This window comes from Phascolarctos cinereus, unplaced genomic scaffold (genome assembly GCF_003287225.1).
Source record: "Phascolarctos cinereus isolate Bilbo 61053 unplaced genomic scaffold, phaCin_HiC Scaffold_3;HRSCAF=262, whole genome shotgun sequence".
Lineage (NCBI taxonomy): Eukaryota > Metazoa > Chordata > Mammalia > Diprotodontia > Phascolarctidae > Phascolarctos > Phascolarctos cinereus.
The window spans coordinates 109,786,742-109,930,920 of record NW_027555736.1 but is presented as its reverse complement, the minus strand read 5'-3'; the positions used below and the strand labels follow the sequence as shown (position 1 = coordinate 109,930,920).

The 144,179-nt window shown below is 46.1% G+C and overlaps 1 protein-coding gene across 1 annotated transcript; it reads left to right on the top strand.

Annotated features, from left to right (window-relative positions):
- The first annotated feature begins 23,792 nt into the window (after nt 1-23,792).
- PAX2 (paired box 2) lies at nt 23,793-126,681 on the top strand. Its single transcript, XM_078151618.1, has 12 exons — nt 23,793-23,822; nt 24,429-24,668; nt 24,741-24,831; nt 26,980-27,148; nt 28,100-28,297; nt 64,994-65,079; nt 66,047-66,166; nt 101,002-101,177; nt 103,198-103,324; nt 121,776-121,877; nt 124,464-124,550; nt 125,037-126,681. The coding sequence occupies exons 1-12, from the start codon at nt 23,793-23,795 to the stop codon at nt 125,156-125,158; spliced, it is 1,548 nt and encodes a 515-aa protein (XP_078007744.1). The 3' UTR covers nt 125,159-126,681.
- The last annotated feature ends 17,498 nt before the right edge of the window (nt 126,682-144,179 follow it).

Sequence of the window (144,179 nt, the reverse complement as noted above, 5' to 3'; positions counted from 1 at the left end):
TGATACACAAGGGAATGAATGGCTATAAAGTGGTAAAACTTTTTTTTTTAAAGACTAGGACTTGCTATCCCTTTCAAAGGCATGCCCTTCTAGGAAGCTGCTCACAAATCCCAACAAGACTTCGTTTTCTCCAAGCACTTCCTGGAACTAACTCCTGTCTTGGAACTGCAGTGGGACACAGGAGAGAAACGCTGTTTGTTCCGTCCCTTTGCAGTGTCTTCTCTCTCTCTCTCTCTCTCTCTCTCTCTCTCTCTCTCTCTCTCTCTCTCTCTCACCAAATCAGGATGCCCAAACCCATCTCCCTATTCACACCTCTCACTTGTCTCTGAAGCCCTTTGGACAATTTTTGAAAATAAAATATATCTTTCAAAGGACAAAGATATATATATATATATATATATATATATATATATATATATATATATATATATATATATATAATCACAGAGGATATTCAGAAGTATGTACAGTGGTTTCCAAAGGCAATTCATAAACAGGAGTGAATTCCTAGAACATTCCCTGCAATAGAAGCCTTGTTGGAATAAGTGATTACCCTCCCAAGGCAACCAGTTTAATGGGGTGCTATGTTCATATGGGTGCAAAAGTTCAGGTCAGATGGTTAAACTGCCATCTTATTACTTTATAGTCACACTTCGTACGCACATACATATATAAAGCCATAGTCATACCCAGACATAGGAGAATATATACAGATACAGATATACACACCCCCAGAGAGATAAACACAAATACACAATATATACACATGCACAAATGCATACATGTAGAATATAGACTGACAGATATATGTGTACAGATGCAGACAAACATACAGAATTTTTTTGAGACTCAATTTCCTCCTTTGTTAAAAGGGGAGAGGGTCACCTAGTTTGATGAGCTCTAAACGGGTATCCAGTTCTTACATTGTACAATTCATTGATTCTATGCAGACACGCAGACATATGTGTGTGTGTGTGTGTGTGTGTGTGTGTATGTGTGTGTGTATAGACCAGGAGAACATTCCCCCCCCCCCCATAATCAGCTAAGGAACAGTGACCTGGAGATTTTTCTTTTCCTTTTTAAAATCTCTGTCACCTTATAAAGGGCCATTTCTCCTTTAGGCTGGAATTTGGATGGAGTGTAGCATCTGGCTCCTGCCAGCTCAGGGAAGCCTGCAGCAGAATCAGGTTCGCTTATAAGTAGGGTTAGTGAAGAGGAGCCATCAGTTGTTTGGTCAGTTCTGAAAGCTAGTTCCTACTCTGAGGATGGCCCATAGCTGTTAGACTAGGGGCAGGACTCCTGAACAGCCCAACAAAGGCCAGTCCCACCAGAGAACAGGTAATGGCCTGGAGTCGAAAGAGTCAAGGAGTCAGTTATGGCTCACCAGAATAAGGTGCAAAAGGGGGGAAAATTTAGGGTTCTCCATGGACTTTGGATGAAATCTATTATTTGCTTAAAGAAGCAATTAAATGGACCCAAGAATGCTCTATTCTTCAAGCGTGTGTATAAACACACACACACAGATGTACATAAGTACTGGAGCTCCTAGATGGGTAAGCAGGCAGGAGTAGAGAGTAGCCCTCTCATTGGTTCCAGCAGAGATCAGACCATTGTCCCTATCCAAGCTGGCTCTGGCTTCCTCTCCTCAGAGAGACAGGAGGAAACTCAAGATGGTGAAAGCAGAAAGCAGAGGAAACTGGAGCACAGTGAGGATTGAAGTTAGGTCTGGAAAAGAAAAGCATTAACAAATTTCTAGAACTCAAACAGTCTGGAGGACTTCTTGATTCCACAGAATTAGATCAAAATGTACTGTGGGCCTCCTAAAGTGAGAAAGCCCCTGTGTACTGGCTGATTCCAGTTTCTTTTCTTTAATCCACAAACATCTGAGAAGCCAGCTCAGGATGCCAAATTCTCCAATTCCCAGGATTTGAGGGTCATCTACATGTAGGGACCATGAAAGCCTGATCAAAATAGGTGAAGGACTATCCCAAGGGTGCCTCCTTCTCTTCTCCAAATTCTACCTGCTTTTGAAAGTCAAACCAAAGATCTCTTTTCCCCAAAGCCTTCCCTGACCACTATGGCCTACTCTGATCTCTCTCCCCTTAGGAATCCTCCATTACCATCTGATAACTGCTTTGATACTTACTACCAATTGCCTGCTTTTGTCAGCTTTTTGAGTGGGTGTCTAGCCTTGCACATACTTGGTGTTTAATAAATGTTTGCTGAATTGAAATGAACTGTTGAGCTCCCTGAGGGCAGGGATGTGATAGCCTCTCTATCAGCCCAAACCTGGAAGGAGGTTTTATACTTTCAGGCTCTCACAATAACTAATGAATGATTGATTTAAGGTTAAGCATCAAGAGGCTCAGTGTTCTGAAGAGCTCTGACCCGCAAGCAGAGGACCTGTGTGACCTTGGGTAAGTCATTTAAACTCTGAGCCTCAGTTTACTAATTTGTAGAAAGAGGGAGCTACACTATACAATCTTTAAAATCCCTTAAGTTATAAAGTCTATGACCATAAGAAGTGTTCTGCCGAGGTGTTACACACCCATGGCTAACAGAAAAGCACAGCCCCAAGGACAGGCTAGCTTGTTTGCCCTTCAAACAAAGTCTGGTTGGGATGGGTCCGGGTGGAGGGAAGTGAGAGCAGAAGGTGGTATGGAGTTTTTTTAAAGCCCTTATCTTTTCCTTTCTCCAAGTGGATACAATGCAGTTCAGGATATCAAATCTTCTTTGCCATGCCCTACAGTTCCTTTGCTCCCTGCTTGGGCAGACTGCTAGATGTCTCCTATGGACCAACTTTGGTCTGTCCCATAGAACAAGGTTGTTCAGTTTGATTACTGGAAAAGTTGGGTGCAAACAGGATGAGCCCTCAAATCTAGCCATTCATTTCCCAGATGTGAACCCCTAAGCACAAATAGTCAAATATCACAGAGAATTTTTAAGAAAGTTCAGTAGGCTCAGTTCAAAGCAAGTCTGCCCCCTCCCCTTCACACATTACACACACACACACACACACACACACACACACACACACACACACTTCTGCATAGTGGGGTTTTTTTGTTTGTTTTTGGTATGTAATATAAGAGGCCCAAGCTTCCTGGCCTGAAGTTCCTGGAAGGGACAGAGTGTAGGGCCAGTCTAGAGATGAAGATAAGTGTGGGAGAAGGGGCAGAGCATGGGGATAAGCTCAGGGTGATCTAGATGAGGCAATCCTGATGGTCACAAGAAAACTTGTTAGATCAGAAAGAAGATAGAATGGTTTAACAGGCACTGGCTCTGGGATCAGGAAAGAAGGTTCTAGCCCCACCTCCTACACTTATTAGCTCTTTGGCTTGAGCAAGTCACACCTCTAGCCTCACTTTCCTTTTCTATTAAAGTTTGTCCTCTCAAACTCTAAATTTTGAGGTGGCTTGAGAAAGTGTCCAGGGAAAGTTCCACCAAAGAATCTCCTCTCTCTCTCTCTCTCTCTCTCTCTCTCTCTCTCTCCTCTCTCTCTCTCTCTCTCTCTCTCTCTCTGTCTCTGTGTGTGTGTGTGTGTGTGTGTGTGTGGACCTTTCCTTCTCTCCCTAGCCCCAAAGAATCAGGAAGATTCTGCGGATTCCACGATCTAGAAACCTCTTTCTGCCCTTTAGGAAAGAGGCTGCTTGGGAAATGCGCCCTCCGCTGGCCAATGGATATATGTTCTTCCCGACTGCTTCCCTGAAACCAACATTCTGAACCTCCGCGTGTGTGACGGAGGAGTGGGAACCAGCCCAGAGAACAACTGTACGGACTAGGTGGGAGTCAGAGCTTCAGAGCAGCTCTGATTTAATCCTCCCCAAATTGGGTAAGCAGCTTCTGCCCTGTTCTGTCCCCGAACTCCCCAGTTTCCGTCTGATATTGCAAAAAGCACCTGGCTTATACTGAGCACTCAGGAAAAAGTAATTGCTGAGGAATTAGGACTCGTCCTCTGCGTCAAGTTCTCAAGTCTCAGTCAAGTTGACCGCTGCAGGTCCCCTTCCTTCAACCTCAAGTGGACAGTGCAGGGACTTATCTCAACACACACACCCAAGTCCCACCCCACTCCCGCAAGTGCGGCACTTTCACTCAGGCCAATTCCTAACCCGAAATACCCATTTCAAACACCTGGTCCGCACCTGTAGTTGAGATCTGCAGCAGCCAGGGCCGCAGTAACCCCAGCTTTCACTATGGTGCGTCCCTGAGGCCCAGCCACTGCGGGGCGCGCTTTCGCTCCTTGCCAAAGCTCCCTTGGGGCGCTAATACTTAAAAACAAAAGCCATTTCTGGTTTATTCCTTCTCTTCTTTTCCCTCTTTATTTCTCTTTTCTTTCTCCTTCCTTTCCCCTCACTATCTCCTCTCCTTCTTCTTCTCTCCGTCTTTTCCTTTCCTTTATCTTTTACTGCTCATTTATCCTCTCCCTGCCTTCTCCTGCTACTTTTGCTAGGGTTCCTTCGCTGTTATATCTATCTCCACTAAGACTGTCTGTCTATACATGCGTTTCTTTGTACTGGTCTCCCAGCTCTTGTCAGACTTTTTCATCCCTCCTGCGGTCTGTCTCCTTCAAAAGCTTCCTCTGGGATAATTTTCTTCCCCAATAGAAGTCGGGTGCTGAACTGAGCCCCAAAACAAGGAGACAGATTTCCAAAAGAAAGGGTCTGTTGAACTAAATTACCCTAATGACGGGTCTCGGGCGCGGGGTCCGCAGCCAGAGGCCCGGGAGCTGGGAAGAAAATAGAACCGAGCTGAGTGCCAGGAAGAGGAGAGATCTGAGGCAGCCGTCCCCGGGTCGCAGTGCCCGCCGGTCCCCGAGCTTCGCCCTTCGCTCGGGTTCTTTCTTTCTTTCTTTCTTTCTTTCTTTCTTTCTTTCTTTCTTTCTTTCTTTCTTTCTTTCTTTCTTTCTTTCTTTCTTCTTTCTTCTCTTCTTCTTTCTTCTTCCTTCCTTCCTTCCTTCCTTCCTTCCTTTCTTTCTTTCTTTCTTTCTCTCTCTTTCTTTCTCTCTCTCTCTCTCTCTTTCTCTCTCTCTTTCTCCTTTCTCTCTTTCTCCTTTCTTTCTCTTTCTTTCTCTTTCTCTCTTTCTTCCTTTCCTTTCCTTTCCTTTCCTTTCCTTTCCTTTCCTTTCCTTTCCTTCCTCCTTCCTTTCCTTTCCTTTCCTTTCCTTTCCTTTCCTTTCCTTTCCTTTCCTTTCCTTTCCTTTCCTTTCCTTTCCTTTCCTTTCCCTGGGAACTTTTCCGTACGAGTTAACTATTAACCGTCGGCAAGAGGCAATTTTCTTAGGAATTTAAACGATTTCCTTTGCGCGGCGGAGGCAGATTAACATGCAAATAATGAGATTCTCTGGATCTGTCCCCAAATCGCCAAGGATCCCCCTGCATCAACAAACCGGCCCTTCGCGTAGGAAAACTACAGGCCCCCTACCCCTCCTCCTTCCCTCTCCCGCTCTCTCCCTCCCGCCCCCGCGCCCAGCTCAGAAAACCGTGACGAAACCAGGTCGTCTTACAATTGTGTGTGGAAAAAGCCGACTGCACGTGCTTGTGTGTGCTGAACCCATGAGTGCACGAGTGTGCACGCATCTACTCACACCTAGAGATGTGCACACAAATACAGTCACCCATTTTCAGAGATAGCATTTTCCTTGAGCAGGCACGCTCCAAACTTTCTCAAACTAAAGCTATTTACTGTTTTTTACCAAACTTTAGCCTTGGCCATAATTAGTCCAGCCTATCCCCGAGAATCTCTGCTGCTTTCTCCACCCGACCCAAAGTTCTCTGCCCTCCCTAGACCCCAGAAGAGGCATTGACTTTCTCCGCAGAGTCGGTTTTCAGCCGCTCCATGTTTATTCCCTACCCTGTCCCAGCCCATCCCCATTCATTACAGAGGACACTTTCTCAGGAGCACAGAGGAATATGCGCTCCCTTTCCCCACAAGCAATCCCAGGCAGCCTGTTCTCGCTATTATCGGCCTGGGGAAGCTCCGTCCGACCTCGGCGCTCCGCAGCAGGGCTTCCCAGTCCGTCACTGCCCGGCTGTGCCTGGGCGGTGACCAGGTGGGGAGTTCTCTGGCAAAGCTCGGGGTCACTGTCCAGTGGCGTTTCTACCTTCACCCCGCCAGCCTATCTCGGATTGTCTACTTCTTTTGTTTTATCCTCTGGGGTGGGCCTGGGGAGGTGCTTTAAATTCCTGGCCCGTTCCCTTCTGCTCTTGGTGTCTGTTCCCATTTCTTAAAAAGCCACATCCACAGCAGAAAACAGCAACCCACTCTTCTACCTTTGGGTCGCTTGCTCCGTTCCTGCTTGACTGCCTCTTTGTCCCTGTCTCTCTGTCTCTAGCTGTGTCTCTCTGTCTCTGTCTCTCTCGTTTGTTCCAAAGCCCGGACACTGATTGCGCCTTATGAAGTTCTAACTGGTTTTCTGTCAGGAAGATCTTTCTCGCTGCTCCCCAGCCTGGCGTGACGGATTAAACATCAACTAGTTAAATAAAAATTAATATCAACTGCCTCCTAACTTCTAATGTCATGTTGTTTATAACTAATGAACTGATTAGGGGATAAACACATCAGGGAGACACATTCCGCTGCCCCTGCCTTTCTTCTCATCTGCCCATTGCCACCTTCTTGCACCAGCCACTCCTCCAGGAACCCGCAAGCCCAGGGGCTGTCACAATTGAGGTCAGAGGCTTTCTGAAATAGACGCTGTCTTTCACTCTCAATCTGCCTTTTCCTCTTTCTTTCTCTTTCTTTCCGTTTCTCTCTGCCTCTCCCTCTTTCCCTCTTTTTCTTTCTTTATGTCTGTCTCTCTCTGACTTTTTTCTTTCTCTTCCTCATTCTTTTTTCTTCCCTCTCTGTCTTTCTCTTTCTGTCTCTCTGCTTCTGTCTCTGTCCCTCTCCCTATCTCTCTTTCCCTTTGTCCCTCACCTCCCCTTAGGTTGAATTCTTTCCTTTCTTCCAGTGAACAGTTAATGATTACCAGGACTTGGGTGTAGGGTTGGGGTTTCTGCTGCTGGTACAAAACAGAGTACTCTCCCTCTAGGCAGAAGGGGGGAGAAGTGGGATGGGGGTCTACTTTTCGTATTTCCCATTTATTCTTGGTGGGGAGGAGTGGCATGGACAAACAAAAAGTGATCTTCAAAACTTTTCCTCTTTATCTTGCTCCGAAATTCAACAAAGGAACCCTAGAGGGCTGGATTATGTGTAAAAGATCCTAGGGTGTCTTCTTTGGAATCTCTAGGAGAGAAGGGTGGGGCTGAGCCAGCTGAGGGATTCTGCCAGCTGAGCCCTTCCCATACCCCCTTTTCCACCTCTTACCCAGTGCCTGGATCTCCAGTCACCTTCTTTTCCTAAAGAAGACACCAAAACACAATCCCACTCATCAAGATGCCTATTAATACCCCTGGGGGTGGGGGCTAAGGGCACTGTAATCACAGTAGCATCACAAGGTGGGGGGATTATTTCAAGAACTCTGTTATGACCTCAGACCACAGAGTCTGACAAGACAATAACAATGGGAGTGGGGTGGGGGAAGCTTTTAAAACCAATTTAGCAAATGTGAAAATGTAATCCTAATGAAGAATCAATAGGATGGTGGATCATTTTTCCCGGGACTCCTTGGAGAACCTGAGAGAGACTTTCAATCAGTGGAGGAGGGAGTAAAAAGGTCCAAGAGAAAAAGCTGAGCTGGGGGCCTAGGCATCTGGAGACAAAGAACCAGGAACTCACTAGGTCCTGGTCTTTTCCCTGAGGCCACTTTTTCCTCTTATACTAAATGTTTTTCCAAAGCCCAGAGCTGTTGCTGGGTAGTACAGAAGGGGTTTGCCAGACTCCCCTAAAAGCAACACCCTCCCACTCCAACCTTTACTTAAGGTTCTATCTAGACACCATCCCTCTTCTCTTATAGAACCCTGGCCCCCAATACACACTATTCTGGCCCCCTTGTTCCCTCTGCCCAAGAAACTCTCCACCAAGGAGGCCTGCAGGGCCAGGAGCAGGCCAGGGAATAAGGACTGCATCTGAGTCTCTCAGTTCTAGGTGCTTAGTTGTGCATGACCTTGCTCTTGGAGACACATTGTGACTGAATCTTCATAAAAGGTTCTTGAGTTTGTGTGTGCCTGGGAAAGTGTGACTGTCAGACTGATGAGTGGCTTTAGTTGTGTAAGAAGATGTGTGTGTCCCTGGAACTGTCTCTTTCTGTGTGTCCAAGATTTTATTTATTGAAGGACCCTGAGTAAACCAAACTGGAGGCTGGAGCAGGGTGGAGTAGATTGTGCTGGATCATAAAGTACGTGTAGTTTTAAAGTCTTTGAGTTTCTGTCATTGTTTGATTTAAAAAAAAAAAAGGAAAGCCTTACTCAGGTTTTTATCAATGACTGGCAGCTGAATTTGGCCCTAAGAGTAGAATTTTTATCCTCATTTAGAAAAATATATAATTTAAAATCTGTAGACAAGGATCTGAGGTTCATCTTTTTCAAGTATCCTTTCACAAGTGATGTTGATGGGGAGAAGAGAGGAGGGAATCTGCTTCTGGAGTGGATTGATTCTGCTGGGACAAGCTGGGGCAGGCCAGACACAGGGCATCTCTGATCAAGCCTCCAGCTTTCCAGACTGATTACCCAAGAAGCCTGAAGAACTCCAGAGTCTTTGTACCTCTATATGTGCAAGCAAGGGTGTCATAGGAAATGCAAGGTCATCAAGTCATTGTGTGGGATATGGATATGGGTGATTTTGTGAGGCTGTGAAATGTGGTATATGGGTATGTGAAAGGGTATACAAGATTGTAGGGGTGTGACAGAATGATTGTGAACGTGTAGATGTGAGAAAGGGTTTATGAGTGTGGAAGAGAAAGAGTGAGAGGGGTGTGAGTGATTAATCTGATGTGTATCAGTAACAGCGCCTATGAGTATGAGAATGCCCACTGGATAAAGGTACATTTGCATGTGAGAACTTCACTCACTTAATTTCTCAACCCCAAATTAGCAGCACCCTTTCCAAAAAGTGACTCAGAGAGAAAAAAGAGGCCTGGCATCCAATGATTGTCTGACTAGAGGACAATGGGCCCTGGTTTGGCTTTCATCTCTTTTTCCTCTAGGCCTCAAATTGTATCCTTCCCATGAGACTGTTCTTTCTTTATGATTTTTATTTTTGTTACAAACTTACAGACCCTTACCTATAAGTTAGAGAGTCTATATACTTTCTTTAATGAGTGTAATAGATAGTTGGAAGTACATTTATGATTGTAAAGTTATCCAGAAATGTGTGAGAAGGTTGAGTTGTTCGTGGATGAGTGTGAGAATGTGGAGGAGTATGTGACTACCAAGATCTCTGGGAATGTGTGATTGTATTTCAGGGAGTGTGATTAAGGTTGTCAGTGTGTGACTAAGTGTCAGGGAGTGTGTGACTTGTGAAGATGTGGGGGAGAGTGTGGCTGTGTGTGTCAGGGAGTGTGTGATTGTGTATGTCAGGGAGTGTATGTGACTGTGAGTATTAATGGAGTGTGTGACTAAGGATGTGAGGGAGTGTGTGACTGTGAGTATATTTCACAGAATATGTCACTGAAGATGTGTGTGAGTATGTTGGAAGTGTGCAATGTGGAGTGTATGACTGAGTATACCAGAGAGTGTGTGAATGTATTAGAAAATGTGTGTCTGTGAGGGTGTAGGGGAGTGTGACTGGGTGAGTGTGCTGGGAAGAGGGTAAATGAAGGTAGTGAATGACTGTGTACCTAGGTATCTCTCTGGGTTCGACTGTCTTTTGAGTGTGCAGATGGATGGTGGTGGTGGGGTGTCTAGGTGAGCAACTGTAGGCTTGTGTCCTCGAAGCTTACTTGGTGTGAATGCGTGGAGTTCTGAGTATGTGGCTCCTCGGAGTATGGCTGTGTCTTAGTGTTGCTCTCTGTGTGTGTGTGTGTGTGTGTGTGTGTGTGAGAGAGAGAGAGAGAGAGAGAGAGAGAGAGAGAGAGAGAGAGAGAGAGAGAGAGAGAGAGAGCGCCAGTGCGAAAGGAGAGTTAGCTAGGTTATCTGAGCCGGTCAGTTTTGGGTGGCTGCGCCCGATCTCGGGGAAGCGGCAGTGGGGAAAGTTAAGAGCTCAGGAGGCCAGATTACAGCGCTGCGGCCACATTGACGAGGGGGACTCGGAGAATGGCCCAGGGCGCGGGGCGTACAGGTAAGGGGTGGGTGTGGGATGGGAGACCTGCATCAGACCCCAAAGCCGCCTGAGGGAGTGAAACTCGGGCCTCTGCGTAGCCTAATGTCCCCGCCATCTGCCCCTAAACTTCCTCGCCTCCAGTCTTCCCCGAGTGCGCACCCAGGTGGGGGCTGTTTTGAGAGATGGAATTAGAGTTGGGGGAGTAGGGGTGGGAGACTGCTGACTTGGAGAGCCGGACTGCAGGCGGGTCATCTACTGAGGGCGGATCTCTCCTGAGGCTTGGAGGAGGGGGGAGGGGCAACTTCTTCAGTCTGTGGGAGAAGCTCGGCTGAATTTCCGTGCCCTCAGTCTCTAAGGGTCGCCCAGTCGGGGAGCCGGGGAAGGGGAGGTGAGGTGTATGGTGGCCGCGGAGCATGGGGACAGTGGCTTCGGGGCTCACCCTTTCCCAGATACTTGGGTCGCCTCCAGCCTTGTGTTTGTTAAATCCACCACCAAAAACTTTTCTCCGCAAAAAAGTGAGTTTTCAAAATTCTCCTTGGTCTTACAACAGAAATCCTCTTCTGTTCTTTTTCTTCTTCTTTCTTTACCTTCTCTTTTCCACTTGTTCTTCTTTTATTACTTCATTTCTCTTATAAATATGCCACTTAACTTGCTAAAAGTTTGGGCATAGTGGTGCATTGGTGCGTAGTAGCCTGTGCAAGTGTGTGGGAGAAGTCGTTGGAGGTAACCCCCCTGAGAAGCTTGACACCCGTGGCACGGAAGTGATTGCCCTATTCAGGGAACTATCCTTCCTGGGAAGTTGCCTAACAGCAGGAAGAGTGAAGGGGGTCCTGAGAAACCCAGAGTGCCAATGAGAAGGGTCAGGAGGGCTCTGCTGCTTGAGTGGGTCAGTTAGAATGATTGCCTTTTCCCACTCCCTTCCCTCTTCCCCGGGGCCCTGAAGCTCCAGTCTGCCCTGGAACACAGACAGATTCCAAACTCAATTTAAATTTGTGGTTAAAATCTTTAGGCTGCCTCATCCCAGTTGCTTGGGATGTTCTGACTAGACATGGGAGGATGGTGGTGGAGGAGAGAGAAGCAAGTTATGATTTGGAGGGTGAAGGCTTCTGAGTCTTCCCCAAAGCAGTGGGTCTTGTGCCTCTTTCTTAATTAGAATGGGACCCCACACCCTCACCTCTTCCCTTCCCACCCATCCCAGCTCCTGCTAGTTTTCCTTTTTATTCTTACACTGTTCCCTTTCTGCCACCCTGCCTGCCCACATCGCCCCTTCGAAGGGCCAGCTCCGACTTCTTTTCTGTTGACAACGAAACGACCCAAGCCGGCGGGTAAACCTAACTCGCTTTTCGGCCTCCTTGTCCCATAGGCCGCCTTCTCTCAGGCCTGCCCAGCTGTAGATCTAGGCCTCCACCTCGGATGCTGAGCTGCCCGACTTATGCTTTCTCTGGCCTCCCCCGGGGTTTTCGGGACCCAGAGAAACCCCTCCGCATCGAAGGTTTAAGTAGGGAGATCAATAGCAAACAGTTGTAATGATCTAATTAATTATGGCAAAATTAAAAGAGAGTAGAAAATCAATCTCTGATGGTGTTGAAGATGGAATTCAATTGAGAGTCCATCTGTGCACCCCCTCGACCGTATAAATATGCAGCCCAAGGACAGAGCTAATAGCTCAGCCTTCCTGGGAACCTCTCCCCTTTCTCTCCATGTTTAGGATTTGGGCTCTGTCTCTCTGTCTCTGTCTATCCTTTTCTCCCTTCTACTCTTCCTTCCTCTGGGATCCTTCCTACCTGCCTTTCTCCTTTTTCTCTTCTCTTGTTCTGTATAGCGTGTTCCCTTTCAGGCCCATTAACATAGCTCCTTGACCTCCCTCCTGGAAGTGGTACACAGATCTTGCTTCATTTCGCTTCAACTTTCCTTCCAGATAAGCAATCGCCACCCGTAAGCAGCTCCTGCCTATCCTGCGGGGTTTTTCGGGGAAGGGAAAATGATAGGGAAACCAGCGGGAGCAGAGAAGGCTGCCCAACTGGCTTGGCGGGAGCCAGGCAACTCCCTTCAGCTCTCCTAGTCCTCACAAAGTTTCCGGACACCACCTCCTGCCTCCCGGGCTGGAAAAATAGATGTCCGGCTAGGCAAACACCGATAGGATTGTGTAAAGAGTCAGAGATTCGTCCCGGCTTTCCAAGGGGCATAAACATCCCCCTCCCCGAACCCTCCTGTGCCCATGCCTACCTGCACCTGCCCCAGCTCTGCCAGCCGGCTCCCTGCTCCTCGGGGCTAGTTGGAGGAGATGGGAATGCAGGCAACAAGGCAGCTGGGCCGAGAGCCGGGGGCCCGCGCCCCTTCCTCCCTCCTTCCCTCCCTCTGCTTGGCGCTCGGCGCTCTCCGCCGCCCTGTGGCTTCGGGGGAGGGGGGAGGGACAGAGGCGGGAGCGGGAGAGGGAGCAGAAGAGGGAGGGAGGGAGGACCGGGGTTATAAAGAAGAAACTGGCTCCCCTCCCGGCTGCTGGAGAGAGCCATTTGGGCTTCCTCTCTCTCTTTCTCCTTTTTCTCATTCCCTCTTTTTTTCTTTCTCTCCTGCCCCCCACCTACTTTTCTCCTTTCCTCTTCTACAACGTAGTAGGGCCAGCCACAGAGCCACGGCAGGTTTAGGGGGCTTTTGGCATTCCTCCAACTGGACACCGCTTCCCACGGCCCTAGACTGTGCCCCTCCGGATCCTGCTAGCTCAATATGATGAAGGCACACCCGAAAAAATCCTGTGGAGCCCGGGCGCTGCCGTTCAAGCGGGGTTTCCGAAGGATACGGGTTTTATTTGAGTTTAACTGAGCCTGTTACTTCTGAAAACAAACTGCAATAAACGAGGAAGCAGATGAATAAGCGGTGAAAGGTGGAGAGAAAAAGGATTTCGTTTTTGCCAGTTGCATTCTCAGTATCTCACCGCTTATTTTCACATAATAATTAAATATTAAAATATTAATTTGAAAATTCCCCTCTCTGTCCACCTCCACTCTTCTCTCCACTCTTATCCTAGTGCTCTTCCCACTCCTTTCCCTCTACCTCCTTCTCACATATCCCTTTTCCACCCCTTTTCCTCCCTTTTCTTTTCCTCTCACTTTTCTTCCTGTACTCTCTTCCTGACCCTCTCCCTATCTTTGTCTTCTCCTATCCCCATTCTTCTTCTTCTCTCGACATCTCATCCTCTTCACGTCCACCTTCTTTTCCCTGTTCTATGGGGAAGGAGCTGGGAAGATCGGACTCTTTGGCCAAGGGCATCCTGGTCCCCTAAGGCCTCAACATCACGGGAGTTTGGTTTGCTATATAGTATAATTACTATGCTGACAAAAAGGATTGATTGGCATCACTGCAGGAGGAGACACTTCCTCAGTCTCTTTCCTCCCTTTCTTGTGTGGTGAGCCTCCCTATAAAAGTCAGGGGACAAAGTGAGAATCTAGTGAGTGCTGTTTTCTCTGAGTCTTTTTTTTTTTTGGGGGGGGTGGCTAATGTCTGAGTTGAGCAAACACACACCTAGCTTCTCACCCCTACCTCACCCCCCCTCACAAAAAACCACACCACAGAGATATACATTAAAATACTTCAAAAGTTCATCCTAGTTGAATCAGAAATGGCAGACGAAGCATAATATTCTTAATAGTTAGTTTTCAGGAATACTATTCCCCTAGATGCGAGGGATGAGGGGAGATAGAAGCTGCCTTGTTCTCAGACAAGAGAAACTGCTCCTACATTTACTTTGTACCTTCTCTTTTCTAGGAATGATTCTTGAAGAATTATTAATAAAAAAAGTTTAACATATTGGATAGTAAGTGATCTTGACCTATGTCTGCATGGATTCATTTTACTCCTTTTGTTTCAAGTTCATGTTAGGGGGCAAGATTTGAACTTGATGACAGAATTCTGACTGAGAAATAGGCACTGCAATGTAAAGACCCTTAGGAACCTTCCCCATCTCTCCCAGAACGAGTATATGTCGCTCCGTACTTTCTCTTCTCACCCCCAATACACATATAACTCACTAGCACAAAAACACCTCTGAACCAATACACTCACCATCATCAGTAAACACCACACAAAGCATTAGGAGATCCAGTAACATAAACATGCACTCTCAGCTGGGGCTAAAGACGTTTGTTTTCCCTCCTCAGGGAGGGGAAAATAGGCGAAGAAGGAAGAAGGGACGGAGGAAAGATACACAGACCTCCTCAGGTCAACAGATTCCCTTTCTTCCTGATGTTTCTCACTTTACTCCTCACTCTTTCTCTGACTCCATGTTTCTCACCTTTATTTCTCTCCCCTTCCCCTTTTGGTACCTTGAGTCTTTTTCTTTCCATGTTAATCTGTTTTATTCAGTTCCTGGCTCTGTCGTTATCTCTGCTTCACTTCGTTTCTGCCAGTCTCTCTGCCCCTCTCTCTTACTACCCTCATCCCACCCTTCCAGTCTCCCAGACTCTCTCATCCTCCTCTTGCTTCCCTCAGAGTCCTTAGGAAGGAAAAGGGGGAGGAGGTTGGTTGAGAGAGGGTAGATTTGGTACCTCATCATAACTCTAAGAAAACTCAGTTCCTGTTCTGCCTTTATGCCCCCTCCCCCCTTCTCCAACCATCGGTCTTCTCTTTCAGGAATTCCACCTCTGTGTGCTTCTCTCTCTTTCCCTCTCCCTCTTCCTCTCCCTCTTTTTGTCTCCTTTCTTCTTCTTCCCTCGCCTGTAAATCCGGCTCTCTCACTATTTCCCTCACTCTTTTCTACTCTGCATCTGTTGTTGCACACACACATCCCCCCCCCCACTTCAGCCCCTCCCCTTCCTAGGGCTGCGTTCCCTTTTGCTTAGCACTCCCTCCCTCTCACCCCTCTGATCTCTGAGGTGGCCAGGAGCAGCAGAATCGGAGACATCCCCGCTTCTATCACCACACTCCCCCCTCCACCCCCAGCTTCCACTCAGTTTTACTGAGGGCGCAAAGCTGACTGGGGAGGGGGACGGTTAATCATTATATCTCTACCAACATCCCTAGTCCCAGCTCCTCGCTCTGCTGCTTTCTTCCTGACTGATGGTCCAACTGCCCGGTTGGGAAGCTCTTTCCTATCCAAAACAACCTCTTTAGCCCTTCCAAAGAGACAGGTGCCTTCTCCATACTCTGGGGTTCCCTAATTCACACCCAATTCTCTTCCCTCTTACTACTTTCTTAATGTATCTTCACTCTCCCTTGCCTTCCCTGCGCTTCCCCTCACCTTCCCTCTCCTCCCCGGCCTCGTTTCTGGCCAGTTGGCTTCTCAGTAGAGTACCACACCCCTACAAACATCTCATCCGAACTCAGTGCTCTGGTTATGTCTGACTTCGGGGTTTTGTGCCTCTCTTCTCCTTTGCTTGGAGATGGGAGCTGACCGGACGGGAGGAACAGGATCTCTCATTCCTCAAACCTCTTCCCATCCCTTTTCCCATTACACCTAACCCCCCACCCACCACGAGCTAGCTCTCCAGGCGGTCTCACCGCACTGGCCCGGGGAGGGGACAACGCCCAAAGGCCATAATTAACCCTCCTGTTGGGGAGGAAAGGGGGGGGGAGCCTCAGAGGAGTTGAGTGCTCCTCTAGCGGCTGCGTTGTTGTGAGGGAAACCCGCGCTGAAAGCTGGACGAGGAGAGAGGAACTGTGAAGACACAGTGAAAGAAAATTGACCAAGTGGGATAGTGTTAGGAAGTAGTTAGTAGGAAAAAGAGGGGGAAAAAAATCTACAGGTGAAATAGCAGGCAAAAGATGAAGGAAGGGACCCCTAGAAGCCCTCAGAGTGTATGTAGTAGCCTTTATGAAAACCTACAGCCTCAGCCTCACAGCCATGGCCACAGCTCCTGCCTTTTCCCTTACCCCTTGGGGGCAGAGGGAGATGCAGGAAAGATGAGCATTGCCCAGATATAAGCTGGAAGGCAGAGACCCCACAGAGACGTGTCCGAAGTCTGCCTAGACCTCCACAGCATACGCGGTTTGGGATCTGTGGGCTCACTCCACTTGGGCACTCATTTTTTGTGTTTGTATGTACATGAATGCATGGGCAGATGTATTTACTCCAAGGGACTTGCTTGGACCATCTTCACTGAGCCTTCAGGACCCTAACCTCTGCTGGAATTGACTATTCATACCATGAAAGGCAGAAGGTTACTGCTCGACGGCTGCCCTCAACCCAGCCGGTCCCGGCCAGTAGGTGCTGCTCATTTACCCTGTGTGGGTTGGCCTTGTAGTCACTACCGGCCTGCACACTTGGCTCTGCCCACTTTGGGCCTCAGTACAAGCCGCCAGTAGAAAGGCACACAGTGGCTTTAGCCTTTCCAACCCAGTCTCAGAGAGGCTGCTTTGGTGGCCGGATGTCTCAAATTGTCGATACCCCCTCCAAGGGGCTGAGAAGGGCCGGACAGGTCGCACCGCTGGGTAGAGGCCGCTAGTGAAAAAGAGCTCAGGGTTAAAGGGGGACGGTAAGGATAAAGGGTCAAGCACGTGCGCAGGGCTCAGCAGGACAAACAGACCAGGCTGAGAAATGCTTGAAGCAGTGGGGGGCTGGGGGAGAAGTGGAAAGAAAAGAGGGCGAGGGACAGCCTCCTGGGCCTCCAACAAGGAGCCCAAATATTAGGGACAAAAGCAGAAAGGAGAGAGAGAACGAGAGGGAGGGAGAGAGCGAGGGAGCGAGAGAAGCAGAAATTAGGGGGTCTTAGATGAAAAAAAAAAGAAAGTAGCTTTAGGGGAAATGTGCTGTGGAGTGTGAAATTGCAGCCCATGGTGCTCCATATTGTACCAGAAGCTCTTCCAAAAAAAAAAAAACCCATCCTCCAACGTGACCAGAGGGCTGGGAAGTGGGAGGGGGAGGGGCAGGAGGAGAAAAGGAGGAAGAGTGGGGCTGGTCTGGTCTGAGATGGGGAAGGGCTGCAGTGGCAGCAACTGTGCCTGAATCTGGGTTTGAATGTCTGAGGACTTGTGAGCGTGTGCCCTCGTGTGTCTCCGTGTGCAAATGTCTGTGTTTGTGTGAATGTGCTTTCATACTAACTTTGGGAGTCCCATTCCCAATCAGCTTAACTAGGGAAAGAAGGGGATCCGCCATTGAGCAAAGCTCTCTCTCTCTCTCTCTCTCTCTCTCTCTCTCTCTCTCTCTCTCTCTCTCACTCTCTCACTCTGTCTCTCTCCCCATTTCTCCTCCCCTTTCCTCCTCCTCCTCGTTCTCTTTTTCTTCCCCTTGGACTAGTTTTTCCCCCCTTGGTTCTAAACAGCTTTTTCTGAACTTTAATGCGTTTAATTTGGTCCGCGCTGTGGGGAGCATTTCCTGGGGAGATACATTTAATTTCGGAATTTCTAATCCCCTCCCTCAGAGCCCCAGCCCCAGTTCCCCTTGCTGCGCCCCGGGAGGTGGAGGGAGGGAGGCAGGAGGCGGCAGGGCCACTGGGGGGGAGGGGAGAGGGTGAGATTTTCTTGCATTATGCAGGGGCTACAGCTGTGGGATCCGGACACTCTCGGCCTCCCGGGACACAACCCTCGACCCTCAGGCCCATGCACTGTGATAAGATACAAGGAAAGAAGGGGAAGCCTTCAACTCCCCACCCCCTTTCCAAAGGCACTGGTCTCCATTTCTCTCCCCATCGAAGCCCCAGCCTGGAATTCTGAAAGGGGGCAAGAGGGGAAGTAAAGGGCCCTAATGATGGATGGAGAGCCCTGGAGCTCTCGCCGCAAATAAAACGGGATACCACTTAGTCTCCTCTGAAGTTCTTCCCCAGGCATCCACTGAGACACGTGTAGAAGGACAGGAGAAGCTCTAGATAGACATAGATATAGATGTAGATATAGATATAGATAGCATGACTATAGTTTATGTGTATATGCAGCAATAATACTGGTCTGGAATTTATGGGCATGCAAGTCGCACCAATGGTTCGTACCCTTCGCGTATGTACACACGTGCACAACTAGATAACCTTTCAGTAGCATCCCCTGTGGTACTACTGCCACCTTTGTAGCCCCAAACCAAGGAAATAAAAAACAAGCCCAAATCCCAGCAATAAGATAGTGCACAGACATGCAGAGCACGCCATACAAGCCAAAGAAGAACCCCTGGGCTGCAGCCTCTGAGGCCTCTGTGTTTCTGGTGAACACCGGGTATTGGAGAAGAGCAAGCTGGAGGGGGCCTGCATCGTATCTAGCCAAATTGCCTGTTCTGTGAGGGAGGGAGAAGTCAGGAGCGCCTAAGGAGCGAAAGAGGCAAAGAGTCGGAGCTGAGATCCACAAGGAAGATTTATTGGACAGATCAGATGCAGAGAGGCGGCTAATGAAGCAAATCCCGAGATCGGTATCAGAGCAACTCCCCAAAAGTTTATTTTCCTTTAAATTTCCGCAGGGAGGCGGGCGCCTTGTTTGAAGTGTAAATGCCCCTAGGTTGGGGGGTGGAGGGGCCGCTTTGAAAACACCAGAGAGAAAAGGTTCATTTAGAGGCGGAGGGGAAAAGCAACCAACCCTGACAGGTCGGAGCCCTGGTGGTGTTCGGGGTTGGGTTGTTTTTCCTTTTCCTTTTTCTTTCTTTCTTTCTTTTTCTTTCTTTCTTTCTTTCTTTCTTTCTTTCTTTCTTTCTTTCTTTCTTTCTTTCTTTCTTTCTCTTTTCTTTTTTTCCTCTCCCTCCTTTTAGCTTTTTTTGGTTACACCTTATTCATCTTAACCAGGAGAAAGGGGGAAAGAAGAAGGAAAAAAAGAGGAGAGCTAAAAAGAAACTTTTCAAGTAGGGCCCTTCACCATAGAATTCTGGGTTAAGTGAGGAAAAGCACATTTATCCTAGATTAATTTTTCTGAAGCTTTTTCAGTGGTCTTTTCAAGGCTGCCTGAGAACAGAACAGAGCCTATGGGGAAAGAAACCAGCTTTTTGAACAAAGTTGAAGAGGGTGTACAAAGAGGGTTTGCAAAGGGTAGTTGAAGGAGGGAAAGGGCTCTGGAGCAGCAAGTATGTCTGTCTGCCTGCTTCTCTCTTGGTATTTTAATGAGTTCCTACCAAATCCAGAGCATGTTTGTTAGTATTTTTAGCCTTCAACACATGTGTTGTGTGTGACTATGTCTTTTTATGTGCAAATTGCATTATATATACATATATATATCATTACATCAATATGTGGTTACACATGGATGTGTTTGTTTATTTGGCTGCCTGGAAATAAACGTGCATGTGGTTCTGGGGAGGGTCCCCATGTTCTTCACACACCTTTCAAGAACTTCAGTTTCTGGATAAGAACTAAAGAAATGTGAGGGAACTTTAGACTTAAAGTTGGGCTTGCCCACACTGGCACACACAGCCCTAAACACTCCTCTTTAACTGTAAGCCAGTAGCTTGATGGCAAAGAGGTCCAGAATGACTGGAGAGGGTCCCAAGAAGAGATGAGGGGATTGTTGCCAACTTTCTCCCTCTAAGTTAAATAGTCATTCATATTCCTACTTCCCTCTAACCGCCAGTTCCCACCTTAGGGTGGAAGGGGTAGAGTGTCTTCCAGTGTTCCCCTAAACTCTGTCTTCTTTATTGCTTCCCTTTTCCCCGAAAGCCGGTGCGTGTTCGTGGGGTTGAGGCCAAAGTAAACCCAGGAGCGCCATCTGCAGGTTTTCTGTGGTAGAGACTGACCCTGGACTCTGCCCCTGAAACCTCAGGCCCAAGATAGCCTTCTCTTCCCTAGGAGGTGACTAGAATTGGATGGGCGTTGGGGAAGGTCATCCTCGAACTTTCCCAGAGGTTGGAGAGGGCCAGCTTAGAGGAAAGATCGAAGATCAAGCTGTGTGTGGGACCCACAGGGAGAAAAATATTGGGAATCTCCTTGGGAAACAAAAAAGCAGGCCTATGACCTGAATGAATCCGTTCTCCACTCAGCCACATGGGAATTGCCACCGATTGTGCTACACACGGGAGAAACAGGGTGGGGTCTTCTGGGTGACCGCCCCAGTGCCCAGAACTTTTTCAGTCAGGATGTTCTTAGGCAGACGCGGTGGGGACTACTGCCCAACCCTGTAGCCCCACTCAGAGGCAGAGGGAGATCAGTGGACCTCTGCAGAATCCGCCCTTTCGGAGACCTAAAGGAATGGGGGGAGGGAGAGAACGAGAGAGAGTTAAAACATCAGCTGAAGTGCCAAGATGATTTATGAGACGAGGGGAAATATTTCATAAAGATCTCTCAGATATTCTGTACTTAACCAGTTAGGAGACAAAGGGGCCTCTGCTGCCTAGCGCGGCTGAAATAGATCCGAGCACAAACGAGGCTGGGGAGAGATTGCTGCGAAGCCAAGGAGGTGCTGTTTTTCCTCCGGTGTACTCGGCTTTGCTGCAGTGGCCGCTCCCGAGCTCCGGAAAAGAGGCTGTACAGAGCGCCGCTTGCCTTGCTTCGCGGCGGGCACTTCACTCCACCCGGGGAGAGTTAGTTATCCCCCGCTTCTTGGGCTCCGCACAGCCGCCCACATTCTTCCGAAACCCGCTCCCTTAGAAATTCAGACGGAGCCGAGAGAAACTCCTAATGCTTCCTTGTCTTTGATTTGGGTCACACTGAGGCAGTTTACCCGAGGTGGTCAGTTCTGCTCTCATCTAAGTCTTTGGGCTGGCAGAGATGGGGGGAAGTAATCATGGGGACTGGGAGGGGGAAGAAATATCTAGCGTGGGAGCAGCCCTAGCACAGCTGTGAGTAGTTGGTGTAGAACTGTCTGATCGTTGCTCTGGGGGTGACAGCTCAGAGACCAAGGGGGTAAGGGACAGAACGAGTCTCAGCAAATGGCCAGAGGGGCATCAGTTGGGCTTTCTAATCTGGAGGTTGTGAAATCAAGTTGAAGGGGGTAGAAAACAAGGCAGAGAGAGAAATACGGAGAGAAAAGGAAGGAAGGAGGGAAGGAAGAAAAGAAGGAAGGAAGGGAGGAAGGAAGGAAGGAAGGAAGGAAGGAAGGAAGGAAGGAAGGAAGGAAGGAAGGAAGGAAGGAAGGAAGGAAGGAGGAGGAGGAGGAAGGAAGGAAGGAGGGAGGGAGGAAGGGAGGAAGGGAGGAAGGAAGGAAGGAAGGAAGGAAGGGAGGGAGGGAGGAAGGGGAAGGAAGGAAGGAAGGAAGGGAGGGGAGGGAGGGAGGGAGGGAGGAAGGAAGGAAGGAAGGAAGGAAGGAGGAAGGAAGGAAGGAAGGAAGGAAGGAAGGAAGGAAGGAAGGAAGGAAGGAAGGAAAAGAGAGAAAAGTAAAGAAGGGATTGGCGGTGCTGTAGCCTAAGGAGAAAGGAGCCAGCAGCCGCACTAACAACACTCACTGCCTGTTGGAGAGGCCGGGACTCGGGACTCGATGAGTTGGGAATGTAGGTCCGGAAGAGCTGAGCTCAGTGCGCTTCACAACCCCTCCGCTGTTGCCTGAATATTCATTAGCCCTGTCCCTTCTTTATCCTTATCTAACGTTTATCTTATCGGCGAGTTTCGTTTCTCTCTGTAGTTTTAATCCTCGGCTCCCCCAGTTCTTACCACTACTCCCCCCCCTCCGCACCCTCCCTCCCTTCCTCCCTCCCTCCCTCCTTCCTCCCTCCCGCTCTCTCTCTGCCCTCCCCTCCCCTCCCCTCGCCTCCCCTCACCGCCGCCGCCGCCGCCGCCGGAGTGACAGGCGCGGGGCCCTCCTCGCCCAGGCTCGGGGCTCCGGCGCTGGCGAATCACAGAGTGGTGGAATCTATTGCCTTTGTCTGACAAGTCATCCATCTCCTGGCGTGGGGAGGGGGAGGGAGATCTGGAGGGGGCTTTGCAGCTTTTAGAGAGACACACACCGGGAGCCGAGGCTCCAGACTTGGGCCAAGCCTCTTCGCAGCCGCATCCCACCTGGGGACAGGGCTGCGGACACCGGCTCTGGCTCCAGCTCCAGCTTCGCTGCCAGCCTCTACGAGCGTGCGTCTGCCTTTTTTTTTTTTTTCTGGGGGCGGGGGCCCAGCTCTCCCTCCATCCCTTCCCTCAGGCGCTCGGACATCCCGGGGATTGCTACTTCTCTGCCAACTTCACCAACTCCCGGGACTTGAAGCGGCTCCACTCCCCGGCCCGCGCACTCGGGCCACCTGGCCTCCCCAACTCTGAGCCCTCTACAACTGCTATCTCTCCAAATGACTGGGTTTGGGGGGATCTGAGCACAGCCCCCCCAACTGCCTCAGCCACCGCCGCCGCACTGGCCATGAGACCCCTGTGCCCCCCGGCCGGCGTCACTGCCCCCGGGGGCACTCTACTGAACCGTCAGTCCCCTGCCCCGACAGCCCGCTCAGAGGCGGAAAGTTGTGGCGAGTGCTGCGGCGGCGGCTGCTGCAGGTCGGGGCAGAGGCGTCCTCTCTGCCTAGTGTAGCAGCCCCTAGTCCCCCTCCCTCTCACCAGCCCCCGCCCCCGCGTGGTGCCCTCCCCCCCCTTCGCTTGGCTGACCCGCAGCAGATCGGCCCGTTCTCGCCTCTCCACCGTCCCTCCCTTTTTTCCTCAAGTCTTGAAGTTGAGTTTGCGAGGCGACACGGCGGCGGCGGCCGCGCTGCTCCCTCTCCTCTGCCTCCCCATGGATATGCACTGCAAAGCAGACCCCTTCTCCGCGATGCACCGTGAGTACCGGCGCCCAGCTCCTGCTCCCCTTCCACACTCCCCGAGGCTCGGGATCGCCCCCACCCCCCACCCATACCCCACCCCCACTAGCTTCCCTTTACCTGCTCCCCCTTTTCTCTTCCCCTTTGGAGCCTTTCCGGCAGCGCTCCCCTTTTCCTTGTCCCTTTGCCGTTTTCTCCCTTTCAAAAAAAATATTCCTTGTCTTCTCTCCATCTGTCTTCACTTCTCTCCTTTAACCTCTCCCTACTCTTTTCATCCTCTCATCCCCTGCGCCCCTCCACAGCTACACCCCACCCCTTCCACCTGCTCCTTTCGAAGGCGGACAGGTCTGCCCCAGTCCTCTCTCCCTCATCTAGCCTGGCTTTCTGCCGCTACCACTCCCTCGGCGACCCCTTTCTGCTCCGGTAGCCGAGGGAGGGGAACTGGGGCAGGGCATCCTTCCGTTTCTTTCTTTCTGTCTGTGGAGTCCTGGACATCAGAGAGACTCAGGAGGGACCCCTGGCGCAAGGAGCAACAGTGAAAGGGCAGAGCCCTAATCCGAGGTGAATCCGCCTGCGGGTGGCCCCTTCCCATCATTGCTCCCACAGTTCAGGGCTCGCCAATCCTAGCCTGAGCTTTTCTTGCTTGTTTGTTTTAAACATTCCCCTTCCCTTCCCTTCATTTTCTTTCCTCGCCTGTTCTTCCCTTTTTCTTCCTTTCATTTGCTTTCTCTTCCTTTTCCTCCCTCCTTCCTTCTTGTTCCTTCCTTTCTCTTCCTTTCCTTCTCTTCCCTTCACTGTCTCTTCTTTTCCTTTCTCCTGTCCTGTCCGTTTGGATTTTGGAGGGGGAGGCGTAAATGTCTTGTTAATCCCCCCTGGGAGCTGCTCTAAAAACAAAGGGGGTTTCCGAGGGAAATTGCGGATCGGCTCTAGAAAGAGCAGAGCCCTCTCAGGGCCGCGGAGCAAAAGGGCCAAAGCCGAAAGCCCAGGTAGCTGGGCAGTTCTGACCTAGTCTTTCTGCAGTCTCTGGGCAAAGCAGGGAGTGACAGAAGGAAGGAGGGAAAGAAAAGAAAATTATGGGAAAAGAACAAAAGGATAGCAAATGGCAAATGAAAGGAAATTTCGAATGCATGTAAAGAAACGAAAAATTACAAAAGGAGAAGGGGGATAAGAAAAGAAAGACCAGGAAAATAAGAGATAGAAAATAAAGAATAAGGAGAGAAAAGAAGGAAGAAAATTATTTTAATGAAATCCAAATTCTTATCCGTCTTCAGCTTGGAAAACAATTGAAATAATTTTGTGAATGAATGTTTTAAGAGAAGCAATATTTCAGATGGAAAACTCATCGCCTCAGGAGCTTAATAATTAAGGATAATTTGCAACTTTTCACAGGGAAACTTTTTAGAACAGGCTTGGTTCTGTACCAAGGATAATTGAGCAAAAGGGATAACCGATTTCTCTAAATAGATATTTAGACTTCAGTAACAGATTTCTACAAAGCCTACGAAATAAAACATTTTCTTGCCTCCTTCCCAATAATTACAAGTTAAACCAAGTCCGGAGCTCCGAGTCTGTGGACAGTCCCAGCTTTCTCTGAGCCTAGGCGGTAAAACTGTGCCCCTTTGGGAAGCACATAGAGGTCTAGTCCCCTAACCCTCTCCGCTGGCGGCTCGCTCGCCTGCTATGCGGCTCGCCCGGGTGGCTCCGGTTTCTTGAGTTCCACGGCTTGCTCCCGCAGGGACAAGCAGTGACCACTGACGCGGCTTTGAAAACCAGAGGAAGGGATGCAGGAACTGGAGATCGAGGTGGAGTAAGGGTAGCGAAGGACAAGCGAGAGCAGAGAGCAATGCAGCAAGGGCTAGCCAGCCGGAGTCGAAGCTGGAACCTGTATGGGAGCGGGAGCAGGCTCGAGCTCGGGCTTGGGCTCCGGCGCGGCCCGCGGCCCCGCTCTGCTCCTGCCTGGCTCCCCGAGCTCACAGTTAGCCTAGGTCTCAGCTAGCTAACTCCGGTCTCCCATTCTCTTCTTTCCCACACCCCCATCACCCCTCAGATTGGGCCAGAGGGGCCAGGCCGGGCCCAAAGCCCGGGCAGGCTGAATTATTCATCTCTAATCTGCCCGCAGCTGCCGCCTTTTCAAGCCGGTAACGCGAGTTCTCTCGGGGCCTGAATTATTGATGGTCTAGGTTGGAGTGGGTGTGGTGGTGGTGGGGACAGAACCGGAGCTGGGCCCTTGTAGATGGAGAAGGTTGGAGAGGGGAGAGCCCCAGTTCCTCTCCATTCCATTCTAGGGAGTTAGGAGCGAGCGGCCTTCTCTCTCCAGGGAGAAGCCCAGGCTCCTGCCCCTCCTTGCTAATCCGGACAGGTGGACTGGGCTGCGTCTGAGTAGTTGGAGGATTGGGGTCGGGGCGGGAGCGGGAAACAGACTGGGAGACACAGATACGCCTGCTTTCCCCGAAAAACTTCTCTATTTTAGGGCAGTGAGTTCTTCAAGTTGCCAGCCTCCCCAGACCCCGGTGTCTAGGGCTGCAGCTATATGAATCTTAAGCCAAGGCCTGTCTGTCCAAGGCTGGCTTCTTAGCTCTGATTTGTTTATTTCTAGGAGGAGATGCAGGCCAGGAAAGGGGCTTGGAAGTGGAGGACTCAGTGCCCCCTATAGCCACTACGTTCTCCCTTCCCCCAACCTCCAGTCTGGGTCAGGTACCCCGGCCGCTGTTTGAATGTGTGTGTTTGTAGGTAACTGGGATTGAAATTTCACCTTTCCTCTCTTTCCAGGGAGGGATAGTCCCTTCATATTAATGCCCCCCGCCACCGACCAGTGGCCTCTCTCCTCTTCTGTTTGAGCCAAATGATTTGTGAGCCAAGCCTCCGCGGGCCGCGCAGGGCGTTTTCTCTGATCCTTTGCCCTTTCCCAGACCGGACTGTTATTTCAGCAGGAACAGCCGGGTTCGTGGGGACATAGTATTTTTTTTCCTGGGGTGGAAGAGCAAGGCTAGGCTACTCTGGGGGAGCAGAATGGACAGAATTTAACAGCCCCGGAGCTCCTGCCTGTACCTCTCCCTGGTTTTATTTTGTTTTGTTTTGATTTTTCTTTCCTGGATTTCTTGCACTTCATCTCCCCTTGAAACAGAAGACAAAGAAACACTAAGTGAGGGAAAGCAAATAAAAGAAATAAAGAAGTAAAAGAGAAAAGAAAGGAAAGAAAAATAACGAGGAAAAACAAGGAAATGGAAAAAGAGGAAAGGATAAGAGCTACACAGCCGGGGAAAAGCGTTGGGTTTAGCGAGAGACTGCCGCACCACTACTCAGCCCGTTTTCCTGCTTAATCTCCACATAAACCTAAATAGCCTTGGATCACAGACCTCTATTCCCTAAGGTCTGGGGCTCTGACCTCAGAAAGATTAGCCTTCCTCCTCCCTTGCTTCCCCCTAAAAAACTTCTCCTCTTCTTAGCACAGAAGAAACGAGTCCCTTCCTTGTCCCGACTGTGATCCTGAATACACACATCTCTGGCGCCTCATCCCTTCCTTCCCCTTCCTATCTTTCTCACGTCTCCCTACTAGTGCCATTTCCTTCCTCCTTTTCTCTCCCCATCCCTGTTCTCCACCCCCCACCGCTGATCTTTTTCTCCTTCGATGTCCTAGGAACATCATTCTGTTCTGTCCCTTCCCTTCCTTACTCTCCATCTGTCTCCTCCTTTTGCTTCCCCTCTTCCCTTCTTGTTCTCCTTCCCATCCTATGTTCCTTCCCGATTTCTCCTTTCCCTGCCTTTTCCTTCCCCTCCGTTCCTCCCATTTTAATCTTTCAGCTTTTTAATTGTTTCATTTCTTTCATATTTATTTTATTTCCCCTCTCGTTCTTTTCCTTCTATCTCCTTTTTCTTCTTTTCTTCTGTTCTTTTTCTTACGCTCTCTATTTCAAGTCTCTTCTCTTCCTTTCTTGTCTTACCTTCCTTGGAACCACATTTCCCTCTGTATGACTTTGCCCTCTGTATTTTTTCTTTCTCCTTCCCTGTATGCCTTTTGTCTGATTCTTCTTCTCTCCCCTTTCCCTTTTCATTCATTTCCTCCTCTATCCCCTCACCCCTTTCTCAGTTCCTCCCGCTCCCTCTCCCCTTTCCTCAGCTTTTTCTCTCAGTCCGGGTTCAGAACCCAGTCCCTTCGGTCTCGAGCTAGCTCCCAGCACCCCTCGTCCTCCCACTCCCACCGTCGGGTCTGGCCTGCCCGCTGTCCCTGACTAACGGCCTGTCTCTGTTGTGTGTGGGGCGTTGTGTTTTTTCTTCTCTCTCCCCAGCAGGGCACGGGGGTGTCAACCAGCTCGGGGGGGTGTTTGTGAACGGACGGCCCCTGCCAGATGTGGTGCGGCAGCGTATCGTGGAGCTCGCCCACCAGGGAGTCCGGCCTTGTGACATCTCTCGGCAGCTGCGGGTCAGCCACGGCTGCGTCAGCAAGATCTTGGGCAGGTAAGGGCTACCCTGAGCCCCGAGCTGCTCAAAGCGATCTTTTGGAAGCCCCCCATTCCCCTTCCTTGCCTTTAGGCCGAGTTTTCTGGACAGAAAATTTTCCCCAAACTAAGAGAAAACAGGTCTGGGAATGGGTGACCCCTCCATACTGCCCTGGGCCAAGTTCCACTCAAAGAGAGAAAGGTACTCTTGTGAAAGCTGCTCCTGGGGCCTTAACTCTCTTCCTCCATGCTTGGGAAGGGTAAGAAAGTGGAAGAGAAGGGAGAATGGGATGACTGCAGCCTATGTTTGCACTTCAGGGACTCTACCGCCAGACCCCAAGCCTCCAAAAATGGGGATACTTATCCTGAGTGAGTGTCACCCTTAGCTAATGGTTAGGAAGAACAGAGGGAGGGGGAAAAGGCGGGTCCCTAAGGGTCAAAAAGGCCCGAAGTCCGGAGGAGTGCCCTGGCTGTAGCACTGGGTTGCGGGGGTTCAGAGAGGGTATAGGGTAAAGGATTGAAGGGTGGCGGCCTTCTAGCTCAGAGCTTTAAAATCAGAGGATTCGATGGGCAGATTCTCCCTTGGCTGAGCGCAGATATTCTGGTCTCCTCCCGCATCTCTGCCTCCAGCCGTTTCTCCCAGAGAAAGGACGTGGAGGTCAGCTTCTTTTATCCCCTGGTCTAGCGTTTGCCTGCCCTCTTCCGAACCAAACAGGCCCCTTTTGGGAGGTCTTCTAAATTCTCCCTCCTTTCCTACTCTAGTGGACTCATGCTATTCCAAAGTATCAAAATGCTTTTTGACTTGATTCCTGTGACAGCACACTGAGGCTGAAGTGCACTAGGGTGCTACAGGGGTTTGGGGTTGGGGAGCCGCGGTGGGGAGAGGTTGAGAAGCTCGGAGCTCTGACCTGTGGTCCCTGGGGAAAAACTACCCACTGCCTCCTGAGCTTGCTGGACTTCTCGACCACAGGTACTACGAAACGGGCAGCATCAAGCCCGGGGTTATCGGTGGCTCCAAGCCCAAGGTAGCTACACCGAAGGTAGTGGACAAGATCGCTGAATACAAGCGGCAGAACCCGACCATGTTCGCCTGGGAGATACGTGACCGACTGCTGGCCGAAGGCATCTGCGACAATGACACAGTGCCCAGCGTCTCTTCCATCAACAGGTGAGAGAGCGCCCCCGGCCGGCGGACCGGGGTCCCAGGTCACTACAGTGTTTTCGAGGGGCCAGGGTCAGGGCCAGGTGACTAGGCACCTCCGAATATTTCCATTCCTTTCTGAGTCAGATCAATCTGCTCTGCCCTGTCCTCCAATCACGTCTAAGTTGGGACCCCTTCAGCCAGGTGGGACTCTGGCCAGGTGATACCAAGGGTACGGAGAGGCCACTGTGGTGGTGGCAGATTGGGAGAGGGACATGACTTCTCTCTGGCTTCCTGGCCTCAGCGTCCCTGCCCGGCCAGCCTCTCTCGCTGTCCTGGAAATGAATCCAAGTGTTTGTGGTAATTAAGACTCCAAGATTACGCGCCTCACTATCTAGAGACAATCACAACCCGTAGCCCGAGCCGTTAAAATGACCAGTGTCTATTCATCGCCTCTAAACAGACTTCCCTTTCTAAAGGAGAGTTGACTTTCCCCAGGGGCATCGGCCCCCCTACTCTGCCCAGGACCTAGCCCTGGCTCCCTCCTCCCTTCTCCCTCATCCCAGCCTCATCAGAACTGCTTCCAGAAGCTTTTTAGCCTTGCTAGCTAGGTCGAGAAAATATTCTTCCTCTCCAGGGGCTGGCAGAAAGAAACCACCAACCCACAAGACACAGTTTTCTTCAATCCTAAGCCCAGGACAAACCACCCCTTAACAAGGAGGGAGAAAGCCAGATTTCCCCTGTGACTCTTTGAGATATCTCCTGCTACTTTAATCTTCCTAATGGGATTTTAAAAAGTCATCAGCAAATAAACACCTACAGTCTATCCCTCCAACGAGTTGCATTTGGGTATTGGCATGACCCATAGTCTAGATACTGAAGGTTCATACCCTACTTTACCCATGTTTGTAACCCGCCCTATAATTCCCATGTGTCGCAAGGAGAGGCACATTTATGATTGCAACCCTGCATTGTGATACTTATTTAGCCTTTCATGAAGAGTACACATTGAGGTTCTCTCCTGTAAGCCGACCTATCCCTTCCCCACAGGGATCCCACTGGGAAAACACATGTACACTGGCTCCACATGCACCTGCTAGTGAATGGCTTACCTTATCTGGTGATGGAAGCGGTGTGGACCACAAGTATAGTCTGAAACTAAGGCTGGCTGGGCCTGATGTGATCACAAATCATATATACAAGTGTGTACATGCAGCTAGAGGGAAGCCCACAATAGGGTTAGCCAACATTTTAAAAGCTAAACAAACAAAAATTAAAATCCCAAACCTTTCAATGAAAGATGCAGAGGTGTGTGTGTATGTGCGTGTGTGTCTGTGTGTGTGTGTGTTTATGTTGTGTGTTGTGTGACCCTATACTGTTTTCCTGTGCATTCTTCATCAGGCTATTATCAGAATAAGGCTAATAATTCAGATGGTGCTGATTTCTGAATCTGGCATCACATAATATTTTGCAAATGATATGGAATTATCCCAAATCATCTTGAAAACAGCAGGTAGAATTAGCTGGTAGAATGTACCTTGGCTAAAGAAGATTCCCTCTGCCACTCTCAGGCTGTAATGTACTGCAAGGCGACCCCGGAAATTATCCCAGCGTGTGCCATCTGTATTAAAATGGTTATTCAGTTATGAACAGGGTAACATAATACTGATCAGCTAATTATACACCCTCCTAAACCCCTCCAACTCCCTGGGTCTAGCTCAGCCAGGTATTGAAAGCATAGCCATTTGACATTCAGACACCCTAGGAAGGAGCTAAGGAAGGCACAGGGGTGTTCCTGAAAGGGATAAGACTGTCATATCTCACAGTCCAGGAGAAGGATGGCTAAGGCCCTGGGGAAAGAGGCCTGGTTTTCAAAGCCAAGCTGAGTCGTAACCTCCCTCTGCTGGCTGTTCCTCCTGAGTGTGGGTCTGGGCTGTTGGCTTTTCAAGGGAGGGAGGAACTGGGTATTGGAAGAGAGCAGCTGGGGATAAGCCCTGCTGTGGAGACAGACTGCCAGGACTGGACAGTACTGTCTGTGGGGACATTAAAGGGGTTTATAATAGAATGAGATTTAATTCTTTGGCTGGGACCTAGGAGTACAGTAACCAGCTTTGTTCATTGCTGGACTAAGCTGTTTAAAAAAAAAAACACCTAAAGCTTAGTGTCCTGGGCAACTCTGTCATGAGAAGGCACAGGTAAGGGGGCTGGGGATTCCAGACAAGTGTCAGAGCTCTTGGAATATATCTGTTACCTGCTGGAAATGCGAGAATGTGGGAAACCACCTAGACAGGTGAAATGGGAAAAGGGTGAGTGGAAGAAAGAACAACTCACGTATGTAGTGGTAGAAGCAGCTTAAGGTGAGGCTGTGTGCCCAAAGTGTAGGTGTGGAACCTTCCTTTGGGGTGTGGCAGTGTTCACAGCAGGGAATTTTGTTGCTCGAGATAGAAAGCCAGTGGGAGGGGAAGAATGGGGATGCCACTGGCAGCCTAAGTGAAAAGATTCCCTGGGTCCAACAGTCAGGTGGGAACAGGTTAGTACTGTTTCTTTTTAAATAAAGAGAGGCCAGAATGTTCCTATTTCTCACAATGGGGCAGACGCTGCTTTCTGTTTCATATTTCAGAAAAGGCTCTGCTGGTGGCCCAGGGCTGATTGGCTGCTGGGTAGCTCCTGGCCACAGCACCACAGGCCCTATTCCTTTTGGTCAAGGCAGCCCTTAGTTGCTTTGCTACAAGAAGGAAAAATCCCCCTTTTTTTTTTCTGAGATGAGTCTATTCTTTCTAAAGCTCCATGAAAACAAGAAACTTCCCATGCATTGGTCAAGCGTGGGATGAGGGCCCCATTGTATAGACAGTACGGTGTAATGATGACAGCAAATGGATTTGGAGTCAGATGACTTGCATTGGACAAATGGTTCTGCTCTTTACTACCTGTGTGACTTTAGATAAGTCATATATCCTCTCTAGGCCTCAGTTTCTTCTTCTGGAAAATGAGGAGGTTGGCCTAGATGATCTCTAAGGGTCTATACAGCTGTAAAGCCTGAAATCTTATGGATTGTGCTGGGGCCATTGTCCTCCCTTCTGTCCTGAGTTGCAGTAACTCCTCAGTGCAGGGGGGATGCTGGTGGCCTTCCTCTGCTGGGGAAAAAAAGGGAGCCTTGGGCAATAAGCAAGAGTGGTGCTCAGTGGTTACTGCCTTGTGGTGACAGTTTGTGGCTCTGTGTATGTGTGTGTGTGTGTGTGTGTGTGTGCAGATTTGGAAAGGAGAGAGGCTATACAATTGCTTGCCCACCTGATCCACACTGCACGGTTTTTATCTTCCCCTCCCCAAAACAGATGCTGTCGCTGCACTTGAAATATGCTGTTGCTCTTATAAACCAAATTGCTTTTCATGCTTTAAAAATTGGCTCTTCAGTCTCGGCAATCTCTGCTCCTGTTGCCATGAAGACTTGTCCCACCCAACCTACAGTTTCCTGGAGCACATCCTTTTCTAAATGTCTAAGGGAGTCCATTTAGAGTATGGCAGATTCCTAGAGGATTTGTTGGGATGGCCATTTGCAGTGCTGGGAAGTCATGGGCATTTCATTATTTGCATGGCACATGGAATTTATCTGAGTTGTTGTAAATGTTCAGGCACTTGCCATATGTGGAATGTGAGTTTGTTAGCCCTCCAGCCTGATGAGTTTAGATGAAGTCTTGGTGTTGGAAATAGTCTGGAATAGAAAGCAAGAAGGTGAGATCTTTGCTACAGAGAGGTAAAAAGGTCCTGAACTACTTTACTGGGCAGTTGACTAGGAAGTGAAAGATTTTCCAGATAAAATGCTAATGTTCCCAGGTTTAGGTTTTGCTTTGGGTTGGAAATGATTCTTCTTCAGAACCAGAGGCAGAATCCAGACTTTACCACACTCATTGCAAGGAGAAGGGAGGTAAATATCCCTTGGAGTTTCTATTTCTGTTTCTGATTGAACTAGCACTGGCTAAGACCACTCTTCTCCATCCTACCTAGCTCTATTTACACTTTAAGGTCATAGAGTCCAGCCTTTCTAAGTAAGGCTCTTCCTTTGTTGTCCATTCCAAGGTGAATCCAACGTCCTTCTTCCTCTGTACCAGCTGTAAATGAACTGGGTTAGGGCTCTGAGTCATGGCTGCTTCCCAGACTGCCACTAAGATTGTTATAGTTAAGGAAATTCATCTTATGCATTCATGATCCCTTAATAGGAAGATTTTTTGGATCTTTTGAAGAGGCTCTGGCATCAGAGAGATATGTCAGTACATAAGCTACTCGATCAAACACCTTCCCAAAACAAATGATTGCCACTAGCCAGCCAAAGGCATGGACTTTATAGCTGATTAGGTATCTCTGGATGGGCCACTAGGGTTGGTATCTGTGGTTTTTCTTCTGATACTCGATGCTTAGAGATTAGCCATGGAAAGGAACTTGACTTTCACTGGGTCCTGTGCCCCACTGAGTGATAGTGGAATGGCCTGAAGTCATCATGCCCTTGTAACTATTTGGTAGAAGGGCTCCAGGCTTCATAGGACTCTCCAATATTGGTTGTTTAGCCTCCTGGAGGGCCCAAGAATATCCTTCCATAGATTCAGGGATGGATGCATGTATAGGGAAATTCTGAGGTTAACGACTGACCTTCTCTGACCTTGAGACAGTTAGACGGGGCCACATCTAGCAAAAAAAATAAGTGCTATTCCACTGAAGTGCAAACTAGCATGAGGTGACCCACAGTCCTTGGGTTTTAGTGGGAAACTCTCCTATTACAGGGACCTTGATTCCCTCAACCCTACTGAGAAGTTGGCAGGACAGCTGGCTTTCTCATTGTTTGGAAGAGGCTGGGTCTTCCTTTCCTTGAGTCCCTTTTTCAGTTTTCTCAGTGATTCTAGGAACTGTTTGCTACTATTAGCTTTCTTCTCATTGGTCAGGCTCTTCCACTCATCTTTCTGTCTCCTGGCCTAGTGCAGATTCCAATCTTAGTGCACATAGCCTCTGAGTAAGGAGAAAACCTCTACATTGTGAAGCTTAGTGCCCAAAAAATGGGGAGGGGGAACATGGTGGCCAGCCGGCAGGATATAGCCATCTGACTCCAGAGAAGGGAAAGGTGGGAGGGGTTGTCCCCAGTGAAAGCCCCAGGTGGGCTCCCAAGAGAACTACAAAGAAAAAGAGAGGAAAAACCCTTAAATAAATAAATAAATTGTGTCCTAACTGCTCAGAGAACTCAATAAAACAATCACATCAAATATGAGGAGGTATAAATCTCACGTCTGCACAGGTAACCCACTCAATTGCTTTTATTTATCGCTCAGGCTGGCTCCATTTATTACCGTCCGCAGCCTGGGTGAAGGAGACTGCATGGAGGGTGGTCTCTGGTGCAATCCTACACCAGGAGTGGCAACAATCAGCCTATACAGCCAGGGATTTCGATGGGAGACTGGGACGGGCCCATCTGTCTGCATGAAAACCAATCAATAACTCTGTAACCAGAGCCCTTGTCACTGGGAAATGGACAACACAACAGTTCAATACAGGGGCCACAGGGGGAATTAGCCAAGTGGAGACAGGGCCAGGCAGGAGATGGCCCCCGGAGGGAGGAAGGGAGATATGGGGACTAGGGGATTTGTATTTATGTTTTATGTGCTGGAGAAAGAAGCATATTTACATCTGTGTGTGTGTATGTGTGTGTATTTGTGTGTCTGTGTGCGTGTGTGTGTGTATGAGTGTACAAAACAGTTCTTGTATATAAACATGAGGTAGAGGAAAGAGAATAGAAATGGGAGGTGGAGGGTAAGGGGTAAAGAGCATGTGTGTGTGTGTGTGTGTGTGTGTGTGTGTGTGTGTGTGTGTGTGTGGGTATGTGTAGGAACAGATGGGAGCATTCCTGTTACTATAGATGGCATGTGTCTATGTGTGACTGAAGTAGAACCAAGGGCTTCAGAACTGGAAAGGACCTTCAAGATTATCTAGTCCAACCCTTTCATTTTACAGATAAGGGGACTAACTGAGGCCCTGAAAAAGTTAAATGACTTGCTCATTGTTGCAAACATGGTAAGTGACAGAGTCAGAATTTCAATCTAGGTTTTCTTATTTCAAAGGCACTGGGCTTTCTGCTATGCCACAGTAACTAGGGGCAGCAGGCTACCCAGGGAAATGGACCTTGACCTTGCTGTCCCTTGGTCAGCTCCCCAAGGAGCAATCTTCCAAGTCTGTGCTCAGAAAAGAAGACGCTAGTTTAATGCTCAGGAGTTAATGCTCCCTAGGTTTCTCAGTGGGACTTTTATTTTATTTTTTGTACCTAAAGGATAGCTTTCCCTTCCCCCACCCCAGAGAGAGAACATCACTGTTCACCCTTGAGTTCTCCTCATCCCAATACCCACTAAATATTTTCCCTGTATTCCTGACCCTGTTCATAGCTCTTCCCTTCCCTTTTGTTTCCTGCTGTATCAGTACTGGAATTAAGACACAAACACATATATGCCTGGACATACAATTCAATTCATTTAGACAAGCATTTTTTAAGCATCCCTGGGGATACACAAAAAGCACCTCAAGGAGCTTATATTCTTTGGGGAGATATAATAAATAATCAGATAAATAAATGTAGGATAATTTGAGGAGCCTGAGAGCAGTAATGTTCAGGAGGATCACAAAAGGCTTCCCATAGAAGGTGCCACCTTATCTGAGCCTTGAAGGATGCTAAGCAGTCCAAAAGGCCTAGGTGAATAGGGAGTGCATTCCAGGGATTCAGGACAGCCTTTGCAAGGCAAAGAGGTCGAAGATGGAATAACAATTTCAAAGAATAGTGGGGAAAACTCCTGTCCTTAAAAGGACAGCACGGTGTAGGGGAAGATACATTAGAATGAATCAGGGAACCTGGATTTGAATTGTAACTTTACTTTGGTAGTGCCTGAGTGGCCTTGGAAAAGTCATTTTGCTTCTAAAGGCTCAGTTTTGTCAGTTGTAAAACAAAGGAGTTGGACTGGGTGCCCTATAAGGTCCCTTTTAGTTTTAAATCACCGTTGTGACCCAAGAACTCAGTGAAAAGTGCAATAAGTCAAAAGGCAAACTATTTCCCTGCCACATCCCTATCCCCAACCCCCAGCAATCCTAGGTGCCAAGTCCGGAGTCCGAGGCAGGGCAGCAGTGGATGGTGTGACAGGTTTCTGTAGGACTTGCAATCTATATGGAAGGGTCTGGAGAGGCTAGACTGTGCAGCTTATCTAAGTAGCAGGCAATGGAGGCCGTATCTGTCCACCCAGTGCCAAAACAATATGGGGAAAAGTAAAATAAATAAGTAAATAAATAAAATTGACTTGCATTCTGCTAACCAACACCAAATAACTAGATTGACAAATTAAATAACAACTTTTTTTTTTATACTTACCTGACTGGTTGTTTCGATGTAGGGAATGCAACTCGAACACACCTGTGATAGTGTTCTGGCCTTCATGTCAGCTCCAGGTATGCTTGTATGCATATGTGCATGTGAATGGATGTTTGTGTCTACTGTGTAATAGATCTGCCCTAGGGCATAGGCCTTAACAACCTTGGGAATTTCCAGGGGTACCAGTTTCCTTTTGGAAGGAGTCCAGGAGACCCTTACTCTTGGCTCAGGGCTTTCTCCTTTATTGTATTTTAAATCTTGCTTATCTCTAATCCTGTGGGGTTGAGACATAGAGCCTCTGACCTTCTTGGTCTCTGATTGGTTGACCCTTTGGACTCAGAAATCAGCTTCATCCAATACTTAATTAGCTCTCCCTTCTTCAGCCTTTGCTGCCATCCATAGATTCTTGATTCTAGCAACCATAACTACTCTCCCATCTTTCCTCGACTGCCACAGGCTGTAGATCATATTTTCATTTTCTGGGTTTTTTTGTTTTGTTTTGTTGCTTTTTGGTGAAGCAGTTGGGGATAAGTGACTTGCTCAGGGCCACACAATTTTCTGGGTTTTTTAAGTACAAGGGAAGAGACTAGTTTACAGAAATATCAAGAATAGGTTTGCATGTTGGGGTAGAATAGAGTCTAAGTTCTAAGGGACCACAGGCCCAGTCGTGGGACCAAGGACTTGGTCTGGAATTTTTAATTAGTTTAGAAGAGTTTAGTAAACTTGGATACCATCTAGTCTAGGATGATAGTTTTCCTTTGTAATTGCAGTGATGATTTGTAATGGGATTTTCTTATATTTTATATTTTATATTACTTTCCCTGGTACATGAGTATCATTTCACAAACTTAAGATGGTTTGGATGTGGTAGGAGAAAGATGTGGGGATCTCTGAAGACCACATTTAGATACAGAGCTTTCAGCCTTGGGAGAGTGGAATTCAGGGCTTCAAAAATGAAATATTGTCCCCAGCCAGGGAGAAAGTCTGGAAATCTAGTGAATACTGTGCCTGCCTTACTTCAGATATAGGGCAAAATTCTTCATGTAGCACGTTTGTGTGAGTTGCCTGTGAGTGTGTGGATATGAGAGAGAGAGAGAGAGAGAGAGAGAGAGAGAGAGAGAGAGAGAGAGAGACAGGGAGAGGGAGGGAGACAGGGAGGGGAGGGAGGAGAGGAGAGAGAAGAGAGAGAAGAGAGAGAGAGAGAGAGAGAGAGAGAGAGAGAGAGAGAGAGAAGACAGGGAGAGAGGACAGAGACAGAGAGAGGAGGGAGGGAGGGAGAGACAGAGAGAAGAGAGACGGGAGAGACAGAGAAGGAGGGAGAGACAGAGAGAGAGAGAGAGAGAGAGAGAGAGAGGGAGAGACAGGGAGAGGGAGGGAGGGAGGGAGAGACAGACAGAGAGAGAGAGTTGTGCAAGTACCTCTTTGGTCTCCAATTGTTGGGCAGGGAGAAGGCTGAGGGCAAGAAATAAAGGGGGAGGAGGGACTTCAAAACAGACAGTGGTAGGTAAGGGGCTGTCCCAAGTATGATAAAGAATCATCCGGTACCTCCATAATTCAACAGGGATGGTGTTGGGTTAGGGCTTTCTAATTCATGAGAATACAAAAAGAAATCTCTTATTATATGTAAGTAAGCCAAATTGTCACATCGCCATTTTTACTAGGTATAAATCCAAGAGTCAAGCTGTCTTCAGATAATAGGGTTTTCTCTTTGGTCATGACAGCAAAGTTAAACATTTTTGTAAGGACATGAGAACACTAAGCTAGTTCACAGTGTTGGTCAGTAACTGGCTTTACTGATTCAGAGGAGAGGCTCTGTTGGAGCGCTCTCTTTCCTCCCACAGTGACTGCCACAGCCACAACCACAGCCAGAACTAGCCAGTCACAGCCAGAGTAGCTCAACGTGGCAGCCTGCCCAGACACAGGGTGGGGGGTGATGGAGCCATCACCTCACCACCACTCCAGCTCACTCATTGGTAGAGTCTTCCCAAGGGACAGGCCCTAAGGCCTGCAGCAGAATCTTCCCCCAGGGAGCCAAGAGACCAGGGAAACCAGGAAGGCTTAGAAGAAAATGTTAAATTGGAAATTGGATGGGATCTAGAGGTCAAGCAGGGCATGATGAGGACAACAGAAACCACAAAAGCCTTGAGGGAGGGGAGGAGCTTACAACTGCAGCAGCAATAACTAGCATTTATAAAGTACTTTATAAAGCATTTTACAAATACTTTTTTATTTTATCCAAGCAATAACCCTGGGAACTTGGGTCTTTAGGTGCTATTATTATCTCCATATTACAGGTAAGGAAACTGAGGTATACAGAAGTTAAGTGACTTGACCAGGGCCACATGGCTAGGCAGTATCTGAGGCTGGATTTGAACTTATGTCTTCCTAACTAATGGTCTATCTAAGTAAGCACTCTACCCACTGTACTACCTAGCTGCCTCTAATTATAAGGGAAGCAAGAGATTTGGGACACTCATCTCACACCTCTTAAGACTAGACAGTACAGGGTCAAGGGAGGGTTGGAAAATGGACTGGCTGTACTAATAACTGTAAATCTCTCACCGAAAATCTTAATTAGCCATTTGCATGGCTTTTTGGTTGCTATTTGACATAACCACTATAGCTTTGTTGGGAAGCAAAGCATTTATGTTTCCGACACCATTTGACTGGATATGCATCTGAAGAGGTAGCGAAGAGGGAAGGTTTACTATAGGTATTGGAAGACAAGAGAGAACATTTAATTTAGAGCAATAGGGTTCAAATACCACCTCTAACACTTATGGCCTATGTGACCTTGGGCATGTCACTTAATCTCTGTGGGCCTCAGTTTCCCCCTCTGTAAAATGAGAGCATTAGACTACTTAGCCTCTAAGATCCCCTTCCAGCTATAAATCTGTCATTCCATGAGAGTAGCCATAAATGGGAGGTTGAGGAAATTCCCTCTGGAGAGAACTAAAGCTGGGAATGTGTTGAAAGTCCATAGGATTAGACATCACTTCAAAAAAAAAAAGAGAGACTCCATTTGACTGTGAAGGCCTAACAGAAGAGACTGGAGGTTTGGGGGTTTTAGGTTTTTTTGGGAGAAAATGATGAGCTAACTAAGAGGAATAAAAAGGGAGGGAGTCCACGGTGAGAGTATGAATCTGAAAGTTGAGAAAGAAAGAGAGAAGCTAGGTAGAAAGCCAGATAGCTCCTTTTGTGAGTTTACTGCAGCTCTTTGAAGGTTTACATGTAAATACAGCAGGTGATAGAGAGTACAGGGAAGGGAGGCTACATGGGGATTGTGAAGGCTAGGAAAAGGGTCACAGGAGGTGCTTGTTGGAGCTAAAGGCTTCTTGGATGTCTGTTGTCTGCAAAGGACAAATCTGTTTGAAATCAGGTCCCTTTGGCAAGCAACCAGAGCATTGGGAGGTCATTGAACATCTTGGAGGTTGGGGGAACCGCTTAGACTGCTCTAGAGAGCCTGAAGGGAGAAAGGGGAAAGAGAAAGAAACTCATGTCTATAATAGGAAAGACATGAAGAAGTTTCCAAGAAGTGACCTGAGAGCAGGAGGTGGAAAGAGCCCCAGGGAAACTGGGAGGTTCTGGGAGCAGATCCAAGAGAGCATGTGGTGCTAGACACGGTGGCCATGCGACAGACATTGATGGTCCAACAGACAGGCAGTCAGGCTGCATACCTGCACTGGGGGGAGGTGGATCCCAGTGGCAGAACAGACTGTTTTCTCAGTGACCTGCAGTCTGGTTGCCTGCAATGCAGTCACTCCCACCTTACCCTAAACTCGGAGGGAGGGAAGAAGAGCAGATGACCTCAATTCCCTCAGAAGAACTACTTGTTCTGGAAGCCTATGGTAGCCCTGGGGAGGACTCCCACTTTCCCTTCAGGCTGCATTCAGCCCAGCCAGAAGTTCACTAAAGTGAACTGCTCCCTCCATTGATTTAGGGACAAGAAAAGAGCAGTGGGTTCTCAAGATGGAGAAAAGGTTGTGTGAGGGAACAGAAAGCCTGGAAATAGAACATGGAAAAGAAAGGCAAAGATGTGGGAGGTAGAGAAAAGAATGGAGATCATTGGGACAGGGGAGAAGAGTGAGAGCAGGGTAGAGGACCTTGGGAGGAAAGAGAGAATGCAGGTAGTGAATAGTCTCTCTTGTTTATAGAACTCATCTTGTTGGTGTGATTTGGTTTTGCTCTGATCATCTAGGGTAGAGTAGGGTGGTACATGTTTAGGGGACTAAGGAGAGACCTCTCATAGGAGAAAGGCTCACACAGTGTTGTTATTGTTTGCCCTTCATTCTCATAGAGGACTAGGACATCATGGAGTTGATGCCGTGAATTGGATTTAAGTGAGGGAAGGCTGTGCAAAGTCACCAGCCTCACTTTCTCCTCCTAAGCAATTTGTCAGGCAGAGAAGAAAGGAAGTACCAGTGTACTTGCCCAACCTTCTTAGAGGAAGCCATAGGAATCCAAGGGGAAGCCTCAGAGCCCCAGAGGCAGTGGTCAGACAGACCAATATATGGAAGGGAGAGGATCCTTGCATTCTGATGACATCCGATGGCCCCCTTCCTCACTCTTCTGCATTGCTCTTCCTGCTCTGGCATGGCCAACTGTGTGCTGGGAGCCTGGGGGGAGGGGAAAGCATACAGGGTCACTTTGGTAACATCTGCTTGCTTATGGGCTAGTAATACTGTTTGGAGTACAAGTTCTCAAACTTTTGGATCTTTGTGTTTGTCTATTAGGAAACAGGGATTTGTGTGCCAACCCAAAAGCTTTGATGTTGTGTGATGTTAAGAAGGTTCCTGTGGAAATGTCAGCTCAGAGCTTAGAAAATACATTGTTATCATAGCTTTGAATGCTTATCCACACCTAGGTATATCTGATGATGAATAAGAAGCAGGGGTTTTCATGATCCTCTATGTATCTCAATCTTGTCATGTAAGTAAAACATCATGACATGTCTAGGGAAGTACATGCATATGAACATATATGTTCTAGCTTCATATGTTAAGTTTTATGTCTTGGTGTGTACATATTGAAAAAAGATTAATTTTTCATGGTTGTACAGGTATGAGTATATGTAATATGAGTATAGTATTCCCTAACATGTTTTAGAATCATTTAGTTCATGCTTGCCAAAGTGCTTAAGAGGATTTCTGAGGTTCCAAATATTTGTCTCCTTTTATCATCTGTGAGTTACGTATCTCAGATCCTCTCCCCATCCATCTCTCTGCACCCTCCTCCTCCTTTTCCTTCTACTCCTCCTTAACCAAGTTAGCTTGTTTGGGTTAAGAGGCCAATCTCAATAGACTATAATTGAAGAGGGAAGAGAATTTGATAAGATAAGGAAGGGCCATCCTTCCTCTAGGGACCAATAGAGGTTTCATGTTCCCCCCACTCCCCTGCTGTTTCCCTAACAAGCTGACACTGGGGAGGGGCGGCCAGGCATAGGCCACTTTCCTAGCCCAGGTTGTTTATACCAGGAAAAGAGAACAGACAGAAAGAGGGAAGGAATTGCTATTTTTTCCCCCTAACTTTCCCTGATCACTCCAGAATTATAAGGAATGTTTAAAAAGCCTTCCAAGAGCCTTGAATGAGAGAGAATTGTCCTTTGGATTAACTAAGGAGGAGGGAGAAGGGAGAAGAATGGGGGAGGGGGCCACAGTGGGGAACAGAGATGGCTCCTTGGCAATAAGCTTCCCTTCCCACCCCCAAAGCCAACAGTATAACCTTCAGAATGGGGGAAGACAAGAGGGCAGAAGGAGTCTTGCTTTTGAGTGTTAACCAGGCAATCTGCTGTGACCCAGTAGCAAGACCTTCCCACCTATGAGGTGTCCTCTCTCCATTCCTTCCAGATACCTTGAATCAGTCTCTGAAGTCTAAACAAGTCCTATTCCCCAGGGAGGCAGCTTAGTGAACTCAGGAGCCTCCCCAGGAGACAGCCCTGAGGGCAGGCACAGAAAAGTAGGAAGAAATTCATTTCATGGCCTGTGGCTGCTTAGAAAAGGCGATTCCAGCATATGTATGTGATAAATGTTAACTGAGCATTAATCGCATTAAAGAGGGCCCTATAAACTTTTCATTTCTAATTAAATTCAGTCCAGTGATGCTGCTGGAGCCATGTACTCTGGGCCTTTGTTTATGTGGAAAATTAAAATGCAAATACAATGGGATTTATTTTCATGACTGGAGTGTTAGGTTGGTCTCTCTGTCTGGTCGACTACCAACCTCCAGGGACTGGCAGAGAAGGTGATTGTTTTGATATGGGATCTTGCCACCCTTGGAGTTCAGGCTACAGTAAGAATGAAGAGGCCAGGGTTACCTGCTAGGTTCAAGGTCAAACACAGATTTTCCTTTTCACTGGTAGAGAGATTAAAAAGCCAGTGATGAAGAGAGGCAGAAGGGGAAAGAAGCATCAGAGCACCAAAGAATATAGAAAGAGGGGCTTCTTTTCCCCTCTCCAGTAGCAGACCAAAATCCATTAGAAGAGCCCTCTCATTAACAGTAATGTTGTTGGTGTTTGTGGGGGGAGGCAGGGCAGAGAGGTTTTGGAGGTTTTTGGAGATCGGGTTCTGTGGGGTCATTCTCCATGGTCCTACTTCATTATTGGAGTGGGTGAGAACCAGAAATGGTCTCTAAATGTTTAGGGCTCTTGTTTTATCCACTAAGATATGCCTGAAGCTACATTGACACAGGGCAATGAAGCACATAGATACAAGCGAGAGAAGATATGGCAAACCCATTTAGGAATAGCTGACTTCACATAAGAATAAATGTACATGCACCCTGGAAGGAAGCATCATGCTTGCTCCTCTCAGCAACAAGCAGCTTGACCAGCAGGCAGGCAGGTAGGTCATTTGAAAATTTGTAATACCAGGAGCTTTTGAATGGAATGACATAAAGTTGATTTTTAAAGTTTCTCTGTGTATTCCCTTCACCAATACATGTCAGCAACTCACACGCAACTCTAATATTAGAGATTTGCCTGGCTCATTAAGAGAAAGGATAGATGACTTGTCCGTGGTTACATAGCTAGCATGTGCCAGAAGTAGGATTTGAACTCGTCTTCCAGATTCCAAGCTTGTTCTCCACTAAGCCGTGTTGTCCTCTGTATATAAAGATTTTTTTTTTTGGTGAGGCAATCAGGGTTAAGTGATTTGCCCAGGGTCACATAGCTATTAAGTGTCAAGTATCTGAGGTCAGATTTGAACTCAGGTCCTCCTGACTTCAAGACTGGAGCTCTATCTACTGTGCCACGTAGCCCCCCCTAAGATTTTTGTTTAATAAAGGAGACAAAACCAAAAATAAGAAAGGAATTCGCCTTGGTGACGTCACCCTTTTTATAGAGGGATTACATGAAGTTGACATTAACATTTGAGAAGGAAAGGAAAGGGAATAAGCATTTATTGAGTACCTGTGTGCCAGGCACTGTGCTCAGCACTCAACAAATATCACTTCATTTGATCCTTACAACAATCCTGAGAGGTAGATACTATTATGATTCCCATTTTACAGTTGAGGAAAGTGAGGCAGAGGTGAAATGACTTTCCCAGTGTCACGCAGCTAACCGGTGTTGGAGGCTGGATTTGAAGTAAGCTCTTCTAGACTCTAGGCTCAGCTCTCCATCCACTGCATCACCTAGAAGGAAGCAAGGTAGGTAAGGCAGGTTGAGAGGAGATGGCAAAAGACTAATTATGTTATATATGGATTTGCAAAATATGTACCTGGGACACAAGCATGTACAAGCATCGCAGAAGCGTAAGCAAACACACAAGTGCCCATTGGCATGGTATGGATGAGGCAACATCTGTTCGATGAGACCTAATTGGCTATGACACCATTAGCTTGGTGTCTCTGCTCGATTGGACCATGATCAGCCAGCTTTACAGTGAAGTGATCTGATTTGATTATAAAGAAAGCCAAAGTAGCCATGCTAGCCTTGGCTTGGAACGTCTTCAGGGTCAGCCATCCAGAAGTTTTGTCTACATGACACTAAGTATCTGGATCTTAGAAACATTTAGCTAGTTGAATTTCTCAGTTTTTATACATCATTTTCTACTTAGAGACCTAGCCAAAGAGAAGCTACCTCCCCACAACAAAACTCATAGGCTCTTTCAGCAGTTAGAAAAGAAAGCCTTGGAAACAGGAAGCCAATGCGACTGATACCCCCAAGCTTGGTTCTCTTACCTGATAGGAAGCTGGGGCTGGCCAGAGAGCCATGTTAGGGAAGCTTCTTTGGGGTTGGCAGAATTTGGCTAGCCTTCTAAAAGGAACAGCAACCAATGGGAAGTTTCTGTGGCTTGGGGGGGGGCATATTGTTTTGTCCTAAGAAGCTAGAACAGGAATTAGGTGGCCAATCAGTGGACAAAGCTGAAATCAGAATTGATAAACACCTTGTGTGTTTAAAACAAAACAAAACAAAACAAAACAAAAAGGAGTGTTCTCTTTTGTCACAAATTATTAAACAAGAACAATATCAGGGAGTTCATAGATAAGTGATGTGACATATATAAATGTACAAAATAATGAAGTGCATAGGGAGTTGGTGAGGCACAGAAGAGAAAGCACTCTGGAGTCAAAGGACCTTGGTTCAAATCCTACCTGTAACCTGGTAAGGTATGTCAGCCACTTCTCTATGGCTCTCAGTTTCCTCATCTGTAAAATGGGAAGGTTGAACTAGATGTATTGAATTCCCTTCTACCTCTAAACCTATGAAAGCCTTCTCATAAATAAGTTGAAGGAATGCAAGAAATAATGTTGCAGATTGGATTTTAAATGAAATGGCATTGAACTGTATGACCTCTTCTGGATAGCAGACCTTGGACTTTCATGGGAGTGAGGAGTTCATTTGGAACTGTGCAAGTTAAGTGGATAACTGAGAACATTTTCCCTATGTTTAAAGAAAGACAATTCTTTGCCTCAATTACATGAAGAGTTCAGGGAAAACTGATTTTCTTTGCACTTTGATCTATCCACATGACCCGGTTGTCCATTTCACTTTGTACCTGTAGCCTGTCTTTAAATGGGAATGTATAACCATAAGTGAGTGCCCACTCCTCCTATAGGAGGAGGCTTGCTGTTCCTCTTGTGAAAATCTCAAGGTTGGCATTTTCCAGATTTCTTGTATTGTGGTACTTTACATTTGATGGTGTACTTTCTAATACAAAAGGAAACGGTAAGGGAAAACCCTTGGCAGATGTCTGGTATTCCCAAGCTTCTTGTGTGCTGTGGAAGGAAAGACAGGAAAAGGAGAAGGAAAGGGTAGGAACTTGAGAGAAGAGAAGAGGAAGAAAGGATGGAGACGAGAAGAAAAGAAAGGGAGAGAATGGAAAGGAAGAGGAAAATAAAGGAGAGGAGAGATGGTGAAATAAAGGTGAATGAAAGCTAAAAGGAAAGAAAACATAAGCATCTGAGGGAGGAAATAATTGTTCTTCACTCTTTGCCTGTATCCTTGTTGCTGTTGGGGTGCTTAGAATTTGCTGGGTTCTTTCTGAGCCCTTCTCCTAAGAGTTGTCAAAATCTATTGGAAACCTGAGAAGCCCACAGCAGCTCTGGCCCTAAGACCCCAGTGTGCAAAACCAACAGCTTTCACTTGCTCAGTCTGTAGGAGGCTTTGACCAGACTTATGTCATGTTATGTTATGGTTTCTCGAGCTCAGTCATGTAGGCACCCCCAAACCAAAGGAAAAACTTGGCAGCAATCTTTTTAATTCAAGCTGGAGTCACTTTTGCCTGAATTATTCAAATCTTTCAGTTATCTAAATGAGGCATGGTTGAGGTGGATAAGAGTTTTATTTCTGGCTTTGTTCTTTCATACAGCTTTGCTTGGTAGGGACAAGGGCAAAATCAGAATTAATAAGATTCAAAAATTTTTCCTAGGCAGAAGTGGCAAAAATATTTTTTGCCAAATAACCCAGATTTAAAAATCTCAATTTGGGACCTGAAATGTGAGATTCAACTGTTTACATTTCTCAAATTAATGGATAATTGTAATTCTTTTCCTTTTTACTTTGTGCCCACCCAGATGAAAATGAAACCCTGATTTTCCAAAGTAGTAAATAATCACAATCACTTACATTTATGTAGGCTTTCTGTAGGTTAATGGTTACAAAGTTTACAAATCCCTTTTTTTCTTCTCCTCTGACCCATTCTCCTTCACCTTCCATTTTTCTTTATATCTTCTGCTTACTCACTACCCTAACTTCTCCTTGCCACTGGACTTCACACACACACACACACACACACACACACACACACACACACACACACACACACATTTCTCATTTGATGCTCAAAACAGCCTTAAAGGTCTATGCTATTATTATCTCTGTTTAACAGAGGTTGCCCAACACAGCTGGTAAGTGATGGAGGTTAAATTCAAACTGAAATCTTCCTGATTCCAGTACCCTATCCACCATGCAACCCTGCCTTTCAAATATATGGAGACCTTTTTGCCAGATCCCCTGCCTTTCTGAAGGAAAGCTTTGGTGAATTCTTAGAAGGTGGCTTAGGTCTCCTTCCTGTCCTAATCTTGGAATTCTCATTCTTTTTCATCAGCTTAGCTGAGTAATTCTCTGCCATTCACTCTTTGAGGGACCACTGAGAAATTTAGTTCAGTAGATTAGGGCAACACAGAAATTACTTTATTTCTCAAACTCTTGTTTCTCACAACTTATATACCTGAATTTATACACTCTCCCTAATATGGGAAGGTCAAGCTAATTCCTATCTATTTATTGATTGAAGAACTGACTTTAATAAGTAGGAAATAAACATTAAATCTGCTGAGTAACTTAAGTTTTCGTTCGGGAAACTCAGTTAATTTTCCTTTAACTTAAAACAACAAAAAAGGCATTTAAAACAATATAGTCAATAATTAATAAATATTTATTAAACATTTACTATGTGCCAGGCACTGTGTTAAGCATTGGGAATGCAAAGAAAGACAAAAGATAATCCCTGCCCTCAAGGAGCTCACAATCTAATGGGAGAGACAACATGCAAACTACTATGTGCAACAAAGATACAGATAATAGAAATTGGAGTTAAGCAACAGAGAGTAGACACCAGAATTAAAGGTGATAGGAAAGGTTTCCTGCAGAAAATGAGCTTTTAGCTGGGACTTGAAGAAAGCCAGGAGACAGAGATGGAGGGAGAACATTCCAAACACGTGACGGAGTCAGTGAAAATAGTCAGTCAGGAGGAGTATCTTGTGTCAGTAAAAAATAGCACCCTCTCTTTTCTCCCTTGCTTTGTCAGTGCTAGAGGGCACAATACTGAGAAAGTAGACAAGGAAAGAGAGACAGAGAGAGAGAAGAGAGAAAGAGAGAGGAGAGAGAGAGAAGAAAGAGAGAGAGAGAGAGAGAGAGAGAGAGAGAGAGAGAGAGAGACAGACAGACAGACAGACAGACAGAAAGAAGAAAGAGAGAGAAGAGAAAGAGAGAGAGAAGAAAGACAGAGAGAGGAGAGAGGGGAAGACAATGAGAGAAGAAAGAAAGAGAGAGAAGAGAAGAGAATGGAAGAAAGGGAGGGAGAAAGAGACAGAGAGAGAAAGAAGAGAGACAGAGACAGAGACAGAGAAACAGAGAAGAGAGAGAGAGTTCTAGTGAGCATGCTCCAGCCATGCACCTTTTCAAGCTCCCCTGGCTCTTCTAGGCCAGAGGCCCAAGGAGAGCTCATGACCTTCCTTCCCTGCATCTTTCCACTTTTAAAAAATGCACATATTTTGTTCACATTAGGTTCTGACATTGGGTTCTTCTATAAGTAGATGCACAAACATATCTACTCATACTTCTTGGTGTCTAGACCTAGGAAGTTGTTATGTTCATACTTACACATGTGAACCAAAGGAAATGCTGACATGCATGCTCCTCCTCTCTTCCCCCTCTCCTACCATATGTTCTTTATGTTCATGCACAGCTGTGAGTTCATACATTTACCTACAAGCTTAGTGTGCAGAACACCATGCCATATGTAGAGACTCATGGCCCATTCCACACATGTGAAATACGTCCATAGGCTGCCCCATCCGTGATGTACATGTACCTGGCCCAGATCTGGAGGCTACAGTACAACACATCTGCTTTCACTTTCTTTCCTAGTCATAGATGTTTGTGACACTCTCAGACAAGGGTGTACAAGTGGCCATATTCCCTTAAGATCCAGGAACTTTCTATGTGTGTCAGATCATTGCTGAGTCATAGAGTCCTTAGCTGGCCAGGTGTGGCCAGTGCGAAGGAAAGAGTTATGGTTACAGTCACTAGATTGGGCCTTGCTGGGAGTTCTTAGGGGGTAGGATGAAGAGTTCTCTTGCTATTTTTCTCACTCCAGCTAGTTGTGGTAATGAGAAGGGGGGTTGGGGAAGTATGAGTTTCTGTTTTCTTTCCAGCATCCTGGGACATCTGCAGGTACAGGGTTTGGCTCCAGTACCAAATGGACCAAATCAGCTTCATGAGTGGAAGTAGGAAACTGGTCTTGGAGGAAAATCTCTTTATCAGTGTTATATAGAGATTAGGGCTATTCATCAAGGAATATGTCTCTTTGTTCCTTACTGGGAGGATTCTGGATTCTGTTTCACTTGGTAGTTTGGAGGTTTTTGAGAAGAGGATTTTTTTCCTGGGGCCTTCTTTCTACAAGAAATTGGTGAATTAATGCCAGAAGAGGCGGTCAAGTCTCACGTAATTATTCAATCTACATCACCAAGGAGACACCCATTAACTTAACCTTTGAGACACATATTACCAAAAAAATACATAGATATGATCAAGGCACACGCCACAATTCAAAACAGCAGCATAGACATTACCTCCAAACAATACTCAAATTCCTCCAACTCAATGCTATACAAAGTGCACCCATTTCCCTCCCTCCCCCATATAATGTCATAAAGCCCAAACTCTAAGCCAGCTGCTGGAATGCACCCACACCATACAATACAAGCTGACGGCACAATGCAATATAATACAAACTCCAAGCCCACAGTCACGCCCATGCCTACACAAAGAGGGAAATTTAGCCAGTGAGCACAGGACCTCCACAGCAATAGCAAATATTGGTCAAAACACCCAGATGGAGTCAGGAACACACCGCCAAAGTTCTCTCATTAGCGACCAGCTGTGCAAAGCCTTCCTATGCATAGACAGCAGGCAGGGACACAACTGTAGACCAGAATAGACCCCTCCCCATCTGGGATTCCCAGATCTCAATGTAGCCTTCCAAGCCAGCAGCTATCTGCAATGTCAGAGTCTCCAGGAGGGGCTCCAAGATGGGCCTGAGCCTTCACCTCCAATAAGCCTCCAGCTTCCCATTACTAGGAGAATAAACTGTCCTCTGAGCTCTGGTTTCCTAAGACAGGGCTGATCAGCTCCACCCTATTTGGGGCCATAACAAGGCTTTGCTATAACTTGAAATGACAGAGCTTCAGGGAAAGGAAGGAGGGAGGGGGAGGGGCTTGCCAAACTGGGTGCAGGAATCCCCTTCCTCCCCCAAGCTGCAGCCTGTGGCCCTTCTAGAGCCGAAGTCTTCTTGCTGGGTGTTCGCTGAGTATTGATTCAGTCTGCAAGCAATTTTAATATTTCTTCAGGGACTCCCAGCAACAGCACAAGTCATTAATTCACCCTCCCAAATTGCTTATTCAATAGCAGGAACATGGCTCCTGAATAAAGTCCCAGAATTTATGTGACTCACAGGAGTCAGGAGGTCAAACAACTGTTATGGAGCGAAGTTAAAAATCCAAATAAAATATTGACACTTTTTGGGGGAGGGGAGGGGGAAGCAAAGGTATTTAAAATAGGGTTTTGTTGCAATGCCCCCAGGATAAAGAACAGAAGGAGACTGAAGACAAGTTGGAGTTTGTAAAATCAATGGAATTTATTGCATATTTGCTTGGTGTTTAATAATTCTCTCATTTCCCCATTCCCCTACCCTGGACATAGACAGAGATACACAAGTTCAGAAATACACACATCAACACTGGTCTAGAGGCAAGCTTGCAGACAATATACCTCTCAAAACACACCGGTAATTAAACAAGGACAGGTGTATATTTGCATGTACACTTACATATATGTGTATGTATATCCACATGTATATGTATATATAATATAATTAGTTTCTACAGATAATCCCTCAATGCAAAAGACATAGGTACAGATACATTCTAAATGTATAGGTACATTCAGACATGCAAGAAACTAGATGTATATACTATCCTGCATACCTGCACATACAGGAGTCTCTACGTAAGAAAACTACCTATGCACATGAAATATACTAAAACTTACCGTTATCCAATTGAAAAAAAAAACACAGTCTCATTTACAGGGCAAATATTCATGCTTATAAATCACAGGCACACATGTGCACTACATGAACAGATATTTCTATTTACCTGTCTACATATGTTTTTTGCTAAACTTCCTACACATAAATTTGCTCAGGACACCTGCTCAGATGGCTGAATCATGATCATATGAAGCTATACCAATATAGAGAGACCAGTTTGTCTGTCCCAAAGCCATTGATAAACCCAGAGAAATGTTGACCCTTAAGACTGAGTTCCACCCCCTCCCAAACAACAATAATAACAGGACTTAGGGTTTCTTTACTCTTCCACTCCTACAGCAGAACCCATTACAGAGGGAAACAAAGCATTTCCAGGCAGGATGCGTTCTAGGGTTTGGCTCTGAGGCTGATCCCTTTTCCACCTGGGGTCATTGCTTTACAAATACTGTGGTCAAATGGTTTAGGACTATACTTTGGAGAGCCTGGAATGCTGGGATCCATGATTGAACTTGATCTAATAGATAGTGCGCGGGAAACCACTGGAGTTTTTTGAGAAGGGGAGTAATAATAATAATGGTAATCATTTATACTAAATATTTATAATACAAATATTATATTTAAATAATTATAATGTAAAAACACAAATATACTAGATAATTATAATCATTTATGCTAAATATGCATATACATTTATTTTTATGTTTAAGGTTTTCAAAACCTTAAACATGAAAACATATGCATTGTTTGATCTCCTCAACAACCCTGTGTAGACATTGAGGATATTGTTATCTGCACTTTATGAATGAGGAAACTGAGACTCAGAGAAATTAAGTGACATATAATATTACACACTGAGTAAATGTGGGAGATGAAATTCGGAACTCTTTCTCTTTACCAGAAGTGTACAGGCTGATTGTAAAGGGGAGAGCATGGAATCGGGAAGGCCTCAGGAGGCTCCCCATCTTTCTTGCCACAGGGTACAATTCTCTACAAGGGTCCATGCAGAGGGAGCAATAGAAAAGAGCAGGCTCTAACTTTTCCTGTGGAGTGTGGAGAGGACTTAGTTTCAGGTAGGGATCAGACTAGATCTTCAGGTCCCCTTTTCAACTCTAAGATGCTACGATCCCATGATTCTAAGTGTGACTTTGCCACGTCTAGCGAAAGGAGGCTTGGCACAAAAATACTGTGCAAGCACAAATCCCTAGCCCTTGTCCTAACCTCTGGAGCTAGAACCTTTCAAGGAAGGGTGCTGAGCCAGGCGGTAGGTCTTCCTCCAGCCCACTCTGTCACCAGACAGACCCGGCTCTAACCTGGAGGGCCCTGACAGAATCTGAGAACAGGCTCAGTGGAGAGTGGGACTAATCTGGTCACGCTCTGGGTTTGGCAAGCTCCTCAGACTGGTTTCCAAATGGTTTGTCAAACACATTTCCTCTTAATTTTTAAACCTATGCATATCTTAAAGTCAAATTAATCCATATGCTTTCAATTCATTCTTACAGGCCCATCTGAACTGTACCCCCTCCATCAGCTCCATGGTTCTCCCAGCCTAGAATTGTTTCTGCCATGGACACCAAGGGACATATGGAGGGAGGGCCTGGCTCTTCTCCTTCATGTCAGTCTTAGAAGGCCAGGCATATACCCAAACAGTCTAGCTTCCTCAGCTATCCATCAGGGGTTCTATCATCCAGGAACTGATCAGAAATGTTTATAAAGCTATTTATAATTGCAGCCTCCAATTCTCTGGGCAAGGGCTATTTTTTCAAAGCTGGCGGAGCCTCCTTGTCTTTTTGAAGTTAGGTGAGTGGCAATAGTGGCCACCTGAAGGACTTCAAAGGTGAGTTTGGATAGGACCAGCGCATGCCCAAGATTAATGAAACGCTGGCTGGCTGGCTGCTTGCAACCTTCCACAGCTCTCCTGAAAGAAACCCTAGAACAACTCCCTCACTAAGGATCTGGTTTCTGTTTCTGCCTCCTTAGCCCATTAACTTGACGTCTACCGTATGCTTGGCCAAGTCCCCTGGCTTTTGTCTCCCAATAGGCTTCTGTGGGGCTGAGATTTCAACAGTAAACATTTGTTGGGTGCCTACTCTGTTGGGGTAGGCTCTGGGTGTGATACAGCAACAAAAAGAAGTCATGTAAAGAAAGGAAAGGGTATGTTTACCCTCTTAAAAGTATTGTCTGGATCTCTCACTCTACTATGAATTATACAGATATGTACAAGTATATTTTGTATAGAGTATAAGGTCCTTGAGGGCAGAGACTATATCTTTCCTCCTCTTTGTATCTCCAGCACCTAAAAGAAATAGGCACTTAGTAAGTTTCTTTGAATTGAGAAACAATACAGTCTCTGTCCTCAAGGAGCTTACAATCTAAGAAGAGGTATAGAAAATGTAAACAAATGAGTATTATACAAGGTTGGCTATATTATGGACAAAGGAGAGCTCCAAACAAAGTGTTCCAAGAGAATCTGAGGAGGCTAGGGTCCTATCTAGCTGGGTCATCAAGAGAGGTTTCATGGAGGATTTGGCACTGGAGCTGGGTCCTGAAGGTAGAGCAGGATTCCAGGAAGCAGGGATGTAGAGGAAGCGTGGGATGATGCACAGAGGAAGGAAAATTCAAGATCAGGGAATAGGTAGTAGTTTAGTTTGACTGGAAGGCAGATCATGTAAAGGGAGAAAATGGAAATAAGAATAGAAAAGTCTATTGTAGTCAGAGTCTAGAGGTTTCCAGTGAGGTAGGTCCTGCATATCATATCTTGACTAGGCTTTGGTGATTTTAGGTCAAAGGAAGCTACCAGAAGATTGCTCAGGGGCCCTGGCTCCAAAGTGACTGACTAGCACCTACTTTAGTGACTTTTGTTTGACCATGGGCAATATAACCACACTAAAGAAATGACTCTTGTCTGGCCAGCTCCTCCAGCCCTGTCTCCTGCTTTACATTCCTAACTTTTTCAGTTTTGCTGTTATTGTTGTTCAGTCATTTCAAACTCTTCATGACACCATTTGGGGGTCTTCTTGGCAAAGATACTGGAGTGGTTTGCCATTTCCTTCTCCAGCTCATTTGACAGATGAGGAAACTGAGGCAAACAGGGTTAAGTGACTTGCCCAGGGTCACATAGCTAGTAAGTGTCTGAAGCCACATTTGAACTCAGGTAGATGAGTCTTCCTGATTCCAAGCCTAACACTCTATTCACTGTGCCACCTAGCTTCCCTTTTCTAAAGGACTTGACCAATTACCAACGTATTTATCAAGTGTCTACTTCTGACAGGACCCCTGCCCTCCCTTAAGAGGCTTACCATCTAATTATGGAAGCATATTTTTCATATTTTAAAAAAAAGGCAACACGAGAGACAATAACAGTTCAGTACAATATGAGACGTGATAGGACAAGACATTAATTCTCAAATGAGTGACCCAAACACCAAGTGTTACTGCAGCTCAGATCAAGGAGTGATCACCATGGGATGGAGCAGTCTGGACATTTCAAAGATGAGGAATTAGACCGGGGCTTGAAGGATGGGGAGGATTCAGTTCAGCAAAGAAAGGGGAGTGAGGCATTCCAGGCAAAGGGGCAGAGAAAGACATAAACCAAAGCATGAGTTGGGAGGTTCAGGACATGCTCAGGACAGCGACATTTCTGGTTTTGCTCCATATATCATAATAAAAACCTTCTCTTTTGATTCTAGGATAATGATATCTGACTAATACTGCCTATGGAATACTATTGATTGAGGCAAACTTTGCTAATTATGATCAGCTATCTAAAAACTGGACTGAGACCAAAACTTAGGACTATTACTAGCTTTCTCTCCCCTCCTTTCCTCTAGCTTTCAAACTTTGGTCCTTGCTTGTTAAAGCTTATCTTCCTGACCATGACCCAAAAGAAATGGTTTTTCCCTATCAAGTGGTGTGTCTAACAAATTGCCAAATCTTTCTGCTTTCCCCCTGAATTGTTTTTTAGTTGTTCATCCATTGTTCTGGAAGAGGACCAATGACATCAGGAGGATGATATCTTGACTTGCAAGTGAACCTCATTTCCCCCTGAAAAGCCCTATTTGAATCATTACAGAGACTGAGAGGTTTGGTGGTTCAACAGAGAAGGATGTATCCAAAGTGTGCTGACTCATGAGTCAGAGGACTTGGGTTCATATTCTCCCATTGACACTTACCTGTATGACCTCAGGCAGTCAGAATTTAACCTCCCTGGGCTTTTGTTTCCTCATTTTAAAATGAAGGCGTTAGATGGCATCTGTAGTCCTTTCTAGCTTTACTTCTATGATCATGTGTGTGTGTGTGTGTGTATGTGTGTGTGTGTGTGTGTGGTGTGTGTGTGTGTGTGTGTGTGTAGGTGTAGTGGGCATTAAGCTGTTTGCCAACCTCTCTCTTGCTGCTCATAGAACACCATTTCATGCTGCACACCTGTCTTATAGCTGTGGGGTACACCCTCCCTCTGCCAGGTGCACACACATACTCGTACATGTGCATTTCAATTTCATTCTTCTTAAGCCATGAGACTCAGCAGGCTATTCTGGAGGCCCAGATGTACTTTGAAAATGAAGAGGCTGGAGGCAAGGGACTTAGACCCCTCCAATAAGTTTTTAAATAGCCTAACAATGTAGTCCAGTACCACAAAGATGTTGTTACTTTAATAATATAGATACTTATAGCTTTAAAAAAGGGAAATTGAAAGGAGTTCCTATATTTTTTGTGACAGTTTTTTTTTCTCTAAGAGGATAAGTTCAAGATTTGGCGAAAAAAGAGAAATATAAAAATATAATATCTATTAATTTTATACACACATATGTACATATATGTATGTATATGTATTTGTATATATAACTCATATGTGTGTGTATATACACATACATACATACTACATACACACAAGATGAATTCCTCAAGCTGATAGGGAAGAGCAATCAGAGAAGCCTTAGTGTCTGGAAACATCAGGAAAGGTCACATGGAAGAGGTGGTACCTGAGCTGAACTTCAGCAGAAGTTGAAATACTAAGAGGTATAAATGGGAAGAGAGAGCATTATAGGCATGGGGGATGGCCTGGGCAAAGGCCCAAAGGTGAGAGATTGACTGTCATGTAAGTAACTGCAAGTAGGGTTATTTGGCCAGACTACACAGTTTGTGAAGAGGAAGGCTAGATGACAGACTGGAGCCAGGCTGTGAAAGAGTTTAAATGCTAACCAGAGGGTTTTGTGTTTTATCCTAGGAGCAATAGGGAGCCACTGAAACTTTTTGAACAGTGGAGTGATATTGGGGCAGCTAGGTGGTGCAGTAGATAGAGCACCTGCCCTGAAGTCAGGAGTACCTGAGTTCAAATCCACCCTCAGACCAAACACTTGACGCTTACTAGCTGTGTGACCCTGGGCAAGACACTTAACTCCAACTGCAAAAAAAAGAAAAAAAGAAAAAAAAAGCAGTGGAGTGATATTATCAGACCTAGGGAAAGTTAAAAAAATAAGCAAGTTAGGAAGAGGAGTGGGCTTGGTAGTAGGAAGATAATGAATTATATTTGGGTTATGTTGAGTTTGAGATGTCTGTGTTCATCCAGATGCAAACATCCAATAGAAAGTTGGTGATATAGGATTTTGAGCTCAGGAGAGAGACTAGGGTTATATACATATATACATACATACATACATACATACATATCTCTCTCTATATATATATACACACACACACACATATGCATCTGTATGTACATATATATATATATATATATATATATATATATATATATAGAGAGAGAGAGAGAGAGAGAGAGAGAGAGAGAGAGAGAGAAAGGGAGGGAGAGAAAAGGAGAGTGAAGAAAGGAGGGAGAGAGGAGAGGAGGGGGAGGGAGAAGAAGAGAGAGAGGGAAAGAGAGAGAGAAAGGTAAGAAAGGAACAGAGACAGAGAGAAGAATGAAGGGAGAGAGAGGGAGAAGGGGAGGGGGAGAGAGAGAGAGACAGAGAGAGAGAGAGAGAGAGAGAGAGAGAGAGACAGAGAGAGAGAGAGAGAGAGAGAGCACATTAGCACCTTGGGGTAAAATGCCATTAAACTCCTTATGAGTTTCAAAGCCATACTTAATTTGGGACTGGAGATCTCATGAAAACAGGGTTCTTATTTTCTATATCTATAATAAGCTTTCAAATTATTTATTGATATGAGCACTCACTCTAGGTAGGGGTCACCCCTCTAAGCAGCGTGGCCGGAAGAGCCTTACTTGCGTCAGATGATTTTGGGAATTGCTGCAGCACCCCTTCCCACCCCACCTCTACCTCCCATCAGTCATCATGTGGTGAGGTCAGCCTTCTGGTGCTGGAACTCTAGGAATAGAGAGAGGCTGCCCCAGTATAGCAGTCTGTTGCAGGGGCAGGACTTGAAGTCTGGGCTGCGTGGTAGGCCTTATCAGTGTTCTTGTCTCCAGGAACTCAGAGTCATCTCCATGCCACAATGAGGCACCAGAGCGGAATTTTGGCACGGAAGAATAACTTACATTTATATAGTAATTTATGATTTGAAAAGTACTTTTTAAATACTCTCTCCTTTGTTTCTTATAACAATCCTGTGAAGCAGATAATACAAATATTATTAGCCCCAAATTACCAAGGAGCACACTGAGGCTCAGGAAGATTAAATGACTGGCCTAACGTCACACAGATAATAAGTTATAGAGCCTAGATTCAAACCCAGTTTTTCTGATCCCAAGTCTGGCATCCTTTCTACTATATTACAGCTATATACATATATATAGTCTTAAGATTTAGAGCTGAGATGGGGAGGGGGAGAAAGAAGAGGGGTAGGTCCACCAAATGCAGATTGCATGGTGTACCTTAGGGCTTTGGAGGATAGTGGAGGATGACGGATATTGGACCTCAGACTTCTGAGGGAACAGTATGGTATGAATGATACACTTCAGTGACCAGGGAAGGGGACATTCTGGTGTGAATGGTGTGATTTTGAGGTTTTTGAGGTTGGCAGTGTGGGGTGAACATTACAATGGTTCCAAGGGGCAGAAAAGGGGTTGTCATTTCCAGTAGAAGTGAATCTTTTAAAAATAGTCTTCTATAGTTCATATTTGAAGCTCTGTTGGGAAAAGTCTCACTATGCTTTTGTTGAGGATTTGCCTTAGGGGCTTATGGCTAAGGTGGGCTGCTTAGGAAAGGCACCTGTGGACCCAGGTAGAATGGAGGCAATTACGAGGATTAATTGGTCAAAATCCCCTGGGCTTCATGAATCACAAGAAGTTTTGTTGACTGGGTTGAACTTGACTATAGATCCCAAAAGCATGGATTCACTGAGAAAAAGCCTTACTGTCCATTGGCTTGAGGCAATAACACTTCAGGATCAGCGAACATAGGGAACTGAGTGGCCTGAAATAGTGTACTTGGTAGGCCCTTGGATTTGCCAAGTCAGAATGGATCTCTCTCTCTGTCTCTCTCTGTGTCTCTGTGTCTCTGTCTCTGTCTCTGTCTCTGTCTCTCTCTCTCTCTCTCCTCTCTTTCTTTCTCCCTTTCTCTTTTTCTCCCTCTCTTCCTCTTTCTCTCCTCTTCTTCTTTCTCTTCCTTTCTCTCTCTTCTCTTCCTCCCTTCCTTCCTCCCTTCCTTCCTCTCTTTCTCTCTCCTTCTCTTCCTTTCTCTTTCTCTCCCTCTCTATCTCCTCTGTCTCCCCTTCTATCCTCTCTCTCATATATTCACGCATATATAGATATAGTTAGAGCTACAGATGTTGATTATAGATATAAAGTATACAACATCTTCTTCCAAGACCTCTTCATTCCCTCCTGGTCTGTGCTCTGCGCCAATTGCTGCTGTAGCTTGCAGCTTAAGCAAGCCAGCATCAGAAAGTTAGTTTTCATGGGAAGAGAACAGCTCATTTTGTCTAACTGATCAAGCTTCTGTGGCCAAGACTAGCAGAGTTCTCATGACATGCTCTTACCACCATCATCTGGTTCCATTTGGTGGTATGGTCCCCATTTCATAGTAAGGAAGAAGTCAGCTGGCCTCTAAGGTCCCTTCTAGCTCAAGCTATACAATCCTCCGAATGACTCAGAATGTGGCAGTCATTGATAGGCTCAAAGGAGAATCTGGAAATATGTTCTGCTCTTCCATTCTCCGTGTCTTCCCCTTTGGGTTTCCACAGAGACACAGGTGCATTGCTCCTAAAAACCTTGACAGATCTAGGTCTAGACAGGACACTACTGGATGCCGCCTTGGTCTGAGGTGAGATGTCTGATGTCACTTCAATGCTAACAGGACCTCTTCTTGTCCCTTCCTCGGGGAGAGTTTTCACAAGCCATTTATTATAATATAACATTGTGCAATATAATATCATACATAACATAACATAATATGATGGGTAGGTTAACTTGGAAACCCTGAGGCAGACTGTGGATGGATGGATAGATGAATAGATACATTTGTACTAAGTATACATACATTATATCACTCTATTGATTTGTAAAAAGTTCCTGGTCTGCCTGGCTGTAATGAGATTTTTGAACTTTGCGTGGCGATCAATGAGAGGAATATTATTGGCCTGGAGAATTGATATACCTGCTTTCGGTGGCTTGTTCTGCTCCCGGGCTGCCCCGGCCCCCCAGGTGTACGATTCCAGCAGACACTTAACCTTTTTTACAGTGTCATCAGGCTAAAAGGAATCTAATAGTGACACAGGACTTGTGCTCAGCACTCTGGCACTATTGCTTTCCTGTCACAAATAATTTATAGCCTTCTATTTCCATCCCTATGCCCGCACCCCAGCTCTACCTCCTGCTTCCCTCCGGCTCCAGGGAATCAATACACTCACATAGCCACACTGGTACTTCAGGGTGCAGGCCAAGAGAGACTGAGTGAGAGACACAAACAGAGAGCAGAGACAAATGGACAGAGAGACCGAAAAAAGGTGGGGGGAGAAGCTGAGAAAGGCAGAAGAAAGTAAAGGGAATGAGAGAATTGTATATTACATACAAAAATATTACATATGAGAGGAGAGAGAGAGAGAAAGAGAGAGAGAGAAAGAGAGACCAGATCATCTCCTGGGCACATTCTTAGAAGCTTGAGATTTTTCTCTTCGAGTTGGTTTAAAAAACTTATCGTGAGACAGATTCTATTATTTTAATGCTCATTAGAAGTACTGAAGGATTTACCTGTCTGTATTCTTGACCCATACGGACCCTCTTTGACTCCTGGAGACTTGGCTAGAAAGGGGGTTGCCCAATCCAACATCTAGACCTCCCTTGAATATGAAGCTCTTAGTGACCTTTCTGAATATCAGCTGCTGCGTCTGTCTTCTAGGCCTAGATGAAGTACCAGCTGCCCCTGAGCAAGAGCTGGGGCCAGAGCCAGCTCCTGATCTCTACAGGTCTCCTCTCTAGGACAGAGCCCAGAGAGGGAGGACCAGGCCATCCCACCTATCCTCTCCTCAGGCCTCTATTCTCCTATGGCATGGTCAGTGTTCCATAAATCCCTTGTAGCAATTCTGTCTCCAGGTAGACCCCCCCTTCTCTCTTTGTCAGGGCTTTTAATAGGGTCTGGATGCAATGAAGCCTATGATTAGGCCTCACTATGGGAAGAGAAGCACCCTGCCTGAGCTGTGTTTGCCCACCGATCCCAGAGTGTCTACAGGAAGCATCTGGCTGTGTGGAAGGCCTTGAGACCCATGGCTGGCAGCCCCTCCTGAGTTGGGGTCCATCCCAGAATTCCAGAGCCTTGTTAGGGAGAAGGTCTGAAGTGAAGGGGGTGCAGAGGCAAGAAAGAACACAGAACATGTATTTAATTGAGCCTGCATGGAGAGGGAAGGAAGAGCAGACAGGCTGAGGGAGAGGGAAGGGCTAGCTCATCCCTCCCTTGATAGAGTCAGAGAAAGGAATGAGTCTCTAGCACTTTTATGTGTTCCCTCCAATGATGGGGTGCAGATGGAGGGAGGAGGCAATAGTAACTATTCAACAAGAGTACCCTAGGACTTAAGATCTAAGATTTGGCTTGCTGGGTGGGAGTGGAGTGATATCTGGAGGTCTATCCCTTCTGAGACCATGAATAAGTATGTGTATGTATATGTGTATGTGTACATGTACATGTATGTGTGTATATATGTATATGTGTGTGTGTATACATGTTTGAACCTGATTGGGGACCACAGCATAAATTTCATAGCATTTCAAGCTGGGAAGGCTCTTAGAAGTCATCTAGCTTAAGCCCTCTCATTTTACAAATAAGGAAACTGAAGCAGTAGGCAAATTAATTTGCTGCATTGCTCCATCCTTAAGCCCTTCAAAGAGATGGAACCAGAGTAGTGCCGTGCCATGGTTTGGAGTCAGAAGTCCTGGATTCCAATCCTGACTGCTACTCCTTATCTGTGACTTGGCAAGTTATTTAATCTCCCTGAGTTTTCTCATCGGTAAAATGAGGGGATTGGACTAGATGAGCCCTCAATTCCTTTTCAGCACTAAGTCTGTGATCCTGTGGCCTGTACTTATGCCTTCCTTAGGTTGCTCTTGGTTGTTGGGTTCTTTTCCTGGATGCAGGAAGGAAAGGCTTGGCCTTTAGGAGAGTGGTGGGCTTGTTTTTCCCAACACTGCCAGCTCTCCAGCGTCCTGAGGTCAGCCCCAGGGACTGAGTGCCCACTGGGTTGGTGGCAGAGACACCAGGACTATTAGTAACCCGACAGCGGGAGCCCCGACCAACTCCTTTACCACGCACCACCAAACTGCTGTCAGAGAATAGTGATTTTCCATCACTTTCTGACTCAGCTAAATCTGCACCAGTGCCCCAGGGGTCAGAGGCTTTGGGTAACAAAGACAAGCAGCCCAGCAAGGATGGCCCTATCTGTGCTAAGCTTTGCAGCCCTGTCTTCTCAGAGTCTCAGCATCTCTCACCCTTGGCCCATTGCCCATCTACTAGACCAGGGGCCTCAGAGTCCCCTAGGATGCCCGTTGTCAGGCTCCAGAGCCTTCTGCTCCTGGGCTGGGAACAACTTGCCTTGACTGCTCAGTAATCCTTTTATTCAGCTCACGTTGACTCCCTGGGACACTCCCCACCCTTTTCTATCTTCTTTAGGGGCTCAAGCCTAAGCCCTAACTCCCTTTTCTCAGCAGATGACCTCACCTCTTCCTTCAGAGAAACGTCATCTAAGTTTTCTCATTTAGCCTCCTTGCATTGAAAAAAATATCTGTTTTTAACCATTCCTGAGTCCCTTTCCTCCACTCTGAGGAAGATATTCCCTTTCTCTCCAATGTGAAAACCCTTGTCTGACGACCTTGACCCCATCCTCTTCCACCCTCTCTCAGTCCTTACCCTACCAAAGATTCCCTCTCTTGCATGATCAAGCATTCCCTCTCCCCCCTAGCCCTCTCTCCCCATTCTCCCAACAACATGCTCATGCCCCTCTTAATCTAAAAACAAAAACAAAAAACCAACCAACCTCTTTCCCTCTAGCCTTCTGCCACTTTGTGCTAGGGCCAAACCTCTTTCCTTTTGCTATAAAACTTTTCAAAAGGATAGTCTAAGTCTCTCTCTACTGACTCCCTTCCCATTCCTTATTTAATCCTTTGCAATCCAAAGTCTATATTCACCTCTCTCACAGTGCTACTGAAAATGCTTTTTCCACAGTCATCAGCAATCTCATCCCCAGGCCTTTTTCCATCCCTTATCCTGCCTAGTTGTGGCATTTAACATTGTAGACTGCTTTCTATTTCTTGATTCTTCCTTGACTTCCATGATACTACACTACATTGGTTCTCCCTTACCTGTCTCTCATTGGCTCCACGTCCTCATCCTACTCTCTTAATATGGGTATCCCTGATGGTTCAGATGTCAGCCCTCTACTCCTGTAGGTATATACTCTCTCCTTCTGAGATGTCATCCATTCCTCTGACTTCAACTATCATTTAAAGAAATGCAAGGCCAGGAAGAAGAATAGAGACTGAGTCATCTGTGATTTCCTAGGTCTAAGCACCTCTCAGAAGAGGAAATTTCTCCTGCCAGCACAACTCATAAGCTTAGATAGTTACCTAGAGGAGTGTTGTCAAACTCAAATAGAAATGAGGCCACTAATCTGTACATAAGGATCCCTGAGGGACAGGTATTGACTTAGTTTTAACATATAATATTATGTGTTTCATTGTATTCTTATTCATTTTAAAAATATTTTCCAATCACATTTCAGTCTGGGGCTATGCTCAACAGTGTTTCAGGCTGAATACCGCTGGTAGGCCATGTTTGACACCTCTGGCCTAGAGCCCTGAGAGGTTAAGTGAATTGCCCTGTGTCACACGTGAGTATGTTTCAGAGGCATGCCTTGACATCATGTCTTCAAGGCTGTAAGGCCATCTCTCTCTCCACCACAGGCCAGGCTGAGTCTCTCACTTGAATACAAATGATCTCTAAATTTACATTTCTAGCTCAGTTCTCTCTTTTGAAGGTCCAGTCCTAAATATTTAATGGCCCACTGAATATCTCCATCTCAATATCCTAGCCCAACCTCAAACACAACATGTTTAAAAATCAGACTCATCATCTTTCCGTCTTCCTGATTTCTTTCTTTCTGTCAATAGTGCCACTAATCTCCTAGTCACCCAGGCTTGAAACCTCAGAATTATCTCTGATTCTTCCTCTCCCCTCCCCACATCTCATCAGTGACCAAGCAAGTCCTATGGATTCTTCATTTTGATTCTTCCTTTGCAATGTTTCTCCAATCTGTTTTCTTCTTTCTATGCCCATCGCCAACACCTCAGTCCAGATCCTCATCCACCTCTTGGCTGTTCTATTACTATGGCCTCCTAACTAGTCTCCTTCCTTCTGGGCTCTTCACCCCAATCTATCCTATGCTTTGCTGGTAGATTCATATTTCTAAAGCACTGCTTTGTTCACTTTCCCCTCACCCCCAACCCTTCAAAGGCTCTTCATTGATGGCCCCACATGTTGAAGGAGAGCACCCATATTCCTTTTCTCCCAGAAAACAATAGATTTAGACCACATGAGAAAAATGCCCCATGCGCACTCCTGCCTATGTATCTGCGCTCCTTCCATTCCCTCTACTTCTACTGCCCCTGCCTCCTCCTTTCTCATTTTAGAATCAGACACAAATACTTTTAGAGTAGGAAGGTACCTTTGATAGTCTATAATCCCTTCTTTTATAGATAAAGAAACTGGTAACCAAAGTAATTAATAACTGAAGGTCATGTAGCCAATTAATGGCACAACAGAAACTAGAACCCAAGACTCCTGATTCTTGATTCAGTGAAATTTTCTTTCTTTCTTTTTCTTTCCTTCCTTCCTCCTTTCTATTTTCTTCCTTCCTTCTTTTTCTTCCTTTTTTCTCTTCTTTCTTTCTTTCTTTCTTTCTTCCTTCCTTCCTTCCTTCCTTGCTTCCTTTCTTCTCCATTCTGGGGGCTTTCCTTTTAGTGCCAGACTGAGCACAGATACCCCAGTAGGCTTTAGCCTTACTAGGGCTCCAAACCCCTGAATCAGTTGATGCACCAGTCTCAGACTCCCAGGGTACAGGTGGATGCTACTATACTTGCCCTTCAGTGCATTTTCTACCACACCCGCATAACCTCTCATGTAAGTCATGTACTGCCTTTAAGACACAGCTTAGTCCTTACCTCCTCCTTTTTCAGACATTTCCCAGATGTATCAATCTAAGTGCTCTCCCCTTTCCAAAAACTCCTATAGCACTTCTTCTCTATTTCATTCATTTGGCCTTATCATAAACAGTTTTGTATTTTGGATTATCTTTTTATCCTACTTTCCAAAGTAGATTGTGAGTCCCTCGAAGACAGTATTCTCCATACTTGTTTCACCCCATCATCTAGCACAGTGCTCTACAAATCTCAGGTTATTATTGAGTTATTTAAGTTATTATTGTGTTAATTAAGATCAATTCACCTGAAAAAGTAATAGTTTCATTGAGAAAGGTTTTCCCAGGGCACCTGATTTGTCCAACATTTTGAGAGACCCTCCCTTAAGTATTGGTCCTTAGGTGGGTCTTTCAGGCTGGTGATCAGACACCCTGGAAACCTGAATCATCCCTCAAACCTGAGACTTCTATCTGGTTCCCTTTACTCTGGGTCAATTCACAAAGCTCCAGCCAAAGCTTTATACATAGTAGGCACTCAGTATATGTTGGTTGATAGAGTTGAAATGAACTGAATTCATGGGATCACGGGATTTTATACTAGAAGGGGTATAGAGATACAGTTTGGATATTGCTTGTTTTACCCATGAGCAAATAGGTCCAGGAAGGTTATTCAGCGGGGCAAACTGATATGAATAGCTATATGGGGAAAAATTTTTCTCCAGGTAGAGATTGATCTCTCATGGATCCAGACTGGGGCTCTGGCCTGTCTGAGGCCAGTAGGTAGGAGCAACAATAGAAAAACTTCCTTTGATGAAGGCTTCACACTGGGACCACATGTGATTTTTCAACCATGAGACAAAGGGCCAAGAGGGGGGTTCGCACCTGTGAACCATCTTTTGCCCTGTTCTTACTTTCTACTAAGCAATCCTTTCTGGTCCCCTGGAAACATCCTGGCATCTTCCTTTTTAGCTAGGGTGCCTTCCCCTCTGCCTTTCTATTCATCAGAGCACTTTCATGGGGAAAAACCCTGCTTGTTGTCTCTGGCACCCCCCCCCCCCAGTTCCTATGTACCTTGTTTACTGAGGTGAGGGGGAGGGAGAGAGAATAAAACTCCACCACAGAGAGTGCAAGTCTCCCTCCCCCAACCTCCTAGAATGGGAAATGCTAGCTACTATGCCATGCTGTGCTGTATAGGGCTGTTGCCTGGTCTGCCTTTTCTATCCTTGCTGCTGAAATGAAGCTGCAATTTGGATGATGCCCAGGGGTAGGACAGAATGCAGATTGCCTCCTCACTGAGCTACACTAGATTGGATTGGCAGAGCCAACAGGAGGGAAAACTTGCTCCTTGCAGCAGTCAGGGCTGGGCAACTGGGAGCAGATGGATGAGAGAGGGAGCTAAGGCGCTAGGGAGAACAACAAAAAAATCAAAGCCAGTGGCTGGGCTGCCCTGGGGTCAACCAAGTTTCTGACTTGCCCCACTGTTTGTTGCAGGATCATCCGGACCAAAGTTCAGCAGCCTTTCCACCCAACCCCAGATGGGACAGGCACAGGAGTGACAGCTCCTGGCCATACCATAGGTAAGAAGATAAGAGGACTTAGGGGATGGAGACACAGATCTTGGGTCCTGGGAAAATCCCAAGACAATGTAAATGAGAGATGTTCCTGTGAAATTCACCCCAACAGCAAAGGGAGAGGCGGAACAGAGACCCCTTGATGCAGTCTGACTCCCCTGCTTTCCTCAGAGGACACCAAGGAGCTTAGGATTTCCCCTTTGGAAAGAGATAGATGATCCTCTCCCTAATCCTTTTGCTCTCCCTCCTCCTTTCTCTTATCACTTTACTTCTCTTTCTCCTTCCTTCTGTCTTCCCCCCCCATCTAGTACTGTCCCTTTGCTGTCTGTTTCACCCTCACTTATCCTTTCCCCTTTTATTCCTTCTTCCTGCCTCATTTACTCCCCTTTTCTTCTCAATCTCTACCTCCCTGTTTTTTCCTCTTCTTTCCTCCTCCTTGTCTTTCCCCATTCCTATGTCTGTCTCTTACTTTCTAACCCTACCTTTTCCTAGGTCTCTATCTTTCTTTCTCATTTTCTCTCTGTTTTGGATTTTTCCCTCTCCCATCTTTTTTCTGTCTATATGAAGTCCGAGGTGTGGAGTTCAGACTTGAAGGGTAAGAATTAAGGAAAAAGATGCTTGCTCCAAGGTGATTTCATCTGGCCTAGGAAATGGGACCAGGCTATATGTGGAGGTATCTGTAGAATGGCCTTTGCTAAACTTTCTATCCTTAGTTGAATTTATCTTGACCTGTCTTGTATCCCTGCAATATCCTGGAGAATGTCTTGTCTTTGTGATGTAAGGAAGGCCTGGATTTGGGCCATCATTACCACAGAACAGGTTGTGGAGATGAGGGAGAATTAAATGGGGTTGAAATGTAGCAATGGGGATGGCTCATACTGAGCACCAGAAAGAGGAAGAGCTCATGGGCTCCCTCTGAATGCTGCCTCGGGTTTCTGCTCTCCTGACAACCTTTCCACTTTGCCTTGTCTAGTTCCCAGCACGGCCTCCCCTCCTGTCTCCAGCGCCTCCAATGATCCTGTGGGCTCATACTCTATCAATGGGATCCTGGGGATTCCTCGCTCCAATGGTGAGAAGAGGAAACGTGATGAAGGTAGGGAGGAGGATAAAGGGTTGGCCTCCTCTTTGCGTGCTTTGTCCCTGGGCACAGGGCTCCGGTTTCTGGCCTGGCCTCGCAGCTGCTCTTTCGTGAGATCAATTTTAGTAGTGAAGCCTGGTCCCCTCACTGCCCTGCTGGCTTCCAGACAGAGGTAGGGTGCAGGCTCTGCCATCAGCTCCGCCATCTGCTCACCTACCATTGGGATGAGCTCACCCTATCCCCATTTGATTCTAGGTGGAACAGGAACCACTTGCCTTAAGAAGGTTTAGGGGGGCAGAAGACACATAAGGCCAAGGAGTTAGTACCAAATCTCCTCCTATTTCCTTCTATTCCTTTTACTTGACCCCAGGCTGTCAAGGTGGGGGAAGATGCCATCCACAACAGGTCCTGGTTTTCTGTCTTTGTGACATCTAGAAAACTATCCTATTTAAACAATAGCACAGGTGGAGGGGAGCTGAGGTGGGTAGGTGTCTTTCTTAGCCCCATAATAAGGAGTTACTTCTTCCATTTGCTTGGAACATTCCAACACAGAGTCAAGGTAGCAGGAGGGAAGAAGAAGGAAGGAAGGAGGGCTGAAAGACATTTCAGTTCTTTCTGAGAACTTTTCCTTTCCCCTTCTTTGGCAAATCCACTTACCCCTTTAAAGACTAGAAAATTGTAGATTTTTTGAGATCGTTTAGGTTGTCTGGGTCTGCTTGGATGGTAGTCTTATAGGCCCAGCCTTAGCAGGATGTGGGACTCCACATTCCCCAAAGCCCTGTCTATATACTCCCAATGGATCTGAAGCCTCCTGGTGGAGAGGTTGTGTGTATAAGAGCTCTGGGCTCCAGACTGAGGGGATAGTGTATGTGAGTACCCCAAACCTGAGGGGACAATGTTATGTGAAAGCCTCAAGCAGAGAAGGTCCTGTGTGAGGATTCCAGGCTGTGTGAGAGCCCCCAGACTCCAGACTAGGGGACAAGATATGAGGGCCTCAGAATATGAGGGCAGTAGGCATGAGGGCCCTAGGCTGATGGGACAATGTGTTCCAGGATTCCAGACCCCCAACTGAGGGGACAGTGTGTGTGAGAGCCCTAAGCTATGAGCACAGTACGTGTGATAGCCCCAGGCTGAAGGGACAGTATGTGTGAGGGCCACAGGCCCTACTCTAAGGGAGCAGTGTGCATGTATGCAAGCTCCAGGCTTCAAGCTAAGGGTCCAAAGTGTGCTAGGGCACTCGATGTATAACAGTGAGGAACACTGTGTATAAAGGCCCCAGGCTGAGGGGACAGTGTATGTGAGGCCCCCAGACCCCAGGCTGAAGGGACAGTATGTGAGAGCCCCAGGACTGGCAAGACAGTGATGACCCGATGCTGGATTCCTTCCAGAAGCCCTAATGGCCTCGTTTCACAGGGAAACAGCTTGTCTGGCTCTATTTCGCCTTCTTCTGAAATATCCAAACCCATTTGGCTGCCACGGGCTACACCACTCACTAAATTTCATTTTGGTTGTCTTGGCCGCTGCAGTGCTGCAGGAGGGTGAGAGGTGGTGAGAGAAAGATTCCCACCCCTAAATCTCACCAGGGTTAAGGTTGTATCAGAGAAGAAAAGGCGTATGTATCCATTGCCTCCACCCAGTCTTGGGGATTCTCATTCCCTTCCAATCCCTGGTACATTAGATGAACTGAGGGATTTTGAAGTCTATTTCAAATCCTCAAAAGCATTCGAATTTTAGCCTGCCTTATCCCTCCTATTCCCTCCAACTCCACTATCCAGGGATGTATCTCCTCTCCCAAATACCCATTTTCTATATATTGAAGCCTGGCCTACTTGGTGGGGGGTAGGGGGTGGTTGAAGGTGTAGAAGAAGATAGGGGCAAGTCATGGCACCATTTTCTTTTTCCTCCTTACTCATTACATGCTGCTGGGATGAACTTTGAATGGCTTTTTTCTCTGCTCCTCAGGCCCTGGTAGACTGAACCAATTTGAGCCAATTTGCAGCAGGTTTTGGGAAAGGCAGGAGAGTATAGTCACTGTATGCTAGGCCTGGCTAGAGCAGACTACTTTTCTCCCTAGAGAACTGACTATATTTGTTTTCTATGGTTTTTAATATCCTTGCAACCAAGGTACCCTTGGAAACTGAACTGATGAGTGGGAGGAGAGGTCAGAAGCTTGTCTCTCTCTCTCTCTCTCTCTCTCTCTCTCTCTCTCTCTCTCTCTCTCTCTCCCCTCTCTTTCTCTCTCTCGCAAAGATTTCCCTCACTCTAGAAAAGGGACATCTACTAGACGGATAGATTTTGGGGAGGGAAAGGGTCTGTGAACTTGGATGGAAAATAATTACATCTTTATTTTCATTATCCTCTACATGAAGTTTGATATTTCCTTCAATTATGAAAGTAGACAATGAACATTATTCTGAGAAGTCCGTAGGCTTTCCAGACTGCCAGAGGGTTCCATGATTAAAAAAAAACATGATAAGATAGTTTCCCTTCCTGTGTGAAGGAGAGAGTTTCCATGGGGGAGGCTGAGTGTCCCCAACCCAGTCAACTCTGCAGGATTTCCTCTGAGCTCAGTAGCACTGGAATACTCCAGTAGGGATGGAGAGGAGAAAGTGGAGGCAGTTCTTTCCCAGCCCTCATTCAGGGCCTACAACGCACAACCAGTTCTGGCCTGTGTTAGGTAGCAACCAGATGATTAAAAAGAGTACAGATAATTATATGTCAAGATGATGTAGCCCAACTCCCCAGCGAGGCAAAGGTAGCAAAACAGCCTGTAGTCAGGCTGCACAAGGGGCCTAAGGGAGGGGCTACTCAAATGCCCAGGTATATCTGAGTGCTTCATCCACTGGGTCTGATGGGATAGAGGACAGAGGCAAGAAGGGGACCAGACCTGGGCAGAAATATGGGAGTTGGGGGGGGTAGTGGAAGAACTTGGCCTCCTAGGGGCTCCCTAGGAGAGTAGCTCCACGTTGACCACCTTGGTCTCCGTTTGGCATTGGATATGATTGGCATCTTCCATGAGGGGCCACCCGGGGCCCAGGGCAGGTCTATTAGGCTGGCAGAAAATTACTGAAATCAGAAGCACCAGCCCCTGGGGGCAGGCCTCAAGGAGCTTCCTCTTGGCTTAAAGGAGGTTGATTTTCCCTTCCAGCTCTGCCTCTCAGCACAGAGTGCTGAGTGCAGCCCATTCTTCAGCTCTAACAATGTCACAGGGGTGGGCATTAGCGAGGACAATCGCTGCAGTACGTACTGGCATTATTGGAGACAATCTCAGCAGGAGTTATTGGTGTTCACAGTGATAATACCCAGAGCATTATTGGCATTGGCACTCATAATATGGACAGTGTTATTAGAATCTGCAGCAGTCATAGCTGTGGGGTTATTAGTATAAGACCTATCAGTCTGGGCTCTGTGGGAGAGAAGTGGTGTTATAGCATGAGTCAGAAGCCTCTTGACCAGGCCTTCAACGGGGTGTAGTGGGGTGGGGGAGGTTGCTATGGGAGATTGGTGGGGAAAATTCTCTCCTAAAGGGTGCTATGATGGTGTGGCCCAGTGCAAGCCTGGGATGGTGGCAAAGCAATGGGTCAGTTGGAGTGTGTCTGTGTGTCCATCCATGACTCTGAGAAGGCAGTGTACCTGATTTACTGCTGATGAAACATTCATCTTTAAGCATCCAATTAATACTGGCACGGTTGGATGGGTGGGGGGCTTCCTGGGGCTTTCGGTGGCACCAGACAAAAAAACGTGTTTGTATAATAGCAATAGAGATATAAGAATGTGTATTTTATCATCGTGACAGGGGAGTGGACCCACATTGGCCAGTCCTCCTTTTACATCTTTATCCAATAACCTCCATCTGGGTTTTGGAACAGTGTCGTCCATTAAATGTTGCAGGCTGCAGCTTGAGAAAAGGAAATTAGTCACAGAGTAGATCCAGTAGATCTGTTAGAAGATCCTAATGAAGTCACATATCTGTTGCTGGGGGCCAGGGAGGTGGGGAGAGAATGAATGTGTGTGTGTGTGTGTGTGTGTGTGTGTGTGTGTGTTATCCTACCAAGTGTGAGGTTGCCAGAGGCCAGAAGTTTGCACTGAATTAATTAGACATCCAGTGAATTGTGGTGTCCAGCAAATACAGTTATGCTTGGTGGGTTGTGTGGCTGCAAATGGCAGATTCCTCTCAGTTTCTTTAATATCTCCCTTCTGATTTGGATGAAGCTGTAGCCTGAAAAAGTCGTTTATTTTCTCGGCAAGCATTTCACGGAGAAGTCCCTCTGGGTGTTGTGCTGATTTGACTTAAAGCAAGCAGGGAGATTAGGATGTGGACAGGAGTAACACCTGAGGCTTCTGTCTCAGGGCCTGTGGTTGGGGGCAGGGGGAGAAGGAAGAGGCCCCCAGCTGAGGGCTGCAGAGCAGAGCTTGGGGATCAATAAGGTCCACTAGTCCTGGACCAGCCTGACTCCCTGTCCCTAGAGCCCAGCAGTTCCTGAAAGTGGCTGAAGGCCTGTGCAGGCTTTTTTATTGGCAGGTAGTTATGAATGTATCTGGGAGTAGGCCTGTGAGGAGAGGCCATGAATTTCAAAGGCATAATGGGCAGAACTATTGAAAAGGGGAAAAGTGAAGTCATATTAGACAGAAACTTCCTTGAACATGGCTCACACAGCCCTTCTGCAGCCAGGCTCTTTGTTGGGGCAGGTTGCCATGCTCAGGACCAGTGTGGTAAAGGCCTATACATAGGAAATTTGGCTCTTGTCCATCTGTATCTGCTAATACATGTTTGACTGAGCCATGGTTGTGTCTCTTGGTATACCATAAACATCTTTAGGCGTAAATAAGTAGATAGGCAGTGGCACAATGCAGAGCACCCTAGTCTCAGAGTTAGGAGACCAGGATTCAGATTCTGCCTCTGACTACTTAATTCCTGGGTCGAGAGTAATTTAACCTCTCTGACCCTCAGTTACCTCATCTGAGCCAGGTTACACGTAAAATGAAGGAACTGAACTAGATGGCCTCTTCCTTCTCTTCTAGTTAACATCTATGATCCCAGACAGACAAAACACCTTACTGAGATGACCAACTGATGTAAACTCTATTATTCCACACTTCTAAATCTTTCCACCTGTCCCTTCCAGTCTCAGTGGAGTTTGAGCTATGTCGAAGCTAACCCTTACTCTTATATCCTTCATCTTATCCCCTTCTCATCTTTTCCAGAACTACTGGAGTGTGGCATAGTTTAGAGATAGAGGAATTTGGAGCCAAATGACCTGGATTCAAAACCCAACTCTGCTACTTATTATCTAGGTGATCTTGAACAAATCATTTCCCATCACTAGTCTTTACTTTCCTCATCTATAAAATGGAGGATCTGGACTAAAGTGATCTTTCTGAAGTCCCTTCTGGCTCTAAATTTATGTTCCTATGTTCCTTTAACCTTGACCCATCAATCATTCCCTATATTATGTATCTTAAATCTTCATCCCTGTTATGGTTCCTTCGCCTTGACCTACAAACATTCTCAAACACATTCATTCCCTTATTCTATGAAAACCTTCCCCTGACCCTGATACCCCTTTCAAGCTATCCCTCTATCTCTCTTCTCCCCTTTATCTTTAAATTTCTGGAAAGAGTAGTCCATATTTGCTACTCCCATTTCCTTTCTATTCACTCATTCCTTAGCTCCTGGAGGTCTGACTTCCATTTCCACCACTCTACTGAAACCACTTCTCCAGTCATTTTCAACCTCTTGCTTATCAACAAATCCAAAGGACTTTTTTTCAGTCATCATCATGCCTGACATCTTTGCAGTGTTTGACCACTGCCCTTCTTTCTGTTTATCTCTATCTCTCTTTGTCTCTGTCTTCCTCTGTGTCTCTGTGTCTCTGTCTTTCATCCTCTCTTTGAGAGTGGGTCTCCCTATCTCACCCAGACTGGAAATCCAGTGGCCATTCGGAGAGCTAATTCCTCTACTGATGAGCAGAAAAGCTTTAACCTGCTCTGTTTCTGACCTGAGAGGGTTTGCCCCTCTCTAGGCAGCCTGGTAGCAAATGGAGCCCCGGAGACTTACTATATTGGTGCCTAGCTTGGTGTAGAAAGCTATGGACTTTGGCCCTACCTCAACTTAGAACTCCCCAGCTCGAGTGATCTACCAGCCCCAGCCTCTTGCCCTAGTAGCAGAAGTTACAGGCATTCACTCCCACACCTGCCCCTTCTTTTTGCCACACTCTATCCCTGTGGCTGCAGTAACACTGCATCTTGAGTTCTCTTCCCATCTTTCTGACCCTTTATGCTCTGTCTCCTTTACTGACTCCTTACCTTCATTTCTCCTTTAAACTTAGGCGTCCCACAAAGTTTGTCTTCAGCCCTCCTTTTCTTCTCTCTACAATCTTCCCTTTACTGTTCTAATCCACTCCTGTGGAGTTAATTAACACATCTACAGTATGTGGATGACTCCCAAATTTCTATTTCTAGCTGCAGCCTCTCCTCCAAGCTCCAGCCCCATATTTCCAACTGCCTGATGGATGTTCTACTAGCGTCCGAAACTTAACAGGTATAGACCAGAATGATTAGCTTCCTTCCCCAAGCCTACCCCTCCTGACTTCCCTACTTCTGCTGAGAAACCATTATACTCCTATTTACTCAGGCTCAAAATCTCAAAGTCATCTTTTACCTTACTCTCTACATTTATTTGTCAATTTATGCTGTATATTATATTTGTAAAGTGCTTAGCTCAGTGCCTAGCATTTAGTAAGTGCTTAGTAAATGCTTATTTCCTTCCCCCTTCCCTACATTTCTAATGTTACCAATTCCTATCCTCTACTCTTCCTCTCTCTGTTCTTTTCCCATGGTAACCATCCTAGTTCAATGCCTTGTCATCTCATGATTTTTTTTATTATTTTAACTATTGTTAATTGTCTGCTGTAAATTTATTGTAATTATTATGTTAGCACAGTGCCTGGCACACAGCAGAAACTACATAAATGTTTATTCCCTTTCTTTCCCCCCCTCCATTATATAGCCTTCTAACTGGTCTTCTCACTCTAATCTCTCCCCTTTCCAATCTGTCCATTTATTCTCCTTCCCAAATAATCTTCTTAATGCACCCACCCCTACTATCATTCATTCACGTAAAAATCTTCAGCAGCAATTTATGGCCTACAAATAAGATACAGACTATAACAACAGTAAACGTTAGTGTTTATATAGTGTTTTACATATTTTAACTCATTTGATCCTCATAACAACCCTGGGAGGTAGGTGCTATTGTGAACCCTACTTTACAGATGGTGAAACTGAGGCACAGAGTAGTTAAGTAACTTACTTAAGGTCACACAGCTAGTAAACATTCCAGGAAAGGCTCAAGAGCCAGGTCTTCCTGACTCCAGGCCTATCCATTGTGCCCTATCCGTTGTACCACCTAGCTGCTCCTTACACTGATAGTCAGAGTCCTCTACGATCTGATTCCAACCTACATTTCCATTCTCTGTATCTTACATTATTGCCCTTAACATACTTTATGTTCCAGTGTTCCAATGTTCCGTGGAATCTTCTGTTCCATGTTCCAATGGATTCTTCATTGTACTGTACCCACCCCATTCACATCCTGCTCTCTCTTGTCTCTCATCTTTGTTCAAGCTATTCCTCATGTTTGGAATGGACTCCCTTCCCTCCCCTGCCCTCCCCCATGCCCAGCTCTGTCTTTAAAACCTTTCCTTTGCATTAACACAAATCTGGGGCTGCCTCCTCCATCAAGCCCTTCCTGGCCTCCTCCAACTGGAAGTGATTACTCTGTCCTCAATATTCTCATCTCTCCAGTGTACCTGTCACATTCTGCTTTGTGTTATGGTTATTTGCATTATTATTATTCCCCGTATTAGATTATAAGCTCCTTGAGGGCAAGGACTGGGCTTTATTTTATCTTTGTACTCTCAGAACTTAGCACGGTACTTTGAACATAGTAGGCACTTAATAAATGTTTTTGAATTGAAGATGTCTCTGTTTCTCCCTGTCTCCCTTCATATACATGATAGCTCACACATGTTGAGGTCTGTATTTACTCAGGAAATGCGTATCAATGTCCAGAGATCTATATATAATTTTGAGAAAGACAGAAACAAACAGAGATGGAAAGGGAGAGAATATGTGTATGTTTAAATCTTTGGATGAAGAAGTCTACAGAAAAATCATATCATGATAGGACAGAATTTCATTTCTCTGCCCAATGTGTATCTGGAAATATTTTGAGCTGTGAGAATGTGAAGAAAGGGGATGTTCTTATGAATTTGGGGATATGTTTTGTTGGACTGCATTTAAAATAACATATAATTGTACACCTGGCTCAGGAAAATTTAGCTGAGGGAGGGGACAGTGGCATAGTTACTGATACAGTTAATGATCACGTGGGAATGTGTAGGAACAGCATCAGAGACCAGATAGATGTCTATGACTCTTGCTGATTGGCAGTGAAAGGGGCATGAATTTTTCACTTGCTAATAGGATGAGAGTCCTGTAAGAAGCTGGGCAGAGTAAAGTCTAAGATGAAAGGTATCAGGAAGAAGGAATGGTCAGAGATGGAGAGGAGAAACACAAGACTGATAACTCTAGCTTCAAGTTAGAAGGCATAAAGCCTAGCAGCTAGCTAGCTAAACTTAAATCTCAGATGAGGCTTGAAGAATATCTAGCTTATAATTACTATGGAGTTATTAGAAGCATCCAGCTATTTCTTTTTCATGTTCACTTCTTGTACCCTCTATATTATCTACTAATTCACTCTTGTCCCTATAAATAAATATCCTTGTTTAAATCTCAATCTGTCTAGTAAGGGGAAAGACAGGATCAGATTAGGGCAGAAAGGTATCAGAATAGTGGCAATAGTAGTTAGGGGAAGATGCATGACCAGGGCCAGAATGCTGAAGAAAATGGCCAAAATATATTACCTATGAGGAGGCAGGAAAGGAGGCCCTAGACACAAGCTAGTATCTTGATTTGTGAGCCCTGGCAAGGCCAACTGCAGTGACCAGGTCAACCAGGGTCCTAGCCAATGAGACAGGATCTTTTCTTTCTTTCTTTTCTTTTTTTTAAGCAGTTGGGGTTAAGTGACTTGACCAGGGTCACACAGCTAGCAAGTGTCAAGTATTTGGTCTGAGGGCAGATTTGAATTCAGGTCCTCCTGACTTCAGGGCCGGAGCTCTAGCCGCTGTGCCACCTAACTGCCCCGGAGACAGGATCTTTTCAAAACAGGTAGGAGTTTAGTAGGGGAAATAGGAGAGCAGGAGAGGACTTTGTCCTGGATATAGGGGTATGGATTGGCTGAAGACTTGTCACGGGGCATGAGTGTGTTCTGAGATTGAATGAATGAATGAATGAATAAGCATTTATTAAGCATTTACTATGTGCAAAGCATTTTGCTTTAACCCATAGGTTCTTCTGGAGCCTCCCTCCAGGTATAGCCTCATGGGACAGAATTGTGGAAACCAACATTGGGGTTCCCTGTCTCCTCTTTTTCTTTCCAAAATTCAAGCCTCATTCAGCCCTTTCAAGTAGAGTTTACTCTTTCTGGATCTCAGTCTATCTTATGGGATGTATCTGTCTGTCTGTCTGCCTGCCTACCTGCTTTTCAGGATCTCTCAGTGTCTGTCTGTCTGTCTCTCATTTGCTCTAGTCAAAGTATACACTGATCCTGCCTACATTAGAGGAGGTGGAGGTTTGCATCTGGTCTGGACTTTAAGAGGTATGGGGGTTGGGGCAACATGGTCTTGGGGATTGGAGGCATCCTTTGGGCAGTTAAGAGACCATCTAAGCAGCCAGGGAGTCAGGGAGGAGGAGGAGGACCAGGCCTTCCTAGACAAGCAAGGAACTTCGCAGGGTCTAGAGCACAGGGGTCGTCACTGGTGAGGTGGGTAGAGGATGGGGGATCTTGAAGAGACTATAGGGGGCTGATCGAAGAGAATGGGGTGCTGCCCATTATCAGGTCTGCCAGTGAAGGTGGTGGTGGGGGCACTTCTGCCAGCCTTTGGAAAAACAAAGAGCAGATTGGGCCGTAAAACAAAAGCAAAGGAGACTTGGAAGCCCCTGACAGCTCTAATTCATCACGGCCCAAGTTTTTTCCCATGTTCCCATTATATTTGTTTGTAAAAGTGGAAATCAATTTTGAAGGTAATTTTCTGGAAAGAATGGAAGGGAGGTGGGAGGGCCGGATAAGGCAGAGATGGTAAAAGGAAAAATTTAGGCCAGGCACAGCCCAGGGGCAGCTCTTGGCAAGGTGAAAGAAAATTGCATATTCAATCTCCATCCATGAATCTCCCTCACTGCTGCCCGCCTCCTGCTTGAAAACAATGAAGCCTTTTCCCCAAAGCTGGGCAGGGCCTGACTATCAGCCTCACTTTAACTTCAGGGTCATTAATTCCCTGATTATTGAAGGAGAAGAGACGGTTGCAGCATCTTCAGTTCCAAAGAGCTTCCTCTCACCCCAAATGTGGTCAGGCCCTGCTGGAGTTGGGGTGGGGAACACCTTAGCTGAGTGTTTTGGCCTAAACTAAATAAAGGCTACATTTGGGAACAGCGGTGGAGGGGAGGGATTGGGGGGGGGGGCGGGAAGAAAATGGGAGAGCCAACTGACCTGGGGGTGGGGGAGCTGGGAAGCTAAGAGGAGGGTTGGAAAAAGGCAGTCATTACTGCACACCTCTGTTGTGTTGTTATTGCAAATTAAAAGTAGCATGTTCCACTCCACAGCTATCTTTGGGGAGGGAGGGGCTCTGAGGGAGGTGGGAGATCTTATCATTGCTTCTTCAGCAGACCGGCGGCGTGGTGGTGGTGGTGTCACCGTGTGAGGTGACATTTGAATTTACAATTCCGCTGAGAAAAGCCATTAATTCACAAATTAACATTTCTCCCTCTCCCTCTCTCTTTAACACTCTCTCTCTCTCTCTCTCTCTCTCTCTCTCTCTCTCTCTCTCACATGGATGTGCAAGCAATTGAAAAGACAAAGGAAATAGCCTTAAGGAAGAGACTTTACTGCTAGTCTGTCTGTGCTGAGATTGCTTCCCCTGCTTCCAGATAGATAAACCAATTACCTGAGAGGCTCCGCTAGGCTCTTGCTCGGCTTCTGGCCGCCCGCTCACACCTCCTTTTGTAGGCTAACTCTGTGGCTGGAGTAGACTCCATGTGGCTCATTAAAGGAAGCCAGTCCAGCCCCGCTTATTGACCTGCCCCCACAAACACACACTTCTCCTGTCTTGCTGGTGGAGGGAGGGATGGCTCTGGAGGAGGAAGAAGTCAGCAGAAAAGGGGGATACTTCCCTTACCTGGGGGGAATGGGAAAAGGTCCCAAGTGAAACCCGCTTGGATACTAAAACCAAGAACAACAGCCTGCCATCTTGAAGTTGGACTGCTGGGGGAAATCGACTTTGGGGATTGCAGGTAGAAGCTTAAATGAAGCCTCTTCCCTTGGGGAGGGGCACAATTGCTTGTTGGGTATGAAGGAGGAGGAAAGGATTGGCAGGAGCGGTGAGGTCAATAACCTGGGACCACCTGGCTCCAAGTGAATGTCTGTGTACATGACTAGGTTAGGATAAGAAGTGTGTGTTTTTAGGATAGACAGTCTTCTGGAAAACAGGATGAGGCCTGTAATCACTTCGATGTTACATTGAATTGAAAATATCAACCTGTGTGGGTGATCTGGAGTCACACAGACACACTGCCCCCCACAGACAGCACCGCTTAGCCCATGGGGGTTCCATAGTAGCCCCATATATATACAAGTGCAGAGAATTCAGAGGCTTCTTGTAGTCTTTCTCTGCATGGAAAATCCTGCTGAACTCATAAGATCACAGGATTTCGAGCTGGAAGGGACTTTGGAAATCGCTGAGTCCCATTTGCTCATTTTACAGATAAAGAAAACTGATGCCTAGAGAGGTGAAATAATTTGCTCCAGGTCAGAGTTAGTAATTAGCAGAGGCTGGGTTCCAGCTCAGGTCTTCAATTCCAGCTCTTTCTCCACTATACCATGCAAGGGAGACAGCCCATTGCCTCCTAAGTCAGTTCCCTTGGGAGCAAGTGTGGGGAAGTCCTAGGATGTCAATGGCTTGGGCATTATATATAAAGTACTACATTGGTTAAACAAAACAAGGTATCCAGCCAATATGCAAGATTGATTAAAGTCATGCTGGCTACTGTCCGGTCTTTCTATGCCCACATGTCCAGATCCAATTCCCTTTTCCAGCAAACCTCAAGAGAAGTGCAGGCCAAGGGGCAGCTAGGTGGCGTAGTAGATAAAGCACTGGCCCTGGATTCAGGAGGACCTGAGTTCAAATCCGGCCTCAGATACATAACACTTCCTAGCTGTGTGACCCTGGGCAAGTCACTTAACCCTATTACCTTAAAAAAAAAAAAGAGAGAGAGAGAGAGAGAGAGAGAAGTGCAGGCCTGCCCTGGGAGAGTTCTCTGACCTCTGCAGGGAAGAAAAGCTAAGGACCTGCTGCCCTTTGCATTCCAGGACCTAAAAACGTTCCCTTTGCATGGAGCCTTCTCCCAGTTATTCATACGCACTGTAAGAAGGATTTACTTTTGTGTATCTGGCACAAAGAAATATAAGCCACATCTGGAGCATGGAAGTAGAGGGAATATATTATTCTCATCGTCTGTAAGAGAAAGTTTTGTTCATCACTAGTGGAGTGACATCCTCTCTAACCTACCATACTACAGAGTATTGTCAGAAGACAAAGTTAGGTAGACCTGGGTTCAAATCCAGCCTCTCTACCCTTAAGTATACAGGTATAGCTCACAGAATTATGTCCAATTTTGACCTGAGGGATGAGTTAAATGTTCGATGTTTCGTGTGAAGTAAGATACAGGAAAACTTCCCTAGAATTATAGATTTAAAGCTGGAAGGGAGCTTGGAGACTATCTAATCCAATACCTTCATTTTACAGATGAGGAAACTGAGGTCCAAAGAAAGAAGGGGAGTGATTAACCCAACTAGTAAGTGTAGGGGCAGGATTTGAACCCAGGTCTGCCTAACTTCCAAGACCAGCATTCTATCCATACTACCTCAAGGTATGAACCCAGCTTTAACACCCTAATTCTACATTTCCTGTGTGATGGGGCACACTAAGCTGCTCGTACTCAAAGGAGGTAGCAGGGAGAATCTTCCTTGTTTTAACTTAAATCACACGCTACAGATCGGCTGGTCTCTTCGGGGCATGTTCGAGATTAGCCCATTGTTGAACATTAACCATGATAGGATCATGGTGGCATTTGGAGTTAGAGGACCTGGGTTTGAATCCCAGCACTGCTACTGCACATTTTTCAATATCACTGTGCCTCAATTTCTTAATCTGTAAAATTAGAGAGTTGGGCTAGATGATGTTTTTTGTCTCTTCTAGTTCTAATACTATCATTCTATTAACCCCCTCATCTTACAGTTGAAGAAACTGAGGCCCAGAGGCAGGGAAATGACTTACCCAAGGTCACACAAACAGTAAGTAGCCAAAGCTGGAATTCCAACTCGGAATCTTGTAACTAAAAACCCGGTATTCTTTTCACTATACTTTGCTATGTATACACACACATATGCATAAATTGGTATGAAGGTGTGCTTGCACTTTATCAGCCTAACAAATGCTATTGATTGAGGGCCTACTGTGGGTACAGTGGTATACTGGGCCTGGAGTCAGGAAGGTCTGAGTTCAAATCCAGCCTCATACTTTTACTAGCTGTGTGACCCTGGGAAGGTCACTTAACCTCTGTTTGCCTTAGTTTCTTCAATTGTAAAATGGAGAGAATAATAGCATTTATGTCTCACTGTTGTTTTGAGGATTAAATGAAGTAATATTTGTAAAGTATTTAGCACAGTATCTGACATATAGTAGGTGCTTAAGAAATGCTTCTTTCCTTCCTTCCTTCCTTCTTTCCTTCCTTCCTTCCTCCCTCCCTTCTTTCCTTCCTTTCTTCTTTCCTCCCTCCCTTTTTTCCTCCTTTCTTTCTTTCTTTCTTTCTTTCTTTCTTTCTTTCTTTCTTCCCTCCCTTCCTCCCTCCCTTCTTTCCTTCCTTTCTTCTTTCCTTCCTTCCTTCCTTCCTTCCTTCCTCCCTCCCTTCTTTCCTTCCTTTCTTCTTTCCTCCCTCCCTTTTTTCCTCCTTTCTTTCTTTCTTTCTTTCTTCTCTTTCTTTCTTTCTTTCTTTCTTTCTTTCTTTCTTCCCTCCCTCCCTTCCTTCCTTCCTTCCTTCCTTCCTTCTTTCCTTCCTTCCTTCCTCCCTCCCTTCTTTCCTTCCTTTCTTCTTTCCTTCCTTCCTTCTTTCCTCTCCCTTTTTTCCTTCTTTCTTTCTTTCTTTCTTTCTTTCTTTCTTTCTTTCTTTCTTTCTTTCTTTCTTTCTTTCTTTCTTTCTTTCTTTCTTTCTTTCTTTCTTCCCTCCCTTCCTCCCTTCCTTCCTTCCTTCCTTCCATTACCTGTACATATATGACAACACAGGGCTATGCCTTGATACATGGACATGTATGCTGGAAGCCTTCCTCTCTCAGAGACCTTGACCAAAGTACTAACCACCTCTACACCTCAGCTGGTCTGTGTGAAAAAGGATAGAGAAAAGAGTGAGACTGAATTGAGAAAGGAGCCCTTTGAGATCTGGAGCAAAGAACAAAAAATGGGGAAAATCCCCAGGACTAATAGGCATGCCATTTGCATGACAAGGCCACCCTCCAAGAGCACATAGGCACCGATGTGAGCCTCAGTGTGCTGGGAGAAGGGAGTGCTCAGCCCAGGCAGAAGCTGTCAGGGATGGGTTCGCAGAGTCCCCTTCCCATCTGACACACTGTCTTGCACGCTCACATCTAGTCCTGGCTCCCCTTACCTAGCAGCTTCCTTCCAGCCTCGCAGATAGGCATCTGATCCCCTCCCCCAGCCCCGCAAGGGCACGGATCTACAAATGTGCTGCCTCAGCTCTGCCCTTTCTCCCCCATGCGTCTCTGGACTGGAGGAGGGAGGAGCCCAGGGAGCCGAGGCTGTCCCCTAGGCATTGCTGCGCTGCCAGGGAGAGGAGACATCTCCTCTTTGTCTAACTCCTCATCCTCAGACCAGTGGGCCAGGGACAGGGGGTGGACAGGTTGGCTGGCAGGGATGCCCTTTAGCCATGCCAGGCATTTGGGGAGAAGGTAGGCAAGAGAAAGAGAGGGGACTGTCCCCACTTGGAGAGTTGCGCCAAGGTCCCTAGCATTCCTTCTGTAGCCTGGTCATCTCCTGCAGAGAGAGGGACCTGGAGGTGGAGTCCTTTCATGACTCCTGGGGTCCAGAGGTTTGGGAGCTCCCCCATTCTAGCCAAGCTGGGGGTGCTGATGAGAGGGGAGGGGAGGGAAGGACCCGGCTCGACGACTGGGAGATGGATCGCAAGCAGCAGAGCTGCTGCGGAGCCAGTAATTCAAACCATCCTGACCCTTCGGTGAACCCGAACCTGCTGACCTTGACAGCAGTAGACAAGGGAGGCCTCAGAAACCCCAACCTGTGTGGAGGCCTCTCCCCGGCCGGCTTCCCACCCCGGCTCCACTTCTTCCCCTCCCTTGTCAGAAGCACACAGCCCCAGGCCTCCAGGTGCCTCCTCATTTGGCTCTCTCTGTAGCTCATCTCAGCAGCCCCTTGAATGTCAGCAGCTCCTCACCCAGGGAGCTGCCTCCCCTCAAAGCACCCATTGTTGTCCTCTGGCAGTGGGCAGAGGCCTTCTGAGGGTCTCCTTGAGGCTCCTTGGGGTGGAGGCTGCCGTGCATCCTCGCTCAGGGCCGAGATTGGAGTCTAGCACCGATTTCCTCTCTTTGTTGGGAAGGGCAGGGAGCTCCAGCTGCAGGCCTTCTCCTCTCCAGGGCTGACCGGACTGTGCTGCCAGCGTGCCTGTGTGTGCAAAAAGGGAATGGGAGCTTTTGGGGAGAAGGACAGGCTCCTGGAAGGGCAAGGAGGGAGAAAATGTGAGGGAGACAGAGGACGAGGGGAGGGCTGGCAAGCTTGAGGGATGGCAGCCCCAGGAACCTGCATTAAAGTCAATGCAGTTTATGAAGTTTATGCTTCTCTCAGGGAGCACTGGATCTCATCCAACAGGCCTCTCGGTGCCTGCCAAAGAGCTCCTGAAGCAGAAAGTGTGGGCATGCAAGCCAGCCAGCCAGCCAGGGAGGGAGGGAGAAATGCATACACACACACACACACACACACCACACACACACACACACACACACACACTGGCTCATGTGCAAGTCTGCAGATCCTGGCAAGCAAGGGAGACCAGCAGGGGTGTTGAGATAGCGGGTTTAGCAAGGTTGACTCCAGGAGCCCCAATCCCTCTTTGCTTCCTTTCTGAATGGGCAATGTGTTAAGCTGATTCATACTGACCTTGACTGACCCATGCAGACAGGCCTTCTAGATCCTGGTGGTCTGGTTGTATGAACAACTTCAGTGAGATCAGTGTGGACAGCCTGCAGAAGGCTGTGTAGGCCAGCTGGAGCAGAGTCCATGCAGTGATGGGCTCTTTCCCAGAAAGTTGCTTTGTCTTCAGGTGATGGGGATCCTCTTTGCTCTGGCCACTTGGGTGGGAGAAGGTAACAGGTTGTAAGATCAGTAAATGTGGTCTTTTAGGAGGTGACGAAGAATAGAGACTGGCCCTGTGATTTCACTGATATCGGAATGCCCAGGTGAGAAAACGCCCTCTACCAAGGCAGGTCAGCACCTTCTCTGCAGCTTTATCATCTTTTTTTTTTTTAAGTGAGGCAATTAGGGTTAAGTGACTTGCCCAATGTCACACAGCTAGTGAGTGTTATGTGTCTGAGGCCAGACTTGAACTCGGGTCCTCCTGACTCTAGGGCTGGTGCTCTATCCACTGTGCCACCTAGCTGCCCCCAGCAGCTTTATCATCTTAAGGAATCTTAGAGCACTGAAAGTGAAATGACTTGCCTAGGGTCATACAGCCAGCATATGTCCGAGGTGGGACTTGAATTCATGTCTTCTGGTTTCAAGGTTAGCTCTCTATCCCTATGCCACACTATTACCTCTTAGGAGGTAATTGTTGGACAAAACTATTTATCCTGGGATAGAACTCAAGTGGAGTTGTGTGAAAAGTGGTGCAAGGGGCTTCCCAGGGAAGTCTTGGATGAGTTTCAAGTATCTCTGACTCTTAAGCTTCTTCTTTCATAGAATACATGTGTGAGTACACATATGTATGTGTACATGTGTACATACACATACACAGATGCTGTGAAGATGGAGTAGGACTTTGTACTAAAACAACAGTTTGCATATAAAGCAGGGAAATCTACGGGGAAGATTAGTCTCTTGGCAGAGAGGACTTTCGCTATGGCTTGAGTGTGAAGGCCACTTGTGGAGAGAGCATTGGACTTAGAGTCTGAAGACCCGGGTTCATATCTCATCTTCCACTTACTGACCAGGTGACCTTGGGTAAGTCATATGATCTCCTTGAGACTGTGGCTTCTTAATCTGTCAAATGGGGAAAATAACACTCCCACTAACTACTTCCTAGGGTTGTTATAAGACTCAAATGAGATCGTGTAAGAAAATAATTTTGGTCGATAGAGCACCAACCCTGAAGTCAGAAGGACCTGAGTTCAAATCTGGCCTCAGACCAAACACTTAACACTTACTAGCTGTGTGACCTGGGCAAGTCACTTAACCCCAATTGTGAAAGAAAGAAAGAAAGAAAGAAAGAAAGAAAGAAAGAAAGAAAGAAAGAAAGAAAGAAAGAAAATAATTTTGCAAACCTTCAAGCCCAATAAACATTAGCTATCATCTTCGTCATCATCACTGAGTGCTTTGAGGATACCATTCCTTCTGTTCCCTTATCCCATTGTCCATTACCCCACCCCCACCCCAACAAGGTGGTAGAGACCCCAGTGGTCCCTGCAAAAACAGGGTTCTGCATTGAGATTTGGTCACCAAGCCCAAGTACTCTAGGGGGAAAGGCAAAAACCAAGAAGGGCTAGAAGGACAGAAGGGAGAAGTTAAAAGGCCAAGATGAGTGGAATGAATGAATGCTAGAGGAGAAAATGCTAATTTCACAAGATGGAATCTAGATAGCCAGGCTTAGATGGGCATAGAGAGGATAAGGATGCACCAGGCATGGCTTTCCTTTCCCTCTCTTCCCCCCTCCTTCTCTTTTATCCCCCCTTTCCTTCCCCTACCTCTTCCTCCCTCTCCCTCCTCCCCCTCCCTCTCCCTCCTCTCCCCTCCCTTTCCCCTTCCCTTCCCACATCTTCATTGGTTCGGGTAATGGGGCTGATTTGCATGTCAAGCAAAGCCTTGCTCCACACACAAAAGGAAAGAAAACCCCAGCCCTGGCAGCGTGGCAGTGTCAGCTCTCGCTGTTGTTCGACAGTGTAAAATTAAATTAATAAAGCCCCCAACACAGGAAAACATAACAGGAAATTAATGGCCTTTACTGTCGCTCTGATGCAGTCATTTGCAACCCTGCTTTACGCACCAAAGACTTCATAAATGCAAGCAGTTTCTCTAAACAAGCATACTTAGGGCGGCATGCTATGTAATTTTTCGCCTTGCCTACGTCCTTTGAGCTAACAAAGCCCCCTTCCTTCCAGGCTCAGGAGGGGTTTCTAACTGATCTCACCTCTAGCTCCTATTCTATCGGTGTCCATATTGGAAAAGAGAGGGCCACTGCCCCACAGGGGCCTGAGGAGGGAAGAGGGAAAAGACCTGGGGCCCATGAGGTCTCCCCATCTCCTTCCCTGTTGAGGGAAAGAGAACCAGCCTTCATTCCTTTTGCACCCGAGGAGGCAGTTAGGCCCAGCCTCTGTCTGCATGGCAGTAGCAGGACTCACTACTGTACTTGGGGAGAGAAAGTGATACAGCCAGGTGGACTCTATTACCATACTCAGAGCACTTTCCCCCCTGATTTGTGTATTCTCCTTCTCCCCCAACTGCAGGCTCCTTGGCCCCCATATCTCTTCTCCCCATACCTGTGTCCCTTCTCCTTCCCCACACCTAGGTGCTCCCATCTCCTTCTCTTCCTACCCCCATTCTCACATAATTACATGACTCATTGACCATTGGTGCATATAAATCAGCCTCTAGTCTTCCCTGCCCCCCCCCCAGGAAATGTCCATACCTGCTTTCTATTCTGTACCCCACACATAGCCTGGGGTCGCCTTTGCCCACTTGCCCTATCTCAAACTGCAGGAAGAAGCCAAGTAAGCAACATGCCCCTAGAGGTCTGGATCTTCTGTATTCCACAGAGTTGGGGTACAGGCAAGCCCACAAATATGAGTACAGCTAGCTGCATGCATGCATAGAATTCCCAAAGGAAAGGACCCTTGAGGAGTTATCCCCCTGTTGTCAAACAAGGATGCCCTTAAATCACCTCAAATAGTTGGAAGTCTCTGGCTTTTGACAGAGAAAAACAGGTAGGATACCATGAAAACCCTCTTCTAATCTCTGTTCAACTTTGTCTCTGTGTACAAAAGACCCATCTATATTCCTGTCATCAACCTGCAAAGGCCTCCTAGAGGCCAGCTCTGTAAAGGAACAAGAGATGCGTGGCTATGCAGTATGGTTTCTAGCCTCAGTGAGTCTGTGGTCTGGTCGCAGAGATGTGACACATGAAACAGAGAACAATTAAATGACAAACCCTCGTGCAAATACAATAGGCTCTCTGAGGAGGGGGAGGGCCAGCTGGGTCAGAGGAATGGAGAAAGGCTTCATTGAGGAGGCAAAGCTCCAGCTGGACGTGAAAGTTAGAAAGAAGAGACGCTCCAGCAGAGGGGAAGAGTGTGTGAGCAGCAGCAAGAAAGTGGAAGTGAGCCTGGCACGGGCAGGGGGACAGCAAGCAGGGGTGTGTTGGGGTGGGAATGAAATCTGAGATGCTTAAAGTTGCAAGGGAGAATTAAAGCCATCTCGTCCAAGCTCCCTCTCAATAACAGGGATTTCCTGTTATTCAGGCATCCAGCTTCTGCTTGAATAGTTCTTGGGACAGGGAACTCACTACCTATTATATCCTTTTTAGGACAGCTATAATTGTCAGAGTTTTTGCTAATATAGACTCTCTGTAACTTCTACCCCAAAATTCTAGTTCTTCCCCCGGAACTTACGTGGGACAAGGCCTCTCAAGACATTGTGCTAGGCAGCAGGAAAATGAAGATGAACTAAGGCATGCCCTAGAAACACTATTGTCTTCATTTTACAGAAAAGGAAACTGAGGTTCAGCAAGTGAAGCTCTGGAATTCAAACCCCATTATGACTCCAAGCACAATGTTCTTTATGCTCCACCATCTGTCTCTAATAGTAGGGGAGGTAAGGCGCATACGCAAATAGTTATGATAGGAATTAAAATGGGATCAATGAAATGGAGAGTTCGAAATAGGGTGTTAGGAGATATCTGAAGGTGGAGAGGTCTCTTCTACCTGGGCAAATCAAGGGAGGCTTCATCAAGGAGGTGGCTTCTGAGCTGGACCAATAAATAAGGAACGGATTTCAACAGGCAGAGATGCGAGTAGGTGAAAAAGTATATTCCAGTGGTAAGGATTTCCTGAACAAAGGCACAGAGAAAAAAAGAGGGCAGGGAGGAGATCAAGGAATAGTAAGTAATCTAGTCTGATGAGCCTATAAAGTTCATGAAGGAGAGTAAGGTTGTAAAAATAGGCTGAAACCAGTCTGTAGAGGGCCTTAGATGCCTGGCTAAGGAATTTGGACTTTCTATTTAATTCAACAGGCATTTCATTTCTTTTGGTAGGCTCTGGGGAGCCACTGAAGGTTTTTGAGGTGTGGAGTGACATCAGAAAGGGGCATAAGGAAGATTAATCTGCCAGCCTATGTAGGATGATTTGGAGTTACGGAGAGACTGGAGGCAGGAAGGACAATTAGGAAGCTGTTTTAATAGTCCGGGTGAGAGAGAGTGAGGGCTTAAACTGATGGCAGTGGGAAAGGAAAAGTGGAGACCAGTTCAAGAGATGAGGAAGAGACAGAATCAAAAGAATCTGGCAACTGATTAGATGGGGCAGGGGAGGGGCAAAGGAGAAGAAAGAGCCAAAGATGCCAAGGGTTCAAACCCAGGTGGTTGCCTAATCCTTCTTCCATGTGATGGAACTTCACCTATTTGAAGATGGATTTATTTACATAGCATGGCTCCATATGTTCATTCCAAAAGTATTTGTTGAGGATCCACTGGATACAGACACTGTGTGGAGCACAAAGTTGTGTCAGACGGGGTCCCTCCCCTCAGGGTGCACTCTATCCCAGCCTGGTTGCTCTCCAAAGGATGTGTTGTAGAGATTGTTTCTCTTCAATTGTGGTTGTTGTTCATTAGTTTCCAGTGTGTCTGACTCTTCATGGCCCCATTTGGGGTTTTCTTGTCAAAGATACTGGAGTGGTTTGCCATTTACTTCTCCAGCTCATTTTACAGATGAGGAAACTGAGGTAACAGGGTTAAGTGACTTGCCCAGGATCACACAGCTAGTAAGTGTCTGAGGCCAGATTTCAACTCACAAAGATGAGTCTTCTTGACTCCAGGCCTGGCACCCACAATGTGATACCTAGAACAAAATACCTATAGAAGATGTGGTCTGACAGGATAGATTCTGATGGGACTGAAACACTAGAATAATAGAATTTTTGAACTAGAAGAGACCATGTAATACAACTCTCTTCATTTTACAGACAAAATTCAGAGAAGGGACTTGGTCAAAGTCTCCTAGCTTGTGCCAGAGCTGAGATTTAGTTCACAATAAGCTTGTGGTCAACTAAGCCCTCAAGATCATTTTTTTTTGCATGAATTTTTGTCAAGCCAGGTTTTACCCCATCCTTTATTCATGCAGTTGATTTCTCAAACCTAAGTGTAGGCTTTTACTTCTATCCAAGTTGAATTTCTTCTTGTTAATTTTGGTCCAACATTTAGCTTATAGAAATTATTTTTAATCTTGACTCAGAATTGACAAGATTTCCTCCCATGTATTCAGCCACTTTAATAAAAATGTTGAATACAACAAGGACCAAGAACAGACTGCCTTGTTCTTCACCATGAGAAATCTCCCTCTAGTTTTAGTCTGATCCATAAGTGAACACTCTTTAGGTATGGTCATTCAACCACCTGAAATCCACTTAACTTCAAAGAGAAATGCATATTGACTTGGAAAATCTTAAATTAACATTATCTAAATTACATCGTATTTTATGTATTTGTAAACACTTTCCAATTATATTTTAATCTGGTGGCAGGGAGGTACACCAGTTTGATATAGTCTACATTTCTCCTCTTCCAGAAGATATGAATGGCTTTGTCAAATGACTGTCTGAAATAAAGATACATTCTGCCTATAGCTTTCCCAGTCTAAACTTGTCAAAAATGGGATGAGATTAGTTTAATATTCTTTTTTGTTAGTGATTCCATGCTGGCTCCTAATGATCACCACATTCTTTTCTAAATGTTTACAAACCATGTGTTTGACAATCCGTCCTGGAATTTTGCTACAGATCAATCTCATATTTATCAGTCTATACTTTCTGGAACTCAGGCATTTCTTCACCTCTGGTCCTGAGGTGCCTCCCTCATTCTAATCCAAGATGCCTTAAAAATGACAGTAGTCTCACAGTCACATTTGCATTGCTTTTAGTACAACTGTACATAATTCATCTGGGCCTAGAGATTTGAATAGATGCAACTCCATCTATCATGGACTGCAACTCCCTTCTTATAATATTTATTCCACTTTTTCCAGGTTGAAGCTCAATCTTGGTAAAGAACACAGAACCTGTAATGATGCAATTCTGGAGAAGCATTCTGTAGAGTGAATGTAGGAGAATGGGTTGGGCTGGTAACCTGAGCTTGCCTGATCATTAAACCCAGGGTTCCTTAGGCATATATATTCTGCTAGTGACCTGACAGCTAGAGCCCGCCCTCAATTCTGCAGATAGAGAAACCGAGGTAGAAGATGTGGAAACAGAAAGAGACAGGAAGTATTTGGTTGGAATCACAATGCATCAGTATGGCTAGGATGGTGGTGCCCTCCACTGAGACTCTGATATTTCATCTAAGTGTTTCCTTTGTCTCTATAATATTCTTGGCCCAAATGAAGCTTCTCTGCATATATGCCATATCCTTCCCAGAAGACTGTAAGTTTCTTGAGGGCAGAGACTATTATTTTTCATCCTTAAATGCTCAGACCACCCCTACTCCCACCCTGCAAAGTACTTTGTATGTAGTAGGTGATTAATAACTGTTTGTTCAATTGACCTGCTAGGTCTGCACAGCTAGGGGCAGCTAGGTGGTGCAGTGGAGAGAGTCCTGGGCCTGGAGTCAGGAAGATCTGAGTTCAAATCAGGCCTCAGATACCTACTAGCTGTGTGACCCTGGGCAAGTCACTTAACCCTATTTGCCTCAGTTTCCTCATCTGTCAAATGAATGTCTGCAGAAGGAAATGGCAAACCACTCCAGTATCTTTGCCAAGAAAACCCCAAATGGGGTCATGAAGAGTTGGACATAACTAATCAACAAAACAACAACAATGAAGGTCTGTACAGAGCAGCCTGAGAAGAGGAATCTTTGGGGATAGATAGGAACCACTCCATGCCCAAGTATGTTAATACAGACTTAAGATTAGAAGGGATGATCTCTGAGTCCAGATACACAACAAAATATTATGGGGGAAATGCTGAATTTATAATCATAAGACCCAGATTAAAATTCCAGCTCTGCCACATACCCCCTTCATGACTTTAGGTAAGTCATATTCCCCCCTCTAGGCCACCCTCATCTTTAGAATGGTGACATAGGTAAGGCAGTAGTTTTTCATATTCCACAAAATCCATCAGATGAAGGAAGCTCATTACATTGCTCTTCTCCACTCCCTTCCCCCCAACCCTTAAATTACCTTCTACTTATTTTGTGCATATTTTGCATGTATTTACATGGGTTCACACCCCCAATAGAATAGAAGTACATTTTAGGCAAGGGCTGTTTCCCCTTTGACTTTGTATCTCCAGTACCTAACACAGTGCCTGACACATAGTATGCACTTAATACAAAAGGGCCCTTTCCCACTCTTAAGCTACGATTCTATGACCTGGGATCTCACATCATAAAAGAAGATTAGAAGCAGGTTCTGGATGGAATCGAGCACCCCAACTGATCTGGTAATGTTATCAAGTTGAACCTGTGGGGCCTGAACAGCTTGGTTGTTGAGTCGTGTCCAATTCTGCATGACCTTGTTTGGGATTTTCTTGGCCAAGATACTAGAGTGGTTTGCCATTTCCTTCTCCAGCTCATTTGACAGATGAGGAAACTGAGGCAAATAGGTTTTAAGTGACTTGCCCAGGGTCACACAGCTAGTAAGGGTCCGAGGCCAGTATTTCAAGCCCACTTCTCTATCCACTGTACCACCTGAAAACAGAGGTGATGCGAATAATCAGAACAGAAGTGCCCTGAAAGCAGGGTCAGCCAATCCAATCTATGATAAGGCTCTAATTACCTTAGCATGAGGACTCTGTAAGCTTGCCATTTTTATGCTTTCTCATTTTATTTTCTTTCCCCTTAATTTTCTATTAAATTCCCACTTGAAAAAGTCCAACCTTCTCTCTGCTGAATCCCAGCTCTGCTACTCAATACCTGTGTGACCTAGTATTTCATTTCTCTGGGTCTCAGTTTCTTAATTTGTAAAATGAAAGGGTTGGACTAAATGACCCCTTAGATCTCTTCCAGTCCTCAATTCTATAATATTATGATACTATGAACAAGCTGTATAAGTCAGGCTAGGAAGGGGAAAGAATTGGGGTATCAGAGCCAACCCTGTTGATTCCCAGTTCTTACCTGCTTTTTTTTCATATTTTATACAGAACCATTAAAAAATCTGACTGCTTCAGAGAGCTCCCTGTGTAGCCACATTGGTTCTTTGGTACGACTTCCCTTTTAATGCTTTTAACACTTTTATTGGGATGGCTCATAATTGTATCATCGAATTTCTTCTTTGAACACTTCCCATGCCTCTAGAGCCATCTTACTTAACATTTCTCTGAACTCCCCTAAAGCGTCAGATACGTGGCCCATGGTGACCAGCACTGTTTTCATTGTCTATTATAAACTCTAAGGTTACATGCTATTTTTCTCTCAGCACCCTTCCTCCTTCATCAATTCATTTCTCCTTGTTTTGTTGAATTGTAGTTCCCCTCATCACTTCCTTCTACCTTCTAAGGGATGAAATCATCAGAAAGGCAAGCTTGGAATTTTTCAGAAACTTCGCTTTTAGCAAAAAGCTGAACCTTAACCAAATCTCTCCCATTTTACATGTCAGAAAGTTGCGGGTAAGTGCCTTGCTGAAGTTCCCATAGCTGAGTTAGTGAAATTGACTAATTCTGCCATAATTAGAACTTAAGTCTCCTAACTACATCTGAATGTAATATTCCACCCCTCCCAGGCCATCTTCCTCCAGATTCATCTTTTTGGTTTTTTTGTCTTTTTGCTAGGCAATGGGGTTAAGTGACTTGCCCAGAGTCACACAGCTAGTAAATGTCAAGTGTCTGCTGGTGAATTTGAACTCAGGTCCTCCTGACTCCAGGGCCGGTGCTCTATCCACGGTGCCACCTAGCTGCCCCCCTCCAGATTCATCTTGTCCTATTTCACCTCCCTTGTCAGGTACCTGGCTTTAGCAGGGTTGGTGCCTCTAACCCTTTTGCCCTTTCCCTCCCTATTCTGACTGAGATGTGGATTCATAGGATCGTAAGACATTTTGCCAGTGATGGAGGCTGAGATTCTAGATTAGGCAACAGAATAGAACCTGATGTTACATAGAAATATGGTATTTGGAGCCAGATTTCCAGGATGTTTCTAGTCCCTTCCTCATGAACACACTCTTGGAGCTACTGGGTTCCCCTGCTAGTATATCCGGACCATAGGTTGACAGGCATAGGGTTGTTTGCTGCTGACTGGCTTGCAGGAAGACGAGGAAGCAGGCATTTGACTGTATCTAGCGCACCTCCCAGCAATTTCAGTAGAAGGCTATAGGGAAGGGGAGAGAAATGTCGTTTTCCTGACACAAGCACAGGCTGATTGAGGTGTTGAAGGCAGCATTTCCTCTGGTCCCCAATTTTTTTTATTCCCTTCTCATACCATCCCAGCAATACACCTCTGCCATCATCATCCAGTAATCCTTGTGTTGCTTCATTTTTCCTCCCCTCTTCATTATAATTTTGCTCTTACATTAGATGTAGAAGGCTCCGCCCTCCAAACCTGGCCCCCAGCTCTGCTGGATGAGAAGGTGGGGTGGCAGCTCAACTCTAGCTACCCAGCCCCCGTGAGAGCTAGGCGCTGAGCCTGGGCTGGGGGGTGGGGGGCTAGGCAGCCCTGAATGACAAGCAGGAATATTGATCGCATTCTGAACTCGGCCCAGCCGATAGAAGGTAATTAATGACTCCATTTGCCTCAGGACTGAGGAGAACAATTGAGTTTGAAACTACAACAACTGGCAGTTGGGGAGGGCTGGGGATATCCAAGGAGGATGTCTAACGGGGGGCGCCGCATAAGGAGTAAGGGGCCATGGCAGAAATAGAAAGGTGAGAATGAGGCTCTGAGGAGAAGCCAGAGCAAGCCTGAGAAACAGACTGCCCTGCCTCAGCACTCTTTCGCTCCCTCCCCCTGGTACCAAGGGCTTCACAGGCTCCCTGACCCTTTCCGACACCTCCCCCACCCTCCAGCCAAAGCCCATCTCTAACAAGCCCAGTTTCCCTTAGCCCTTGGGACCCATCTTCGAGGAAGTAGCCAAATCCTTTAGTGGGGATGAGAGAGAGGGCAGTTCCTTTATTTTTAGCATGTCTCCTCTTCAGGTGAGTTTCCATCCTGTGGATGCATAAGCTTTCTTTTTATTATTTTTTCCCTAAAACTACCTGTTTCAACCTCCCACAAGTGTCCCTAGTGCATATATGCTGGGGCTCAGTGAACATACTCATTTTCATCCTATCTTGACCCTCCCCCCCCAACAAGATCATAGCATCGTAGATTTATTTTTAGAAGAAACTTTACAGATCCAGTCCAAACCCTTTATTTTGAGGTTTAGTAACATGCTGACAGTCATATAGATAGGAAGTAACACAGACAAGGCTCTTTCAGCCTTACCAGACTTCCTCTCCTTGCAGATACGGGCTCCCACCTCTGATTTTTACCATCAGGGTAAATTTGAACTTAATCTTCCTGGGCCTCAGTTTCTTCATCTGTAAAATGAGAGGGTTGGCTAGATAGCTCTTGAGGTCCCTTTGAGCTCTATATCTGTAACTCCATAAACTATTCCAAGTGGAAACATAATCTAAGCCGATTCCCTTAGATGAGAGGAGCTGAGTGTTTGCTGGTTTGTTTTCTGCTCCCTTTCTAATGATGCCGCCTACTGTGGGTGCATTTGTGTGGCTTAGGATATGGGGACCTGTGTCTCCTTGCCCCTGTCCTGAGCCATCCCTGAGAGCTCCTTAGGAGGAGCCCACAGCACTTTGAGTTCAAGAAAGGGAACTGTGGCTTTGGACCAAGGAGGTGGGAGACAGCTTAGAGCCGGGCACAGGACAAGGGTTTCTTCTCTCTGACTGATTACCTTGTCCAAGGGACAAACCAGAGACAAAATGACATCTTCAGCCTTATCGTGACCTTCTGGCCATTACACCATCATAGTCCATCTCCCTTGTGAGCCTCCACACGGAGCCTTGACCCTATGGTCTGAGAAGCAAAATGGTGTACAGAAAACACTGAATTTGAAGGCACAGAACCCAGATTCAAATCCAGGTTCTGCTACTGTGTGACTTTAGGCAAGTGACTGTACCTCTGGGCCTCAGTTTCCTCATCTGAAAAATGAGAAGAGTGGACTAGGTGATGTATCCAGTCCTAGAACATATGATTCCATGGTTGGTGTCAGTTTTCTAACTCGATAATCACTTTGCTAGGATTTCCCCTCTGCCCCTCACCTCTGACCTTCCTTTCTTTCTGACCTATTCATATTTCTCCCTGCCTTGAATCCAACTATAACATTTATTGATGACTAATAAACCACTAGGCTTACACACATGCTAAAAAGATATAAGAATATATGTGCTAAGTGGATTTGCCAGATCACTCCCGGTCTCATTTGGTACTGATCTCTGGAAGGGAGCAGCAGCATACATGGTTGTTCTAGAAAAACCATCTCTTCTGTAACCACAGTCCAGATCTGAGGGGTCCCAACACTTAGGGTGAGTGCTTTTTATACTTGGGAAAACAAAGGGAAAACAAAAAAACTTGAAGCCTTTTAAAGCTAATCTATTAGTTTTCATTCTAATCCTCCCTGCCTCCAAACTTGGGCATCACTGGAAGAAATTACAAAACCAAGTTGATTTCACCTATTAATTTATGGTACATAATCCCATCTGGACCCTCACTGTTGCTTGACAGTCCTTCCACCTTTCTCTTTCTGATTTCCTATCTCATTTCCCATATTAATTATTCAAACCTTTTCTTCTCTCCAACTGAATCTCCATTTCCTATTTATACTTATAGTAGATGATTTAGCCTCCTACTTCACCGAGAAAGTTGAAGTCATATGATGGAAATTCCTTCAGTTACTCTCTCTAGTCAAGTGTTGGCATCATCTCCACTCTTTCTTCCTTCCCTCCCAGTACTGAAGAAGAGATATTCCTACTCCTCTATGAGCTAAGGTCAATCTCTCATCAGCACCTTGGCTACCTCTTGCCCTGTGCAGCATCTTGTTCCATCAGTTATCACTCTCACCTACACCATGCTTCTTCACTATCTGCTTCTCCAGTGCCTCCTTCCTAACTAACAAGAATACTCACATCTTCCAAATCCTAAAAAAGACTTCTTTTCATCCTCCTATCCCTCTCCTCCCCTTTAACTGCCAAACTTCTTTAAAAAGTCTATAGCTTATGTCTACCTAGAATCATTTACCATTCATTCTCTCCTCAACCCTCTCGAACTAGCTCTTGACCCCACCATGCTATTGAAAACTGCCTTCTCAAAGGTAATCATTGGCCTCGTAAGTATCAGATCCAGTGGACTTTATCTCCAATCTCCTTCACCTTTTCTAAAGCATCTCACACTGTCTAAAACCCTCTTACCTCCTAACTGTCCTACCATCTCTCTAATTGTTCCTTATCATCTTTCTTCACCGTATTCTCATCCTCTTCCCAGCTCCTTCAGGTAGATGTTTTGAATTTCAAGGTTCTGCCCTTGGACTTCTCTCTCTACACTCCCTTCCATAGCAATATCATTCACTCTCATGACTTGAACTCTCAATTCAGTGCACCTATATGTCCAAACTTGACCTCCCTTCTGAGCTCCAGATCTGAATCTCCAACTGCTTACAGGTCATCTCTACCCAACAGCATCTCAAACTCAGCCTCTCTAAAACTGAGTTTATTACCTTTCCCCTAAGCCTGTTCAGTTCCTTCAGACTTTATTATTTCCGTCAGTTAAGTGAGGCAAATAGGTGTGGATGGAGCCCTGACTTGGAATCAAGAGACCTGAGTTTGAATTCAGCCTCACATTCAGTAGCTGTGTGACCCAGGGCAAGTCACTTAGTCTCTGTTTGCCTCAGTTTCCTTATCTGTAAAATGGAGATAACAGCCCCTAACCTCTCAAGGTTACCGTGAGGACTAGATGAGATATATGTACAGTGCTTAGCACAGTGCCCCACACGTATATAAATACTTGAACACTTCTGCTTTCTTTCCCCCATCAGTAGAACTACCATTAAACAGTCATCTAAATTTAAAACGTTGGTTATTTTTGACTCTTCCCTTCCCCTTACCTTTCCTTATGCAACTGGTTGCCAAGTCCTATTGATCTACCTCAGAACTATCTCTTGCATTGTGTTTCTTCTCATTTATTCCTGACATGTAAAAAGTCTTTATGTCTCCACTCCCTCCTTCCTCCAATTTATTTTTCTTACTGCTACCAGGTGAATCTTATGCATAGAACTGTCATGTCACTTCTCTGCTCAAAAATCCACAGTGGCTCCCTATTGTTTATTGAGTAAAGTTTCGACTCTTTTGTCTTCCATTCAAGGCTCTACCTGCCTCCTCTAAAGTTCAATGTAAATGCCACCTTCTTTCCTGATCTCTCACCGTAACATGTGTGGGGATGAGAGGAGGGAATAATGCTTTGTCTCTCTGTAATACATTTATCAAGTTTTATTTTGCATTGTCACATCTGTAAACTCCAGGAGGGAAGGGATCATGTCTTACTTAATTTGTATCTCCCTTTTATGTGATACAGAGCAGTACCACAATACCCACAGTAGGTGCTTATTACATGTTTATTGAATTGAATGGAGACAGAGACTGGCAATTCTGCCTACCCTGGCTTTTCAGTGTTGTTTTTTATGTGGATCAGACCCCCGTAGTTTAGTCACTTGATTTCCTGGTCTTTCTGTTATTCTCCCACCAGTCACAGGACACTTCACTTTGATGTGATGCTTTCTCTGCCAGCATCATGATACCTTTTAAGATTAGAAGTAGCTGGCCCACACTTGGGGATGGAACTGAGACACTCTCCCCTGTGCCATGTTTTGGCCTCTTTCTGGCAACCGTGTGCCCATTAAGGGATCATTTTAAAGTTGGTTATCAATACCGTGACATTGGCATCCTTGGGTGTGGCACCTTGGCTGGTTGCCCTGACCCCTATCCTTTGGGCAAGAGAAGACCAGGTGCCCAAGGTTGAGTCATTCAGAAAGGATATATTATTTAGCCATTGAATGGAGTCTTTCAATGTATCACATATACACACACACATACATACATACATATATACATACATACATACATACATACACACATACATAGACTACCTCAGTCCCCTAAGGTCCTTGCTATTCTGTGACCTCCAGGTCTGTATTACCTTACTGGAGAGAACACCTAATACCAAAGTCCTCTTGTTCCTTTAGTAATAGAACTATACCAGCACGACTTTTCCCATAAATAAGCAGGCTGACCCTCTGCTCTCTGGTGACTAGGGCCTTGCTGCGTAGAGTTCTGGTGCCTGACTACGTGGGACTTTGCATGAAATCAAGTGGGCCAGAAGTTAGGTCACTCTAGGTTTTCTGGGATGTATCTCTGTCCTTGAATTGTTGCCCAATTCTTAAAAAGGCAGATTAAGTTCTTTGGGGAAGAGCCTGAGGGGAACTTTGATGCCAACCCCTGGGGCAGAAAAGAAAAAAGAGCCAGAGGGTGAACAGTTCATGGATATTTGGAAAGCAGAAAAGAGGGAACACAGAGAACTGAACTGTAGACTCTTCTTCTCCTATTGAGCTGGACCCTTGGGAGTCCTCTGGGTACTAGCCTAAATCCAAGGCCTCCTGGGCCAGCACTGCTTACCGACCTCCTCAGCAAAAGGAGGAGAGTTAAAAGGTTTGGTGGGATCTCTTCACTGAATCTAATGGTGTTCTCTCTCTCTCTCTCTCTCTCTCTCTTCTCTCTCTCTCTCTCTCTCTCTCTCTGTTCCTCCCTCCCTTCTCTCTTTCTCCCTCTCTTCCTTCCTGACCTTTTCTCCTCTCTTTCGCTCTAGCTCATACTCCTTCCTTTATTGAAGCCCATCCCAGGCCTGCTTTCTTCACATCTCCCTCCTCCCTCCCAGCTTCTTCCACCACAACTCCACTTCTACCTTTCTGGCAGCCTTTTCATTCCTTCCATTTCTCTGGCCCAGCAACTGCCTCTCTGGCCACCTCTCATCCTCACTTTCCCCACAGCACCATAGGATGCTGCTTTCCATGTCTGGAAAGCTCCACCGTTGAGCCCTCCTGAAGCACACACAACAGGCCTGGCTTGGCTGGGCCAATAACCCCTCCCCCAAAATGGCCTGTATTGATCTAGTCCCACTCTTTTTCTCTCCTTTCTTTCCTTTCCTGTTCTTTTTGTTCCATTAAATTCTCCTTCTGTCTCCTTTCACTCCTTCCTCCCCCTCTTCAATTCATCCTTCCTCCTCCTCTCTTTCTTCTCTTATTCCTCTTCCTCTTCCCTTCCTCATCCTCCTCCTGTTTCCCTTTCTCCTCTTTGCAGTTAGATTCTGCCGCTGTTTTTCCTCCTCCTCCCCCCACCCCCCACCTTTGCTGGCTCTGTAACCCGTCTCATCACCAGGGCCTGAGTTTACAAAAAAAAATAAATAAATAAAAAGGTCAGTGTGTGGAGGGAGCAGCAATAACCCCTAAAACAGTACTATCAGTGGAACATGATTGATCAATTGAATTCCATAGCGGCTGAAAAATGTGGGATTAAGTAGTGTATTATACGCACAATGAGTTGAGGCATGATGTTCATTTCAAGTTCATTTCGCCGGCCTCTGCCACCAGATCAGGCAATCAATAGGGGCAGCAGATATCATATATCACCTCTCTGCGGGCTGGGGAGAGAGCACCATAATCTCTCGCAAATTTAGAGTGACAGATTTGTCAAGATCTGAAGGGCCCCTGAATAAATGAAGGAAGAGAGACTCCTCCAGCCAGTGACCTGAGGACAAAGCTGCAGTTCAACCCTTACACAAGCACACACACACAGACACAGAATGCTACAGCTGTACATATGCCCCCACATACATGCATGCACTCATATGCACACACAGAGGCATGCATGGCTATATGCACCCACTCCAAGGCTTGCACATGCCCAATTCCCTGGAAATCCCTTCACAGCACTTCAGCAGCCCCACACACAGACACACAGAGACATTACTTCAGCCCTGCCAGCACAGCCTGGAGCAACTCGATGTGGCTTTTCTGGGAGGTGCACTCAGAGGCAGGAGGACTCCATGAAAGGTGGGGGATTCAGTGAGACATGCAAAGGGACACCCAGATTCAGATACCAGTGATGCCCCCATCCCATAAGGGCTCACCTCCCTCTCTCACTCTTTCCCCGCCCCCTCGCCCCGTGTCTGTGTCTCTGTCTCTGTGTCTCTCTGTATCTCTCTCATTCACACACAAACACATACACATATACACATTTACCACAGCGTCTTCACAAATAGACATACAGATGCACTCCACCCAGGCCATTTACACACACTGAAATGCACTTACCCCGTTGCCTATGGGCACATACTGTATGCATACAATGATATACAAACATCCATATGTAAACATACACAAATACGATACAAATAGAAAAAATGAGGATACTATGCCACCAGGAAAAGCCATGAGTTGGGGAGCCAATATTCCCAGCTCAGTACCTAACTCACTCTGCGACGTTGACATAACCTCTCTGGGTCAATTTTATGGTTCTAAGGCTCTGAGGCTCAAGAGAGGCAAACTGTCAAGACTTTTGAGGGTGGGCAGGCGTGTCCCAGAGCCACCTTTCACATCTCTTTCACACACTTATTCTTGTGCTGTACGTGGATATATCTGTGTTTTTCTCCCACAAACCTATACACACACCTATCCTCTTCCCCATATATGTGTATACACATGCCATAGACTCTCCCTCTGCCCCTTTCATTTCTCTCCTCTCTTTCCTTCTCACTTGATGTCTCTCCCCTACTCTTTATTCTCTTGTTTCTTTCTTTCTTTCCTGCCTTCCTTCCTTCCTTTCTTAATCTTTTTCTTCCTTCCTTCTTTCCTTTCTTCCTTTCTTTCTTTCTTTTTCCTTCTTTCTTTCTTCCTCCCTCCCTTCCTTTTTTTCTTTCTTACTCCCATTCTCTCTTTCTCTCTCCTTCTCTCTCTGCCCCCCCTCCCCTTCTCCCCAGCCCCCCTTCTCTCTCTCTTTCTCTCACACACAATGGCTGCAGGTTGAGGTTAATCAATATGTAATATTTTCTATGGTCTCACGAATGATACTGTACCGCGTTACTGTATATAATGCAATATTGATTATATCATATCATATAATCACCTATAAACTGATATATATAACATCCCTGTGCTTTTGGCGTGGCCCTGGCTGTGGGCCCAGTCCTAGTCCCAGGGCTCTGCCAGAGGAGTTGAGTGTAGCAAAGTCAAAGACCCCCAGGGTTGGGGCTGGGGTTGGGACTCGACAGGAGAAATACAGGATAAGGAATCCAAAGGAAGAATCAGAGCAGGGCTACCCTTAGTAGGGTTTTTTTTTTTGCAGACCTGACTTGAGCTCCCCTGACTGGGAAGGAGATAACTGGAGAGCCAAGCACCCATCTGTTTCCCAAAATGGGACCTGAGGTCCCATTGAAGAAAGGCCTAAGCTACAGCACAGCCTGGCAGCTGGGGAGCACCAGGCTGTGGGATGGGCTTTGACCATAGAGAAGAGGGTTGCTGACAATAGAAGTCTCTGTTTCTAGTTTCCACCTCTCCCCACTGCAACCCCTGCTTACAGGTTACCTGCCCTCCTTGGCCCCCACCCCAACTCCCTAAGCCTTTGCTCTCAGAACTCCTCCTCCCTTCCTGGTGGAGTTAATTGTTTTACTCAGTTACCATGTTACATTCAGCCACAGAGAGTTGGTGATTTTCTACCCTTGGGAATCGGTGGAATTGAGACTCATCTCTGAGCCAACCTTGATTCTCCACAGGCTTCGTGTTGTGGGCCTGAGTTGTAAATCCAGCTTCTCCCTTGAAAAAGGCCTAGCCTCTGGGAATAGAGCTCATTCCTGGGAAGCTTCTTTGGTCTGTTCTCAGCATCCTTCCCTGATTCCCAAGCTTTCACCAGTTTTATTTCCTCTTTCCATCCTAGTCTTTCCAAAGACAAATCCCTTAAGCACTGCCTCTATCCTCATGGTCCTTGGTTCTGTCATTCCTGGCTCCTCTCCATCACAGAAGCTGAGAACTGGCCAGGGTCAAGGGATGGCAGCAATATGGCCCGAGTCCTGGGGCAAACCTGAGCATCCCCTTTGCCCACACATTTCCCCCTCTGGCTTCTTAGTCTAGCACTGATGCCCCTGTACTGTATATCCTCCAGATGTGTCTGAGGGCTCTGTCCCGAATGGAGACTCCCAGAGTGGTGTGGACAGTTTGCGGAAGCACTTGAGAGCGGATACCTTCACTCAGCAACAGCTGGAAGCTTTAGATCGGGTCTTTGAGCGTCCTTCCTATCCCGATGTTTTCCAGACATCAGAGCACATCAAATCGGAGCAGGTGAGGGGCATCCTAGCACCCAGGGCTTCAAGGGTGAAAGTCCTAAACTTAACCATACCAGCCTTCCCAGAATAGAGACACAAGACACACATGGGCATGCCCCATGTGACATGTATTGGTGTACAGCCTTGCGTGTTTGGCATGTGCATACACTCTGGCAGGAAGGAACTCACTATTCTATGGTACCCTAGGTCACATCTCCTACCCCTGACTTTGACTTCATCTCTCCCTGGAGTCCTTCAGGAAACCTGTTCAGGCCTCTAAACCCTTCTACAGTGTGGAGGGCTTTAGCACTTGGAAAGATAACTCACCTTGAGTTTCTTCAGCATCCAAGCTATCTGTCACCTGCTCCACAGCCTAGACTTCCCAAGGTGACCCCAAGGCCAGCCTGAGCTGGAAGCCAGGAAACCTTCAGCTGTTCCCATCATATCAGAGGGCCAGACTGGGGGCTGCTTCCCCCCCAGCAGCATAGGGCATGCTTCTGAGGCAGGACAGGCACAAAAAACAGCCAGAGCTCCACAAACGTGCCTATGACCTAGGCGTTCAGCAGGGATTACATACACAGAATGCAAAATGCACCCACATAGCATCCAGTGTGCAGAATGCATAGATCATGCCCACATACACACAGACAAATAGCACATTGAGAACACATGCCACACACAGTACAGCCTGGCATAGGCCCAGATGCTCTGGACAGCACAGCTCAGCTTTGCTCTGAGGTCCCTTCAGCTCCCAGCTAGCTACTTGCCTTCCTCCCAGCCTGTCCTTTTATCCCATAAGCTGTTTGTCTTCATAAAACAAAAATCAAAAGTCTTTTTAAGGTGCCCCGAGCCATAAACCAACAAAGGAGTCTCAGGCTGCTCTGGGCCGGCTCCGTGAGCTCGCCCTGTCCCCGGCTGTATTACAATGAATAACCTTTATTTACTTTCATTACACTATTAAACACTAGCACAGTCATTTTTCCCCCTGAAACTCGGAGCAGGGCCCATAAAGCAAATCCAAAGCCTAATTGAGTTCATTTTAATTTCTCTCCGATCACAGCGAATTACTCTGGTGATAAATCAGGGGGCAGCTTCACCCCCAGTAGAAGGCCTAATTTGCAGCTAATTACAAAACTGATTTCTACAGGAAGATCAATACGAGAAGGAATTGGAAATGACGAGGCAATCCCGTCCAGCCAGGGAGGGGAAGGGGTCCACTGGGGGGGCCAGGAAGCGGAAGGGAAAAAAACAGACCCGAAAGAGCAGAAAATCAGTTTTAATTTAACGTAATATTAATCAGACCAACTTTTCCTGCTTTGTGCAGGCTCCCCCTTTGCCCAGCTCTGGGGTCTGGCTTGGCGGCTGCCGCAATAAAAAGGCAATTAGCCGCGTGTTTCGGGCAGGACACCCTTTCAGAGTCAATGACTGGCCCCCTCCCACCCTTCTGTTAGCCATGTGGACTCTCCCCCTCCCCAATTTCATACCCCAGTGCACAAGCAGAGAACAAGGGGGCCCGCTGAGCCCTCTTTGTTTGTTTTTAAAGAAGGGGAGCCCATACCCACTCAGAAAGTCAAGCTTTGCCAGGCAGGCAGACAGGCCTCAGGAACCTCCTTCCTCACCCCCAATATCCAGCACAGCCGGTACCTTTCCTCTTTCCTCCCTGATGCTCCCCACCCTTCCCCTCACCCTCTGAGTTGGGGAGGGGTGGAGGATGACCCAGGCCTTCCCACTCCTGCTCTTGTACAGCCCTTGGAAACTCAAAGTTGCCCCTGCCACCCCCACTCCCACTACCCCAGCAATAACTCAGTCTCTGCACATCCCTCTCCCTTGGGAAGCAGTCTTCCCCCCTCCCCCACAGTAGGGACACTTCATCTTCCTCTGAGACCTTCCCCTTTCCAGGCCTCCTCCTTCTTCCCCATCTGGGAGGACTCCCCTGTTCCTCCTCCCCATCTGCACCAGAATGGTCCCTTTCTCTTTCTCTCTCTCTTTCTCTCAGCACATCAATAGAGAGCTGTCGCTTTTCTCTCTCCTCCCAGGGGAATGAGTACTCCCTCCCGGCTCTGACCCCTGGGCTTGATGAAGTCAAATCAAGTCTATCTGCCTCGGCAAACCCTGACCTGGGGAGCAACGTGTCGGGAACCCAGACGTACCCCGTGGTCACCGGTAAGCCACCCACCTCAGCAAGGGAGGGTAATGGGGAGGGGTGGATGGCGTCTGGTTCATAAGTCATAGTATTTTTGTTATAGCATCTGAATCTGGATGTAAGAGGGAATTCATCAGTAAGTGGCATTGAAGGGGGAGGGAGGGATTATAACAAAGATACTCATCTTGGATGGGTAGGGAAAGAAGTAAGAGAAATTTGCTTCCTTTCTGTGTTCTGGGGCCCCTGAGTGCTTCTGAACTAGCTGGAGGAGGAGGGAAGTAACTTAAGGTACTTGCTATTTGTGTGACCTTGGGTAAGTCACTCTCCTCTAGCCTTCAGTTTCTTCATCTATAAAACAAGGAGAATGGATTGGACGGTCTCTTACGTCCCTTTCAGCTCTACCGATCCATGACTCTATACCTAGGCCTGGTGCCGGGAGCCAATGCTGCTTATTCTCATTTCCAGATCACCCACCTCTCTCTTAGCTCCTCTTTCACAGTTACCATTTCACCCAACATGTAGTAGTGATGGAGCTTTGGCTGAGTCTACAGCAAATGTGGATGGGGGTGGGAATGTCCACCCTGGGGAGAGTGGATCCCAAAGGCATTTGGTACCCCATCCTCTGCCAGGTTTTAGGTGCTAACATAGTTCTCTGTAAACAGTATAGATATATTTTATATATAGATATATGTACATGGAGAGAGAGAGAACTTACTGTGGGCCGGCACTGTGCTAAGTGATTTGCAATTATTATTTCATTTGATCCAAACAGCAAACTTAGGAGGTAGGTGTGCTGTTATTATTATTTCCATTTTACGGATGAGCAAACTGAGGCAAACAGAGGTTAAGTGATTGCCCAGGGTCGCACAGCTAAATGTCTGAGGTTGGATTTGAATTCAGGTCTTCTTGACTCCAGGCCCAGCGCTCTATCCACTTCAACACCTAGCTCCCCAAGCACTTCACAAGTGTTTGTTGAATCAGTTCTGTGGCCCCTGCCCTATTTCTCCTTGTTGTGGTGGTACCTAGGCAGGGCAAGGGAACACGAACGACCATGACTGCAGAGGACTGGGGAGGGAGGCCAGGTACCACCAGCCTTCCAGTCCTTCTTCTGCCCAGCAGGACAGTCAGATGATCATCACATCCTCTCCTGGAGCCCTACATATCGCTATTGGCCAGGCTGTAGGCAAGGCAATTCTGGCATCAGCATGGGCAGGATGGGCTCCTTTCATATCTTATGGGCAACTGACTCCATGCTACAAACACTTGTTAATTATTGGCATGTGTAAGGCACCAGGCTTGGCATCAGAGATGTAAACATAGACAAGATGTAGAACCTATTTTCTGAAGTGGGACAAAAAGCAAGTACACAAGTAACTAACACACAGGAGTGTAAGATAGGTCAAAGCACAAATTCTGGCAAAAGGCGATGAAACATTTTGTAAAGAGACGTGTCATTTTCAGCTGGGGGTGCCATCAGGGAAAGCTTTCTGAAAGATGGAGGGGAAGGGCTTCATCAGAAAGCGAGGCCTGCAAGTCCATTTCTGTGCCTGGGAGACAGCTTGGACAATGGCGTGGATGTGGGAGAAGGTGAAACAAAAAATGGAGAGGGGCAAAAACATTGCAGAGAGTAGTTCACGTTGGGTAAAGCACGGAGTACAGGAAGGGAAGCAGGATAAGAAAAATCTGGAAATATGGGCTGGAATCACATAGCGGATAGCCTGGAATAGCAGAATCAGGGCTTTTTTTATATAGCACCTATTCTGTGCCAGGCATTGTGCTAAGTTCTTTACAAATACTATCTCAGTTGCTCCTCACAACAATCCTGGGAGATCGAGGCTATTATTACCCCATTTTACACTTGAGGAAACTGAGGCAGACAGCAGTTAAGTGACTTATTTGCCCAAGGTCACACAGCTAGTAAGTATCTGAGGCTGGATTTGAATTCAGATCTTCCTGACTCTAGGCCCAGGTCTATCTAATGTGCCACCCACCTGCCACACTTAGTAGACAATAGGGAATCAAATAAAGCTTTTGCGTAGAAGGGTTGCATGATCACAATGTCGCTTAGGGAGAGTCCTTGGGCAGGAATGTGAAGGATATACTGGATATATTGAAGAGCACGTAGCCTGAGGGAAGGAAGACCAGTCAAAAGACTATTTCAAGAGTCCAAGCAAGAAGACTAGATAAGTTGTAGTGGAAATGAAAGGAAGGATCAGATACAAATGATCGAGGATGAGGAAATAGAGTCAACAGGAGCGGGCTGATGATTGGATGTGAAGGAGAGAAAAGTCGAAGATGAGTCCAGTTCTGAGCCTTCCTGGATTAGAAGGATGGTAGAGCCAGTCACAGAGATAGCTGAGCTAAGGGCAAGGGCAAGATGAGTACTTCAATTCTGGACACATTGAGTCTGAGGTCAGGATATCCAAGTAAAGGTATGTAGCAGGCAGTTGAAAACAGAAGACTAGAGCTGTGGGAAGAAATGAAGGGTGAAGACAGAGACTGAAGAGTCATTTACATAGAGGTGAGAATTGAAGGCCTGGGAGTAGATGAAATCACCAGGGACAGAATGTGCAGAGAGAAGAGGGCCAAGGATAGAACCCTGGGAGGCCCTCTTGGGAAGGGGTGGGAGGAAGTAGCAATGAGGAAAGAGAAGGAACAAGCCAGAGAAGTAGGAGCTATGGTGGGGTGGGCTGAGTTGGGGGCAGTAGCAGGGTGGGCTGTGGCTGAGTGAAAGGCCCAGTTCTGCAGAAGCTCCTGGTTGCCCCGCAGAAGGTGCCTGGCACTGCAGAACAGTTTCCGGGCCAGGAAAGTGCCCAAGTGTGAGAGACACACATTGAGGTGTTATTAAAATTCACCTAATTATTCTGGAGACACTAAAGCCAATGTGCCGTTCATTGGGAGACAGGATGATTGAGAACGGCCGCGGTGGGGATTGGGAGACACTGAGGCGTTACCCGCCAAGCGAGGAATGGAGGCGGCATGGGGACCTGGCAGAGGGGCTGCAGGCGCTCTGCGTCACAGCCAGCAGCATCGGCAGGGGGCAGGCATCAGAGCCCCTGCTGAGTAGAGCAGGCCCCCAATCCTGGCCAAGAATAGTGGAAGTGGGGAGTGGAGGGGAGGGGGCATTGTTGATGGCTAAGATCCTGGGATGGAAGGATGTGCCTGCCCCGTAGCATAAGGGGCAGGGCTAGGTCTAGCCTTAGCCCGCTATCTAGGGAGTCTAAATAGCAGCTTTTCCTTGTCTTCCATCAGATGGTGATTAGGACCACTATTTTGCTGCCCTTCTGCTGGGCACAGAGGCAGTCATGCAGCTGAAGTTTTGGGGGCTAGAGCCTGTCAAAAGTCAGTAGGCCCAGGGGCGGCTCAAAGAACCTGACTCTTGAAAGCCAATTGTTAAGGAGGTGACAGAGTAGCCTAGGATAGAATGTGGCTTCTCCCAGAACAAATGTTCAGTCAAGTGCTTAGGAGCCTGACCTTAGAGTTTCCCTAGGCCAATCTGACCTGATGAAGCAGCTGGCAGAAGCAGCTGGCACAGACTGAGATATGGTATTGTAACTATCTCCAAACTGGAACTCCCCAAGGAGATGGCAGAGGAGAAGTTAGGAGGTCTTCCCTTTTCCTGACTGGGCCACCAAACCACCAAGGGACTGCCTGAGTCAGGGATGTGGCTCTGGGTTCAGGGGGCTCCCACTGCAGGAGAAGCACTTGGCTGATACAGAAAGTGCCTCCACCTTCCGTGGTTCTCCACCCCCACCCCTCCCACCCCCAATGGCCCTGGAACAGTCCCAGCTCAGCCTGGGAACATCTCCGGCTGATCCATCTGGATCCAAGTGTGAGAAAGTTCATTTCAGACCCAGCTTGACATTCCCAGGTGGCAAGTTAGCACTAACATCTCAATCTGTATGCGACATTTCAATCAAGCGAGAAGTAACAAAAGCAGAACCATTAACATTCGGAGCTGTTCACCAGTGGTAATGACGGGGAAACTCGCTCCGAAACTGGAAATTACCAAAAAGAGAGAAGTGGGGGTGGGGTGGGGAAGGAGAGAGCATGAGGAGGGGGCAGAGAAGGGGGATGATTTTTCTACACTTAGGCCAAGATCCAATGTTTGGATTAATGGCGCCATTACCCGAGAAAGGGCTGCAGATTACGCTCATTCTTAAAATGTTTTTGCTGGCAATTAAACGGCTGCAGTTATTGATCTTTGTTGATTTTATGTCCTCCTGATTTGCATAATCTATTAAAGATGAATGATTCATGATGTGTTTATTATGGGGACAAGCAGAGTCTGCTGGAGGTGCTGTCAAGGTGAGAACCTAGGTTCTGTTCAGGTCTTCACCGGCCATCTCAGAGCTTGCTCCCCTAAAGGTCTCTGGCCTGCCTGCCCCCCACCAATCTTCACCTCCTTGGGAATCTGTGGTTAGAGAGGGGAGCTAGGGATTGGGAGTATTGTGTCTTAGATAGAGTCCCTGCTTTCTTCCCATTTTTTTGTTAAGTGTGTTGCTGGGAGATGTCAAAGCTAGGCTCTGAGTATCTCTAGGGTTAAATAAGGTTAGGGTGAAAGGACCAAGGGGCACAAGCCAGGGGAGGAGGAGGAGGTCTGGGAAAGGTTCTTAGTGTCTTTACAAACCCTGATGAAAGATTCTTGAGAGTTTTGCTTTGTTGGAGAGAATTAAAGGCTTTGGGGGAGGGGAGAAGTAGAGAGGGAAAGGGGGGAGGGCAGGCCCTCCCAGGAACCAGCCAGCCAGGTGTATGCTAGAGATAATTTGGAAGCCTGCGTAGGGCCTAGACTTGTTACAGGGGACATCCTGCAGCCTTTCCTTCCTTGGAACACTTTGGGGACCAGCTCTAAGTAAAACGGCCCAGCAGGAAGCTCGGTGCAGTTAAGAGGGCTTGGTATGAGGAATATTCCTACTGCATCCTGGTAAGGAGGAGATTGATTTCAAACTTAACCAGCCACTTGATGCAGTTATTCCACAAGGACAGTGTTAAAAGAGGGAAGTCTTTGGAGAGAGAGAGAGAGAGAGAGAGAGAGAGAGAGAGAGAGAGAGAGAGAGAGTGTGTGTGTGTGTGTGTGTGTGTGGTGAAGAAGGAGAGGGACAGTGGCCTAGGACACACTGAATCAGTCGTCGTTAAGAATAACCAGAAGAGGCCCTGCTAGCCCCCCACCCTGCTTACATTCCCCCTTCTTTCTTTCCTTCCACTTCACTCTTTCCCCTGGCACCAAGAGATCAATTTTTCAGGGTGCTATTTGAAAGTTCTGCCGAGATTTTAATTTCCCTGCATCACAACTCCGCAAGCTGCCCAGTCGAGCTGGTTATTTAAATTTATCACCCGCTTTCCCTTCCGCTGCTGGGCTGCTCTAGCTCAGCCGTGCCTCTTCTCTCCAGGCCGCTGCTTGGGGCTGCTGGTCTGGAACCGAGCCCAGTCTTAGAAGTGATAAGGAGAAAGGGACCAGTAAGAGGAGAAACTTGGATGGGAGGGGGAACCAGCCCCCCACCCCTAAGCCAAGCTTTCTATAGCTGAGGGAAAGGCCAGCAAGCAGGTGATAGTATATTCAGGACCCAGTCAACTCCCCCAAAGTGGAATGCCCAGAGAGTTTCTGCACCAACCAGGAAACCCAGGAAGTAGCCAAAGTGTCCATGTATCAAGAGACATTTCAGTCTCCTGGGGGTAGGCGAGCACAGGTGCATTGGAGGTACCAAGGAAGAGAAAAGAAGGGAAAGGAAAAGATTCAGGGATTCATAGAATATCAGAGTCGAGAGGAATTTCAGAGATCATCTAATCAAAGGGTCTCATTTTTTTTTTTAATAAGGGATGGAAATTGAGGCTCAGAGTGGAAAACTGACTTGCCCTAGGTCTGCTAGTCTCTAGGAAACCATGAAGTCTAGGCAGAGAACTAGTCATAGGAAACAAGGTAACAGATACTAAGGGCCCAGCAATTGTCTGGCAGGGGAAGGTCCTTTCTTCCCCCACCGCAGTCCTAACTTATACAGTAGGTTCTGAGGCCAAGGGGTTGAGTGAACCCACCCTGCCTGAACACAATTATCTACTGACAGCTTGGCAGCCCTCCTTGCCTGCTGCCCCCTACCCCAACACCCTCTGCCCCTCCCACTGAAGCAACAGAGGAAGCCCAGCAAGCCTAGATACAAAATTCCACATACAATCCTGAGACAGTCCAAGGCACAGTCCCATGGCAGGTCAGGGGCAAGCCTAAACAGGGGCTTTCTGCTCCCACCAGGGTTCTTTCCACCCACCCTCGCACTGCCAGCCAATAATTTCAGTGTTTTTAATGCCCATTCTTCCCCTGGCTCCAAGCCCAGGGAGACTTAGGAATCCTCAGACTTGGTGTCTCTTCCCCTCTCCCCTAACTTAACCCCACTACGATCTTCATGTCTGCCATTCTCTAGGCCCCACCTCCAGTCCCTCCCAATGAATCCTGAGAGCCTCAAATCGTAAGGATTCTTTGTTTCCTGTTGTTAACACCCCCTCCCTTTATAAAGTAGTCACCTTCTCCTCTCTGGTTTTCCCCCACCTTCTACCCCCCAATAAAACAAACAACCTAACCCCCTTCTTTGGGAGGAGAGGGTAATAAAGGTTCTAAGGAGTGTAGAGGTCTCCTGCCCTAGCATGTGGGTTTAAAACCACTGACAGGGGAAAGGAATTTCTTCACAGAGATCACCAGTTCCCCCTCCTGCCTTGAGAAGAGAAGGACAGCCTGGTGGCCACAGGAACTTGGAAACAGGGAAAGTCCTCTTCAGCTCAGACCAAATTAGAGCGCATCATCCTAGCTCTTCAATGTTTCCTTCAGTGCCATGAAGGCTGTCCCAGCCAAGACATGGTGGCTAGGTCAAAGAGTCCAGAACAGGAGACTCACAATCCTCTGTGTATACCTGAGGAGTCCAGACCCCAGGCTTCAGACTTAAGTATAGGGGTATTTCCATAGCAGTAAGATATTGACAAATAGTATTTGTGCCCTGGACCTCCCTCCCTCTCATGGTTTCTCCTTCCTTTCCTCTTTCTGGTCTTCTTCCTTCCCTGAAAGAGGCAGCCCCGAGCAAGAGAGTGACCTATTGAGGAAGCAGTAGGGGAGTCAAAAACAGAGGCACCCACTTCAATCTAAGGCCTAGGGAATCAGCCCAAGTTTCACTAGAGCTATGTCCTCCACCTCACCTCCAACAGGATAGCTCCTCCTAACCTTAAATCCACCCTCATCCCCATCTCTGTCCTTATTACTCACCGTTATCATGCAATCCCACCTCCCACACTCTCCCAAACCCATATCTAATGCCAACCCAAACCCCAATCCTGATGGCAGGCCGATCTCCCCAGGGGTGTGCTGCATGGAGTACACTATGCTTGAGTGTTAGAGGTGGGGGGAGATATGAAATATGGTTAGGTGACATTGAATCTATCTTACTTTTCTTATTTCATAATCTTCCTCCTCCCTTCTTCTGAAGGAAGCCCTTGCCATTACCTCATGGTCTCACTGATTTACTCAGCTTAAAGCAAGGCTTCTGATCATTTTTTTTTTCTTGGTGTCATAAACCCCTTCGGCAGAATAGCAAAACCAATAGACCCCTTCTCAGAATAATGTTTTTCAAAAGAATAAAATAAAATACATCAGAGTCTAAAGGACACCAGGTTAAGAACTCCTAGTCTAAAGGAATGAAGCCGGTGTGACTTAGTGACAAATCTGAATCATAGAGTATTTTTAAAGAAATCGATTTCATCATCAAACTAGGCTAACAACATGTTTTCTAGTAGAGGGCCTCTGGGAGCATGTTTTAATGAATAGCTAGGTTTGTAGTTAGCATATTAGCTGTTTGCATGTAAACATAGCTTCTAAAGTGCTGGTGCTAGAAAAGTTTGTACCTTTAAATGTTTTAGACCTTGTCCCTGAGATCTTGTTTATCTCATTAATTTGGCCTCTCCATTAAGAAAGGGTTTGCTGAGCAAAGGGAAAGCCAATCAGCCTGGGCCTATCTGAATGATCACAACTTCCTCTTTAGTGGAGTCCAAATGAATGCTTTGTGGATCTTTTAGAGCCCTACTCTCAGAAGCTCAGAGATATTTTGGCAGGTTCTGCCACCCATTACTCTGGGAGATGGAAAAGCCAACAGCTTTTACACATGTACACACCCATTCTCCGTAGCTACTACCCTGACAGAGAAGAACCCCCTTCCTCTTCCACTCCCAAGGGGACAGGAAGGTGACCCCCCCCCAACCAAGGTAACCGAGGAAGCCTGTTCCCCACTCTAGCCTCTCAGCCCCATAGGAATCTGTCTATTTCTGTCCATTGGTGCAGCCAGAAGCTTCAGGACAAACAGCAGGAACACTCTTCTGGCCCTGAGCTTTGGGAATGAAACCCTCTGCTATTGTCACCTGGGAGAGGGCTTTGGAAGCCTTCAGACTGGAATCCTTTCCTCTTCTCTGGACTGGCAGCTGGGCTGGCAGGCAGGGAGGGAGGAAATCCTGGGGCTGGTCAGAGACGGACCTAATGCGCCGGCAGCTTAAGTGGCCGTTTTCCTTGGGATTAGGGTTTCACTTACACGGAGCGGCTGAAAAACACTCTGCTTTAGGAAGGATTAGAGCTGACAATTCAGTGCTCTCGGGGAGAAAATAAAGCCTGAGAGGAACTGGAAAACCTGGCGTATCAGGAGACTGTGTAAACAGGATTAGCCTCTGCCCACCCAGCATGAGGGGCTCCAGACTGCATAAGAATACCCCAGTACCCACCCCTGCCCTGAGTCCAGCCTCAGGCTGCAGTCCCCTTCATCAGTGCCAGAGCTGTCTGTAACCTTCTTTTGGGGAGCCACTTATTCCTTGCTCCTCAGCTCAATCTTGTTCCTGGCAGGGCTCAGAGTGGAAGGAATATTTACTAGGGCCTCCCATCACTTGGGCCTAAAGAGACCCTGTCACTTATGGTCGAGTCTAGAGCCCACTGGTGGTTAGAGAAAAGCTATTTGTAGAATTCTCCATCTCTAAAAGCAGAAGCAGCAACCCTCTTATTACCCATTGGCTGATGGCTTACTCAAGGCCAAGACCAAGCAGCCTGGTCACTGAGTCCTTTTCTGGGGACTGACCAAACCCTTAGGTCACTCTTCCCAGCTCTGCTTGCTGGTAAAGTTTCCTTAGGAACCAGCCCCACTAAACCCACAGAGAATTAGCCTTGAAAAGAACTAGTCATAGTGTGACTTCCCCCAGGGAATCAGTTACAATTATCCACAGGGTAGTGAGAAGTGGACCACAAAAAGCCATATCTATGTATTTCATAATAGCTTGCAACTAATAATAGTGATAACAACTTACAGTTTAACAAACATCTTTACAACAGCTGTATGAGGCAGGTAGTTTAACAGAGTTTAGCCTAGATGATCTCCACTGTCTTTCCTAGTTCTAAATACTGTAATAATTTGATTTTTACAGATGAGGAAACAGAGGCTCAGAGATGTTAGTGACTTGTCCAAGGTCCCACAAAGAGTTAATAGAAGAGCTAGGACTCTAGCCCAGGTCTTTCTGACTCCTAAGCCTTGTTATCTTTCTACTAGTGTTGTCTTTTTATACCAGTAGGTATTTTTTGAGCCCCAGAGGTATGTCCAGCACAGGACTAGGCACTAGGGATGGGATACAGAAGTAATAAAACACATGGTACAGTGATATAGCCTTCAGTGAGCTTATAACTGGAGGAGACCAAGGATTTAAAATGTCTAGAAAATTTGAAGAGGACAAGGAAAGAAGGGAGGTAGAAATTTAGGGGTGAAATGGAAGGGCATATAGTGCCTTTTATAATGTCCTCTATAAATGTAAATTGACTTGGTTATTTCAAGAACATGTGTATTATATGTATGTATACATGTATATATACATACATATAAATGCATAAATGCATATATATAGGTGTATTAATTTGGTAGTAAAATTGTCACTCAGTTTCCTTACCGGTATGATGAGGGACTTAGACAATAGTGATGGCTTTTGAGATCGGTGCCAGCTTTGACATTTTAGGACTCTGTTTTGTATGTATTATTTTAAAATATAGTTTATTCAGTTAAGTATAAATTTACTCATTGAATTTGCCTTTTAAATGTTTTTATTTATTTGTTTGCTTGCAAATGGATTACCCATAAGCTTTTTGAACTTTAGAAAATTAGACCATAGCTTTTTGGTTTTGAAAAGCAACACTAAAAGTTTTTGAAAAGTTTATGAGAAGCATGCTGAAAGCTCAATGAAAATGTTAACATTATGGTAATAGTTACCGTGTTTTCCTGACTTAGGTCTCCCTATATAATCATGCCAAGCTGATAGAAAATCCACTTATCATCAAAAAAATCAACTGAACAAAAAAAGCTTTTTAAAAATCCTTTAAATCTATTTGAATGTAACCAACTCATGGTACTTTATCTAAATGCCATTTTGGTGCTGTCATTGCATATTCTGATGCTTCATATTTCCATCTTCAACTCAATTAAATAACCATGTTCTAGGTGCTAAGGAAGGGACAAAGTTTAGATAAAACACAGACCCTGCCCTCATGGAGTTTGCAGTCTAGTGTGTGTTGGAGGAGGGGGGAGGGGGGATAAGATATATAGATCACTATAACATACAATTTATTATCAATTTGTGAACTTCTGAAAACTGAAGCCTAGATTGAGACTGCTCTCACCATATGTTCATTGATTTGGTCGGTCCTGAATTTTTCTATTTCCAGATATAGATTGATTTTTATCATATCTTTCAGAAGGTAGAGACATCTGAAGCCAGCAGAAAGCTAAAAAAGATAGACATTGTGTTAGGGCAAAGACCTTGCCACCACTATGTTGCAGAAGGTATGCGTTTGGCAAGATCCTCGATGATTGTCCTGGACCAAATATCCAAATGGAACCTCTTTTCTACAATATTTAAACAGACCTCTCTAAAACCACTGCTTGGGTATTAGCTTGTTTTGTAATCCAGTCAAATGCAGAATCAGGGCTATCTTCACTTACATGTTTGCCTTTGAATCTTGGATCCAGGAGATTTGCAGCAGTTGATTTGATCTGGACCATTTGATAAGGAATGCCTGACATAAGTGCACTGTCTGATGTGGATGCTGTGATTGCTGAAGGAATTGTCTTTAGAATCTTCAGGGAGTTCTGTATTTGAACTCAGAAGACATCCTCATCTAACATAGCACTCCTTACACTTCGGGGTACTTTAAGATCCTCAACTGTTAGTATTTCTTGAAGACTGTCTTTATTTTTCAGTAAAACTCTCAAAGGACATTACCACTCCACCCCATTGAGTTTTACACCAGTTTCCATGCCGCTAATTTATTCTTTGCATTCCACTTGCTGTTTCTTGAAGACAGAAATCCCAGTTTGAGTAACATTCACTCGCTTGATAATTCAACTTGACAGACATTTATTAAAAGCATACTCTATACATTGTCCTGCAAGTAACACGTGGATATTTCTCTGTTATGCACTCCCATGAGGTTTTCTGGTTGTTACCTGCATTTTCACTTGGCAAGAGTAACATGTCACCATTCCCTCCCTTTCATATTGTTCCCATTTCAGTGCTTCCATTAAAACACACACACACACACCCCTACCTGACTGAGGTGTGAGTACCACCTACTCTATGATTCCTTCTCCCCTCACATTTGTCCACCCAGGCATAAGCATTGTAAAGAGCAGGACTATGTTGATTCTTCCCGGCAGACATTCCAATACCTACTCACATGATGATCTTAGTAATTTACAGACCTTTTCCCAAGATGCTCTTTCTGTTATTGATGATGGCAGTTGCAGAAGAATAGACTCCTTTGACAAGAGTTGAATCAATGTATCTCTTGGCATCATCTATAAGAGAGGCCACTGACAGTTACACACAACTGCCTGCAATCTATGGTGACTTGAAAATACTGAATGGGCAGTTGAGACTGATGAGACCCTTCTGATGAGACCCATTCATTAACTGATTCCTATAGTCAAATATTTACTCTATACTTACTATGTGCAAAGTCTTGTGATATTAGGGGTAGCAACAGCCACCAGATCAAGTCCTGAGAAGAGTGATTTATACTTTATGCAATATGGTCCTTCTCACATACACCCGTGAAGAGTAGCTTACTGCTCCACAGGACACATCCACATGTAAGACTGTGCTTGCCCCTTCTAAAAGCATTTAGAAATCCATTTTTCATTTGATGGTAATGCATTTTATGGATTCACCAAATTTCATAGCAGGAAGGAAAGTCAGAATCAACTAGTCTATCCCCTCATTTTACAGGTGGAAAGCTGAGGCACAGAGAAGGTCTTGCGTCAAGTCGCACAGCAAGCTAATGGAAGAGCCACGAGCAGGACCCATATCTCTTGATTCTCAATTTAGGGTCTTTCTGCTTTGCTGCACTATATTTGCAAATCATGATATTTTTTCCTATCAGAGTAATTTGCAGTGTGGGAAAAGTTTCCATATGTTAGAAATTGGTCTTGCAATTTTGCAGAGAGAGAGAATAGTAGCTTAGTGACCAGCTTTCTTATAAACTCTAGGCTCCCTACATTCAGCATGTACATGTTGATTAATGGTATCCCTCAAGTATTAACTATAAGCAGCTTTCCAGCCCTGCTGGCCTCACTGGTAAGGTTGGGTAGATGATTTTGCTCAAAACAACAGATTACTAAGAACTGCATTACAATTTATGTAGGTTGAGGAAATATGCTAATGCAGTTGAAATACAATTTCGTAGGAGTTCAGATAAATTTAAACTCTTACAATCTATGTTTCTTAATGGAGTATGCCTTTTCTTAGCCCCTTTGTATCTAAAGGTCACAGGGCTGGAAGGAACCAGGTTCCAATTTCTAACTCCAAAAATCTTTAAACCAATCTTTACTCCTCTCTGTCCCAAAGCCTTTTAGACAAGCAGAATAATATGCTTCTTGTTTCTAACATCCGCAGGAATAAGTGGAAGCTACTTTCAGGATCGTAGGATTTAAAACAAGAAGAGACTTTAGAGATTGTCTAGTCATAGAATCACAGAATAAAGAATCTAGAGTCCAGAAGGGATGGCAAAGCATCCTCATTATAACATCCTGACCAATCACCATCCAACCTTTGATCTAAAACCATCCATTAGGGAGTGCCCACTACCTCCTAAGGCAGCTTATTCCACTTTGTTGTAAGGGAAATTTTCCCTTACAACAAAGCAGCCTTCTCCCCTTCCAACTTTTGCCCATTTATTGTTTCCTGTGTGTTCTCTGGAGCCAAATGGAATAAATCTATTCTGTCTTCCATATGATAGCCTTACATATACTTGAAGACCACCAACATGTCACCTCCTGAGTGTCTTTTTTTCCAGGCTAAACATCTCTGGTTTCAAATGATACCTTTGCCAGTGTGGGCAGGGGTCAAGGGACTAACATACCCCTTTGCTAATTCAGGCACACTAGTCATGCAATGGGCTGATAAGCAAAGTTATAAAGGTAACTGAGATTTAAACCCAGGCTCTGTGCCAATATTCTTTCTATTATAGCACAAGGCCTCTTAGTTGGTTAACAGGTATTTACTGTGCAAGTTCGATTACATCATTTTATAGATGAGGAAACCGAGGCTAAGAGAGGTTAAGTGACTTATACAGTGTCACACAGTTTCTGAATTGGGATCTTAACTTGGGTCTACCTAACTCCAGGTCCAGGCCTCTATCTACTGTACTACCTAATTCAAATGTATACATACTTAATAATTTACAAAGTATTTTCCTCACAGAATGAGGTTTTCTCTTTTTACAAATGAGGAAACTGAGGCTCAGAAACATCAAGTGATTTGTGTGAGGCCATATCTGGCATCACTGGCAGAGCGGTTGCTCTTTCTGCTACATAACACTTTGTCCTTATGACTGGAAAATGTCCTCCAATTTCTAGATTAAAATTCAACAGAAGGAAAGCTACTAGAAAAGTAAACATTAGTATCTTCTGTAGGTCAAAAGACATCTGACTCATGCATTTAATTAATTTAATTCAATAAATATCTATTAATCACCTGGATAATAGGGAGATACACAACATAGATAAGACCGGGTCTCTGCCCTACTGTCCATTACAGTCTTAGACATATGAACATGTAACTATAAAGCAAATAACAAAAGAGAGGTGCAAACAGAATGCTTTGCAAGGTCTAAGGAGGGAAGGATTGTAGGTTTTACAGGTTAGGATTTCAATAGGTAGGATTTCAGTAGGGGGAGAGGTTGAGAGGGTAATAGGAAAAAGTGTGAGCAAATGCATAAAAATGGGAAAACAGTGACTGGCAAATAGAAAGCATTTAATATTTGCTCATTGGTTGATAGAATGTAAGCTACTTATGGGCAGGGATTGTCTTGCTTTTTGTATTGGTATATCTGGTGCCTAACAGTGCCTGGCATGTAGCAAATGTTTAAGAAATGACCATTCTTTTATTCATTCATTCAAAATATAGAACATGTGCTTGGGACAGCAAGTAATCTGGTTTGTCTGAACTGCATAGTACATGGAGGGGTGGTAATATGAATAAAGTTGGCACTAAACTGTGGAAAGTCTGGGATCCCAGGCAAAGAAATTTGATCATTATATGGCAGCCAACAGAAAGGCATTAAGGAGTTTTGAGTAAAAGAAATATACATAAAGAGGATGAGGCTGGGGGTAGCGTAGTTATTGCAATAGTCCAGGTGGGTGACAGTGAAAGCTTATACTAAGATGGTGGCAGTGGAATTAGAGAAAAGAAGATGCATATGAGAGTTATTGCAACAGAAGAATTGATGGGACTTGGCAATTCTTCGGACGTGAGAGATGAGGGAAATGGAAAAGCCAAGTGTTACCCCAACACTGTATGGGAGCCTGGGAAAATGGTGGCAGCACTGACAGAAACAGGGAAGCCAGAGAGAGAAACAGGATTAAGACACAAACAATCAGCTCAGTTTTAGACATGTTGGGTTTGAGGTGTTGATGAGAAATCCCATCGGAAGCGTCCTACAGGCAGCCGAAAACATGGGAAGAGAACTCAGGGCCAGAGATGTTGATTTGGTAGTCACCTGGTGTTAACTGAAGCTGTGGAAGAGATGACCAAGAGAGACACTGTAGAGGCAGCAAGATCCAAGGTAAAGAAATGGTGGAGGGGTGGTTAGAAAAGTAGGAGGAGAAGCAGGGGACAGTGATGTCCCTGAAACCAAGGGAAGAGCGAGCACCCAGAATGAGGGGCTGTCAACAGCACTAAAGGCTGTCAACAGATTGAGAAGAATGAGGACAAGAAAGGCCACTGGATTTAATGATCATGAATTTTCTGATGTCTTCAGGAGAGTGGTTTCAGTCAAAGATAGGGACTGAGTCAACAGCATTATTCCAGACTGCTGCTTTTCCTTTTATAAGAATTTACAGGAATACTGAATATGCAAATACTGAAACAACTTTGCACAAAAATCTTTCTCCTGCATATTTTAAAAATAATTTTTCTAAAGATCATGTGTCAATAAATGCATTTTTAGAAATTTATTTCTAAATTATATCTAAAAATTAGAAACTTATTTCTAAGAATTATATCATATACCATTATTTCTAAGAATTATACCATAGATTTTTGTATTAGTATTTTCTTAAATATATTATTCATCATTCTAAAATAGGCAAAATTTACAATTTAATTTTGGGAGGAAGGGAGAATATTTGTCCCTGAAATTCCAACCCACTTTTTTTGGCCTTTACATTTAGCACAGACATAACAATGAGAGAATAATTAAATGTTAAATTGTGTGGTACTGATTACCAGCACAATTAATCAACAGGTATTTATTGAGCACCTGCTATGTGCTTATTACTACAGAGAATAAAGAAAAAGAAGACATAGTCCCTGCCCTCAGGGAGCTTGCAGAGTACTTGAAGAGGACAAACTATTAAGTACTAAATTGTGTAGGGCAGAATTTATATCCTCAGAAAAGATATCAATGAGAGCTGGAGAAGTTTAGGAAAGCTTCAAGAAAGAGTCAAAACCTTAAGCCGAGCCTTGAAGGATGGAAAGGATTTAAGTAGCCAGTGAAAGAAGGGAGCACTTTCACACCAGGCATAGGAAATAACACAAATAAAGGTGTAGGTGTGAAGAAGAACATGGCTCATATATGGAGACAATAAGGACATCAGCCTAATTAAACTAGAGGGAGTACTGCTAGAGAGTAGTAGAAGGATAGTAATGGAGAGGATATAGGACCAAACTGTGGAGGCCCTTAGAATGTCAGGCAGGGTTTAGATTTGATATGATAGGAAATAAAGAACCTGTCCTTGAAGATTCTTGAGAAAGGTTGTGATGTGACAAAAATAGTCATTAAGGACTTTTAATTTGATAGGGGTATACAGAACAGTTGAGGACTTTTCTGGAGTCAGGGAGCTCATTTGGAAGGTTGGTAAAGGAATCTAGATATTAGGTAATCTGAAGGTCACAACTTGGAATGGCAGCAGTGGAAGTGAAAATGAAGGCTTTAATTTAAAAGGCATCAAAAGAAGAAATGACCGGATTTATTGATTAGATGTGGGAGGCAGGGTATGAATGAAGAGGCAGAGATGGCTCCAGAGCTTCAAATCAGAAAAAAGGGAAGACGGTGGTACCATAGACAAAAAGAGGAAAGTTGGGGAGCATGGAGGTGAATTGTTTTGTAAAGAAAGACAAGTTTTAAACATGTTGAGTTAAAGGTGCCAGCAAAATGTTTAAAAATATTTTTACTAGTCCTGTGATTTCATCAGTATCAGGAGCTACTATTTCTGATGGAGACTGTCACCAGCTCCACAATTTAGTCTTATATAGTTGCCAGGGGACACTAAGAGGGTAAGAGGTTAAGTGACTTGTTCAGGATCACACAACCAATATGTATCAAGGGTAGGACCTGAACCTAGATCTTCTGAGGTGAGGTAGTGTTGTGTAGTAGATAGTATTTGAAGGCAGAAGAACCTGTGTTCAAATCACACCTCAAATATCAACATACGTTGGTGGGCCATATGACCCTGGGCAAATTGCTTAATCTTTCTATGCCTCAGTTTCTTCATCTGTAAAGTGAAGGGTGGACTCAATGGTTTCCAAGGTCCCTTCCTTTGACACTGTTGACTGAGTCAACTGTATCAAATGCTTCAATGGGATTGAGGAGAATGAGGAGTTAGAAAAGGCCATTAGGTTTGGTCATTGATGACCTTCGGGAAAAGTTTCAGTGGAGTGGTGAAGTCAGAAGACTGATTACAGAAGGTAGAGAGAAAGGGTAGACTGAAAAAGAGAAGGTGCCAATGGAAAGAGACAAGTTAAAGATGGTAAAGGAGGGGTAATCTAGAAAGTCTTGGGGAAGCTGGGAGGGCATGAAGTCCAGGTCTTTCCCCAGGGCATAGTATAGGATTTAGAGAAGAGAAGGAACACAACTTCTCTGAAGACAGGGAGGAAGGAAAAAGATGAAGAGGCAGACATATAAAGTGGAGGTGAGGGCTGATGAAGGCCAACATCTTCTTAGTGAAATAGAAGGTAAAGTCATCCTCTTCAAAGAGTCACCAATATAAGGGAGGTGTCAGGGCAGTTTCTCCAATTCATATTGTATGTTTAAGTTCATAATTCATCTTCATTCAATTTGTGTAACTATCTGATCACATAATTTTCCAAAGAAACACACCCTTTGTCTATATAATCGACCCTGGGGTTCCCTGTGAAGTGTGAGTTGAAAGCTGGACAGTATAAATCCATAATGAACCAGGTTTGCCTTGTTCTAACAGCCTTTAACAGGGCTTTGCTTCCTGGGATCAGGAGCAGAGAAAGCTCCTAGGAGCATCTTCTAATTCATTTAAATGTGACACAAACAGCAAAACATCTCCCTGTTCTGCCTCAACCTGACAGCCCCAGGCACTTGCCATGGAGAAACCAGGCAATGTCCTTAGTGAGGTTATGTCCTTCAGGACTCAGGAAGAGATATGGTGGGAAAGGTCAGTATCAGGATGGAAGTGTGAAGGGAGTTGTGTTCCCTAGAACCTTAGAAGGTGTTGGAGGGACTAAAATTGGGAGGTCCAAAGGAAGAAGGGTTGGGTGTGGCGGTGAGAAGGTTGTGATGTTACCAGAGGGACTACTTACTGGAAAGCAGTGGAGGGACCAGGAAATCAAGTCAAGAGGCATTGGTTAAGTGCTTATTATGGGGATTTTTAAAAAGGCAAACTCATTCCCTGGCCTAAAGAAGCTCACATTGTAATGGGGGAAACAACATACAAATATTGGAGTTAATTACATATATATATAAGTCCCCTTTTCCAACCCTGTATCCTGTGTTCTCTCTGCTGCCCCCTAAGAAAACATGGTAGCCAAACACACAAAAGATACATACATACACAAATACACTCTCACACATGCAGATGTACTGCTATTCCTACATGATCATGTGGCAGTTTCTTTTTCATAGAGTGACCTGGTTCGAGTACCAGCCCCTCACCCCCGTGCCTTGTCTCTTTTCAGGTCGTGACATGGCGAGTACCACCCTGCCCGGTTATCCCCCCCATGTTCCCCCCACTGGCCAGGGAAGCTACCCCACTTCTACCCTGGCAGGAATGGTGCCTGGTAGGTGATAAAAAGCCACAGTCAAGGGCTGGGGAGAAGGGGAGGGGTCATGCCTGGGGAAACTAAATCATAGGTGTTCTGTGAGTACAGATTCTCTTTCCTAACATCCACCTTCAGTCATATGACTTCTTTCCCTGCTATCCCCAAAGGGTGATCTCTTTCTGTGTTTTCCTTCTCTTCCTCTCCCCAGTGTAGGCTGGATGGAGCCCAGGTCTGGGAAAACCCCTGGAATATGATTGCAGGGATACATATCTGCCCCCACCACCACTGGAGTCACCTCTCCTGTCACCTCAACCTTAGTCTACTCCCCCCATCAGTGCCCAGAGGCCACCCCAGGTCCTGGCCAGCTAGCTGACTATATATACCCAGAGCATAGGACCAGGCCAAGCTGAGGTGGCTTGGAAAAGCCTACCCTGGTTTCCATGGAAACCTGGAGTCAAGCACCATTTCTAGACAAATGTCAGTCACCTAGACAAAGCCACCCTGGCTAACACCAGCCCCCAGAGGGGAGGCTAGGAAGGACAGTGCAGAGCAGCACTTCCTTCCCTCGATCTGGCAGGAGACAACCTCCAAGAAGGCAGACCTAGAATTCATGATATGGCCTGGGTCAGAGGAGCTCTAGTTCTAGGGAGACAAGCCAGAAATAAAACCACCTTCTCCTAGAGACGCCCTATGCCCCAGTACAGGAGGCGTCACCTGATGTTTATATATTAACTCTCCCCTCTCTCTGAAAGAGGCAAGGTTGGTTTGCAGCATCTCAGAGGAAAGTAGGTGGGGTGCAGAAGGTGATTTCCCTAGGTTATAACTTTGCCCCTACTTTCCCATGACTCAAGGATGGAGCACTGGAAAATGAGTTGGCTTTCCCAGTTAGTGCAACCCATCCCCTCTATGGAAATCCTTTTACCAAAATGAATGTGGGACTAGGTCCCCTTTCCCACACCCTTGCCCTTTGGTGATCCTACAGATTTTGGTGATTCAGAGGGGCATATCTGTAGTGTTATTTGTCTGTCCCAGGCCACACCTTGTAGACACACGAGGGTACCAAGGGAGTTGGGGGCAGTGGGTGTGGAGATGAGGAAACTGGTGGGAGATAAAGCGAGGAACCTCAAGGGAGACGAGGTGAGATGAGTGGGGGATGGTATGAGGATGGTAGAAGGTAGGAAGTGGAGACCCCCTAGGAGAAGGGGAGCAGGCAGACAAGGGGTAAGAGAGGGTAGGGGGTAAAGTGAGTCAGTGGGAGGGAGTTAGGGAGAGGGGGGATAGAAGTGAGGGAGGGTGAAGGGAGGTGGGGGTGGGAGGCAGGGGAGCCGCAGTGGCAAGAGGGGAGTCGTTAAACAGAATCCAGTGCTGATGAGGAAATTACACTTGTTTCATTAGCGATCGGGGAAGGAGATAGCTCAGTTCCTCTTGGTCACAGTTGAGCTCAGAAGCTCATTATCCTGCTGCACGCATGCTTTCCCTCCTCGTCAATAAACAGGCTTTCCAGTGGCTGCATCCCCCCTCCACCCCCACCCCCCCCCAAGCTCCCTCTCTGAGAGGGGCTCCTTCTCCTCTACTTAACCTGTGCTGCGGGATCAGTGTAAACAGTCTGGGGTCATCACACAGGAGAAAGGGTGAGAGAAAAACTCAGAGGCCTGGCCTTTCTGAGAGGAGAGAGAGAGGGAGGAGGCAGGGGGGACAGCCAGTGCCAATTCCAGGGCGTCATCCCACCCCTACCCCTAAGCCTTCGGAGAGCTTGCCCTTCTCTTCAGAGCTCCTGAAGGCCCTAAGCATTGGTCTTCCTTCCCTCCTTAGACCAAAGCAGTGTCCATCTTCTTCCTGTCTTGTACTCCATGATATCTCTCTTCTCCAGTCCCCTGTAGTCCTAGAGAACTAACCTCAACCATACTGCAGTGGGCTGCACCCACATCGTGATTTCCTCTGGGCATGACAATGGATAAGAAGCAGTTACTGGGCTTTTTCTGTGTCCATGGGCATGGAATACTGCTAGCCCCCCTCTCCCCCATTCCAGTCATTCTCAATAGCACCAATTGTAGGAAAATGGGTCTCTTGCCCTCTGGTCCATTCTTGGCAGTACAATCTAGAAGTTTAGGTTCGACGGATGGCTCAAGCCCTTCAGCTTGGTTTGGCACATCGAGGATATCAGGTCCTCCTGTTGATTCCCACCAGGCAGTGCCATCTCCCCAGAAACAAGAGCAGCAGATAGCCCAGGCTTCCCAGCTTGTAAAGGGACTTATCATCAGAAAAGGAGGAGAGCAAAGCAGAGCCTTGCTGAGTAGGCATGCACTCATCCACCCAGCAGTCTTTGGATATGCTCTTGGCATCCAGACACCTCTGTCCTGAGGGCCGGGGGACCAAACCAGTTTCCTTACTCCATTCAACAAGGTTCCCTTGTCTACTCCTCCAAGCCATCATCTATCTATCTATCTGTCTGAGTCAAGACAGGCCTGAGTATCAGGGGAGAAGGCTTTTTGACTTCAGGACACTCAACTGCCCGTTCCTATGATGATAACAACGATGCTGTCGTTCAAAGTGTCTGCATCCCTAGGACTCACCCCACTCCTGTCTCCTCTCCCTTCCCTGCAGGAAGCGAGTTCTCAGGCAATCCCTACAGCCACCCTCAGTACACAACCTACAATGAGGCCTGGAGATTCAGCAACCCGGCCTTACTAAGTGAGTACGGCCACCAAAATGTCTTGTCTGTCTGCTCACCAGCCACCGTTCCAGATTTTGAGCCCCACTCATGTCAGCAATGGGGGGATAGGGGTAGGGGTGGGGAGAGGTTAGCTCAGACTGGAGACTCAAACCAGACTCCTCCTTCATAGAGATCGGTTCCCCTCCTTCCCTCCTCCTGTCCCAGATGGGCTCGGGCAGGGCAAGCAAACCTAAGTAAGTACAAATGGAGGTTTCAACAAATGGTGATGGTCCTTGTGCGTCTGGTGGGCCCAAAGGATTCGATTCTCCCGATTTATCGCTGTTTGAAGGCCAAAGTGCCAAGGTCCCCCGAGCCGGCCATTTCGGCCTTCCTTGCCCCCCCCCCACGTCACCGCCCTGGGGGTTTTCGGTTTGAGTTACTTTTCCTTTTTGTTCTCCTGTTTGTCCTCTCACCCAGCCCATTCTTCTCCTGTGTTAACTTCCAGGTTCCCCTTATTATTATAGTGCCACCCCCCGGGGCTCCGCCCCTGCCGCTGCTGCCGCTGCCTATGACCGCCACTAGTTACCGCGGAGACCACATCAAGCTTCAGGCCGACAGCTTTGGCCTGCACATTGTCCCCGTCTGAAGCCCGCCCGCCTGCTCGCCCGCTCGCTCGCCGCTGGCCTCTCTCCCGCCGCTGGCCTCTCTCCCGCCGCCACGCACGGAGGGAGGGAGGATCCACGCCACGCCATGCGACGGGACGGGACGCTACGCCTCCCAGTTGGCCCCTGTCCTCCCTATTTTCCTTTTTCCCTGCCCCGCAGTCTTACTTTAAATCCGGGACCCGTTGAGACGGGACGGGCTGAGTCTCGAGAGGAATCCACAGACCCAGCCTTTTGCCCCTCTCTGGCCTCTGCCTCGCCGCCCTCCGTAGTCTCCTGCAGGTCCGCCGGGAGGGAGGCGTAGGGATGTGCCCTGACCTGGTCTGGCACCCGCCTCCTCCCCTCCCGGTGCGCCTCCTCGGACCGGGGCAGGGTCTTGTGGCGGTAGCCGGGGTGTAGCACGCCCAACCTATAATGGGTCTGCTCTCCTGGGCCGGAGCCAAGTCGGGCGGGCTGGACTGTAAGAGCAGGGACAGCTATCACGCCCCCCTCCCCAATCGACCGGGTCAGGCCCGCTCTGTCCGCCCCTCCCCATCCCGCAGCCTGCGGAACCAGAAGGAGAAAGAGCGACATGGTGTTAAGCCTCTTTGCTGTGAAGGCTTGGGGAAAGAAAATCCTGAACAAAAAAGTTATAAACTAAAGGAAAGAACTACCCACTCGACCCCTAGTGCGCTGGGCTCTCTTCCCCCACCCCCACCCCCAGCCCAGGACGTAAGGGGGATTGTGATAGAGAACGTCTGTGGGGCCGGAGTCCTGCGAGACAGTGTCTCTGCTGATGGGACACAGGGCAAATGGCCCTTCCAGCTAACCGGACTTAGTCTGGTTCTTTCCTCTTTCCACCGAAACCGCCGCACCCTACGCCATCACCACTGCCCCTATTGCTGTTTGGAGCTATTTCCCGCCCCAGCCCCCATGGGCTTCCCGGAACCTTGGGACACACTTAACCCTGCATCTCAGTCTCCTCCCCACTCCATCTCAGCCTTTGCAATCGTGTTCAATCTCAGTTGGGCTGGGTCACCCTAGAGCAATGGGTCCCAGTCCCCGTCCTAGAGCTGGTCCCAGCCCTGATTCTGGACGCAGTCCCTCAGTCTGGGGCTGGCCAGGTGGAACAGCCCTAGACCAGCGTGGTCCGCTCCTCCTCCCCCCAAGGAGCCAAGCCAGGGGATTTGGGGTCCAAGTCGGGTAAGCATAGGGCAGTGTCTGAGTTCTCGCTGTCCGAGATAGGCTTGGGACCTATCTTGGGACCTAGCAGGACCGCCACTAGTCTTATCAGCGAGAACTGGGCAGGGACCTCAAATTCTACAATTATTTAATATTATGGTATTTGCAAAAAGAAAAAGCCTATAGCTGCTGCTTTATAGAAAGACGGTGTGTGTTGTGTGAAGGCGAATCCTCGTGTATATAAACCCTTCCAATGCCCCTCCCGGCCTGGGCCATCCTGTATCGTAGTGACTAAAGCCACCCGCTGCCCGCCTGTAGATAAGCCCTGCTGTCTGTGCTGTAAGAGTCGCCGCTCACTTTGGGGGGGAGGGGGGAGGAGGGAGGACATGGGGGGAGGGGGTACACAAGATACATACCCAATAAAGCACAGCACGTGGGGGAGGGGTGCAGGGCAGAGGGGGGATTTTTTTTATGTTGCAAAAGAAAGGTTTGAAAGAAAAATCACTATGCAAAATGACTCCTGTGGACTCCTCTACTGTGGTTGTTCCCTTTTAAACCATCTCTCTCGGTACCGTGCTTCCGGCCCCGTTTCCCTTTCTGTGTCTCTTTCCTCTAATACTGGCTTCTCCCTCAGCATCTCCTCCTACCAGGCCTGATTTATCATCCTTGAGCTCTCAGTCCTGCCTGGCCCCAGATCTGCACCCTCCTGTCCTGGGAAACTGATGGTTTGAGCAGCCCCTCGTGCCAGTAGCTGTCTTATAGTCTCTTTTTTCTCCCTCTACTCTTCTTCCCCTCCTCTTCCTCTCTCCCTTCCTCTCTGCTCTCCTCTCCATTCCCTTTTCCCCTTCTCTCTCTCCACTCTGCGTCTTTTCTTTCCCCTCTTTTCCTTTCCTACCTATCCTCTTTTTTCCTCTGGTCCCCTCCCCAGAGCGGCTGTGCCTGCATGTTTCCTCACCTGTGGATAGTGACGACTCGAAATAACAGAAACAAAGTCAATAAAAAGTGAAAAAAAAATTTTTTTTAATGGAAGAGTCCGGAGCCCGAGCCCCAGGGAGGCTCCCTCCTGCCTAACCCACCTGGCCGGTCTCTGAACTTCCTCCCAGAACTTTACCGAGAAAAGTGAGAAAACACAATGGTTTTACTGAACTGTCGGCGCCTCGGGGCGAACCCTGCCCTGACCCAAGCCGGAACAACTGACTGACAGGGCAGGGACCTGAGCCTGGGAGACTCTGAAAGTCACCCTCAGCCTAGGTCTGACCCTTAGCCTCCCTCAGCCTTCCCCAGCTTCCTCCAGCCTCCCTCAGCCTTCCCCAGCTTCCTTCAGCCTCCCTCAGCGCCGGTTCTGTTTCATTCCTTTTGTGCACATGAGAAATAAATAAATAAATAATTAATAAATAAATAAATAAATGAATAAATAATAAATGAAATTTTGTATGTCACTCCCAAAGACTCCTGGCTTCTTTCTCCCAGACTAGAGGGCCTTTATTGATTCCCTTCATTGACATCCTCTACTAGACTCCCCCACTAGCCCTCTCCCACTGCCCCCTTTATTCATTAAGCCCCTCATTAACCACCATACCTCTCCCACTGATCCCACCTATCACATTCTCATTGATTCCTTCCCCTTACTGGCCTCTCCTACCTCTATCTTCCACAAACCTCCATCACTGCCCTTTCCCACCTCCCCTACCCCCACCTCCCGAAATTCTCCAATCCCTCTCATTCTGATTCAGATACAGAATTAGATCAGAACAGGCAGGTGGGCCAAATGTAGAGTTGATGGCCTAACCCACCCTCCCACCACTTCACTAGAGATGGAGTTTCCGTTTTGGAGCAGCCAGTCAATCAGCAGTTGGGTTGGTAAGGGCTTCAAACTCCCCCCTTCCTCCCCTCCTGGAATTAGGTATTTAGGTGGAAAGAGCAGCTTCTGTCTGTGAAGGTGGAACCACTAAACTGGTCTCTGGGTTTAAGGGGAGGTGGATTTAAATCGGTAATTCTCAGATGGATATGGGAAAAGGGAGATGAGGAAGCAGATCTTGAGGCCACTGGACTAAGTGTAAGTCTGAGCAGCACTTGCTGGGTAGTAGAGCTGTTAGGCCTTCTCTTTCTTCCATGCGGAATGAGGGCTGACAGATGTGGGCATCCACCCAGTGATGGTGGGTGGAGACAGAAAACGAGACAGTTCACACATGAGGGAAATGTTTTTTCCTTTTATCTCCCAGTTTTCTAGAGGTTCCTGGTGTAAGACCAGATGGGCCTGATAGCCCAAAGCTCCAAGCTCAAGTTCTAAGTGTCTGGGGACACTAACACAGAGAATAATGGTCATGCTAAGACCCTATGGATCCAACCACTGTGCTGTGTGTCTGCTTCTTCCCAGTGGACCAGGTACTATCTTTCAAGGCTGTGGGAGGCCAGGGCAATTAGCCACTGGAGGAAAATAGAATAGAAGTAGACAACCCTGTGTGCCAAGGCCTGTGCTCCCCACACAGGAAAGGGAGAGAGACAGAAGGAAAGGTAATACACCTGGATCCTTTCCCCCTTAAATGATAAGAATCTCATGATGAGAAAAGAATTTAGGACACTAGGCTGGGTGCTCACACTCAATTCTAAATGAGCTGCACAGATGGTAGATGCTAAAGGAGCATAGGTTGGTGAAAAGAGAACTGAATTTGAAGATCTGGGTTTGAACTCCTGCTGTGCTATCCACTGCCCCTTTGACCTTGGTCAATCAATCCACAAGCATTTATTAATTTCCTACTATGTACCAGATACTGTGCTAGGCACTAGGGATAAAAATACCACCCTAGTTGGAGTCCTCATTGCTTTGAACATAAACTACAGTTGTCTCCTAACCAGTTTTCCTGCCTCTAATCTCTTCCTCCTCTAATAGATCCTTTTAAAAAAAAATCTAAATAATCAGGCCTCAGTTCTTTAGTCCTCCTTCAATTTCCACATCAGTTACCTGCCCCCAAATCTTCCCTCTTAGACCCTGTTATAATCCATAACTGCTCCATTTCCAAGGTTCTGAATTTGCAGATTCCCAACTCTGACCACTCTCTCCTGTCCTTCCACCTCTCCTATTCTCTCACTCCTTGTTCTTTGTTTTTATCAGCTCCTTAGCCCCTCAGGGATCCTTCCCTTTTCTTTTGGTCTATCCCACCTACTCTGGTTTCTTATCCCTCCACACCCAACCTGAACCCCAAGATCAGTCATTTTGTTAATGTTTCACTGCTACTGTAGGCTACCTAAAGGGGCACACTTAATCTTGGAAAATAGGATCCCAGATTTAGAGGTGAAAAGGACCTTAGAGTCCATTCCCATCATTTTACAGATGAGGGAACTGGGGTACAAAGAGTAAAGTGACTTACTCCAGGTCAAGCAGGTAGGAAGTAGCAAAACTCAAATTTGAACCCCAGCACTGACTCCAAATCCAGTACTCTTTTCAATAATAATGATGATGATATAAGCTAGTATTTACATTGTGCTTTAAGATTTGCAAGGCATTTTACATGTCATCTCATTAGGTTGCCACTATTCTACTATTGGTACTTTCTTATCCTTTGTATTCTAATATCCTGGCTTATTTGGTAATCCTCATCCTGGGTTACCTCTACCATCTTTTCTCCTATTGCTGGACCCTGAGCACATCAGATTAACACTACAAATTCATGTTGTTGAACCTAATTCATGCTATTAAGCCTTTTCTGGTGCTCCACAATCTATTTATCTAACATCCACTATTTATCACATTTCCCACAGCTTCTATTCCAAACCTCCTTACTCTTTGGATGTCCAGCGTCATCACCACCCCTTCATCTCAGTAGACCGCATTGCCCTTTTCTGATTTTACTCAGAAGGCCCAGACCACCTAATACGAGTTCCCCAAATTTATACTCTCCACACTTCAAAATGTTCTCAATTTCACAGATCTTTTTCTCCTCCAAAGATAATGTCCCTCCTTTCCAAAGCTAATCTCTCCACCTAGGCACTGGACCATCTCCTCCCAGATCTTACTCCCTCAATAACCCTTCCTCTCTCATACCTCTTCAGTTTCTCCCTCTCCTCTGGCTCCTTTCCAGTGCCTAAGAACATGCTAACATCTCCCCTCTCTTATTAAAGAGATTGTCCTTGACCCCACTACTCACTCAAGCTGCCACCCAATCTCAATCCTAGAAAGTTTCCTCTCTGCTGCCACTTCTTCACCACTCATTCCTTGGCTCTCTGAAATTTAGCTTCTGCTTCTGCCACTTAAGTGAAACAGCTCTCTTCAATGGCTTCCTAATATCCAAATTTAGTGGTCTAGTTGTTGGGAGTTTTGTTGTTTATTTGTTTTTTGCTTGTTTTCAGTTTTTATACTCCTTTATCTCTATAACATTTGACATTTTGGATGCCCCTTCTTGGTATTTAATTTTTGGCTTCTATATAATATCGTATTCTGTTAGCTTTCCTCCCACTTCTTACTGCCTCTTCTCCTAGCCCCTCTACCTTCTCTTCTCTACCCTATTCAAACTATCCCTCCTCAGAAAACTTTCTCTAGTTTATCCCCGACCTTAACTCCAAATTCACTAAATTCCCTCTCAATCCTGGCCTTCCTTACTGTACTCAGCTTTATTTTTGTCAATCAATCATTGCCTTTGCTATACCCCCTATTTCTGACTGCTAATTCTTCTTTCTCCTTCCTCCAATCATTGTCCTTCTTCCTCAGGCATCCTAAATATTGGTAACCTCCACCCCTAAGGTTTTCTCCTTGGCCTTCTTCTTGTCTCTTATATTCTCTCCTTTGGGAATGCATCCACTCCCAGAGATTCAGCTATCACCTCTATGTAAACAATTCTCCTACCTCTAGCTCTAGTCTCAACCTCTCTCCTGAGCTCTGGACCCTCATATCCAACTGTCTGCTGGACATTTCCATATGCTTACCCCAGGAGTACCTGAAACTCAACAGTATAAAGAGCTAGTCAGTCAGAGAATGAGGATGAAAATTGTACTTCTATTGATTATTACCTGTGTGACTTTGGACAGGTCACTTAAATTCCTTAGTTCTCTGTCCTGTAAAACAAGGGAAATGGACTAGATAGCCTCTGAGCTCCTTTTCAGCTCTTAATTTGTAATCCTATGAGATCCCAACCAAGTTCATCATCTCCTCCCTCTGAACTTGTACTTCCCTAGTTCCTTATTCCTACTGAAAACCTTAGATATGTCTTTAACTCTTCTTTCTCTCATGTCTCACACACTCAGTCCACTCACGTCACTTCTACCTCTCAGTACTGTTTGCATTTATCCATCCTTTCCTTTCCATTCCTCCTGCCACCATCCAAGTTCTGGATATTCATTTCCCCTGGCCTGGACTATTTCAACAGCCTCCTAACTGGTCAATCCTACGCATGTTGTTAGAGTAATCTTCCTAAAGCATAGCTTTGTTGCTCCTTTGCTTAAAAAACTTCTTTGCCATAGCACAAAGTCCAAACTAGCTTAACACTCAAGGCCCTCCCCAATGTGGCCTCACTCTTCCTTCCTTGATATACAACTTATACTACTCTTGTTGGTGTGCTCCACACTTTAGCTACGCTGGACTATCCACCATTGCCTGCTCATCTTTCCTGTCCCCTTACATTTGCCCAAACTGTCACTTATGTCTGCAGCAACCTCTTCCAATCTCTATCTGTTGAAGTCCTACCCAACCTTCAAGACTCAGCTTTGATGCCACCTTCTTCATGAAGTGACATCTGATCTCCCTAATAACAAATGATCTCTCTTTCCTCATAATACTTATAGCATCTTGTTTGAATGTCTCCTTTGCACTGATCAATAAACATCTATTCAATTAAATATTTATTTATTAGGTACTTACTAAGTGTAAGGCACCATGTCTGGTACCCAGGACACAAAGATTGAATCCAAACAGTCCCAGTCCTCAAGGAGTTTACTTTCTACTAGAACAATGCAACATGTATTTAGATGAATATGTGTTTATTCATAATTATATATAAATAACATATAATAAATAAAATAACATATAATAAACATATAATACATGTTTAGATGTACAAGGTGGGGAGGCTAGGAGGTGAAGTGGATAGAACACTGGGCTGGGAATCAGAAAGACTCATCTTCATGAGTTCAAATCCAGCCTCAGCCACATACTAGCTATATGACCCTGGACAAGTCACTTAATTGTGTTTGCCTCAGTTTCCTCATGTGGAAAATGAGCTGGAGAAGAAAATGGCAAACCACTTTAATATCTTTGCCAAGAAAACCCCAAATGGGATCACGAAGAGTCAGACACGACTGAAACAACTGAACAATAATAACAATATACAAGGTAGAGAGTGAAGGAGTAAAAGCTGAGATAAAGCAAAGAACTCTAAGAATATTTGAGGAAAGAACATTAACAGCTGAGGGACTGGGAGAAGGAGGTGGCACTCAAGTAAGCCTTGAAGAAAGATAAGGATTTACAAAGTTGGATGTGAGAACAAGGATATGAGATCAGGGATGAGGGGCGGTTTATCCAAATAGAAAGCAGTAGGGGACGATGTGTTTAATTTGGGGAATAGTTAATAGTCCAACTTCACTACAGTGTACAGAGTATGAAGGGGAGTAATAAGAAATAATGTTGGAAAAGGAAATTGGTGCCAGACTATGGGAGGTCCTAAATGTCAGGCTAAGGAGTTTGTATTTCATAGTAGAAGCAGTGGGAGCAAGTGAGCAAGGCAGCAAATTATCCTATTCTAATGTATTTCATATTTATTGGTGCCTCTGTCTTAACCCTTAATACTAAATAAAATGTTAAGATCTTTGAGGGCACAGAACTGTGCCTTATTCACCTTTGCATTCCTCAGTACCAAGGACAGTGTCCTGGACATACACAAATACACAAAAAGCCTACGATGTTGTCAGCATAGGGAACTTCCAGTGTGACAACTCCACCCACCAAGACAGAACTAGGTAGAAAAATCCCAAAGAGTTATATGAGGCACAGAGAAGTGTAAACTTCACTAGGGGTCATGCTAGTGAATGTCAAAGGTGGGATTCCAACCCAAGGCTTCCTAACTCTTGAAAACTTAGTTCTCTATCCACTTTACTGCACTGCCTTAACCCAGAAGATAGTAGGGGCTTAATAAGTCTTTATGAAGTTGATTTGTTGGAGAAGGGAGTAAACAACAGCACCAAATGCCGCAAAGAACTCGGGAAGAATGAAGACTGAGAAAACACCATTGGATCTAATGATTAGCCAATGATTGGTGACCTTGTAGAAGGAGCAGCCTCCAAATTTCAGGGCCTGAGAAGTGAATGGTTGATAAGTATGCCAAAGGAAGTGTAGATGGTTCTTTTCAAAAGTTTGGAACTTAAAAGAAGGAATGAAATAACAGCTCAAGGGGAGCACTAGGGTCATGGGAAAGTGTTATTTAGGATAAAGGAGGCCTAAATATATTTTCCTTCAGAAGAGGGAAAGATCAAAGATGCTGGAGAAGGGATGATTGAGTAACAAGATCCTGGAAGAGGCAAGAGGGAATGAGATCGAGAGTATAAGGGGTAGTACGCAAGGACATCTGCTGGGAGAAGGATTGAAGCTAAGATCAGGGTTAAGCTTGGGTGCAGTTTTGAGACAAACTGCTTAATAGGAAGTCTACTGAAAATAAATAAAATAGTTGCTGAATGAGATACACAGACATGCTGAATTTGTAGTGCATTCAATTGTCCACCATCATGACTCTGGCTTAGTACCAGCTCCAGCTAGTCCTACCTTTCTATTCTTCCATAAACTAGATACCTTGCCATCCCCTCCAAACCCTCAGTCCCTCCACTGTCTCTTCCCACCTCTGATCAATATTCCTCCCTTCCTCCTCCAGGAAACCTGCTCAATTTACCATACCTTGACCAATGCATTCTTTTCCAGCCCTGGCCTTCCTGCCTTCATTGTCAGGAAGAACTTGGCTGTGCTGCTTTCAGTCTAACATGGAATCTTTGAGCCCAGGCTCCTCTAATTGGAAGGAAGAAAGAGGAAAAATCACCCTCCTTCTCAGGAAGCTCACAGTCTGTCTGAGGAGGGAACAGGGAGGAATAAGGTATGATGGTATATGACTGAGGATTAACTGTATGGCATAGACAGTAAAGGTTGCCCCAGTTTAGAGATAAGAGATGTTGCTGTGGGCGGGAATAGTCAGGGAAAGCTTCTGGGAAGAGATGGAACTTGAAGGAAGACAGGCACAGAGGGGAGAAGGCAATCATTCCAGGTGTATCAGGGATTTTGGAGACAACTTCTTGAATTGGCATCTATCCAGTGTCTTTCCTCAGACCCAGAGGTCCCAAGAGCAGAGGCTGTACCTCCCCCAGTGCCCAGCAAATCATCCAGGGGATGGGGCCTTGATCAAAGTGGTGACTGATGGATGTGGAGTTGGCTGCCTAAGGAAGAAGACAAAAGGAATAACCCATTTTTGGCCAATGATACCCGCCTCCTCCAATCCCTAGTTAGCCCTAATTAGCCGGTCCCCCTGGTCCCTGTTAGCCATGCCGGCTGCCTGGCTGGCTCTCAGGGGACCAACCCCCCCCCCACTCGAAGTCTAATCAGACCTTCACTTCCCCTCTTACAACACACAACACACACACACACACACATACATGCAGAGTTCCTCCTCTATTTCTCCCACTCTCCCACCAGAGTCCCTGGGCCCATTCTAGCACGCAGAGGGTTAATATATGCTGGTACTGAGCCCCCAGCAGCTGAACCTCCTCATCCCAGGGGGGTGGAGTGGGTAGGAGAATTGGAGAGCTGGGGGGTGGGGAGATAAGGAAGAGGTCTAGCTAAGTTTGAGGGGGTTCCTCAAACTCGTAGGGTTGGGAATTTATAAGAGTTGGGGTTATAACTGTGGGAGCCCCCCCCAGGACCCCAAACTCAAGAGATGGGGGCCTCTCAGGTCCCCTAGCTCAGGACAATTTTAGTCATGACCCAGACCTCCCTCCCCCTCCTTCTGGCCCCCACCCTGTCCATCTCTCTTCACCCCCCCCACCCCACCCCCCCACCCCGCACTGTCAGCCCAAACACATGATAAATTGCCCTGTCAACAGAATTCATTCAGGGACCAATTAATTCCACAGAAATGAACCAGGAGCCATCAGTTGCTGAAAAACTCAGAGTGCGGGGAGTGGAAGGAGGGGGTGCAGGCTGGGGGCAGGCAGGAGGGGAGGGGATGGGGAGGCTGGGAAGTTAGTCTGACAGAAATTGGTCATTTAATGCTTAAGTGCACGCTAGACAGCCCTGTCATCGCCTGCGGCCCCCGTGCGGGATTAATTATCGGGGGAGGAGAGGGCGGCCTGGCCCAACCCGTCCGTCTGTCACCAGGCCCTGGCCCTGGCCCCTGCCCACCCCCACCTCAGCCTCCTGAGTCCTAATCTTCACATAACCCAACTCCAATCACAACCTACCATCCCACTCTACCCAGTCTTTCTCAACGTCATGGCCCTCTTAGATCAAGATAGGAAGACAGACTGGCTGGGAGGTCCCAGTGACCAACATGTCATGTCAAGATGGTTGAGTTAACAATGAATTCCTAGATCCAGAACCATGAGCAAACCACTTTTCACCTCTAGAATACTCAGTTTCTTCATCTGTAAAATGAGGTTGAACTCATTGGTTTCTAAGGTTCCTTCCAGCTTTGGTATCATCTAGTTCTTTGGTCTTTATCTCGATATGTAGGCTTAGATCAACAAGTGTTTGGGGATATATTTCATTCCCTCATTGACCAACTGTCTTTAGCTGCATTGGGAAGAGATAAGAGGAAAAGAGCTAGACCTGGTCCCTTCCCTCAGGAAACTCACAGGAGACAAGGCTCACTCATATAAGAAAAAAGGTGGGAGCTAAATTCCATGACACAGACAGTAGCACCTCTTGGAGTCCAGGGGAGGGAACAGATAGAACTGGAGTTCCTGAAAAAGGCTGCACAAAAGAGGTGGCATTTCAGCTGGGTCTTAGAGGTTGGATTAGATGAAATAAGGCAGGCAGCTGAGTGGGATGAGGGAGGGGGAGAGAAGAATGAATGCTCCAAGCAGAAATGAAGTCAAAATAAAGATGGAGAGATGGAAACAAATCAGAGAAGAGGAAGGCATGGGCCTAACAAGAGTAGAGCTTGCATGGAGGAGCGTGAGTGGCTAAAGGTTGAACCATTTCTTATTGGGATGCTCTTCTCCTTCACTATTCAATTCCTGCCCATCCTTCAAGGTCCAGCTAAGGTGCTACCTCCTCCAAGAAGCCATCCTTGATCTCTCTAACTAGAAGCAATCCTTCTCTCTTTGGAACTCCCAAAGTTCTTTGTTCTTTCCTCTTCTATGGGCCTTGTTTTCTGGTTATTTCTGTACTTGTTATATTCTCCCTGTTAGATCAAGAAGTCATCCCAAGCAAAGAGAATAAGTCTTATTCATTTGTGCATCCCCCCCTCCTCAGTGCCTTGAACAGTGCCTTCCATATAGTAGCCACTCAATGTTTATTTAAAGAATGACTGAACAAATGAATTTTGGAGGCTGAGGGACCATGAAAGGTTTTTGAGCAAGGGAATGATATATTCAGAGATGTGTTTTAGGGGAACTAATTAAATCAGGCACTGTTAAAAGATAGACTGGAGGATCAGACCCCCAAACTTCAGGAATCTGTTGCACTAATCCAGGCAGAGATTGCTTAGATTCACCAGTCCTGGAGGAGAGCAGACAGAATCCCCGAGAGGCTAACTCACTTACTCATGGCTGAGTGAGAGTAGATAGACTCATCTAGGGTTGGGGCATAATAGACACCACTCTCTCCTCAAAAGGCAGTTGTAAATTTAGGGCCTAGATAGGCCAGAGGTGCCTGTTGAAATGTAACTGTCAATACAAATCTCTACAGCCCGATACCCTGACTCCCCTCAATAAATGGAGATGAGCAGTCAGTTTACACCTGAGGAAATAGAGACAGAAAATCATCAAAAGGAAAAATGTGCCGTTGACCCAGTGATTAACAAAATGCAAAGTAAAACAACTTTAAGGCAGCAGCATGGAGATATTGACCCAGCAGAGTTAAATAAAAATAGTCAAGTCCAATGTTGGCCAGGCTGGGGGGAGCAGACATGCTCACATAGAGCTGTGTTGAAGAAGACACACACATGAGGCCATGAGCCAATAGTCATAAAAGGCTGTGGTGTATAGAAACACAGTCTGGGAGGGGTGGGCACACAAGAGTAATGGGGGCACACATATCTATGCTCCTCTCCATCAGCCCTGTGTATCTTCAGGGAAGGGAGCCACTAAAACAGGGCTTTGGGGTGCAGAGACACTCAGACAAGAGCTAGCAGAGCGGAGATACACAAAGCTAGGAGAAAGGTATTGACAAAGGGGTGGTTCCTTCAGTTCTGAGATTCAGTGGTTATGTTTTTTTTGAGAGTGCCTGCTTTCAATCTGAGTCTCGAATAGGTCTATCTATTTACTTAGAGCACTGTGCATACTTTTCACCAGCCTTGCATGATGACGTCTATTTCCTTTGGTCCTATATGGGATGTCCTAAAAGTCTTAATCTGGGTGAGTTGCCTAAAGAGGTCAATGCTATTAGGGAATTCCAACCAACATGTGTGTGTGTGTGTGTGTGTGTGTGTATGTATATATTTGTATATGTGTGTGTATATACATACATACACACATACACATGCATCTATATACATATATGAAAAGCATGAGTTATATATGCATACATATGTATGTATATTGTGTGTATAGAGACAGTATTAATAGCATGTATATTTTATAAATATAGTGTATAGATAGTATATATCTATTCTCTTTATATATGAAAAATGGGTTGTTTATATAGATATAGATAGTGTGTGTATAAAGTATATATCTATTATATATATATGCATCTCACATTTTTCTTCTTTATTGGAATTATTTCCCTTGAGGTAGCATAATAGATTAGAAAGCACACTAACTCTGGAGTCAGAGAATCTAGATTCAAATCTCACCTTTGACACTCCCTATATAACCTTGGGTTTAACCTCTTTGGGTCTCAGTTTCCTCATGTGTAAAATGAGAAGGCTGGATTAGATGCCCTCTGAAGCCCCTTCTAGCTCTAAGGCTATATTCCTGTATGAGCTCAGAATTTAATTCTAACTTTCCCTGTAGAATTTTGGACTATGAGCTCTCTCTGAGCTCTACCACACATGGGACTGTAGTGGGTTGAGAGGCCAATAGGAGTCTAGTTCTTTGAGCAGTCTGCTCTGCCTGGTGCCAGCCCACTTGGATGTTTGAGGAACCTGCTTCCAAACATTGTAATGACCCTTCCCTCACTTTAGAGCACATGCAGGTATTCTGCAATTATTTCCTGTCTCCTGATGGTATGATGAAGAAAAGTCTTGTAATGGGCTGCTGAGCTGGATCCGAGTGTGCCTACAAAAAACACTAGCATGACAAATGGCCTTTTCCCTGTGGTAGAGTGAGGTAAGAGGTAAACCGCAGGACTGACCTGTGATTTTGAACACATGGCACCTTGTTTCTTAGTGTTTGTTCTTTTTACTCTCAGGGAGTTGATGGTAGGAAAAGGAATGCACTAGGCTATTACCTTATGAGCTTAGAAAGGAGAGAAGAGCTACCAGGGGTCCAGGAACTGGAGTCCATACCAGAATTTTCCAACTGGTGGTTCCAGTGAGCCAGAATAGTCCTGAGAAACAACCTACTTGATCCAGCCCAACAATGGATCAACCCAACAGTGCCCAACAGTACCATATGCTGTAAGCAAGAGAGTGATTCCATCCATTGGACAATGTATGCTTCTGGATATACTATATCTAGAAACTTATATGTGTGTAGGTGTATGAATGTATGCACACATATGTGTATATGTGTATGTGTATACATGTATATGCCTATCTACCTATCTACATATGGTGGAGTGAACATTTATAGCAGCCACATTAAGTTGGAGCCGACTCTTCTCAAGGACTGAGATAATAGAGAGGAAAGTGTGCCCTGGTTTGGGGAGATAGGGGGAGGGGATGTGTTTGTACTTCTGTTCTTGACATATCTTCTCAGTAAATGTCCCCTTGAAAAAAGCTAATTGTTCTAGCCTAGAATTCCTCCTGGGAATCCCCATTTGGCAGCTCACTCCTGCTGTCATCCTTCCTTACCCTCTTCATCCCTGCTCCCTGCTCCAACTGAGACTCCCTCCTTACACAGGTGCTGAAGGACCAAGCTACAGGTCCAAGAGAGGTCTAGCAAAAGTCTCAGGACATGCAAACTAGGTCAATGGGAGTCTCTCTTCCCCTAGTTCTTGAATAGAGGAGGAAAACGTGTTTCTTAGGGACTTCAGCAGAAATCTTGGATAAATAAATGAAATCTTACCTGGTATGGTAATGAGAATCCAGAGGTATCTGTGACTTTGGCCATCCACACCAAGGCTTCACTAGTATGGGCAGCTGCATGGCATAATAGATAGAATGCCAGACCCAGAGTCAAGAATACTCATCTTCATGGGTTCAAATCTGGCCTCAGATACTTACTAGCTGTATGACCCTAGACAGGTCACTTAACCCTGTTTGCCTCAGTTTTCTCATCTATAAAATGAACTGAAGAAGGTAACAGTAAACCACTCCAGTATCTTTGCCAAGAAAACCCCAAATGTGGTCACAAAGTATCAGAAATGACTGAAATGAGTCAATAACAACGACAACAACAACATTCCAGGCTCCACTAGAAAAACCTAGGCCACCATGTCAAATGGAGAAGGGGATTCCATCTGGGACCAGAATACCACTAGCCCTGGGAACCTCCAAAGTATCAAGGTCCAACAGGGGAACTTTCAGTAGAAATTTAGATATTTCCATTTTGAGGATACAGCTGGAGCCTGGAAGATACTCCCACCACTCCAAGAGCTTTCTCGAAAATGGCTGAACCCTGAAGTTCATACAAAAGAGCAGATTGTGGAATTGCTAGTGCAAAAACAATCCCAGGCCACCTTGCTTGGGGACTTCTGAGTCCTAGCCCAAATGCAGAGGGCTGACATCTGAATAACCAGCTAAAACACCTACCATGGAAAGCTCACTTTGCTGGCAAGAAATAAGACAAAGAACTATTTCCAAAGGACTATGAAACTGTGCATCCCCTTTGACCCAGCAATATCACTATTAGGTCCCAAAGAGATCAAAGGAAAGGGAAAAGGGCCCACCAGTACAAAAATACTTATAACACCTCTTTTTCTGATGGCAAAGAATTGGAAGCTGAGTGGATGCCCATCAATTGGAGACCAGCTGAACAAGTTGTAGTTTATGATTGTGATGGAATACTATTATGCTATAAGAAATGACAAGCAGAATGGTTTCAGAAAAACCTGGGAAGTTTTATAAACCAATGCAGAGTGAAGTGAGAACACAGGAACAGCAATATATGTCTTTAAAGGCAATCAGGGTTGAGTGACTTGCCCAGGGTCACACAGCTAATAAGAGTCTGAGGGTGGGTTTGAACTCAGGTCTTCCTGACTCCAGGGCCAGTGCTTGTAACAGCAATACTTTAAGGGTGATCAACTGTGAAAGACAGTGACCCAAGACAATGCCAAAGGACTCATGATGAAAAATGCTCTCCACCTCCAGAGAGAGAACTGATGAACTCCGAGTACAGATTGAACCATACTTTTTTCATTTTGTTTTTCTTGGAGTTTTTATGTGTTTTCTTTTGCAACATGGATAATATGGAAATATGTTTTGCATGACTTCACATGTGTAATCAATATCATACTGTTTGCCTTCTCAAGCAATAGGAGAGGGGCAGGAATAATGGAGAGAATTTGGAACTCAACATTTTTTTAAATGAATGTTACATGTTTTTAATGTAATTGAGAAATATTTAATGAAATAAAAAAAATTTTAAAGAAAGAAATCCCCGCTGATGCCACAGTCACTTGGAACCTCTTTGAAACTGACCAGGTGAAAGTTTACAACCACAATGTCTTCCTTCCTCTGAAGCTGCTGCAGAATTTCTTCTAAAGGCATAAAATATAACGTGGTGTATCTGCCATGCAGTTAAGCTGCTACTTGGGGCTCTTCTTGGACAGTCTGAGTCTTTTTATTTTATTGGTTTTTGCTTTGCTGAATGCCTGAGTACGTGATTTTGGGGAGTCCAGAGTAGGAGTCAATCCAGCAGCCTAAAAGTTCCATTAACACAGTGCACACAGAATTTTCCTGTTCAACAGTTTCCATTCTGCTTGATAGGCACCATTACTTGGATTTCAGACACAATGTTAAAGTTTGGTTTTGAATTTTAAAAAAAGAGAAAGAAAGAAAAAAAGGCTAATTGATGTTCATTGGTTAGATGACGATGCCATGTTAATCACTGCCAATTGATAACAGGAGGCAGAGAATACATCAAAATGGGGCCTCAAGCTAATAACATTAGAAGATCAACTCCACTACCCTCAAGGGTACCCCTAGAATCCTGAGGGAGAGATGTAGTGGACTGAGCTGAAGACTTGCTAGTTGACATATGAGTTGAGAGAGTGCAGAGTCTCACTGTATGATATTATGTCCAGCTATACCCTTTTTATCTATCATAAACTCTAAGATAGAATGGCTAATTCCTCCTGAGATTCCCACAATTTCTTGCACAGACCCCAGATCAAACTATGTATAATGAGTGGACTGGCCAATGAGGTCTCAATCCTTGGAGCATGCTCATATTTGCCCTTCTTGGTGGGTCACACAGAGCATGTACAATATTCCCTGCCTGTTTCCAACCCCACATGTAGTTTTGGTGAGCCTACTTCCATCCATGAGTAACTGGGTGGCTGGTTCTGTGGGATGATGAAGACTCTTCTGGTTGGCTGAGGAATTGAAGGGACTGATGACTCTGGAAGCATGGAGCTGGGCCTAAGTTTGCATACAAAAGAATTGATATACCTCAGCCCTCAGCTCCTTTGTACTATTCCTTCCTGGCAACAATCAAGGCAAGGATTGCTTTGGGATTGCTTTGGGCCAGGGAGAGAGACAACAGCCATGGTATCTCCCATCCAGCTACCATGTGTCTATGAATGAATGGTGCCTTTATTTCTTTGCTGTTTGTTCTTTCCTGATGGTAGGAGAATGAGTTTTCAGAGATGACAGGTGAGTTCAGGAGATCCATCAGAGACATTGGAGAGGTCTCACCAGCAGCTGGAGCAGCTATCAGTGCCAGGTGAATCTGGTGATGAGCCTACATAGTGATATACTTAACCCAGCCCATCAGTGGATTGATCCATCAGCTTGAACCTGTAAGGAGCCAGCCCAGCTAAGCAGGAGACTAATGCCACACCTGGAATCTTACTTGGTGGGGACTCCACAAAAAGGAGAGAAGAACTCCATGTCTTAGGGATTCTTGTCCCCCATTTTCTCTTCACATGGCCATTTGAATTGAGCTATTCCTTCCTAGGGACCTCATGCATATAAGGGAAGAGTTCACCTCCCAGTTTTAAGGTGGGGAGAAGAAGGTTGCTTTATAACTTGCTATACCTTCTCAGTAAATCTCTTTTGGTAAAAGCTAATTAGTATTAACTGGTTGATCTTATATTGGGGAGCATGCCAGATGAAGGCTTGTGAATAACAGTAATAGAAACTCCAACCTCTTAGGACTCTTCCTAGGAGAAAAACAAAGAGGCAGCTAGGTGGTGCAGTGGATAGAGCTCCAGCCGAGGAGTCAGGAGAACCTGAGTTCAAATCCAGTCTCAGACACTTGATGCTTACTAGCTGTGTGACCCTGGGCAAGTCACTTAATCCAATTGCCTCACCAAAAAAAAATTTAAAAATAGTCATTTCCCCTTGGGAAATGGATTTTTCTCCTAACCTCCTTCTTAGGAAAGTAAGCCCAGAAAGGGTGTTACACATGCTTCACCATCACATCATATCCGGTCATCCACACAAGCTGTTTTTCATCTGCCTGTTCCTGTCTCACTTCTCCCACCTAGATAAGCATTCTTTGCACCAGACCTCCAGAGTCTGTGTCCCTTATGACCCTGGAAAAGTTTATCCATTCATCTTTGGTCTTCCCACCCTGAAACTCAGCATGACTGAGTGCAAATTACCTAACCCACTATATCTAGTTGGCCCCAGATCATAGACCAGATTATATTTTGTCTTTATATCCCATTTTTCTGTCCACCCAAGTCATCTCACCATCTGCCTGTTGCCCAGTACATGCGTCTGCCTCTATTTGACTTTTCATCTCTTGCTGTACGTACAATAATCAAATCAATAACACCATTGTTCCATTACTTCTACAAAACTCTAATCAATTTCCCTAAGGATCAACTCACCATCCTGGTGACTCTCCAGAAACTCCCTTCCTGGGCCATTATGCCACTTTTTAAGTGCTGTTCCCCTATTAGGGTGTAAGAGATATGAGAATGAGAGAAGAGACTGACTCAATTTTTGTTTTTGTATCTCCAGCACTTAGCACGATGCCTGGCATATAGTAAGAGCTTAATAAATGCTTTTGCATTCACTTATTTTATTTTGGTTACCACTTCTTCCAAATTAGTCAGAATCAGGTCCAACATAATAGTCTTCCTCATCACTTTCTCCAGATTTTGAAGAATGTTATTATTGTGACAAATTTTGAATTTACCAGATATTCTCCTTCTATCAGAAAATAAGCTCCAGAAGCTAACCAGATAATGCAAGTCACCCATCACACTCAATCAGGCACTCATTAAACGTGCCAGGCACTATGATAGGTGATTTAACACATACGAAAGTGAGACAGTCCCTGCCCCCAAAAAGCTTGCATTCTACTGGGGAGATACAAAATGCTTACAGGAAAATAAATATAAAATATATAGATGCAACAAATATAGAGCCATGGGTAGAG

Coding starts and splice junctions, on each gene's coding strand:
- PAX2 (XM_078151618.1), top strand. CDS start 23,793: ATGGCAAATGAAAGGAAATTTCGAATGCAT. Junction 23,823..24,428: donor AAAGGAAATTTCGAATGCAT/GTAAAGAAACGA, acceptor TTGCTCCCGCAG/GGACAAGCAGTGACCACTGA. Junction 101,178..103,197: donor AGCACATCAAATCGGAGCAG/GTGAGGGGCATC, acceptor CTCTCCTCCCAG/GGGAATGAGTACTCCCTCCC.